This window comes from Tenrec ecaudatus, chromosome 13 (assembly GCF_050624435.1).
Source record: "Tenrec ecaudatus isolate mTenEca1 chromosome 13, mTenEca1.hap1, whole genome shotgun sequence".
In the NCBI taxonomy this organism is placed as follows: Eukaryota; Metazoa; Chordata; class Mammalia; order Afrosoricida; family Tenrecidae; genus Tenrec; species Tenrec ecaudatus.
In genome coordinates, this window is record NC_134542.1 from 66,973,856 (window position 1) to 67,085,808 (window position 111,953).

At 43.2% G+C, this 111,953-nt stretch overlaps 1 protein-coding gene across 2 annotated transcripts; it reads left to right on the top strand.

Annotated features, from left to right (window-relative positions):
* The first annotated feature begins 7,274 nt into the window (after positions 1 to 7,274).
* Positions 7,275 to 98,732, top strand: SLC25A12 (solute carrier family 25 member 12). Of its 2 annotated transcripts, XM_075529289.1 has the most exons (18): positions 7,275 to 7,585; positions 8,565 to 8,618; positions 32,757 to 32,899; positions 46,004 to 46,119; positions 53,925 to 54,064; positions 58,909 to 59,055; positions 61,587 to 61,725; positions 62,434 to 62,527; positions 64,010 to 64,094; positions 74,210 to 74,291; positions 75,674 to 75,832; positions 79,069 to 79,121; positions 79,334 to 79,414; positions 91,801 to 91,941; positions 93,386 to 93,524; positions 96,332 to 96,490; positions 96,615 to 96,705; positions 98,081 to 98,732. In XM_075529289.1, the coding sequence occupies exons 1-18, from the start codon at positions 7,574 to 7,576 to the stop codon at positions 98,271 to 98,273; spliced, it is 2,028 nt and encodes a 675-aa protein (XP_075385404.1). In that variant the 5' UTR covers positions 7,275 to 7,573; the 3' UTR covers positions 98,274 to 98,732. The 2 variants fall into 2 exon arrangements, with proteins under 2 accessions (XP_075385404.1, XP_075385405.1); XM_075529290.1 differs by lacking the exons at positions 7,275 to 7,585; positions 8,565 to 8,618; positions 32,757 to 32,899 and adding an exon at positions 50,411 to 50,514.
* The last annotated feature ends 13,221 nt before the right edge of the window (positions 98,733 to 111,953 follow it).

The window sequence follows — 111,953 nt, forward strand, 5'->3', positions numbered from 1 at the left end:
ATTGCTGATGGGGGTGAATCTTGACTGGAAGCAGAGAATACCAGGAAGATGTTTACTTGTGTTATCGTGGCTGTGCAAAGACCAATGCTTCAAAGCACAAATGGGTAAATTGTTCTCAGAAGGAGCATGTTGATGTTGAAGATGAAGCCCACAGTGGCAGCCCATCCACATCAATTTGCAAGGAAACGATTTTGTGCTGGCTCTATTTGAAGAAGGCCGATGATTAACAACACAAACAGTAGCCAAAGACGTCCCAATTGGTTCACCTTATGCAATTCTGGCTGAGAAAGAAGAGTTGAGCAAGGTTTCTTCTTGATGGGTGCCAAAACTGTTGGCCCAGATCAGCTGCAGACAATAGCAGAGCTTTCGATGAAAATGTTGAATGAGTGAATCCAAGATTCTGAAGCCTTTCCTAGAAGAATGTTAACAGGATATGACACACAGTTTTATCAGGATGATTCTGAAGACAAAGCACAATCAAACCCATGACTACCAAAAGGTGGAAATAGTCCTGTCACAGAAAAAGCAGACTAGACAAGCGCAAAGATCAATGACATTAGCTTTCTTTTCTCGGGGTGTTTTGCTATTGGCTTTCTGGAAAGCCAAATAATGATAACATCTTCTTATTAGAAGAGTATTTTGAGAAAGTTAGCCAAAGCTTCAGCAGAACCCCACCCCCGCCCCCACCCCAGCAAGCTTCCCGAGGCAGACCTTTTCTGCCAAGAGGATCCTCCTGGTCCTCTTCCTTTTAAGATCATTTTACTGGGGCTCATAAAGCTCTTACAACAAGCCACACGTCAGTCGGATCAAGCACATTTATACATATGTTACCATCATTTTCTAAACATTTACTTTCTTCTTTTTTTTTTTTGCTAGCTTTACCTTTAGTTGATTTCCTCCTCCCCCGTTCCTTCTCCTCATCAAACAAAGGCAATTTTTCAAGAACTCGACGGGAAATCATTAGCCATCCACTTAACAGTTATAATTTGGTTCGATTTAGATTTCTGAATCTTTTAAAAAAAAAACAAGGAAAAAAGAAATGATGATGAATTCTATGTTTGGAATAAAAATTTAAAGAAATCTTTAAGAGGCTCTCAGTTTTCTTCAGTTAATAATGGCTAAAAGACTGCATTGACATGGCTAAATGCCAGGACCCTCAGTTCTTTAGAGACGGACCAAATGACTGATGGACTATTGCAGCCAGTGTGTAACTCCATCTCAGGGATGCCCTTTTTCATGGACTCTCGAGTTCACCCAGCGTGAAGCTCTGCTCCGGGGACTAGGCCCTCCTGATAACAGATCCAAAGTACATGAAATGAAGTCTGGCCATTCTCACTTCTAAGAATATTCCCTATACTTCTCTACACTCTATAAGTACCAGACACTCTTCACAAACATTCTTCCTAATTGAAATACATTTTCATTTGGGTGGAGAAGAGCGGTATCAAAAGATCTTTTGATCCATTTTGAAGCTGTTTCAGTTAAAAAAATTAAAAGTGAAAAAGAAAATATGTGTGGATTTAGCCCCTGGTGACTCCCCTCTAACCATGGATGTGACTAGACTGGGATGTGAATGTCCTTGCTAACATGCAGAGTGCATTGGAAAGTGAATTGTTGCAGATACAGTTAGGTTGAAATTTAGCATCTTATCATTTGATCTCCCTAAATCTATAGTGACAGTAACTGGATTAATGGTTCCTTGGGGGCATGGCTGCAGAGGTTGAGGGGGTAGAGGATGGATGGCTAATAACAATGAGTACAAGAAAGAAGAAAATGTTCTAACACTGATTTTGATGATTATTCTACAACTCTTCTTGATGTGATTGAGCTATTGAATTCCATGATCTGAATATTATACCAATAATACCAATTAAAAATCAACAATGAAAGGTCTGCGATTACATCTTTTTCTAAACTGTTCTTTCTTGAAGTTTAGTTCTAAGTTTTCTAAATTATGTACTGAAGAGGACAGGGCTCTTATTTTTTTTTTAAGGTGACTTAATCCCTCTGGGAGAGAATAAGAGCCAGTTTTCTTTTCAATGGATTTTGGAAGAAATCCATGGAATGAGCAGCTTAGTACATTTAATGCTGTGAGTCCCTTATCACTCTATGAGACCTTTACATATAAATGCCTACAGACTCATGAGAAAGCCCTGGTGGCATCGTGGTTATGCGCTGGGCTGTGATCCTCATGGTCCAGGAGTTTGAAACCAACAGTCTCTTCACTGGAGAAAGACAGGGATTTCTGCTCCATTAAACAGTGACAGTCTTGGCAAGCCACAGGAGGTCGCTATGAGTTAGGCACGACTCAATACCAGTGAGTTTGGTTTCGGTTTGGTACAACTCACTGGCATTCAACTCGGCATTCCCTATAGGTCAGGCGACCCTGGGTAGAACTGCCCTTGTGAGTTTCTGAGACTGTAACTCTGTATAGGAGTAGTAGTTACACTTTGGGCTGCGATTCACAAGGTCAGCAGTTCAAAACCAACTTATCCATAGGAGAAAGATTTTCTACTCTGGTAAAGACTCACAGTCTCAGAAATTCACAGGGCCAGTTCTACTCTGTCCTAGAGGGTCACTGTGATCTAGAACTGGCTTGATGGCAGTGGGTTTGGGATTTAGTGGAAAATCATATGATCAGAGAGAGGATTGAACTGGATAAGGGTTGCTTTAATAAACCCCAAACTAAAAATCATTGCCATCGAGTCAATGCCAACTCATAGCAACTCTCGAGGGTAGAGTAGACATGCCTAAGTGAGTTTCCAAGCGTATTCTTTAGTACAAAGCCTCATTGTTCTCCTGTGGAGCGGCCAGTACTTTTGAACAGCTGACCTTAGGGTTAGCAGGCCAACATGACGTCGTGGGTTAGCTTTGGGCTGCTAATCGAAAGGTAAAGAGTTACAGTCTCAGAAACCCACAGGAATAAGTTCTACCCCATCCTCCAGGGTCACCACGAGTCAGAATTGATTCAGTGGCAATGAGATGACCTTGAATACTTCTTCTAAAACACTAATTTCATGATTTAAAATGACCCAGATTTTAATGAACATTTCTTGAGTGCCTCAGACTAGCCTGGAAGCGGGTCTGAAATCTGTTCACCATAGATGAATAGGAGCGATCCTGCTGGTGTTTGAAATGCCAGTGGAATAGCTTTCAGCACCACAGCATCAAGGTCAAGGCAACTTTTGTTTTTGGTCTTTTTAAACATCCAAACACTTTAATCCCAAAGATTCCAGATGATAGTCCCTGAGAGGTCATGTCACAGTGACCTAGGTCTTGGGCTACAGAAGTACAGCACTTGCCCTTCCTGGCTGAGTGCCCCTGGGCCACTACTTCCCTGATGGCAGTTTTCTCCACTGTAAGATGGAATGATCATAGACTGGATTTTAAGAAATACAGTAGTACAAGGAACACAGTGTTATGCAGCATCTGGTCCACACCAAATACCGGTTTCCCTGGTGGACTCACGGTCACCTATGTGTATCAACAGTCAAACTACACTCCATGGATTTTCAGAGGTTGGTTTTTTTTAGGAAGTGACCCACCAAGCCTTTTGTCCAAGGTACCTCTGGGTGGAATTGAACCTCCAAGCCTTTCAGTTAGAAGCCTAAGTGTGTTAACCGTTATCAGACCCAGAGACTCCCAACAAATGTTAGCTATTACTCTACAACTGGGGTCCTCAGAAAGGGAATGTTTGGTACAATAAATAGCCACTTGTTCCCTTGTCACCTGGAACCTGAGCTGCCTCCACCCATCCCAGGTCCTTCCAGTATATCAAGATAGTTGTCCTTAATCAGCAGTTCAATTGGTGACTTTGTCTGGGAAAGCGGAGGCTGGCTCCTGGCTCTCCTGCCAGCTCCTGGCCCGCTGTAGTCCTGCCACAAGCCCTGCGCAAAGCTGTCTGCTGCTGCCTTGTTGAGCACCATGTTGCGCCAGCCAGCCACGCCCATGGGGCAGCTGAGCGAAGGTGACAGGTTTGTAAAATCACCCATCTGTTTGAGAAACTTCAGTTTCTGGTCCTCATTCTCAAAACCAGCAGTGTCCCACTGGACCAACCTGGTTCCTGTCCACTTTCGAGGCTTCCGTCTTGTCTGACTCCTGGCCTGTTGCTTCATCAGGTCTGTGGGATGCCCTTCTTTTCCAGAACCACTTCTGAGTGCAGGTCTGCTTCCTCCTCACAAGGGATGCTTCTACATCCCTGCGCTTTATCCTTTCCCTCTTCTTCCTCTTTATTGCCGGGCGGCCCCTCAATGCCTTGCTTTGCCTGCTGCTTAGACTTGCTTTGCTTCTTCACAGTGTTTTGGAGCCCTGTATACAACCCAATACAACACTGCCCAGTCCTTCCTTCCAACACTTCACAATCCTTCCTATGTATATAGGGTCACCGAGCTCCAATGGACTTCTCACAATGGCACCTGACAACGACACAAAGAAGATCTAAATTATTGTGTTGATCTGGTGTCTAACTATAAGTGGCTTAGGTTGAACTAAATGAATAGTTTTGGATTTGTTGATTTCCAGGCCAGACCATAAACTAGAACTTAATTTGCTTCACTCTGGACAGTTACTCACTTTATGGTCTTCCCTAGTCCTGCCCCTTCTACCCATTGTCTCCATATAGAACCTGAGCAAGGAAGGCATTAAAAGTATAACTTCATTTGAAAGGCTTGCAGGGATTCCGTAAGCAATAAGAATCATTTTATAATTGTAGTTCTAGGCCCAAATCAATATCTACTTAAGTAGTTCCAGATGTTGGAATATTTTTTGTTGTTTTTTTTCTCCAAGTCCTGGTCATGCTATTTATTCCAAATATTTTAAATGAGCTTGATCTTGGTGGGGAGTTGTAAATCCCGCTCATTCTTCATCAGAGGGACTGTGTGTTTAGCGTTAACCTGGGAAGCGCTCCACTCTTGGTCTAATTGGTGCCATTCTAAGACTCTACGAAGGATGCACTCCGTCTTGATTTACTGCTTGCGAGATGACATCCATAGGGCTGTCTGGGGTATGGAAGCAGAAACAAAATGTATTTATGTCAGCAAAGTCATCAGAGAAGCCCAGAAGACACAGAAATTATATGGACAGAGGGCCAGGAGTTAGAGCAGAACAGGCTTGTTGGATGTTAGAGCCTAGTCACTAGCAAAATTCCTACTTTCACCTACAAGGTGCCTGTTTGGTTTCACACAAAATAGAATGTGAGTTGCCTAGAGTTGGGCAAGGTTTCTGTGGGTTTGGGTCAAATCTGGTCATAATATAACATTTCATTGATAACTTCATAAGCAAATTTAAAATCCTAGCTTAGTTGTGGTTCATAGTGAATCTTTTATGAAACTGACCCTCAAAGTAACTATTTGTTAGTGATATCTGCTATCTAGGGTCAACAATGAAATACAATATATTTGCAACTATGATTTTCAGGCTTTAACTTCCAAACATTGTTTTCTGAAATGCCTTTCTTTCCAGGCTATCTTAATGATCAAGTTCTCAATTTTAACTTGTTCTTCCAAAGTTTAAACATTTTTTCCTGTTTACAAATATCATTTGGAACTTAAAGAGAGTTTTAAAATTACTACTTTGTTTAAAAATCATGAGATGTTTTGAATAATTTTTATCATCTTTCCTCATATATTGTGTATATTGTTTGACTAGATAATCTTTTGATATCACATTAACTAGTTTTCTCCAACTCTGGTCATTTACAATAGAGGCAAAGGTAAATTTTAACTTGGGTTAAGTTCTGCTAATACTATTAATTAAGGATTACAAATGAATAACATTTCCCTTACACATATTTTAAACTTTTACCCCTATTTTTTTTGCTGTTTACTATATTTGGATCAGTGAAAAATCCAGCAAAATTTATACTTATTTAGGGTAGCTGAGATGGTCTCTCTTATTCATGTGACAGCCATATTTAGTTTTAACTATTTATATAATTTCCATTGCAACTAGATGCACAACAATGAAACCTTTGAACTCCTCTAAGATCAGCCATTTTTAATCAAGAACATTTTCACTGTGACCTATTACCTAAACCTATTAATTATTATGATGGGCTCTGCTTGTGTAATCTATTCCTCTCAGAGTGGGCAGTCCAGCCACTAGTTTCATTGAATTGAGTAAAACAAAACCAATAAACCCAATGTATTCCAATAGGGTAAAAAAAACCCCAAAAAACATTTAGAATAAATCCCTCTCTTTTTCTTACTCCACCCCTCCCCAAGCTGGAGGTCCTGTTCAGTAATGCAGAATTAACATCGTGAGAGTCCTACTTAGACAGCGAATGAAATAGAACAAAGAGTATCAGGTGCTAGTAGGACTAAATATGAATGTGTAAATTCCATTCTTATGTCCAATGTATGATTCAAACCGTTTGGAGTTGGTGGGAGCGCTGGTAGTGCAGTGACTGAGTGCTCAGCTGCTAAACAAACATTCAGGGGTCTTAATCGCTGGATACTCAAGGGAGGAAGGATGCGGCTGTCTGCTCCCCTAAAGATGAAAGCCTTTGAAACCCTATGAGCCCGTTCAATTATGTCCTATCAGTTCCCGGTAAGTCTGGAATTGACTCGTAGCAATAGATTTGATTTGGAGTTGGTGGTTCCCACGGCCCCGCGGTTTGGGGTTGTGGGGGTGCATGACCATGTGCAGGCTCCTTGAGAACAGGCACTGTGTGCTTGTATTCTTTCTAAGCAGAACGGTGCCTGGCTCAGTTAATGTTGAATGAAAAATGAGGCAGTTCAATATAGTGATAACGGCAAGGCAGTTTTAGAAACATTATTTTGGTTCGAGGTAGTTACTACTTCTGAGGCAGTAGGAAGAAATGGAAATAGGAATGGAGAATTACTTTCTGTTCACGCTGGGCAGGGATTCAACACCACCAGCCTTGAAGGCAAATGTTTCCCCCCTTTCTGTATATATTTGCACCCCACTTCATGGTGCAAAGGGCTTGGGGGACTGGAAATGTGGCGTTTGTCTACTAGGCTAGCACTATAATACTGCCGGCAGCAGAAAAGAAACTAAGTGTACCTTTGCGGGCCAGTTCAGGGCATCTTTCTCACTCAGAGAGTGTGGTTCCGAGTCTTTCTGGTCGTCAGTATCTGTCATTAAGTCACTTGTTATTATTATTAATGGGACCTGCTCTTTGATCCTTCAGTCTCTTGCTCAACCTTGGCCCCAAGTGGCCCTTTAAGCCTTGGGGAAGAGGACCCTGGCAGAAGTCGCTGCCCAAGGCCACACCCACTAAGAGGCCTTGGGTAACCCAGGGCTTTCTTGGCATCGTCTGGGCGGTCGGCAGCACTCGGCGCGCCGGAATCCCGGCTTCGCCCGCCGGTCTTCCCCGTGGGAAGCATGTCCCCTCCCGGGGCTGCTCCGCGCGCGGGGCGCCGGGGCGGCGGGCCCGGTCCCTCCCTGGGCCGGCTCGCCGCGCCCGCGGCCCCGAGCTCATTTGCATAGGGGTGCGCGCGGCGGCGGCGTGGAGCTGGAAGGCGGGCGCGGCCGGCAAGGCGGCGCGCGCGCGCGCACCCTGACAGATCGGCCCTGCTCGCTCACTCGCTCGTCCCCGGCTTCCGAGCACAGCATGGCGGTCAAGGTGACTCCAACCCTCTGCTGCTGGCTTTATTGCATAAGCGACACCGGGGGTCCTCCTTCCAGCCCCCCACCTCTTCTCGTTTCCTTCTTTGCCCTCTTCTTATATAGCGTGTCCTGGGCACCAGCTCGCCGTGGGGAGGCTGGACGGGGTTTGGACCGGAGGGAGAGGATGCCCGGCTGGGGGAGGGGCAGGAGGAGGGATTGTGAGTTCAAGGAGCTCGTGGGGACCCCAGATCGGGAAAGCAAGAATCGAGTCCTGCCCTTAGAGCGTGGGGTCGTGAGCCCAGAGTTAGGGGACATCGGGAAATGGGTAGGAGGAAGTGGCGTGCAAAGCCGGCATATCTAAGATAACTGTGTGCTGCGGTGGGGGAGGGGGAGAGCCATTGAGTCATTTGGGGCCTGAGTGCGGGCGGGGGTCCGGGTGGGCATTTGCACCGCAGGTTGCCGGGTGTGGAAAGCATTGGGAAAGGTTGTAGCAGGTACCGTATTTTAGATGGGGTGGGGAAAAGGGGCGCGTGGAAGTAATTAGATGCTCCGTTTGCTTTTCACCCGTAAGAAAGGCTGGTAGGCCAAGGGATTCATTTGGGGTGCCTGAACTTTCTTGCGATCCTACCCTTGCTGGCCTCTTGCTGGGAAGGTGGATGGTTGCTACAGTGTTGCTAGCAGATGGATAATAAAGTAAAAGGCCCATCCTCACTTTCTTCCCTTCCCTGTCCGGACGCAGCCCTGTCCGCAGACTCGCTCTCTTAGGCTTTTACGCCTGTCTTTTCGCCTTCCAGTCAGGGCTCTCCAGTTTGACAGTTGTTATCAGCCAGCGGTTAGTGCTTTGGGTTTGTTTTAAACTAAGTGCCCTTATAAAAGATAAGAGTATTGATCGCTAGTGATGTGAACTCTAATCTGAATAGATTGTGTAGTCTGGTAGTCTCTTGGTGAAGCATTAACTGGCCTTCCCCCCCCTCTTTTTTTGCTGCTTCTTACAGGTGCAGACAACCAAGCGAGGCGATCCTCATGAGTTAAGAAACATATTCCTGCAGGTAACTTGCCTTACGCAGTGTGCTTTTCATTGACATCCATCCCTACCCCCACCCCAAAATGAAGTCTTTAGCCCTTTTCTGACCTTAACTTTGAGGATTGGACTATTTTAAAATGGTATTCTTACAAACATGGCCAGGCAATGTAGCTTATGATTCCCTTATTTTGTTTTATTTAAGCTTGGCGAAAGATTTACCTTTTCAATTAAAGCTTGGTGGAAAGCTTTATCTCAAATTCCTTTTTCTTCACATATCCTATGGCTAAAAAGAAGGATGTTCCCATTTGGCTTAAGCCCTATACCAATATAACATTTCAAAGTGAATGGGCATTCTTATATAATTGATAGGTATGGTGACTAACAGCCTTCCTTGACAGTTGCAGTTACAGTTTTATTTGTGATTTTCTTAATTATAAATACTTTCCCACATAATTTATTACAGAGTGTATTATAGCTGTTCTTAATTTGTGTCTGTCTTTTTCTGCCTCCACTTAAATACATATAAACACAAACAGAATGTTACTCTCTAACATGTTTCTACTGAGCCTCCTTCACTTTTCAGGTTTAAGGATCAGTGACTTGGCTATAAACTTAAAAACAAGTGCAGGGCCCAAAGAGGTTGGCTTAGCTCTTGTTTTGCTTTCTTTTCTTAAATTTCAAAAGTTTCCTACTTAGCAAGTTGTACTTGAGAAGTAGATTTGAAGGGAGACAAGCTAAAGTGTTTCACTAAATCACGAGTTTTCCTCTGATGTTTTTCTTTGAAGAACTTTCTATTCTGTGTGTGTGTATGTGTGTGTGTGTAGACACCTTGACCTTGGGCAGGTCTCTGCTGGGCCCTGGTTTCCTCTGTAAAATGAGAGGTGATCTTCAAGGTTCCTTCTAATGCCAAAAGTCTAGGATTCTATATTAGGAACAGATTTGAACATATGCTGATGAGCCTAGAATAGATGCCATTTTAAAAATCGGTGACATGTGGTTATGCTCATGCTATTGTTGGAGAGGCTGCATCAGTGACCATACACGTTTCATGTGTATTCATGAAAAAGAATTAGTGAAGATGGTAATCTTAAATTTGATACGGGAAGAATCCTCTTTCCAGAACAAAAGTAATTGTGATGAAAATGCTCCATTGTGGCCTGGAAACCTTTATTCCCAGAAGAGTTCTTGAGAATAGCCAAAAACATGTCAGTAGTAACTGCACCATATGATTATACTCAATTGTTTTGTGAGGCGTTCCTGTGAGATAGTTAATTATATTTTCTAGATTAATAGGCACCCCACATGAAGCAGTGACAAGAGCCCCGACCTAGGTGTCAGGGACACTGGGTTCAGTTCCCAGCGCTCCCACTGTCTGTGGCAATTTCGGGCTCATTATTTAACCTCCTTGGGCTTTGTCTTCTCATGTACAACTTGAAGAAACTTAAAGAACTGGGAATTGAGCTCCTTCCAACTTTAAAAGTTCTATGGGAAAAAATTTTTTTGTCTGTGATTCTGTATGGATTTGTGTGGGTGTTTTTTTTGGGGGGATGGGAATACAAGGAGGAGGGAGGTTTCCAGGAGAAAGGCCAGAGCTGTTACCAGCAATTTGAAAACTTTTAAATCTTTTCATTTAGTGGCTTATATCTTCTCTATTTATATATTGGTTTGATGACCTTATTTCATTTTTATATAGAAACTTTATGGAATTCATAAATTAGTAATTATAAGAGTTGTTCTAAATCACCAGCCAGTTCCAGGCTTGCAAACCTACAAGGACAATTCAACCTTGACGTATGGACTCCCTATGAGTCAGAACTGACTCGATGGCAGTGATTTGTTTGTTTAATTAATAAGGGCATTGCTCCCGGCATTACTGATAGGTGAGAGAGAAAACATAGCTAACTACTTTTAGGAAAGCATAAAGATTGAAATGATAAAATAGAGCCTATTGAATCAACTTGAGAACAGTTGTCAACATGTTAGATTTTGATTTCTTGCTTGAATACTTCAAACTATAGCTACCTGACATTTTATTTTAGATGTATATGTTGTACTAATACTGTAGAGATAATAGGAGACAAAATATTATATTTCTGTAGCACTTAACATAGTACTCAGCACCTATTTACTGGGGATTGTACTGACCTGGAGTGGCTGATGCCTGGGGAAACAGAAACGAAGGGCAGTACCAGGGACACTGTACGGGAAGAATCTGTTGAATTTGGTATTAAATCTGGAAGGAAAGAAGCAGTAGTGAATCTGGCATTGTTAGAATAGAGATGAATTGGCAAACCTTCTATTTTGAGATCATAGTTGTTGTAGAGTGTATTTGGATCAGAAGTAGGTATCTTGTATTTGGATCAGAAGTAGGTATCATACCGATGAGAGAATGACTGAGTCACATCTTGAATGGTGACGATGAGAGAATGACTGAGTCACATCTTGAATGGTGATGGACGTGTGATTAACTCTTCTCAGAGATTCCTTCCAACTCTTAACTGCCTGTGAGGAATCAAAGTTAGTGAAGGGAAATGCATAATCGATAGTACCCAGTGCCATCAAGTTGTTTCCTATTCATAATAACCTTATACAGAGTTTCTAAGACTGTACTGTAAATCTATATAAGAGCATATAGTCTCATCTTCCTCTTGCAGAGTAGCTGGTGGGTTTGAACCACTAACCTTATGATTCGCAGCCCAGCATCTAACCCATAGCACCACTGGGACTCCTATAATTTATGGTGGAGCAAACAAATTGGCTCACCCAGATCATATTGCTCATGGTAATAGTAACAACATATAACATTTATTATTAGCCGTGCCAGAAATTGGTCTAATGTTTTAAATGAATTATGTCATGTCAATTTTCATAACGACCTTTATAAGACAGGTTTATTGTCCCTGTTATATAGATGTGGTTAAATAACTTGGTTAATGTTTCTCAGTCCATAAATGACAGAACCCACAGTCAAATCAAATGCCAGGACCTGTGCTCTTCAGCCTTGCTTGCGCTATCCTGTTTGTAGGATCTTGAAAAAGGAAATGATTTTTCAAAGGCAGAGGTATAGAAGGGACCACTGGCAACTGAAGTGGGGAGCGGGGAGGGAGGAGGAGGGGGGAAAAAAGGGAAACCGAGCTGATTCCAGGAACCCAAGTGGAAGGTGAATTTTGAGAATGACGAGTGCAACGAATGTATAAGGGTGCTTTGCTCAATTGATGTATGTACGGATTGTGATAAGGGTTGTATGAACCCCAATAAAAAGATTTATTAATTAAAAAAATAAATAAGAGAGAGAGAAAAAAAACATGATCCAGAACAAAAAAATTAAAATCTAACCACTCTAAGCCTTGATGGAAAATCTTCCCTCTTTGTTGTTGCTCTCTAGAACAGTTGGCCAAAGAGCTTGGATTGGAACCAGTGGGCAGGCCCTGTGGTTCTGTGAGCGGGTAAACTGAAGTGGTGGGTTCTGGCAGTTCTGTGTTTGTTGGATAAAGTGTGGAGTGACTGGAAGTAGGAAGGCGATCAGCTAAGAGGCTATTGAAATAATGCACATGGAAGATAACGGCCTGGAGTGGCTGATGGCTGGGAAAATAGAAAAGAAGACAATCCCAGGGACACTGTAACGGAAGAATCGTTGAATTTGGTGTTAAATGTGGAAGTGAAGGAAGCACTAGCGAATCTGGCATTTTTAGGATAGAGATGAATTGGCCAAGCTTCCATTTTGAGATTGCAGTCGTGTGGAGTAATTTGGTTACTCAATAAGCGTATCTCAGTAAGTTCAAGTCAAGTTTGGACAGATACACATTTGTACAGGTCAAGGAAATTAAACATAAAATAGGACAGAAGATCAAGGAGTGATTTTTCTGGGGATAACCACATATAAAGTGGAAAAGGGGAGAATTGGCATTTAAGAATAACATAGGTATAGTGGATGATCAGACTAGATTATTCTCTAATTAGTATGATTTGATTTTGACATGATTTTGAGGACATTTAGGTTTAGGATCATTGGAGTCATTTTAAAACTGTTAAGGGTAGGTAGAATTTTATAGTTTAAGACACCGGGGAAAACTCCTCTTAAAAATTTAGATCACTGTGGCATTGACTAAGTTAATAGAGTCAATATAGTTAATTTGTCTTATAAATAACAAAATATTCCTATTCGAAAGTGTTGAGAGAGGGGGGAGCATGGAAGGAGGGGGAAAATGAGGGACTGATACCAAGGGCTCAAGTAGAAAGCAAATGTTTTGAGAATGATGATGGCAACAAATATACAAATGTGCTTGACACGATGGATGTATGTGTGGATTGTGATAAGAATTGTATGAGCCCCCAATAAAATGATTTTTAAAAAAGCGCGTTGGTATATCTGTGTAGAGTGGAATTAGGTGTGCAGGCTTTTAAGAGAATTTCAGAAGAGTAAAACACTATTTTGCGCATAAGGAAATAGGTGTATGTCCTTCACTGCTTCTCAGATTTTGACGGGCTCTGCTTTCTATTGGCTAAAACAAACCAAACTAACCAGCGGTCTTCACTGGGATTCCACTTTGCCCCCAAGTTCGTGACAGTGGAGCTCCACAAATGAATTCTTAGGTGTTAGGTTGTGCTACAGTTTCACAGCCAGTTGTCAAGGTGAGATTTCGCTATTGTGTATTACCTTTGCACAACTGCCCTTCCTGATTTCTCTCTCTTTCTATATGTCCCGGACCCACACACTGTCATTGCTGCAGTTTTGCTACATCAGAAGTATAGTTTTCAAAAAAAGAAAAGAAAGAAATAGTAGCAAAAGGAGAGAGAGAAGAAGCAATAAAGAGGGAGGTGGTGTTGGGTCAACAGGCGTGTCAAATGCTGGTGGTAAGCTTGCCAGATTTCAGAATGAAGAGTTAGTCTGTCCTGTGCTTTGTGGCAAAGTAGGTGTGTCAAAAACTATTTTTAGTGAATGAGTTTTAAAAATCTCTTTTCTAGTTTATATTTTTTAGTTGATGATTCTTCTGTTGCTTATTAAAAGGTCAGTGTTTTGTGGTGTGAGGGGGCAAGGTGGCCTAATGGGTTGTGTGTTGGACTGCTTACCACAAGGCCAGCAGATCGAAACTACCTGTCGCTGCATAGGAAAAAGATGAGGCTTTGTGCTCTTCATCGGTTGCAGTGACAGTCTTGGGAGCGCATGGGAGTAGTTCAGCTCTGCCCTCTGGGTTGCTGCGAAGTGGAATCGACTGAGACCCAGCCCTGTTGAGAGACTGGGCAACTGGGTACGCCAGACTAGAAAGGTCTTGAAACTTAGGCTCGCATATTATTTTGATCAAATTCTTTTCCTTATACCACCAATGTAGCACTGAAGATGACATCCACAGAAATTTATGAAATGCATTTTTCATCTTTATTTTTGACTAGAGAATAAACAGAAAAAGATGTGCCAATATAAAGCAAACAATGGTTCTTCCTTGGGCTTTCACGATAATGCATTTGTTTTTTCTCTTTCTGTGGTTGTTGAGACTATACATTGGACATACTGAGTTTGACAGAAATGCCCTTGTATTCGGTAAATGAGCATTTGTTTACACGTAGTATAATTGTTTACTTATTTTGGTAATAACTTCTGGCTGAAGGGCTTTTAGGAGGAGTACCTCATGCTTTGATTATGGGCTAGGGTTGTATTCTCTAAGTGGGGATGTGCACTTTTACTGCAACGATTACAGTTCCAGAAAGATTAGCAAGTGTGAAAGGTGGTAACATCTGAAGCTGAACTGTGGAGAACTCTCATACAGTATTTGTGGAAACAAAAGCCTCTTTGGAAAGTTTTCCGGCAGTAGTTTAAAAAGAAAGTATCGGGAGGGAGGGGGAGGAAAAAAAGGAAAATGAGCTGATTCCAGGAACCTAGGCGAATTTTGAGAGTGATGAGGGCAACGAATGTATAAGTATGCTCTGCACAAATAATGTATGTATGGACTGTGATAAGAGTTGTATGAGCCCCAATAAAATGATTTAAATTAAAAAATAAAGCAAATAACCCAATTAAAAACATAAAAAGAAAGTATCACTTGAACAAACCATCTTACTTTTGGGATACCTTTCCTAGAGAAATAAAAGTACTGAATAATATATAAGTACATGATTGTTAATTGCAAGACTAGTCCCTCAGAAGTACACTTTATTGAATGCTATCAAAGGGGGTTGGAAGGGGGCACCTAGTAGAAAAATTATGGAATAACTATATCATGGTAGTTTCAGGTGATAGTAAAAATGACCAAGGCTGATTGAGAAGAATTCCCAACTCTTAAGTGAGAAAGGAAGACGTAAAGAAGCGTGTATAGCACAATTCTACTTTAGTAAAAACAAAGTCACTGCATGCATGTGGTTGTATCTCTATATGTGTTTATTTATGACATAATGAGCATTGGAAAACATATGGCAAGAAACATACTGGATTGTTAACTTGATTGGAGGACGAGAAAGAGAAAAGCAAAGTCTTAATGGACATTATTAAACTTGGAGCAAAGGAATAATTAACAGTGAGAATTTTGCAATTTAGAATCTGAAGATAGATGCATAAATTGGATCGAAGACATGACTCAATGGTACTGAACAACAACTTTGTGCCAAGCCAGGCCTTGTGCTAAGTGATAGCTCTTGCGAAATGAGGAAGAGGAGCTTGCTGAGGTTAGGCCCCGCTTTCTCGGAGTGAGCTTTTGTTGTTAGGTGCCCTTACGTGGGCTGACTCCTAGCAACTCCGTGTGCAACAGAAGGACGCTGCCCAGTCCCAGGCCAGCGCACCCCTCATGTCTGAGCCCCTTGTTGCAGCCACTACGTCAGCCATAGTGAGATGGCTCATTGAGGGTCTTGCTCGCTTTTGTTGACCTCTGCTCTCTCAGGAATGATGTCCTTCTCAGGGTCAGGGCACTCCCAAGTATGTGGAATGGTGTCTCCATCCTTGCGTCTCTAAGGAGCATCCTGGGAGGCGTTTGCTCTGGCAGCCCACGTATTCATTGGCCAGCTTTCACTTGCACATGAGAGATTGAATGGAGGTCAGGTGCACCTTGGTCTTCAAGGTGACTTTCAGCACTTTAAAGAGGTCTTGGGCAGCAGATTTGTTTGTTTGCTTTCTTGATTTCTGCTTCCTTGAGAGGCTGGCTTGGGTCCATAAAATGAAATCCTTAACAACTTCAGGCTTTCTTCCACTATCATGATGTTTATCGGTCTGATTGTGAAGACTTTTGTTTTATTTACATTGAGTTGTAATCCAGACTGAAGGTTGTATTCTTGGATCTTCATCAGTAAGAGCTTGAGGTCCCCTTTACTTTTAGCAAGTCGGGTCATGCGCTTATCATAGGTTGTTAAAGAGCCTTCCTCCAAACTTGATGCTGTGTCCTTCTCCAGCTAATTTAGCTTCTATTATTTACTAAGTGTGGCGAAAGGGTTCAACCTCGATCCACACCTTATCCCGATTTTAAACTCTTCAATAGCCCCTTGTTCGGGTCCAATGACTGCCACTCAAGGTCTCTGTACAGGTAAGATAGGGGTGAGAGAGGTAAATTAGAAAGAGTACAAACTATGACAAGCCTGAAAAGGAAATGGCCAGAGTGATGACAATGGCCGTTTGCGGTTTTAGAGTGTGGTCAAGGCAGGCCTCTGAGAACGCAGACTAGGAACGACTCACTCAAAGGTCAGTAAGGTGAGCACAAGGACGAAGGCCTAGCCGTGAGAAAGGGCTTGGCATACTCGCCAAAGGGACAGAAGCCTTGTGTGCTTGAAGCATCAGTGAGTGAGGAGAGAAATGGTCAGTCAGATGAGGCTAAAGCCGTCGGATCAAAGAGGGCTTGGCAGTGCACAGAGAAGCACTTGGATTTTCACCTCAGGACTGTTGGAAATCATGGAAGATCCATCATCTTGCAAGTGGAGTGATTTAGTATATATTTTAAATAGACTATTGAGATGACACAGGACCATGCAGTGTTTTGTTCTGGTGTGTGCAGGGTCGCGATGGGTCCGACAACACCCCCCTCCCCTACCCCCGGCCCAACAATGGCACCAGACAACCACCACGAGATGTAAATTCTCATGGATGTGTGCTTTGAGTAAACAGTGATTCTTCCCATTCAATTCCCTCCTAGCCATAGGGATGCTAAGAACATCTTGAACGGACCTTCAGTAAAGAGCTTAATTTTCATCCAGGAGACAGCACGATGTGGCTGGGGCCGATATGGGCTTTCCACTTTAAGCTGGCTCGGCAAAAAGCCTCATTTCTCTCCTTTGACCTTTCTGTGCGACTTTAGGTGCTTATATTGCTTTTGGAGCCTATTTCCCCATCCATGGGAGAAGGATAAGCATGTTTACCACGTATGATAGGGCGAGACTAAGTGAAGCAGTGTATAAAGTATGCTTGGCACCTGGAGAACTGAATAGAGCTTAGGCCTTGTCCACTTCCTTCTCTTCTAATACCAACAGGCGGAATCCCAAATCTTCCCCAGACAACTGCAGGACCGGATAGTGATGAGGATGTTAATAAGTGTTTATGAGCATGCACAGGCAGTCAGTTAATTACTTAAGAGTCTTGAGACGTACATCTGGGATCTTCACACTTCCTCATGCAGAGATCTACCATCAGCGATCATTTCCAACACGTGGGTTCTAACACGGGATATTTGTCGTTGTTGGTAGCCGTTGAGGTGATTCAACACAGGGTTGGTAGCCATTGAGGTGATTCAACACAGGGTGACCCTGTGCTCAGAGCAGAGCTGCTTCTCAGGACTTTCAAGGCTGTGATCTTTCAGATGCAATCATGAGGAATTCCTGTCTTCTGAGGAATCTCTGGGTGGGTTTGAACCACCAACCTTTCAATTAGTAGTTGAGTGCTTCTCCATTTGTACCACCCAGGGACTCCGAGAAGGGGTATTGCCATGTTGTAGCGCTGATAGAACCCGAGGGACCATGGAGGATATCTGTGGAATTTTCAGTTTGCTCAGTCTGGGTCAGAGGAGAAAGCATAGTCACCGTAGATGTCATGTTCAGGCAGGCTCGCCCATGTGGGGGGTGGGGCCCCAGATTAAAATCCTATCAGTTTGACACTTACAGGAGAAAGTTGATGCTCCTCCCACCCCTCTGCTCCCACCCCAGGTTCCAAGTTAAATCTCAACTATTGTTCATAACCTCTACCTCGCCTAGCTTGAGTCACATGCAAGGTTCCCCCCTCCTCTGCATTAATCAGCAGGTACCAGAGGGATGTAGTTCTTTCATTGCCATACCTGAGTCACCTGTGTACCTGTTGGGTCAAGTCAGCGCCGCTTGAGTCATAGGCAGGAAGGTTGGGGAGGCGTTTGTTTCTCAAAAGGAAATCTAGACGCAGTGCCTAAGAAGGGGTTAGGAAACCTAGACCGGATAAAGCAACAGATGGACATCCTAAGAGGGATTGAGAGACCCAGGGCCTGCAGGTGGTTCAGGGAAGCTGAAAGGCAGAAGTGGGAAGAGGTTCTGAGTCTCCACCGACTTCCGCCACGTGCTTCTAGCAGTGCGTTCATGCTGCCTGCAAAGATGCTTTAACTAAAAGGACAGACAACAAAATGCAAACGAAGCTCTCTGAAGAAGAAATGTCACTTCACTCTATTCTTTCTTCAGATAACCTTCCTCATCTTTCCTGTTCCTTACTCCTCTGATCTCATTGCTTAGTATTTGGGCAGCTCGGGTCAACAGAGATGGATGTTGCTGGCCCTACAATGAGCCAAGGATGGTGCTAGAGGTATGCAAATGAATAAGAAATTCCTGTCCTTAAAAAAATAAGGTAAAAATCACCCTGGTGACACAGTGGTTAAGGCACCTGTCAGCCAAAAGGGCTGCAGTTCAAATTTAGCAGGTATTCCGAGAAAGACGTGGCAGTCTGCTTCTGTAAAGATGTACAGCCTGCGGAGCCCGTGGGTGGCTCTCGGGACCACAGAGCTGCTGCTGTGAATCCACTTTGGCTTGGTCCTTCAGAGACTTAACTCGAACAAGCACGTAAGTTACACATTTATACACCAAGACATTATTTTTTGTTAAATATGAGAACATTCTAGATAAGTCCTTTATACACTCTACGCCAAACCCAATATTTCCTTGCTACTGATTATTTTTTGTTTTTGTGTCTATATGAGTAGACTGAGTTTTCCAATTTAAATTCCCTTTGCCTGTAAGGGTTCATAGAACATCTTGAGCTGCGCCTCAATTATGTAACCTCTTTTCCTTCCGGAGACAACATGGTGTGGCTGCAGCCTACCTAGGCTGTGCCGTCTAACCTAGGTTTGAGTCCTCATTTGATCCTAAGAGATTCTTGGCTGTGTTTCTCTCTAGGTGTTTCCCAAAGCATTTGCGTAGAAAATATGATGTTTGGCTGCTTGTAAAGCAAAGGGACTACCAGGAGCTAGTGCTTACTGGGGTCATTATTATGTAGTGGGTGATATTTTAAGTGTTTTATACAATTTACCATGTTTAATCATCCAAACAACTTTACAAGGTAGGTATTACTATCATGATAGGTCTTACTGTTTCAGTTTGACACGTACGGAAATGTGTCCAGAAATGTCAGTGACTTGCTCAAGGTCGTGAAGTATGTGAGGAATCTGACTTTTATATGTCAACGCAACAGGCTTTTTTACCTTAGGAGCCATGCTGTTATTTTTTGTAGACTTAGTTTTTTGGGGGCAAATTTCAAACATTTGTAGATAAAGCTAGAGACAATCGAATGAAATGCTGTCTATCCATCGCCCACCTTCATCAAGTATCTTGCTTCATCTGTATCACAGCTGCTCTGGGTTATTTTGAAGTAAATCTCAGACATCACATCACTACATCTCTTAATGTTTCCTGTAGCTTTAAATGATAAAAGTCTGAAAAGCCATCTAACCAAACCACAAATCACACCCAAAAAACATTTCCTTAATATCAGTTTCCATTTACTGTTGAAATTATGTTGTTTCATATATTTTTTTAAGTTGCTATATTAAAGTCAGAATCTAAGCAATGTTCATACAGTGTGTTTGGTTGCTTTTGCTTAGGTATTTTAATATTTTTCATGGCTTACCAGGGTAGAAATCCTGTTTCCATAATGGCAAAACTATTGGTACTTAATCCAAGTTTGCCAGTATTAAGGCATCCTTCTCTCTAAGAATTGCACCTTGATTGTCAAAGAGACCTAATTTGTCCAGGCTTAAAACTAGATTTGCTCCTCGTATGTTATCAAGGTCACTTAGAGCCTGAAATGGAAATATTTACTTAGAACAATGCGAATTAATCATTCAACTTAATCTGGGAAGTATTCTGGTTCTGGTTTCCTGAGGCCACTATTCCAAAGTTCTTGGTCATTTCTAGGGGAAAATTGTTTTAATACTTCAAGTTTATAATAATTGCTTCAGTTCATTTTAATAATCAATGAAGGTCCTTGATCCTTCCCTGTTCTAGAAACTTCACTGTTCATTAGTTGATAGTGGTATTTGTTATAATGAATATGGTAAAAATACATAGATGAGGCAAAGCAAAACAAAAAAGGACATAACATTTCACACACAGCCTGAGTTAGACTGATCTCCACAGATATTTTTTAGCAAAATCATATAGAAGATTGTTTATCAAGTATAGGAAGTATGCAGCTGAAAGTGCTAGTGGAATTAGACGTATAAGAACTACCTTTCCTTAATGCATATGCAGTTTAGTTTGTTTTAGCATTTTATTGCTTTTACAGATGTTGTAACAATCCATAATTCAATTAGATCTAGCGTAGTTGTACAGTTGCTGCCACCATCATTTTCAAAACATTTTCTTTTTGCTTGAACTCTTTGATCTCAGCTCCCTTTTATCCCCTCCCTCCCCCACCTCACCACCCCCTATGCAATTTTAGTTAACAAGCAGAATACTTGTATATAAATAATTAAAATCTCTGCTTTAAAAAATTAAGGTAGACTTGTTGCTGTATTTTTCCCTCATTACAATGGAATAAATAGTCGTTCATTTTAATTGATCCCACATGATGAAGTCCATATTGCCGGGTTATAACAGGACTGTGTGTCAGTTCTGCTGTGATCACTGCTCCTTATGCTGAGAACTTGTGCAGCAAAGGGCATGCATTCCTGACTAAATTTGGCTTCCGTTACAAGTAAGAGCAGAAAGAGGGAAGGGGATTAACTTCCTATGCTCGGCGCCTTGCCTTGGTACACAGGGTCCTAATCCATTGTTATTGTAACTCATTTTTCTATATGGGAAATGCTATGTGTTATGCCCAATGTACAGTCACTGCACTTTGTGACAGCGCCATTTGAGTTGCTGGAATTGTGAGGATGTGAAGATGCGAAAATGTCAGCTCATCTCCGTTGGAACCGAGTCGTGGAGGAACAGTTTGCTTTGACTCACATTACCACCACATGTTGGCTAAGCAGAGAGGCTCTGCCAGGACCAGTGAGGACTGATCTCAGGACGGCGGCCAGGGCGCGCGAGGGAAGCCAAGGAAACCTGGGTGAGGAGAGGGCGGAAGGGTCAGAACAATGACTCCTTCATGTGTGGGCAGACCCTGAACAATCGAGTCGGCCAGGGAGAAACGGGGGTCCTCTGCTTTTCTGTGTTTCTAGACATTTACAGGAACTGTCCCAAGATGCACACGCACTGCGTTTAGATCTCTTTTCCCCCTCACAACTGGACAGCAATTTCCCCATAGTCCCTTAGTAGGGAAGAGGTTCAGAGAAGCTGCAAGTTTTCCCCAAGAATGGCCAACTAGTTAATAGTACGGGAGATGACAGCCCACATTTTCCGATTCCGCTTTCAGTGTCTGTCACGCCTTGGCCTCTGAGCTACTTCAGGAACTGGGTTACTGAGCTCTGTATCCCTGTACCGTGCATGCCCCAGCACATAGCTAGTGTTTAATACATGGTTTTGCGTGAGCACAGTAACTGGGGACAGTTGATCTCAGCAAATGTTTGGATTAAAAAACAGTGCTGCTAGATATGTGACCTAAGTGTTGGTGTTCACACCTGAAAATCCATGGCCTTGGTGCACTGCATAAAGTTTAAAAAAAAACAAAAACGGCAAACAGGATAAAACCAAAAACCATAACCAGCCTTCTCTTCATAAGAGATTAACATTTTACATCTCTGGAAAATCTTTTAGAAATAAATTTAAAAGAAGAAAAAGAAAATCAAGAATCGATTTCTGAATGTGTAACCCACTTAAACAAAGGCAATTTGTATCATTTAGACCAGTGGTTCTCAACCTTCCTAATGCCCTGACCCTTTAATATAGTTCCTCATGTTCTGGTGACACCCCCTCCCATAAAATTATTTTCTTTTTTTTTCATAAAATGATTTTCATTGCTACTTCATCACTGTCATTTTGCTACTATTATGAATCAGGTGATCCCTGTGAAAGGGTCGTTCGACCCCCAAAGGGGTCACACCTCACAAGTTGAGAGCTGCTGATTTATACTATTTCCCCTGACTTACATTTCCTAACTCATTTAGACTTTTTCTAATTCATGCCATTGCATTTAAAACAATCGTTTATTTTAAAGGCAGGTGTGAAGTATTTTAACTATAAGTTATTAGGTATGGGAAGCACACCAACCTGTGTGAGCCAAGGACTGTAAATAATAAAACCCAAACCTGGAGGAGGAAGCTGTACCACAGCCTAAATTCTAAACACCTATTTGTGGAATGCTAAGGATGCAAGGCTCCTACATGGACTCTCTGGTGAATCTCCACTGATCATAGTCTAGGAGTGTGAATACCCTTACTATCAGACAAAGAGCATTATAAAGTGGATTTTAACAGCTGTCGTTGGGCTGGAATGTAACACCTGACAGTAGCTCTCCTTTTTGACCTATTTTGAATTGATTTCTTCTGATTTTAGATTAAAATTTTCTGGGTTTTTTGGGTCATTATTGCTGGGTCCTTTTCTTGGGGTCTATGTTTTGTATGTTTTTCTGTATAGGGAAGTCAGGATGAGTGGGTCTATGTTTTGTATGTTTTTCTGTACAGGGAAGTCAGGATGAGTGGGTCTATGTTTTGTATGTTTTTCTGTATAGGGAAGTCAGGATGAGTGGGTCTATGTTTTGTATGTTTTTCTGTATAGGGAAGTCAGGATGAGTGGGTCTATGTTTTGTATGTTTTTCTGTATAGGGAAGTCAGGATGAGTGGGTCTATGTTTTGTATGTTTTTCTGTATAGGGAAGTCAGGATGGGTGGGTCTATGTTTTGTATGTTTTTCTGTATAGGGAAGTCAGGATGGGTGGGTCTATGTTTTGTATGTTTTTCTGTACAGGGAAGTCAGGATGAGTGGGTCTATGTTTTGTATGTTTTTCTGTACAGGGAAGTCAGGATGGGTGGGTCTATGTTTTGTATGTTTTTCTGTATAGGGAAGTCAGGATGAGTGGGTCTATGTTTTGTATGTTTTTCTGTATAGGGAAGTCAGGATGAGTGGGTCTATGTTTTGTATGTTTTTCTGTATAGGGAAGTCAGGATGAGTGGGTCTATGTTTTGTATGTTTTTCTGTATAGGGAAGTCAGGATGAGTGGGTCTATGTTTTGTATGTTTTTCTGTATAGGGAAGTCAGGATGGGTGGGTCTATGTTTTGTATGTTTTTCTGTACAGGGAAGTCAGGATGGGTGGGTCTATGTTTTGTATGTTTTTCTGTACAGGGAAGTCAGGATGAGTGGGTCTATGTTTTGTATGTTTTTCTGTACAGGGAAGTCAGGATGGGTGGGTCTATGTTTTGCATGTTTTTCTGTATAGGGAAGTCAGGATGAGTGGGTCTATGTTTTGTATGTTTTTCTGTACAGGGAAGTCAGGATGGGTGGGTCTATGTTTTGTATGTTTTTCTGTACAGGGAAGTCAGGATGGGTGGGTCTATGTTTTGTATGTTTTTCTGTATAGGGAAGTCAGGATGGGTGGGTCTATGTTTTGTATGTTTTTCTGTACAGGGAAGTCAGGATGAGTGGGTCTATGTTTTGTATGTTTTTCTGTACAGGGAAGTCAGGATGGGTGGGTCTATGTTTTGTATGTTTTTCTGTACAGGGAAGTCAGGATGAGTGGGTCTATGTTTTGTATGTTTTTCTGTACAGGGAAGTCAGGATGAGTGGGTCTATGTTTTGTATGTTTTTCTGTATAGGGAAGTCAGGATGAGTGGGTCTATGTTTTGTATGTTTTTCTGTACAGGGAAGTCAGGATGAGTGGGTCTATGTTTTGTATGTTTTTCTGTACAGGGAAGTCAGGATGGGTGGGTCTATGTTTTGTATGTTTTTCTGTATAGGGAAGTCAGGATGGGTGGGTCTATGTTTTGTATGTTTTTCTGTATAGGGAAGTCAGGATGAGTGGGTCTATGTTTTGTATGTTTTTCTGTACAGGGAAGTCAGGATGAGTGGGTCTATGTTTTGTATGTTTTTCTGTATAGGGAAGTCAGGATGGGTGGGTCTATGTTTTGTATGTTTTTCTGTACAGGGAAGTCAGGATGGGTGGGTCTATGTTTTGTATGTTTTTCTGTACAGGGAAGTCAGGATGAGTGGGTCTATGTTTTGTATGTTTTTCTGTACAGGGAAGTCAGGATGGGTGGGTCTATGTTTTGCATGTTTTTCTGTACAGGGAAGTCAGGATGAGTGGGTCTATGTTTTGTATGTTTTTCTGTACAGGGAAGTCAGGATGGGTGGGTCTATGTTTTGTATGTTTTTCTGTACAGGGAAGTCAGGATGGGTGGGTCTATGTTTTGTATGTTTTTCTGTATAGGGAAGTCAGGATGGGTGGGTCTATGTTTTGTATGTTTTTCTGTACAGGGAAGTCAGGATGAGTGGGTCTATGTTTTGTATGTTTTTCTGTACAGGGAAGTCAGGATGGGTGGGTCTATGTTTTGTATGTTTTTCTGTACAGGGAAGTCAGGATGAGTGGGTCTATGTTTTGTATGTTTTTCTGTACAGGGAAGTCAGGATGAGTGGGTCTATGTTTTGTATGTTTTTCTGTATAGGGAAGTCAGGATGGGTGGGTCTATGTTTTGTATGTTTTTCTGTACAGGGAAGTCAGGATGGGTGGGTCTATGTTTTGTATGTTTTTCTGTACAGGGAAGTCAGGATGGGTGGGTCTATGTTTTGTATGTTTTTCTGTACAGGGAAGTCAGGATGGGTGGGTCTATGTTTTGTATGTTTTTCTGTATAGGGAAGTCAGGATGGGTGGGTCTATGTTTTGTATGTTTTTCTGTACAGGGAAGTCAGGATGAGTGGGTCTATGTTTTGTATGTTTTTCTGTACAGGGAAGTCAGGATGGGTGGGTCTATGTTTTGTATGTTTTTCTGTACAGGGAAGTCAGGATGAGTGGGTCTATGTTTTGTATGTTTTTCTGTACAGGGAAGTCAGGATGAGTGGGTCTATGTTTTGTATGTTTTTCTGTACAGGGAAGTCAGGATGAGTGGGTCTATGTTTTGTATGTTTTTCTGTATAGGGAAGTCAGGATGAGTGGGTCTATGTTTTGTATGTTTTTCTGTATAGGGAAGTCAGGATGAGTGGGTCTATGTTTTGTATGTTTTTCTGTACAGGGAAGTCAGGATGAGTGGGTCTATGTTTTGTATGTTTTTCTGTACAGGGAAGTCAGGATGAGTGGGTCTATGTTTTGTATGTTTTTCTGTACAGGGAAGTCAGGATGAGTGGGTCTATGTTTTGTATGTTTTTCTGTACAGGGAAGTCAGGATGAGTGGGTCTATGTTTTGTATGTTTTTCTGTACAGGGAAGTCAGGATGAGTGGGTCTATGTTTTGTATGTTTTTCTGTACAGGGAAGTCAGGATGAGTGGGTCTATGTTTTGTATGTTTTTCTGTACAGGGAAGTCAGGATGAGTGGGTCTATGTTTTGTATGTTTTTCTGTACAGGGAAGTCAGGATGAGTGGGTCTATGTTTTGTATGTTTTTCTGTACAGGGAAGTCAGGATGAGTGGGTCTATGTTTTGTATGTTTTTCTGTATAGGGAAGTCAGGATGAGTGGGTCTATGTTTTGTATGTTTTTCTGTACAGGGAAGTCAGGATGAGTGGGTCTATGTTTTGTATGTTTTTCTGTACAGGGAAGTCAGGATGAGTGGGTCTATGTTTTGTATGTTTTTCTGTACAGGGAAGTCAGGATGAGTGGGTCTATGTTTTGTATGTTTTTCTGTATAGGGAAGTCAGGATGAGTGGGTCTATGTTTTGTATGTTTTTCTGTACAGGGAAGTCAGGATGAGTGGGTCTATGTTTTGTATGTTTTTCTGTACAGGGAAGTCAGGATGAGTGGGTCTATGTTTTGTATGTTTTTCTGTATAGGGAAGTCAGGATGAGTGGGTCTATGTTTTGTATGTTTTTCTGTATAGGGAAGTCAGGATGAGTGGGTCTATGTTTTGTATGTTTTTCTGTATAGGGTAGTCAGGATGAGTGGGTCTATGTTTTGTATGTTTTTCTGTATAGGGAAGTCAGGATGAGTGGGTCTATGTTTTGTATGTTTTTCTGTACAGGGAAGTCAGGATGGGTGGGTCTATGTTTTGTATTTTTTGTTTGTTTTTCTGTATAGGGAAATCAGAGTGAGTGGATCTATGAAGACAGCAACTGGATTAATAATTACCTGGTGTCACCGAAGGGGATGTTGGGTGGGGGGAAATAGGGAGTCAATAGCACTGGGTACAAAAAGGAAGAAAATATTCCAGAATTGCTTGTGGTGATGATTTTGCTTTCCTTTTTAAAATGATTGACCTACTAAATTGTATTATATATTAATTATAGCTCAGTAAAACTATTGTGCTGGTATAATTAATGTTCTAGAATTTACCTCTAGGTTCTAATATCCATTGCAATGGCTACACAGAAACTCAGACAGAATTTATAATTAAACTCATGATTTATTAAGGAAGTAACAAATTGTAATGCCAGTGAGATTTGTGGAGGATTGAGTTATTTATAAGGACATGTTCCAAATTTCTCTCAAGCCTGATGATAAATGCCCAGAGAAGCATTCAGCTTATGCTTCCTGCATTAATTAACCCAGAAGCACCCTCCTCCAGTAAGCTGCAGACATTCAGCTCTACTTCCATGGGTCAGCAAGCCCAACTTCCCCATTTAAGTATCTAGACTAGGTCGTTTGATGCTGTGTTTAGCCATACCACGCCTGGCATCTCCATTAGGGATTTCTAAGGGAAAGTGGCTGGCTGACAGGTGCAGAGAATGTGGCGATGCTGGAACCTGCTGCTGTGTCGCCCCGCTCCAGTGGTCAAGCAGGACAGGGTGTCGTAGGACTGAGGCCTCCTGTCCCCCTGTGCCAGTGGTTTTCAACCTTCCTAATGCCGCAACCCTTTAGTATGGTTCCTCATGTTGTGGTGACCCCCCAACCCTAAAATTATTTTCTTTGCTACTTCATAACTGTTATTTTGCTACTGTTATGAATCATAATGTTAATATCTGATATGCAGGATGTATTTTCATTGTTACAAATTAAACATAATAAAAGCATAGTGATTAATCACAAAACACTATGTAATTATATATTGTGAAATATTTATATGTTTTCCGATGGTCTTAGGTGACTCCTGTGAAAGGGTCGTTTGACCCCAAAAGGGCTCTCCACCCACAGTCTCCTGCACCAAAGCACTTGCTTTCCTTGCTCATGGGGTTGGGAAGTCCACCACTCTACTCCATGCTTTGGCTCCTGGTCCTGCTGCCGTTCCTCTGATGTTAAGTTGTCATCTGGATCCAGGGGGTTCACTGTGCAGGCATCTCCGGTCCAGAAGATATGCAACAATCTTGGCTCTTGCTGATAATGAGATTCCCTTTTGCTTCTCTGAAGGCTGATTTTATACCCAGCAGGATGCCATGCCAGGAATCCTGCCATTACTCACAGGTGAATTTGCAATCACTCACTGGTGAAATCTATCAGTCTCTCACTTTCTTACCAGACCCATGCAGGGAAAGGTCATCTGGTGGGAGTTAGAGACTTTGGCTAGAAGAGCCACGTTCGATAATTCCTACTCCCTGCAACTATTAAAAAATTTTAAAAGATGAAATTAATGAAACTGTCTTTAAATATGTTAACGAAATGCTCTTAATCATTGCTAAGGGTATACATCCTCTGTGGACTAAGCCCAAATATGATTTTATGTCACATCATTGAATCTTAAATTAATGTTTTTTTCCTTACTCAATGGAAATGTAAGATAATGTGTAAGTTCTTGGCAAGGTCTGGCCTAACAGTTAAACTCTGAGGTAGCCTGCACACATTCTAAAGGTCACTCAAGGTGGCTGTTGAGTGTGGTTACGTTGGTTCTGTGTCCTAGCCTATCTTTCCTCCCTATGGCAGGTTTGAACTGCAGCCCTTTCAGTTAACAGCTGAAGCATCCAAACATTGTGTCACCAGCACTCCTTCACTTATGGTTAAATTTGGCAGATTGTAAAAGTTATTACTATTACATTTACACCAGCCAATTGAGGCCTTGATATGCTGATCTCATAGACAATACATTACGAGATACCGAAGATGATTTTATTCTCATATGGAGCTAAACATAGTTCAGTGTCATTTGCTATGTAAAATTTGCATGTGATATACTGCCATCTTCTATAGGCAATAGTTTTGATTAAATATATAAAGATTCTAATCTCTCTTAAGGTCTATTTTAGTTCTCAAACTTGAGAATGCCAAGGCCGTTTCAGTCACTTGTGAACTGTATGTCCAGTGTAAATATAAATATTTCTGGAAATGTCAAAGCTGTGTGCACTTTTATGTTCAAGTACTTCTCGTGGGTTTGCAAAAAAGTTGAATCAAGCAAAGAGACCACCTCTTTTTACTCCGCCACTGTCAGCTACTTCTTGCAGTGCCTTTCATGTGCCCTTGACTTTTTGCCCGAGAGGGATTTACAGCTGCTCAAGAGACATCTTTTAAATGGCAAATGATTAACTCTAAAGTTATTTGGCGCCTGGATATACTATTTAGTTAGTTTCATTGAAAGACACTTTAGTTCGTCCTGTAAAATGGTAGTGAGACTATGGAATGGTCTTCTGGAATGAGTAAATTACTTGGTATGCTACATCTTTAGTATGGGTGGAAAAGCAAAAACGTTTTTTTAAAACTGCCTTCTTTGGGGTCACTTTTAGTGTAAACATCCATCATTTTGGTTAGTAGAAAGAGTAGGTATCAATACAGCCACTTAACATTTTCTTATTTTGAGTTTTAGATCTGTTATACTATACTTTTAATCTCTACAAAACACTGCTTCTCAGTTAATGAGAATATGAAGTATTAAAAGTAGTTAGTTGTTTAAAATCTGCATATCTACCATATTTTAAAAGTTAAAAGAAACCACAACAACCAAACTTTTAGTTTAAATCTACTTTTTTTAGAAACTGTTGTTTATTCTATTAGTGTTGCACCTCATTTGTTTCAGCGTCTGGACTAACTGTGGGCAGACTCTAGTATTAGGTCTAAAATCCTTCTTCTGTCTTGTTCAATCAACAGGCTCACTGACATTGCCAAGTAATTGTGTCTAATTTAATGAGCCAATTAGTTCACTGCCTCCCTTAAAAGTCAAGTATTGAGTCCTTGTGGATGAGACTTGAGTTTTTTCCCTCTGAGCAATACACTCTATCTTTTAGTTAAAATCAAGTTAAAATAGACTAAGAGAGAAAGAGGGGAAACACTAGCTAACACCGCAGGGAAAGTGATTCTCTGGCATCGTTTATAACCACAGATACTGGCAAAGCCTGTTCCAACATGTGTCAACAAAAGCATTTGTTTTCTTGGTTGCCTGCTGTGTGCTAAGGCAGTTCTATTTCCTGATAGTTTTAAAGTCAAGAATGTTGTGAAATTCTGGTGATTCCCTAAGTCCAGTATACTTCCATTGTGTGTGTGTTCTGTGTAGATAATGGTGGTAGACAAGTAGACACCTCTCAAATTCTATCTATACTAACATGCCAATTCTGAAATGGTTTCCCATCTCTTCCATTTTAAAAATAAATTACACTCTGGTGTGTGTGTGTGTGTGTGTATGTATGTATAGATACACACACATCTATCTATAGATGAACATATATGGAGCCTTAGTGGCATTGTGGGGTAGGCATTGGGTTGCTAACAGCAAGAGCAATGGTTCAACCCCACCAGATGCACGTTGGGAGAATGACGAGGTTGTCAACTCCTGTAAAGATATACAGCCTTGGAAAGCGTTTACAGGGCTCTATGAGTCAGAATCGATTTGATGATAATGGTTCATGGTTTTATATATATATATATATATATATATATATATATATATATATATATATATATATATATATATATATATATATATATATATATATATATGAGCCCTGATGGTATAATAGGTTAAAAGTTGGGCCACTAACCACAAGGTCAGCTGTTCGAACACACCAGTCACTCAGAGGGAGCGCACGAAGGCTTTCTGCTGCTTGTGTAAAGATTTACAACCTGGAGAACCCAAAAGGGCAGTTCTACTCTGTTGCTATACGTCAGAATTGACTTGATGGCAGTGAGTTTTTGAGATATATATATGTGTATATATATGTATGTGTGTGTATATATATATATATATATATATATATATATATATATAGAGAGAGAGAGAGAGAGAGAGAGAGCTTTTCAAAAGGACTAAACCTGGGCGGTGGGCGAAGCAAAATGTATGGAAAAAACAGTATACATAATATGCTCTCACTAGAAGAAAGAGAAATTGATAAAAACCAAACCCTGTATTCATGAATGTTTGTGTAACTAACTGGTTATGTGTACAAGGACTTGGTTGCCTGGGACGGGGAACTGAGTGACCGAGGGTTTCTTTTCACTGCTGCTGCCGCAACCGCCTTGGTTGAATCTCCCTCTTATCTGCGCAGCAGTCATGCAGTCTCGCTCGCCGCTTCGCCAACCCCGCTCTCACATTGGCACCAGGGAGAGCAAGGAGAGCAGGCCAACGCGCTCCTCTGCTTTCAGCTGTTCGATGCCATCCCGCAGCCCAGGGAGTAAAATTCAGACGATCCATTTTAGCATTTAAAGTGCTTTCATCATCTGGCCTGAAATCGCCTTTCCAGCGCCACGCTGCACAACCTTGTGCTTCACTGTCACTATCACAGAGCGTTGTTTGCCCTTCTTCACCTCCGCTTCTCTCCCCCCAGCCTCTCCTCCCTCCCCACCGAGAGAAAACAGACGTTTTCTTATTTGCGTAGGGGGTCACATGATTATTTTTAGGCTTCCCTCCTCATTGGCAGCTGGAAGTGGCCTTTACTTTCGAAGCCCAGGGTGAAGGTTCCTTCCTTCTCCCTCCACAAGCCCTCCTGCGCCGCCTTTGAACCCGTCCTCATTCGTTCCATGGGCACCGCCCTGGGTGGCACTCATGTTCTACTCTGCGGAAGATGGGCAAGGACTTGGTTGTCCGTCTCCTTGAATTCTACTTAAAAAAATCTACTTTGAGATGTCTTTGTGTTGATCCTTTGAATTACAATATCTCCCTGACATTGTGTGGCCCCTTTGAGAGTCGGTCACGTGTGTCAGGTTATGAGTGGAGAAGCTGTTAGCAGGAACTGACAAGAGGACCACAGGCTCACTCACTGTTGCTAGTGACAACATTGTACAGTCTGGTTTTCCCTTCACACTGTGTTTGCGTAACCTTTGCTTAAGAGATTTCAGAGATTATTCAGTCTGTGTTTTATAGATGTGCCAAATCTCCAGAGACCTGGGAGGAGGAGAAGGAGCTCCAGAGGCACTGTGGGTTGGTATTGGGCTACTAACTACAAGGTTGGCGGTTCAAACTCACTACTCACTCTGAGGGAAAAATCTGAGGCTGTCTCCTCCTGGAAAGCTTTATAGGATTGGAGGAAGACTTTTGCATGCCGAAAGTGGGAAGAACTTGAAGCCCTTGCTGATGAAGGCCAAGGATTGCAGCCTTCTAGTACGGATTACAACTCAATGTAAAGTAGACCAAAATCCTCACAACTGGACTAGTCGGCAACATCACGATAAATGGAGGAGAGATTGAAGTTGTCAAGTATTTTATCTCGCTTGGATCCACAATTAATGCTTATGGAAGCAGCAGTCAAGAGATCAAATGATTGCCTTTATTCTTACTTTTTTGTCTTAGATTTTATGCTTCCTGGGCCCCATATCTTCCTCTAAGCTTTTTATACTCTTTCTTGTCAAACAGGTTCTCCTATAGCTTTCTGGAAAGCTTCCGTGCAGGAAGAAAAATGTATTGAGAGGATAGATAGCTTAAAGCACGTTAAACTTATTTCGACATTTGGCTGCAAGTTTGATTCAATTTGGGATTCTAAATTGGAAATAATTCCTCAGAATTTTTCAAGGCCTCTTCCATTGCCTTTAAGCTTTAGATGTTGCTGTTGAGGTGAATACCCGTAATTCATGATTTATGGAATCTTTTTTGTTTTCCTCTCTCCGAAACTTTCAGGATTTTCTTTTTATTTACATGGTCTGAAATTTTATGATGTATCTTCATATATATATATATATATATATTTTTTTCTTCTTGTATATATTTTTAAGGTTTTTTCTTTTCAGTTTGTCATGCTGGTACTTGAGGGGACCCCTGTAGTCTATTTCTGGGAAGTTTTGTGATAGATTTTTTTTGGGTAGTAGTTAACTAAACTGACTAGCTGCAATCCAAAGTGGAAGAAGGGTGACCAGGGCCATGTTTCGGGGGTTCCACCAGGCTCTATCAGTAGTCTTTTTACGGTTTTGAGTTTTGTTCCACATTTTCTCCCACCTTATACAGGACCATTTCCTGTGATCCCTTTTAGAGCAGTTGCCTGGCAGCTATCTCGTTCTGGTCCCAGGCCGTCAGGTGGAACTTTGTGTGGCCCATTCGTTCTTTGGACTCATTGTCTCCATGAACCTTTGGCTTTCCTTACTCTTTGTTGGTTCAGACAGGGAGAGATCAATAACTGCACCAGTTGACTGGTCCTGGGCTGCTCCTTTACTGAATGTTTCTATTCCATGAGCTCAGGGGCTGTCCATGTCGCAGCATGTAGCACCACTTTACCAAGGTTTGTAAATCAAGCACTAGGGAGTTGGTTGTTTCTTCATGACCCAGGTGACAATCCTGCATTTCTTTTGAGTTGACTACTGACTTTTAGCGGACCTTTCACAAAATATTTGTGGGCTACCAAATGATAGTGAATAAACTTAACTGTTTATTTATTTTTTAGTATGCCAGTACTGAGGTTGATGGAGAACATTACATGACCCCGGAAGACTTCGTTCAGCGTTATCTTGGACTGTATAATGATCCAAATAGCAATCCAAAGATTGTGCAACTCTTGGCAGGAGTAGCTGATCAAACCAAGGATGGGTAAGAACCTTTAAATGTTTTCTGAAAACTGTCTACTGAATATCTTAGTAACAATAAATTTAAAAATATTTTAAACTGTATTTCCTTAGAAGTTTATAAAGATTATTAATTACTGCCATTATCAAGGATCTTGGCATTTAAAAAAATAATTCCCTTGAAAAAGTCACATTTTATATTTAATAATATGAATAGAACAGGTTTTAGGTTTTAAGTATATTTCAGTCATTGAATAAATACAGAGCACCTACTATGTTTCAAGCACTGTTGTAGACACTAGACTTACATCAGTATATAAATTATAGACCATGAAGAATATAAAACTAAATAGAATGGTAGAAGCTCACCAGCGCTATGAAGAAAAATCTAGGAAGAGATCGGGGAATGTAATTTATCTATGTATATGTCTGCTTATTTATTTAACAAACATATTTTACAACCATCATTTACTAAGCACTGTTGGGCCTTAGAAATACAAACATGAATAAAATGGGTGTGGTAGTTAAATAATTTCATGTCAACTTGATCAATAGAGTGAAGGGATAGAATGTCAACCCAGTCAAACACAATGGGGTTCATGCCTTGAAGAAGCTCTTTGCTCAGAAAAGGGGTAAATATATCAAGAAAATACCCCACAATATGTCTGGGATGGGGTGCTATCATGGTGGCATATGTAAGGCCCAGAGGAGGGTATGGATAACCCTGTTTGGAGCAATCAGCTTCACAGAAGTGGTGAGGCATGGGTGAAATCTGGTGATTGGATCAGTGGGAGAATTCTAAGAAAAAAACCATCAGTGGCATGAAATATTATGTTAAGAGGTGCATATTTGTGTGTGTGTGTGTGTGTGTGTGTGTGTGTGTTGGCAAGTGTCAGCAGAGAGATTATGTTGCAGGTACTTGGCGAGGCATTAGTTTGCTGCCCTGGGAGATGCGGGAGGGGTGGCGCTGGGGACCTTGTGTGCTAGCCTTTTACTGGAACCTGGGTAGACTTGTGATGCTCCGTCTTGGTGGTATTTTTAGCTTGGCAGTGGGTGGATGTGTGAAGGCACAAAAATAACAAGGTGCACTTACTGGAGTGTCGGTTTACTCAATTTGTGGGGAGAAAGCATGCCATTATTTTTATATAAAAACTAAATATGAGTGTATTGTGGAGCAACTAAAAACATCTGCATGAATGAATTCTGAATGTCGAGTGGCTTATCTGATTTAAAGCCTCCAGGCCTCAGAGTTTTTTCTTTCTGTGTGCAAGAAAGGTTCTTGTGTGAAAACGTTGGAAAACTGGACAATGAGGAGTCATCAAAAACTGTTTCTACTAACTACAAATATGATCAGATTTTAGGTAGGAACAGGACAGGACTGAAATGCAGTGAAATCTAGGAGGCTTTCGCCATTGATAAAATGGAAATGTTGTTATCTTAAGCTTTTGAATCCAGTGTTAGTGCTTTATTCTTCTTATTTTCCCTACCGAACCTAACGCAGTTTATAACATCTACTATGTGCTCAATGAAAGCTTGTTAAATTGAAGATTTTGCGTAACATAAATAATTTATAACAGAGATCTTGCATATATTTTGTATCTAATCTAAAAAAATCAAATTAGTTGAGCGCTCACTCTGGACTGCTTAGTCATTGGATCTCTCAATAATGATTATACAGTAAGACATATGCAAATTACTTACATTTCATTAGAATTCCTTCTTCAGAATAATTAAAGTGAAAATATGAATTCAGTTCTTTTAGAACCTGTCAGAGTATTTGATGTTATTAATTTGGTCTGAGACCTACTTTCAGAATATTTCTATCTTTTTAGAGACTTCCTCTTGTGACCAACTCTTGAAGTTTCAACTGAATAGTAGAGAGAGAGTTTTCTTTGATGCTTCATGTGGTCTTCCCAGGCCAAGTGGGCTTTTTAAAGTAGGAGATTTTCACGTAGTCAAGGTTTAAGTTGCTATAATGGAATAGATAAAAAATATCTTTGGGCTAGTGAACACTCCAACAATGTTAATGATATTTACTTTAAAAAGTAAAACCCACCTCACATTTATTTATTTATTTATTTATAATAATTTTTTATTGACATATCTTATATCCATTCACATACAGTTCTGTTGTTCCATCCCACTGAGTAGAGTTATACAGTCACCAATGCTATCAGCCCCCTTCTTCCCCCACTTCTCTGCCCCTCTCCCCATACCCTCAGGGAGCCATTACTCCTGTTACTGTTTTTGCAGGGTTATCTATTTTGACTTTCATGTTCTGAACAATCTTAAATATACAATGAACATACACAAATCTAATATGATTAATGAGGTAAAAATGCATAACAGCCTTAATAGTAAGTGGAGGAAATATTAAAGAACTAGCAGATGATTATGTGGTTCATCAGTGCCATACTGCACCCTGGATTTATCATCCGTTCTGTGTGGCCCTTCTGAGAGGGAATGTCCAATTACCCTGCAAGTGAGTTTGGGGCCTCTACTGCATCCATGCCCTCTTCATTTTGGGTTGGTTATGTATTTTTTAATTACCTCTTCCCAATGACACCTCATGGTCACACAGGTGTGCTTCCCATTGACACCTCATGATCACACAGGTGTGCTTCTTCCATGTGGGCTTTGTTGCTTCCCTGATGGATGATCACTTGTTAAATTACAAGGCCTTTAAGACCCCAGATGCTGTATCTTTCGATAGCCATGCACCATCAGCTTTTTCACCACATTTGCTTATGCACCTATGTTGTCTTTAGCAATGTCAGGAAAGAAATGTCATGTCAGGAAAGTGAGTATCATACAGTGCCACATTATTTGACCAAATCATTCTTGTACTGAGGAAGGATTTAACTAGAAGCCCCAAGTCCATCCACGTCCTTATTAAATATATGTTACATATATATAAATTTTTATTTTTTCCCTTCAATCCCAGTTATTTTTACCCATCATTTACATTTCAGTAATTTCTCTCAGATACAATTCAATTGTTCAAATATGTCAAGAAAAGCTACCCACTCCTTGTTGTCCATTTTAGAAAACTTACTATTTTCTTGTGCCTGTCATTATTGGTTCCCCGTTTCCCTCCCCACTCCCTGCTCCCCTCCCATGCCCTCCAGGAACCATCAATTCAGTCACTGTCTCTGTAAGGTCACCCATCCTGGATTATTTGTATAGATAAACACCAAAAAACATGCAAATAGTTACGACTCTAACAAGAATAATGACATCGAGCAGATAAAGACGTCTCTGTTTAAAGAAAGAAAGGCACATGTTAAAAACCATCATTCCAGTCCCCATTTCTTTCAGGGCTACCACCTCTCCTGGGTCCTGATACCTAACCCTTCTTATATCCTTTTTGTATTCAGTTATCATGTCTGAAAAGCAAGCTCCTAAGTCCACATTGCTCTTCCAGCCATCAGGGATGGAGCAGTCTATTCCCCACCCCCACCCCACCCCTAGCTACCCCTGTACTGGGAGTATATCCACACAGAGCTCAGTTGGGGTACCAAGTGCTGTCCCCCAAGTCAGAAGTCTACGCTAGGAATTCTTCACGGACTTTGTGGTGCGTTGCACATTCATCTTGGCTTGGCCCCACCCAGGTGGGTAGTCAGACTGGCCGCTCTCCTGAGCTGCCCTCTGTGGCTGTCATCAAGGGAGAGGATGTCACCTCTGGAGCTGAGGCTGGCCCTGCAGTCATCTCTGGGAGCAAGCTGCTCCACGCAGTAATGTGGTTCGTAAACTGGCACACCCAAATGAGGTCTACTCTCCCTCTCCCTTTCTTGTGGAAATAGAAACAGACCTCCCCACTGCCGTCCTTAATCTTCACCCTCCCCACTGTGGGGCCTCAACGGCATGGTTTTTTGGGACGTGTGATACTTCATTGTTTGTAAATACTAGTGTTTTCTTTATTCATTCCTCTATTGATGGAAATTTAGGGTGTTTCCAATTTTTTGCAGTTGTGAACTGCGCAAGGATGAACATTGGAGAGCAGATGAGGGGTCGTGATCTGTTTCTTATTTCTTCTGGGCAGATCCCCAGTAGTGGAATTGCTGGGTCATATGGTAGCTCGATTTCCCCACCTCACTTTTGAAACAGGTAAATCCATGCTAATTCAAATTTGGAAAACTTCATAAGCCTTCATTTTTGTTTTCTTCCCTCTTTGGGATGAGTCTGTTGAGGATTACATAGGAAATCTGATCATAGGAATTGGTCATAAAAATTAATGTTACTTGAATATGTACATCATTTAAAAAAACACATAAAGGTGTTATTTTCCAGAATGATAAAGATTCTTAGTTTCCTGTCTGGAATGCTCTTCAGAGACGACTGCATTTTCTGAAGAGCAGTGCAAATGAATGGGTTTGTCCCTGCCTCGCTCTGAGGAGCTATCCCAGGCTAGAAGCAAGAGTCAGATTTACATAAAGTTTTATGACTAAAAAATTTTTTTAAGTATCAGTTTTGAAATTCCTCTTTAAAATAATTTTAATTTCACAAAATCAAAGGCTCTGCTAATGTTTTACTTAATCCAAATGGTCAACGTCCCTACTTGAAGGAGGATTTGAATAGCTCAGTGGACCCGGTGTTTCCCTCCTCCTCACCTCAGGATGGTATGGTAGTTTTTTCATGAGAAGTAATATAGGCGCAAACTTCAAATAGCACCACATAACATTGCTCTTCATTACTGAAGAGCAGGCCTGAGTGAGTGGAATGAGAATGTATACATTTAGGAGAGGTCAATCCCATGCCCCTTGGTGCCCCTCCTCCCATGTTGTTAAACATAGAAAGTACCTGTCTCCTCCTGACACCCATTTCCCTTAATGGGGAGTAAAATAAGCAGGACTGTTGTAGTACAGGTGCCTGCAGTGGCGGGCCAAGGGAAAGCAGGATTGTACGTATAAATAGCATGATAGGTTGTCTAAAAGGAAAAGCTGTTAGCCAAATGTTATTTGAAGAATTGCGGCTTAAACTCTGAAGTTCTGGTTACATAATGAAAGTAAAATGATTCTGTGCATTCAATGCAGATCTCGGGGACTATTGTATGATCCGAGTTTCAAATATTTAGACAGTTGCTCGTTTGAAACTGTAACATCTAAAACCATAGTTTCTATATTTAGCCCTAGACAGAATTTCTGCTGGAGGCTCAATTCCCTTTCTATGATATGGAAAGCGATACTTTCCTCTCTTTTGCTTTCTCACCAATATTTTCCTTTAATATTCCGTGTGCATACTGTTGTTAGTGCTGCCAAGCCATTTCCAACTCATGGTGACTGTGACAACAGCAAATACTGCCTGGTCCTGCTCTGTTCTCAGTGAAGACACCATGTCAGGACTCCTTGTTCAGGGTATTGTCTTGTGACCCTCCACTTTACCAAACATGAGGTATTGTTCAGGGACTCGTCTTGCCTAATAATATGTCTGAAGTACGTGCACTAGTTTCCCCATCTTTGTTTCTAAGGAGGATTTGGTTGTGCTTTGTCAAAGACAGACTTATTCCTTCTGGCAGCCCACAGTACTTTCAAAGTTCTTTTCCAACACCATAATGCATACGCATCAATTTCTCTTCATTTCCAACTTTCACATATGTATTAAGCAGTTAAAAGTACCAGGCTTGGATTAGGAAGACTTTCGTCCTTAAAGCAGCGGTTCTCAACCTGTGGGTTGTGACCCCTTCAGAGGTCGAACGACCCTTTCACAGGAGTCGCCCGATTCATAACAGTAGCAAAATGACAGTGATGAAGTAGCAATGAAAATAATTGTATGGTCGGGAGTCCCCACCACGTGAGGCGCTGCATTAAGGGTCGCGGCATGAGGAAGGTCAAGAACCATGGCCTTAAGGTGATATCTTTGCTCTTCATGCTTTAAAGAGACCTTGTGCAGCAGATTTACCCTGTGCAAATACATCATGTGATTCCTTGACTCCTGCTTCCCCTGAGAATTGACTGCGATCCAAGTAAAATGAAATTCTTCACAACTGCAATCTTGTCTCCATGTTTCATAATGTTGTCTATTAGTTCAATTGTGAATATATTGGTTTTCTGTAAATTGAGTTGCAGTCTATACTGAAAGCTGTATTTTTAATCTTGATCAGCAAGTGTTTTAAGTCCTCCTTGTTTTCAGCAAGCAATGTTGTCTTAGCTGCTTATTACAGGTTGTTAATAAGCCTTCCTCCGAGTCTGATAGCATGTTCTTCATATAGCCCAGGTTTTTTATTATCTGCTTGGCATACTGATTGAATAAGTATGGTGAAAGGCTATTTATTTTAACTCTAACCCACACCTTTGCTGATTTTAAACCAGTTAGTATTCCCTTGTTCTCTTTGAATGACTGCCCCTTGGTCCAAGTACAGGTTCAGCACGAGCACAATTAAGGGTTCTGAAATTTAAATTCTTTGCACTGTTATTAATAGCTTATTATCCACACAAATGCCTTTGCATAATCAATAAAATACAAGTAGGCATCTTTCTGATAGTCTCTGCTTCCAGGCACATCCCACTGACATCAGCAATACTATCCCTCATTCAGAGCATATGCATGTAAAATATGGAATATGTATAGTTAAATACATATATAAGTATACATATATAATTTTAAATTTCCCCCCTAATTTTATTTTGTTGAGCGCATACATAGTAAAACATAATTTCTCCATTTACAATTTAGTGTCAATTATATTCTTTAAGCTATACAACCACGTGCACCCTCTCTCATTAATAAACCTATTACCCAATAAAATTTCTGTCTAATCTTTCAAGTATGTTTTGTAAATTTGATCCCACATACACTGATGTTAAAATAGCATAATGCTGAGACAGGCAGGGTAACTTTAAGATATAGAAGAGCTTTTTCATGTGGAAATCCAATTTTTTTTCTTTTTAAGATAATTTTATTGAGGGCTTGTACAACTTATCACAAACCATACATGTGTCAAGAACATTTGTTTTTGTTTTTTTAATGGCAAAATTAACAGTATTCTGGAATTCTGTTAGTTCCCATCATTAAATTTAAGAGGGAAACTATAGAAAATTAACAACAAAGCTTCCTGTAATACATTATTTAAAATTGAGATTGTATTAAAAAATAAAAAGCTAAATAGTAAGGTAACATGGTAGAAAGTAAAATTCAGTCTTCCCATTTTTAGCAGACTACTAAGTCTGAATTAATCAGTGGCTTCTTCACTCCACTGTGACTTGTGATTTGCATTTGTTATATGAAATATTATAGTAATAGAGGAGTTTGATGTAGTTTAAAGGAAAAAGGTTTTGAAACCATTTGCTTCATGTTAACAGATGAGCAGACTCTTTGATTTTTGAAAAACATTGTTACATTATAATGTGACATAATGCTTGCCCATTAAAAACAGATTGGGGACTTAAGAGAGACTGTCAAGTGACCTATTCATTCCCCATGTCCCCAATATTCAGTTAGGAAATTTTTCAAACATAAGCAAAATTGAAAGAGGTTTGCAGTGAACATCCACATGAGAGTAGGTAACAAGTATTGTTACAAAAGCATGGTCACCTTCGTTTGAACAAGATTATAAAAATGTGGGTCAGTTGTTTCTCAACATGTCTTCAACCTAGCTCTACATTTCTGAAGGCGATATTTTCTTCTTCCTTAACCCATCATTGGACAATTCTGTGGCCTTTCGTTACCTCACTGCAAAACAACAGTTTGGTATTCTCAAGAACTCAAATCATGTTCCCTTTCAATGTTTCTGTGTGTGTGTGTGTGTGTGTGTGTGTGTGTGTGTCTGTGCATTTAGAGAGCAAAAGGAGTCTGAAGATCGGGGCTGTGAGGTTGATAGGGTAAAATTTCCCCTGAAATTCTCATAAGACAGTCCTTGATACCTTTGAAGAAAGAGCAGGTGCGTTGTTGCCAACTTGGGCAATTCTGTGGTACATGAAAAACAAAACCAAAAATCTTCCATTCCACTAGACCTGAGTTACTGAATTAGCACGTAACAATGTATCTCATGAAACATTTGAGAATTCCAACTTAACTGAATGTGGTCAGCTGGGTTCTCTAGAGAAGCAAACCCAGTGATGATTATATATTTATCAAAAAAGTGGCTCATATGATTTTAGAAGTGGGTAAATTCCATCGGGTTCAAGTCTGTGGGTCAGATGTTAAGTTGGAGGATTTTCTTAACTTATGTAGCTGCCAGGATTGATGGACCAGAAAACAGAAAGATGAAGCAAGAAGAGCAGGGCTGGAGATGCCGAGATGGAAGAATCCCCAGCAGATCAGATAGGCTTTATCTTTTAAATGTGAACATCTGGTTACTAGGTTGGAAATCTGTGCAGCAAAGGGAGTCAAATCCACAGATGTGCCTGACAGAGACAGTTGGGGCTTGGCTCTAGGTGGCTGATGTCCCTTGGGGCTAGAGCCCTTATATTGCTCAAGTTTGTAATTTGCTGATAGAAAACGGGATATTTATGTAGTGTTGGCAACTAACAACAATTTGAAAAAAGTCAGAATGCTTTCTGTGCCAAAGAAAGTAGTAAGTAGAAGAGTGACTCACTCATCAGATTTGCCTTTGAAAACGATCTGGCTGCTACTAGGAGGGCTGGTATTAGGAGTGGGTTAAGAGGTGGGCTCCTTAACAGCAAGGTCAGCAGTTAACAACACACCAACCCCTTTGAGGGGGCAAGGGGAGACTTTCTGCTCCTGTAAAGATAGACAGCCCCGGTAACCCATAGATATTGTGTCTATGTGAATTATATTATGCTAATTGACCATGGTGTCTCCAGAAACTATGGTCATGAGCCCCCAAAGTCGGGTGCTTATGTTTTTCAGAGGGCTGAAAATCTTTAATGTAACTTTCAAAGGTGTTCATCTTTCCTGAATTGTCAAAATATCAGTTAGTTTATATCGTTCAAAATGTGTAAGTTGCTATATCTTACATATTTAAGGAGAACAATGAACTGACATGTAAGTTCATACACATGTGTGCATATAAAATAGATATTTCCAATGCCTTTTTTTTTATGGTCTTTCTTTTTTTATTATTACCAATTTTTTTTTAAACAATTTATTGGGGCTCATACAATTCTTTTCACAGTTCATACATATACATACATCAATTGTATAAAGCACATCTGTACAGTCTTTTCCCTAATCATTTTTTTCTCTTTTCTTCTTTTACATTTTATTAGGGACTCATACAACTCTTACCACAATCCATACATATACATACATCAATTGTATAAAGCACATCCATACATTCCCTGCCCCAATCATTCTCAAGGCATTTGCTCTCCACTTAAGCCCCTTGCATCAGGTCCTCTTCCCCCCCCCCATTCCCCCCTCCCTCATATGCCCTTGGTAATTTATACATCGTTATTTTGTCATATCTTGCCCTATCCGGAGTCTCCCTTCCCCCCTTCTCTGCTGTCCCTCTCCCAAGGAAGAGGTCACATGTGGATCCTTGTAATCAGTTCCCCCTTTCCAATCCACTCACCCTCCACTCTCCCAGCATTGTCCCTCACACCCTTGGTCCTGAAGGTATAATCCACCCTGGATTCCCTGTACCTCCAACCCTCATATGCACCAGTGTACAGCCTCTGTCCTATCCAGCCCTGCAAGGTAGAATTCGGATCATGGTAGTTGGGGGGAGGAAGCATCCAGGATCTGGGGGAAAGCTGTGTTCATCGATACTACCTCACACCCTATTTCCAATGCCTTTACTTGGATACCAGTTACTTGTCAATAGAAACAATATAGAAGGCTTAGAACATGCTTGCTATGGGAGAGGACTCCATGTATCGTATTCCAGTTCCATAAAGTCACTGAAAGCAATTTTAGTGTAGTTCTGACCTCTGGTTAATTACATTATCTTGAGTGATACAGGAATCATTAAATTTTAGAAACCCAATACAGATAGCTCTTATTGGATCCTGTTCTGATGCCTCCATCATCGTAAGTTGGTCTGATACATTTTTTTAAATGTATTACTAAGCTATTAGTATCATTCTAATTATGATCTTTGAACATCAGTGAATCATAGCATCAGCACATTAGGTATTGCAACATTGTATGTGGTTCAACTAGCACTACTCTCTTCCATGTCTGGCTCCCGGTCCTGCTGCTCCTCTGTTGGTAAAGGTGTCTTCTGGGGGTCCAGAGGATGCTCCACTCCTAGCTGTGGCTGCTAGTGAGAACTGCCCTCCTCCCCTTGCGTCTCAGAGGGCTTATTCTATCTGCAGCAGGATGACATTCAAAGGAATCCTGTTCACAGTGACTCACAGGTGCATCTTATCAGGATCTTCCCCCACCTTCTTTCTAAACCCTTGCAGGAAAAGGGGAGTTAGAGACTTAGCTAGAAGAGCCACATTAAATAATTCACTGCTCCTGCACTACCAAAATAAAACAAGACAAGACAAACAAAGCCAAACCTAACAATAACAACACAGAAAATGAACCGTGGCCCAATTTATCTGTAACTTGGAGGAGAAGGCTCAGTGATGGCAAACGATGCTGTGACTTATTCCAGCCTCCATTGACCACATTTTGGCACTATGCCAAGGGAGAACTGATTCCTCCAACCTCTGCTGAGATCCGTACAGTTAGTCCGAGCCTGAACTGGTCAGTGGTGCTCACACTGGTCCCTTCAAGCAGCTCACAGTAAAGGAAGCTCTGCTGAGTGGTTTGGTGGCCACTGAAGTGTGGCTGTGGTTTTCTCTTGGCCAGGTCCTAGGCCAGCTGTGCAGGTGGCAGCCCAGCCTTTAACACCTGATTCTGATTGGTTTACTATTTATCCTAGGACCAGACTATATAATCAAATAGATCATTACAAAATTAACCAAACAAACCCCAGACCATTGTAGGTGCTGTTTGTTGCACCTGAAGTACATTGTTACTCAGGGTGACCTCCACTGTGCTGTAGTGCCCCCTCCCTCATAGTTACTTGGTTTTCATTTTTTCTTTAAACATGCTGACATGTCAAACATATCAAAATTGAGAGTAATATGTAGTGAACTCAGTATACTTATCACTCACATCTAATAATTACCAAAATATTAATCCTGTTTCATTTAGAACTCTGTAATTGTTGTTCTGAGTCAATCCCAGATGGACTATTTCATCTTTAAATATCTCCGTTTATGACTCCAAAAGATAAGAGCGCATTCCCCTGCCCTATCCACTCCAAAATCCTCCCAAAAAGGAGCATCGATTTCTTAATCATTTGTGTCATATCAGTATTTCCACTTTTAAAATTGTCTTACCAATCTTCAAAATTTGTTCTACAATTTTTAAAATCTGATCCAAATAAGGTCTCTCTCTCTATATATATATATTTAAGGTCTATATATTGCTGCATCACTGAAGTATTTTTTGTTGCTGTTAATAAATCATTTTATTGTGGGCTCTTACAGCGCTTATAACGATCCATACATCAATTGTATCAAGCACATTTGTACATATGTTGCCATCATCATTTTCAAAACATTTTCTTTCTACTTGAGCCCTTGGTATCAACTCCTCTTTTTTCCCCTCCCTCTCCCACCCTCCCATCCTTGTGAACCCTTGATAATTTATAAATTATTTTTATTTTCATATTGCACACCATCCACTGTCTCCCTTCACTCATGGTTCTGTTGCTTGTCCCCCTGGGGGGGGGTGTTATACATCGATCATTGTGACTGGTTCCCCCTTTCTTCCCCTTACCCGCCCACCTTCCTTCTACCCTCATGGTAGCGCTACTCTCATTATTGGTCCTGAGGGTTTATCTGTCCTGCATTCCATGTGTCCAGAGCTCTTATCTGTACCAGTGTACATACTTTGGTCTTGCTGGATTTGTAAGTTAGCACTGGGGTCATAAGTGGAGGCAGAGGTGGGGTGGGGAGAAGCATTAAAGAACTGGAGGAATATTGTGTCTTTCATTGGTGCTATACTGCACGCTGGCTGGCTCATCCCTTCCTTGTGACCTTGTGTGAGGGGATGTCCACTTGTCTACAACGAGCTTTGGGTCTCCATTTTGACCCCCCTTGTTCACATTGGAATGGTTGTTTGTTTTGGGTCTTTTCATGACTGACAACTGATTCCGTGGACACCTTGTGATCATAGAGGCTGGTGGGCTTTGTTGCTTTCCTACTAGATGGCCGCTTATTTAACTTCAAGCCGTTTGGACTCCAGACGCTGTATCTTGTAATAGCCGGGCACCATAAGCTTTTTTCACCACATTAGTTTATGCACCCATGTTGTCTTCAGCTATCTTGTCAGGAAGATGAGCATCACAGAATGCCAGGTTATTCGAACAAAGTGTTCTTGTATTGAGGGAGGACTTGAGTAGAGCCCAATGTTTATGTGCTACCTTAATACTTATAAATATACGCACATAGACCTGTAGCTCTCTCGTTGCATATTAATGTGTTTACATGTGTGTTTGTCTATGTTCACGCCTCTATAAGTGTCTTTGCCTCCTTGTTCTTTCCTCTATTTCCTTTCACTTTCCACTGAGGTCTTTTAAAATCAACGTTTCCTTTTTTTATCTTTAGTGAAATTTTTTCCTGTAGACATCTGCCTTGCAGCTTTCCCCAGACTGAATTTTGGCTGTCTGAGTTCTCATGATGGTGTTTCATGGGTGTTTCTTCTGCATCTTGCATTTTTTACAAATTGTTAACTAAGTCTAGAGTAGTGCTTCTCATTGTCAAATTCCCCTTGATGATGATTCTGCCTGGACATAGTTGTGCATGCCACAACTTTTGGGGTGCCATGAGCATTCAGAAGGCAGAGGCCAGGGATGCTGGTAAAGTTCAGGCACTGGAGACCCCAGAGCAAAGGGTGATCTAATGATCCTATATGGGGGTAATGCCAAGGTTGCAAGAATCTGGTTTGGAGGTTTGGTCAGATTGAAGCTTAATTATCTCAGTATGGTTCTGTCTTTCATGATGCTAGAAACGGTTGATTGATTATTATTATATGTGTGTGTACTCCCCAATTTTGTTACCTTCATAGGGTTTGAAAAAGGGTAATATCCTAATTCTGGTGTTCCTTCTTCATTTGTTGGAAGACCTCTGAGAGAGAACCTTCCCTTCACCGGTGCCTTAGTCACTCTCGGCTGCAGCTCATGCAGCAGCTCGGTTACCAGTCAGTAACCCCTTACATTTCATTCCAGGTTGATCTCCTATCAAGAGTTTCTGGCGTTTGAATCTGTTTTGTGCGCTCCAGACTCCATGTTCATAGTGGCTTTCCAGTTGTTTGACAAGAGTGGAAGTGGAGAGGTGACGTTTGGTAAGGAATAAAGAAGATCCTAAGCATTCAAGTCAAGTCAGTGAGGCTGGTCCAGTCTGTACCAACAGTACAGACCGCTACTGATGTAGGACCTTCGTCAATATGTAATTTATTAATTTCCTAAAACAGTTTACACAGGCGCAACAAATGATTTTATTGTCTTTAAAGCATTAGGCTGTTGCCAAAGGTCAAAGGATCTGCCTCAGCCTTTGAGTCACTTTCAGATTCCTAAAATAGCTGGTCCAAGAGATTCCAGTTCTGGGCCAGCCTGGGAAAACGCCTTCCTGAAGGATAGACTGTGAACAGCATGGCGCGATCTCATTCTCTGAGGGATTCCTGGGCAGGGAGTTTAGAGAGTCTCTGCTAAAAATTGATTCGATGTCACTTCAAACAGCAAGAATGGGGCTGGTGGAGAGAATTCAGGCAGGATTAGTTAGTTTAGATTTGGAGTTTCAGAATCAAAGCTGGGACACGCAAATCTGAACCTACACATTGTTGGTGTCTCACAGAAGTGCAAAGTGAGATTACAATTTGTAGCCAAGTGTTTGATTTTAGAAATGCTTACTTGCACAAATTCACTTACGTTTACTAAGCGCATCAGTTAATTTTCCTGAAACCGGATTTTCAACCAAAACAATGAGTCCCTTGTTTAGCTGAGTTGGCACCAAAATCATAGAGAAACCATTCAATGTCAGGCTTTCCTTGAGACACAGCTGTTAAATATTGATTCACTTGGAGGCTGAGTTATCAACCAACTGCCCTTTGAGATCCAAAGAAAGAAGCCTGTGACTGCCGTGGTCAGAATGTAGAGTGAGCTCAGGTACTCGGAAGGGCCAGTGGGCCTTTGCTGGGGTCTAGTGAGCGCATTTTCTAGCTTGGTATTGATTATTCCCTCTGGCTGCTTATTGATCTAATCGTCTCCTGTGTGAGATGAGACTCCAAATAAATAGGTACATACAGCTCTCCAGGATTCAGGGGAGGTTTTGGCATTCTCTCTGCCGAAACTCTGATTATTGTGTCTTCCAGAGATACAATAGTTGACTTTCTTCAGCAAAACCTAGATTCTGTAGTTGAAAGCACAAGACCTCGCCCTCTTATCAGTGTATGTTAAACCTATGATAGCAATAATGTTTCATTTTCTTTATTCAGTAGGTGTCACACATGCTCTGTCTTACTTCCAAGGGTGTTGCAGAAATGCCTGGGGAGTAACAATACGAATATCTGAGCTAGTGATGGCTTACCTGTACTTAACTCACGTATATATTGCCCAAGAATTAGACGTCCCCAAACCAAATTTTTCTTTTGCCCCTCCACCCTTGATATCATGATTCTTTGTATTCACTCCACTGTAGTGCTTTCCCCAACTTTAATTTTAAAAAATAAGGTGACCAACTCAATTCATCCAACATGCTAACTGAGACCATGCCACCCTCTAATAGGAGATTAATATGAGGGTTGGCAGGAGCACTGTAGTCGGTGCACACACCCTTTAGTATTTCATGGAGATGAAAGCTTACAGTTTTAGTTTTTTTAGATTCCACTTTTAGCATATGCTAGGTCTCTTGTTTTCCTCTATGACTTAAAAGTTAAGAATTGCAGCAGGTACGACAAGGATTAAAAACCAAATTTAAAAAAATTGTGTTTTAGTTTTGACTTGGTTGCGTTTTGGCGCCTAGTATGAACTGGGTTGCACAGGAGCCTTCCAGAGTCCTTCCATTCCTGCTCTTGCTCCACAGTCAGCACACAGGGAGATTCGCACAGAAGGAGCGAGAACCGGGTTCCCTTTCAGCCTTGTTTGTGTGATCTCTAGTCCCCTGAATGGTCCTCGTGACCAAACAGGTGAGAGTCCAGCTCACCTGTTTCCTCTGGTTGTTGCTCCTTTTCCCTCCCCATCCTTCCTCCCTGATTTTGAGAATCCCATTTTGAGACAGATTTCCTTAACTAAAATAAAATAAAGCATAATGAAGAGGTGAATGTTTAATTTCATAGTCACAAGAAACGGGGAAACACATTGAAACTGTTATCACAAATGTCATTTAACAAGATTTCTGAGGCCCACTTATTTCAGGCTGCATTCAAGACTTCAGAATGTCTGCATAAGGAAATAATTAGCTTGGAGTTTATTTTAATAGGATTTTGGATCTGTGATGAAGGTCAGTCTTCATGTTTGTACCCACTTAATAAAATGAATTGTGCTTATGTATGTGTAGACAGATAGTTAGGCAGAAGGGAATTTTAAGTTCATTCTGCCACTGAAGCTCTGTCTCCCCAATAGCCTTATGTTTTCTAGTTTGGAGGCATATTTAAAGTAGAACCTTCCTTTGTGCACATGAAGAGAAGAAAAGTGGGAGAGACTATTGGTTGGAAGGTACAATCCTGTGGGGAATGCTATTAGACCATGAACAGAAAGAATCTCTCTTGTGGATTATAATGACAACGTTCCCTGTGTATTTGTACATATTGCTCTCATCTGCTTTTATTTTTTAGGTATGCTTTTTATACACATTAAGTTATAGACTTATATTGTGTGTATCCTTGCAAGTACTTACATAAAAAGCGATAACCGAACACCATTTACCTGAGTGCCAAACAAGGTTTCTCCTGCTTGAAAGGCCCTCACTCAGGGAGAGAGGATTTCCTTAGAGATCTTGGCAATCCACGGCAGAATGTGCAAGTTTAGGAGAGAAGCCTGGAGTTTTAAAAGAGTAAAGAAAACCATTAGTTAATTGTTTCCTCTTTGATGTTCCTTTAATAAAACGCCCAATGCATGCTGTGGGTAGTTACTTAGGAGCTTGTATACGTGTTTCTGCCTAGTGGCATGAGCCTTGTAGAGGCCGTTGCATGACTGGTGTGTGCTGGATGCAGGGTGAATTACCTTGGTCTTCTTATTGTTCACTTGTGACCTGGATAGTCTGTCTGAGGTAGCCAAGATAACCAGTGAAGCTGGATAGTTGCCATCCATTTGCCCCAAATTAAAACAAAAAAAGCTGGTGCTTTAACAAAGATGCATTTCTAAAAATGCCCTCCCAGGTGTTGACTAATAAATGAGTATGAAACAAGTAATCTGCTTGAGGTACCCTGTTAAAACCCCATCAACGTTGTGGTCCAGAGTGACTGTCTTGAAATAAGAGCCCTCCAGAGTAAACTTTTCCAATGGTCCACCTTGCTGCACTGGCTGTAGAACCCTCCAGAACATGGATTCCTTTTGATTCAGATTGTGGCCAGTTGTCAGTACATCCAGCAAATAAACAATGATTTCATTTGTGTCTCTAAAATAAGCTCCTTTTCCTTAGAGGGAAAGAGTGGTTTAGGCATAACGAATATTACTAAGAGGCTGTGGAGGTAGAAGTACCTATATGAAAAATACTTTATCCTTTCTCAGTGGAAACAATGTTGTAGACATGGAATGATATGAAATTCAAAAGGTAGTAAATGCCTGCCTTAATCTGGTAAGGGGCTTCATCTAGAGGTTCAAGTTAAAGCAGCCAGCATGCTTGGGGCTCCTTTATGTGCCTTGCTTTCAGACACCATTGATAATGTCAATGTCAGAATCATGTTCAAAGCTACTAGAGAAACGTAGAGTTGGAGGGAGAAAAACAAGGAAAGGAAAAAGACATGATATTTTTCTTTTTTTATATACCATTTGGTGACCAATAATTGGTGCGTCTAATTTATTTAGTCATAGATGCTCTTTAAGTGTAAACTCATCTTTCCCGAGAAATGAACCTTTATGTGGATTTGACGGCAGGACTATGATGGTGGTCGGTTGTACAGCTTAATTACACCTATAGAAGCACTTTCTCCCAGAGGGCCAGAGGAGGTCACCATGGAAACTAACGGTGCCGCCCAAAGTAGAGCCCAGAAGTTGGGACCCAGTGCTATATTGATTGGCACTTCCTCTACAAGTTCCTCTTGTTGGTCTTTTTGTTATTGTTTGTTTCCCTGTTTTCCTTTTTGGTCTGCTAGTTGTTCCTCCTCTTTCCTCCCCTTCACTGAAAAAACAAAACCAAACCCAAACAGACGATATACTTCACATGTCTCACTGTTGTCTTTGTTCAGCGACACAAGAGACAGTCATTGTTCTTCCCTATGGAACAAGTCCTTCGAAAAGCCTCTCTGACTTCACTTTAGCAGAAACTCAGCTATTGAAGTATTTTTCTCCCCCGACAATAAACATGTGTGGTCTCAGGCCTATTAAGTGGCCCCTGCTGGGCTGGACTCTTCGGACTCAGGGTGTCTTTGGGCTGATGGTAGGGCTGTGTCACAGGGCTGATGGCTTGTATACCTACAGGAGGAGTTCTCTGGCCACAGCGTTGGTACAGCAGCTCCTTCCAGGCCCATTCATGGAGCAGGCATGGCGGCAGTCTTGGAGAAGAGTGCCGGCCCCGGTCGGAGGTAATTTTGTACTGCAGAAAGGTGAACGAGACCAGTAGGAAGTGCCCATGAGAACCAGGGGAGGGACGAGGGTGGATGAGTTGGGGAGCAACAATGTGGGCTGCTCGGGAAAGGAATACTTCCGGTAAGACATATGTGCATAATATATATGCTCCAGTGTGTGTTTCACCTAGTCCTATCATCATAAGTGACTGATACAGCTAAACTGACTAATGTTATCTATACATCTGTGAACTTTTTTACCCACTCACAGTTGTCACCATTACCTGCCCTCCTCCAGACAACTCACTGTGCCCCTCTCCTGTGAGCAAGAGCATAATGACAGGCCACTTTTGTATTTGGCCCCAACTCCCTTTTCAAAGGAATTATACGCCATCTCTTTCATAAGACCATTCCATGCTATGCAGGAAGTGAAAAAGTGGACTATTGTTTTCTATATACCAGAAAATGAATGGATTCCTGTTTCTCTTAGCAATGCCAACCTAGTATAAAACGCTAGATCATGATCTTGCTGCCTGTGAGATGTGATTGGCATATCCCTTTCATCCAGGCCCGAACTATGGCCAATGGAAGAACACTTTCTGAGTTCTCTTTAGAGCTGTAGACCCTTGTTTGCCCCTGGAAAGATGGGATTCTCTCTGGGGGGTGGGGTGGTGGTGGGAAAACCTGCAATGTGCAGTTTCAGTTAGATCTGTTGGGTATGTTTGAGATGACTTGTGTCCCCTTTCATGCCAGGCAGGACCTGATACACCTGGGTAACATAAGAAGAACGTCAGATGTTGGTGCCATTGCCTCACCTAAGTAGCAGCTTATCCAGAAAAGAAAGGCATAAAGGACATTTAAGAGGCATCTCCAAGTCCTGGGGCTTTTGTATACCTTTTTCCATTTAATAAAGTACATCCTGGTAAAGGCTAAATGGTGATTTTGAATTGGCCTTCAAAACAATCGTTGGATTGATGATTTTGGTAAGGTTCCTGAACCAGTGGCAGGAAGTTGGTAGTGGAAATCGTCACGGAAGGGGATTGGTGCCAGAGTGTGTTTGAAATGGTTAGTCTTTGTGACCGCCGTTGTGGCCCGTGTGACTAGGGTCCAATCGTTAAATGTGGCTGCTGGGGGCTGCTCATAACCACAGCATCTAGTGATGGCCACAGTCAAACCACATGCAGAGCTCCCAGGAACCCACTCTGCGAGAAGGAGCAAGGTCCACACAAACACCCATGGAAACAAAACCCGGCTGCATTGGGGAGTCTCTCTGAGGAACCCAGGCCAGCACTTTTCATTGGCTTTAGGGCGGTCCGGGATTTTATTTAGAGAGGACTAGGGAGTTTAGAAGATGGCATTTCTAGCTGAAGTTTTTATTTTAGAGAACTTTTTTTTTCCAAATGTAAATTAAGCATGGCAATTTGGGTTTATAAATATCCTTTTTGTGACAGTCGGGAAAAAATCCATAGATAAAATAAATTTACTTTGAAAACATTTGAATCTTTATCTTTCCTTGATATAGTTTCATACTTGAGATTCAGATATTTTCTGAGATGAAGGGATACCTAGTTCTATTCCACCATCATACAAGTAATAATAGGTACTTTTCTTATCAAATAACTGTGCCTTGGGAGTTGTGACCTTTAAAATAAAGGTTGCCCTGAAATAACTTAGTCCATTCAACAGTTTTAATCGTACTTAAAAGTTAATGCAGTAATTGGTTAGCCTGCTCTGCTTTCAGATGGTTTTAGGCCAACACTTTCAGTTAGACTTTAAAGATAATAAATTAATTTAGGACTAGAAATAGCTAATTAATTAAAAGGATCTTATAATATATATTTCCTGCTATGTCATAATTTTAGCCAAAAATATTTTTACAACCCTTATTATATATAAACTTCTACCAAAAATATATTGGGTACCTTCTTGAAAGTTCACATCAATTTAAGGATAATGTTTCGTGTCGGTCAGAAGTCCATATGTTGCTCTTGAGTCTTTGCTTTTAGGAACAAAATCTCATATGTTTACTTTGTTTTTAGGGGTGGTGAAAATAATGTTGCATGATTTCCAAATGCCCAGACAGTGCAGTATTTAGCCAAGGAATGAATGTTCCATTCCATTTGAAAGAACAGATGAGAATCCCATCTCCCCAGTGACATGCAATGCTTCCATCCAGCTTTGCTGATTGCAGTGATCTATTCAGAGCTGTGATGTTAAGTCCACACTAGTAGGATTTCCGGTTCAGGAGTCTTACCCTATCCCAGAAGTCATGCTTTTGTCAAGAAAAAGAGGCTATGAAACTAAAGGGAATCCATTTACATCCTGAGCGTTAGTGGCCCAGTCAAAGAATTTTCAGATATTAGGGGAAATAGCAGAGTTGGAGATTTCAAAACATTAAACTTGCATTTACTAATTCTCTAGTATAATTAATAGCTGTTGGTAGTTAAAATCCATTTCACTAATACAATTGGCTTGAATTCGAAAATAATTTTGTTCAGAAGACATCAGTAAAATAGGCTTCCTGCTTTCTTAACTTCGTTAATTATCCCCCCCCCCTTTTTCTTTTGGCATGAGCTTCTCAATTAGTCTATCCAGTCTGTGCTTGTTAAAGTACCAGTCATTTGTGAACTGACTTTTATTGCAAGTGTTGAAGAGTGTGAGTGCGTGAAGATGTCCAGCAGAGCAGGCCTCATGGTTTGGTTGTGTATTATCCAGGGTGACTCGTTCCAATCTAAAAGTTAGTGTACTCTGTGTAGTCAGTTCTCCTTTATTTAAAAGCGAATCACCATTTCACTTATCCTAGAATATCTTAATAATTGAGACTAATAATTATGGTTTTTATGGGAATTTTGAAGCTTTGTGTCAAGACCATATTTTTTGACAATATCAGAAGCTTTTAATAAGGTGCTTGCCGCTGAGCTAATGATATGCTTTTGGGGGTATTTCTTATACCTATCTTCAATAGACTTATTCAGGCTAGTGTGAATGTAATAATCAAGCCTCAATCAAACCATACTTAGTATGACAAATATTGTATTCTACTGTAATTTAGGTATTCAGGCTTCTGATAAAGGGCTTAATTCGACTCCTTAAGGAACCAGGAAAACTCTATTGATTTTATAGTGGAATGCAAAGTAGCAGCCATTTATAGTGCAAGATATAAATCACTTCCTAATTAAAATTAAATCAAGAGAAATTAAGAATCTCATGGCCTTATATGTCATGGTACACAATCTTAAGTGTAAAATTATATTTTGTATCTGTGCATGTGATTTCAGGCTCACACACAAAAAATTGCAGTTAATCTTAATAGAGGCAGATGCTATTGACTTGTAAAACTTCTCTTCATTTCTTTCTGTAGGAACATTGCAGTGGATCAAACGACTTATCCCGGATCTAATGGGTTTGCTTTTGTTTTCCCTTTTAAGAAAATGTCAAAGAAATTTTTGGACAGACTATCATCCACCATCACATCCCTTTTAACTGGGACTGTGAGTTTATCCGGCTGCATTTTGGCCATAACCGGAAGAAGCATTTGAGCTACACAGAGTTCACACAGTTTCTCCAGGTGAGGGTTTTTTGTTGTTGTTTGTTTTGTTGTATTTTGGGGAAAGTTCACACAGCAAATTAGGTGCCGTCAACATGTTTTCGACATATTGTTCGATGGCATTGGCTCTCTTTTCTACTTTGTGTCACTACGCTCATTACTTCCACTCTGGCTTTTCAGCCTCTGTCATCGTTGCTTGCCTTCATGACCGTGTGGTTGCTCATAGACTACTGTTCCTTTTTATGAGCCAAACAGCTGCTTACCTGAAAAGTGTCCTCTGGGAACTTTAGGTCAGTTCAAAGCATAATGCGTATTTTAGCGCAAATCGTCTCGGAAGTTCAGCTAGTTTTCCAGGAAGTTGGGTCTTTTTATTTTATCATTTTAAAAAATTTGAATTTTGCCTTAGAATTTTCTCATACTCCATCTGGGTCCATCTGTTGTGTTGGTAATGGTAGCTGGGCACCATCTAGTTCTTCTGTTCTTTGGCTACAAGAGGCTGTGGTTCTTGCAGGCATTTTCTCCTGCAGTTGAGTCTCTTCTTGGACTTTCTCTCTTTCTTTTTGCTCCAGACAAGTAGAGACCAATAGTCATGGAGCTTAGCTTTGCTAGCTGGTGTACCTATACACTTTTCCTTCCCGTGCTTTCCCGCTCCTTCTCTTTCTTCTTATTTGTAGGATATATCTTACAGAAAATAGCCGTCCCCTGGGGCATCACACTCCATTTCTCACTTGCCATTCAGCACAGACAACTTCGTGATGCTCCCACAGCTTCTTTCAGTGTGTCTACTTCCATACATGGAAATTGTAATCTTGGACTGACATTTCTATTTGATTTTTTCACTGTTCGGTATTTTTAATTGAACTCTCACTATGGAAGATTAGTAGCTCATATGTTCATCCTTCCCTGCCTACCATATACCTGGGCATTTTAGGTGTTTCTCACCCACCTTTGATTCTTCATGCATCAAGGTGTTTTGAGCCATAGTAATAATTGAACTGCTGTGTTTCTGTAAACACTATTCCTGACTAAGCCATGTAGTAGGTGAACTCTTGAGTTTCTGATTTTTCTTACTTAATTTTCCATTTATGAATGCTAGTTGTCTCAAACATTGCCTCATTTGTCAAAATTGTGTGTTCATGTGTTAAAAAGCATTAGTATTCTATGATTTTTTGCACTCTCCTGGAGGCCCCCTCCCCCTTTTTAAATTATGTAAAATTCACAATTTTGAAGTATACAATTTAGTGACATTTATTATGTTCACAGTGCTGTGTAATCACTACTCCTGTTTAGTTCCGAAGCATGTTCATCACCTCCAAGGAACAGTCTACACCCATTAAGCAGACTCATTCCACATTCCTTCTTCCTCCCGACTCTTAGCAACCAGGGATCAGCATTCCATCTCTGTGGATTTACCTACCATATATATTTCATAGATGGAATCTTTTAACGTGACCTTTTTGTGCCTGGTTTCTTTTACTTAGCATATTTTTGAGGCTCATCCAAATAATAGCACATATCAATACCTCATTCCTTTGTTTAATTCTATAGTGTTCCAGTGTATAGATATGTTACATTCTGTTTATTCATTTGTCACACCTAGGAGTGGAATTTGTTGGGCCCCGTAGAGCTCCATGTTTAATTGTGTGAGGAACTGCCAAACTTTTCCAGGGCAGCGGCACCATTTTTTCCAGGAGGTTTCTGACCTGCGCCATGATCTGAAGCTGTCCTTTGTCAGCTTGCTGCATAGCAAGCCATCCTGGCTTCCTTTGGGAAGTCCTTTTGCCTTCCTGTTGTGTTGAACTTTCCCTTTGTTAGATTTCATCGCTTCCTGTATCTTTATGTACTTTCTCTTTCAGATGGAATACTTCTAGTAGGAATTTCCCCAGGTAAGATGCACAAGAAGTCAATTAAAAAAGAAGTAAAATTTTTTTGAGAGTTGGCTCATCTGAAAACACATCTGTTCTACCATTACACTTAAACCGTTGGGCGAAGTATAGAATTCTCACTGCTGCCCAGTCAGTTCCAACTCATAGCAATCCTGTAGCTTGGGGTAGAACTGCCAGTGGCTTTCAGAGATGGTAACTCTTTATGGAAGCAGAAAGCCTCTTTCTCCTGTGGAGCCCCTCGGGGTTTTGAACTGCTGACAGTGAGGGTAGCAGCACAGTGCAAAACCACTTCTTCAGGGCTGATGTAGGAGCAGGTGGTGTTTTGTTCCTTTGTGCACAGGGTCACTATGAGTCAGAACTGACTTGATGGCACCTAACAACAACAGGCATAGAATTAAGTTTTTTCTAATATTCCCATTGAGAATTCATTCTTGCTTCTGTTTTAAATTCCCTGTGTCTACTCAAAAATGATCAACTCTTGGCCAATCTTATTTTATGTGTACTCCCCATTCTGTCCCATCCCAATCTCATATACTGTATAACTTCATCTGTGATACTTCACATTGTCTCTTTAAAATAGGAGTCCTTCAGCTATTGCCCTTATAATGAAATTAGGAAAAATCACTCTTCCAATATGGGTTTCTTCTTGTAATGAGCATTCTGGTTGGCCTGTAAGAGAAAGGTCCACATTTCCTTTAGTACTGAAAAAGTAAGACCTGCGATTGCCAGTGGATATCTGTGTGAGGTCAAGAAGTCCACATGGACAAGATAGAGGATAAGAAGCAGAGAAAGGGGTGAGAAAGGGAAGACATAGAAGATGTGTCTAAGGAAGGGGAGGGACTTGTGGCTGCTTCTGACTGAAACGGAATGTCCTCGTAGGGATACTTTCAACCAATCTCACGATACGCACATTCCTGTTTCACTTGAAGGGTAAGGTGGAAGGAGTTGATAGAGTGAGTTAGGGAGGATGGCTGAAACCAGAGAGGGAGAAAAAAGAAAACTTTGTGGACTCATAGTGAATTATTTTGTACTCTTCAACTGTCATACATATTTACCAATTGGATTTTTAAAATTGCCCCATTTATCTTTCTCTTTTCAAGGAATTCTAATTATACCTTGTGTTAAGATGTTTTCTTCAATATTAGCATATATTAGTTTCTGACTATTGATGGATTCAGCAGGTTTGGTATACATGTCTCTAACCTATTACTTACTAAGGGAAGTTACAAAATAAAACCCCCAAACCCAAAAGGTTAAACTTTTTAAATTGCTAAATACCAAACAAATACAAAAAACTATATTTAAAGTTGACAGTTTAATGGATTATTATAAGACAAACACCTGCTAGGGAAATTTTATGTCTTTAAACTACCCATAAGATAACATAAATCCATAGGCAAATGTAATGAAATAAATTAGCAAAAGGATGAAATTTTGTGAAGGACTATTTTAAATGTCAGAAAAAAACCTAAAGGATTATGGATTTCTAAGTTATGATAATTATGTAATTTTCTATGATTAATCTTATTTTTGAATAATGTTTATATATGTATTTACAAACAATGTGAAAATGGCATCCTACAGCACTGTTTCTGTGTTGTGTTAATAGGTTTATTTGGATTATGCTATGCATTCTCAGGCAGGAAGACTCTACTTTTGACTTAGGATAGTACCGGGTATTACTGACACAGTTTTCTGTTTATATTGATATCACTGTATTGTTTGTCCTTTGGCTGCCCAATAGTTCAGAAGTTCAGAAATACTCTGTGTTATTTTACAGTTTATAAGGTTGTTGTTTACCATCAAAGCAATTGCAACTCGTAAACACCCTATTTAACCAAATAGAATTTGACTTCCTAAGCTATTTTTCCCATGATTTAGTCTTACTAGGGAAGTTAACAAGTTGCAATTCAGAGTCAGAAATGCATAGGATACAGTTCTTTGGTCAGGACAGCCTCTTCTCAGCCTACCCACACGCATGCTTCACCCTCTCAGCTTCATGGCCCCTTGAACTCTGCCCAGTTCGGACAGGTGACTCATGCCTTTGGCTCTGATGCTACTGCTTCTCTGCCACTGCTCTGGGGTCCTGGATTGAGGAGGTTCAGTGTCGTGATCATGGGGGAACCAAAGCACACACGGTTCTAGCTCGTCTCTCCTGAAGTAGTGAGATCCCTTCTGTGCTGTAATCTTCACAGGAGTCGGTTGTCAGGGTTGTAGGTTTTCTTCTCCCATAGAGTGACTGGTGGTTTTGAACCCGCAACATTTTGGTTAGTAGTTAAGCCCTTGCCAGTTGTGTCATTGAAGATAATTTAATGTATGACTAGCTATGTCTAAAACCAAAAAGAGCAATAACAAAACCCTAGTTATGCAGTTTGTTGCTCAGTACACTCACATTAGAATTACTAAGTAGTATACGTACCAGTTGCTCGGCTTTCTCACTAAGTTCAAACATTGTTTGCTATATGATCACTAATTTATTTAGAGAGAGAGCGAGAGCGAGAGCCAGAGAGACTTTGATTGCATCATTTAAAATTGAAAAAAAACTGAAGACAGATCTCAACTGTTAATTCAAGAAGTACTCTTGAGTGGCAAGCATGCTTTCAAGCAGCAGAGAATAAATTACTATGTATTTTAAAGGCTGAAACAGGGCGCTGAAAACATCATGCTCTTTGTTTTCAGTGATGAAAACTTCTCAAGTATAATCTGCAGGTCCCTTTCTTGGCCCTTTTCTTTCTTGCCATTCACCCTGTTTCCTGAGGAGTGAGATGTTTTGTGTTTTCACGAAAAGCACGTGCTTCTTGAAGGAATCGAAGCTCTGTGATAAATTCAGAGCGGTGCGTTATTGATTTCTCAGTGAGTCCTTGGGCGGCGGCGGCAGGGCGCGGTGTGTCCTTTCTTCTGTTTCAGAAACTGCACTGGGGTGTATTTTCTGCTTTTGCTTTAACCAATTTAATGCCCCCGTCTAATTTTTGCCTCCAGGAGCTACAATTAGAACATGCAAGACAAGCCTTTGCGGTGAAAGATAAGAACAAAAGCGGCATGATTTCCGGGCTGGATTTCAGTGACATCATGGTGACCATTCGGTCTCACATGCTCACGCCTTTTGTGGAGGAGAACTTAGTTTCAGTAAGTAGAAAGCCAGCGATTTCAAATGCTTTCCATTGACAGAGCGTGGCTCCGACTCGTTTGCACCGTTCTAGGTTTTAAGCTCCTTGCACGAGCAGTTCTGGCTTGTGTGATTTATTGTGAATCCGCTTGTATAGAAAACGGAAATTTATGTTGCCGACCTGCTTGTCTGTGGGGAGCTGTAGTTCACGTAAACATCCTGAATGTATGAATACGGGGGATACAAAGGCACGTTGAAGATCGTATGATCAGTGGTGGTGTGTTGGCATGCCCGCCGCGCCCACGGCTCTCCTGCCCCTTCATCCACACATCTGTCTGCAGGATTCCAGACACAGGTGGGGTTTGATTTTTGTGGTTAGGGGTCCCCATCAAACTGCTTATCTCAGCAACGCAATCCCATGGACCAGTTGCAAACCACTGTCATCCACCGAAGGATGATAGGCTCCTGGGATCGGAGTGGTCTGCTCCAGGAAATGCTGCCTCAGGACAGGACTCGTGGGAGTTGTGCACCGAGTAGAGGCTGAGTGGTGACGCTCACTTCCCCACGCTTTCGAGTCCTCCGGCTGAAGCTGCTGCCGGGACCCATCTGGCTTCCAGCTCGTCTCACCTTACCGCTACACAGGTAAAGCAGGGCAGGTGGGCCTGACCGTGTGTGGTCATGCCCAGGCCCCAGCTTCATTCCGAGCCACCATCTTGCTTTTAGAAGATTTCCAAATTGTTTATTCCCATTTACAGAACCCGATTCAAGAGAAACGGAGTTGGTAGGCAAGGGTGGGCCGATACCGTTTCCACTGGGCAGCACCTCTCCCAGACACGCTGTCTTCATCTTGGCCTCTTGTGCCCCACCAGACTCCCAAAGCCTTGCTATCAGGATGGCCCTTTCCTTTCGTGCCTGCAGGGCCCTTCCACCGGAATCCTCGCTGGCCTCTGTCCCGCTTTAATAACCGTGGCCAAGGCAGAAGGAATGGAGGAAATACATAAATACATGGCCTCTTCCTCTCCCTGCCCCTCCACCTATGCAGTTCGTCTGCATGGACCAGGCAGCTTTTTGTTCTGGGAAACTGCAAATCTCTGCAAAACAATGGTCTGAGCCAAGAGCAGACGGTTGTCATCCACATCCTTTCAAAGAGGGCGAAACTCCCTCACTTACCCGTTTGGTTGCGCATGTGCAGTACCGATGTGTGAGTTTTTTGATGGCTGCTTGTTTTAAGTGGAGGCAAGCCAATGCGCACGTCTGCTGTTTCAGCTGAAGATCATTATCCCCGATTTAGACTGGGGTAGAAAGATCAACCGCTGTTCTTTCTCTTCGGTGAATTTGAACATGGGGCATGTCACTTTCTCCTAGACAGTTCACCTCTTTGACACCCATTCCCCACCCCCTACCTTACCTCATGTTCCACTGGGGGGGGGGGGACGAAAGAAGAAAGGAAAGAATAAAAGGGAGAGGAGGGAAGAAGGAAAGAAAATCCTAGAGGAATTTTGAGTGTCTTGGGTAGACCCATCATCCCCACCCATCATCCCCAGCCTCCGTGGGCCCAGTCATTTCCAGTCCTTGGAGAGCTGCATGAACTACCACGGTCCCTGCTTCAGGGCCACTGGCGTTCAAATTCAGGTCAAGACAAAAATCAGTATTTGAGCGAGGGCATACTGGGGCATGTGTATGTGGTGGGGTTTGTACATTTGCACGTCATTACCTATAATATTCTTTAATAGGCCTTTCTAATGAAGGTTGTTACATTGGTATTTCCACAAAATACCTTTTTCTTTTTCATAGAAATTGTTTTCAAGCGTTGTATGGATTCTTCTTACTCCTGCCTTGGAAATTAGGTTTTTATAAACAATGACAATACTCTTTTGAGTTTATGCCCAAGTGGCAGGCAGGGGGAGAAATGATCTACTCACCTAGTAGAAATAATGAGGGCCAGACTACCCCTTACTCCTGAGAGAGCTTCTTTTGCTCTGTTCCCTAACTTCAGGTGCATACGCCCTCCTGAGGGTGTCTCTAGGCATCCTGGGTTTCTTGGTAGCCATATCCGTCATGATACGGATGCAGTGAGCTTTAAAAAAAATAGCAAGATTTAATAGTAAAGTACTATTAAAATTTTAATTTACTGCTTACAGTTTGTTTTTGTTCTATGGAGAAAAACAAGTTTCTCAAGTGCTTTTTATGTTGTATATATTGATGCTTGCCTCATACAGGACTAGCAGGAATTCCATCGTTAAGGGTCATAAAAACATGCTTAAGTAACCATTGGTTTTGATCTGTGATAATTATATTTGTTGTTTCTGACCTTATAGGTAGGTGAACCTTGAAGTCCAACTTCCAGATGTTGCTTTCTTCCTTAAAACCTAAATTCCCTAGGCTTCCCTTAGGGTATGAGCTGCACGGAGGGTTTCAGCAGGATGCTCTCCTCGTGTTTATCGACGGGCTGTTCATCACTGTCATAATGAAGATGCCTTTGAGTCATGTTGAGAAAAGTGCTATGGTTCGGGTCTGGGTTTTTAACTTTCTTTGTGGTATCATTTCCTAGGCTGCTGGAGGAAGTATCTCACACCAGGTTAGCTTCTCCTACTTCAATGCGTTTAACTCCTTGCTGAATAACATGGAGCTAGTTCGTAAGATATATAGCACTCTAGCTGGCACAAGGAAAGATGTGGAAGTCACAAAGGGTAAGCTTTTATTTTATTTTATTTTTTTTAGGGTAAGCTTTTAAAACATAATCTTCATTGATTTGATGCTCAGCATTTCCGCTTGTCTTCGTCTGGTGCATGATCTCAGTTTGCCACTTTAAATAAAGCGAGATCTGGAGACTATAACACCTTGTTATATGCTTCACCTGTGCCATAAGGGCCTCCAGAGATCCAGATAGATTTGATGGGATGCTGCGGTCATGAATAAAAAATTGGCTTTGACAATTTGGAAAGAACCTTGCCCAAAGTGTGAAACAGGTCGGCAGCGCTGTGGAAGCAGCTTGTTTGTCCTGGGAAGGAGTTGCCACCGCAGGATGAGCAAGCCTCCTCCTCTCAGCGAATGGTAGAAGGAAGTCTTCAGGGACTGGGGAATAGCCCATTCTTTTTACCTTGTAACTCTGGAGATCAAAGTGGACTAACTAGATTCAAGCAGCACTCTGAAGACAGAGTTTATCTTCAAAGTTAATTGTTCTCCTTTTACTGTTTCATCATCTTAATGTTTTATCTTTTGGCAGCTTTTTAGAAACGAGTAGTTATCTCGATGGAGTTCAGCTTTTAAATTCCATTCTGGATTTTAAAAATAATACTAAGACACTTAGCCTTCAGATGGTATTTGGGTTGGTTGGAGCTTTGTTGTATTTCAAGACTTTTAAAAGATTTTTACAACTCGGTCTCTTTCTATTCCAGAGGAATTTGCCCAGAATGCAATACGCTATGGACAAGTCACGCCACTGGAAATTGACATCCTCTACCAACTCGCAGACTTATATAATGCTACAGGGTAACTGTTCCAGTAATTCCTCAGGATATATATATATATATATATATAATAGGACAGTCCTTTAAAATTATGAAATAGTGGAATAGTTTCAGTTCATTTCAACATCAGTTTATTCCATTTATTAGAATTCAGGGAATTCGGATAGGAGGGAGAAGGAGAAGGAAGAAGAGAGAGAGAGAAGGAGGAAAGGGCAGAGAAAAGAAGAAAGTCCAGGGCGGGGGAAGGAGGGAAGGATAGAAGGTTAGAGGTGAGACAAGAAGTCAGAGGGAGGAAGGACGGGAGGAAGAAATGAGGGGGAGGAGGAAATGAGAGGAGAGGGACTGGCAGGAGAAGAAGCAGCAATAGCGGGAGGGAAAGGTTGGTTGAATTTGAGTTCTCTAGAAGTATTATGCATTTCAAGAGATTTGTAGAAATTTGCCTAAATTTATAGGGCTGAGCTACATGTTTGGGACTCTTGTAATGATTTTGGTGTGTGATAAGCAGTGCTTTAACTAAACAGTACGTACCATTTTGTGTTAGAGAATATCATTTTCTTGAGACACGCCTCTCACATTATCATCACAGTTACCACCTTAGACAGACAGGAGAAGACGTTTTATGCTTCTAGTTTATAGATGAAAGAAACCAAAGCACATACTAGATGTATAATTTATAGTGTCTCATATGCAAATCCCAAAGACAAACCTCTACCTGTGTGATCTCTTAAAGAATCAGACTCTTTTCAGTTGCAACTAGTAGTTTTTCAGCGTCAGGATATCAAAAGTTGACTGCGTGTGGGTGATTCATGGTTTTCATGGTCCGTAACAGATGGTCAGACTGGAGATGATACTGAATCCACTGGCCAGTCTTCGATGATTGACATGTGGCCATGTCTCATCTAAGACTCACATTTTCAAAGGTTTTAAGCCACCTTTATGATAATAAATGCTTTGGAAAGTATTCCTCAAAATCTGATCTGAAATGACTGTCTGGCTTGTTCATGGGATGTATTTATTTTAAAGTACATTTTTGGGAAAGAGTAGTTCACAGCTCAAAGGGGTTAAAAGCCTATCCTGTATAGAAGGTCTGTGACCTCCTCCACCCTTCTTAGGGCAACCGGCATCCAGCGCTTTGTGTGTGTGCGCTTCCCGGGGGGGTGCTTCAGGCCTGGGCCATTGCAGGCATTGCTTCAGGGAGTCCTCTAGCGGGCCTGGACAATCACCATCTGTACTGGGGGCAAGAATCATTCCCTCCCTGCTAACATCCACCACTGGATCCTTAGTAAATGTGTGCACGCCACGTGCTTTTTCTGGTCCTTTGCAGCAAGCAAGGTCTGAATGCTCTTTTTCCTCCCCCAGTTTTTCTCATGGATATGATCTTCAGGAATAGGGAAATAATACTTTTAAACCATAGCTCTGTCTTTGTTTCTTGAAGCAAGCTGATCTTGGTTCGAGGAGTTTGTTGATGTCTAACAATTCATCTCTTCTCTGTTGTTGCCTGAAGACGTTTGACTTTGGCGGATATTGAAAGAATAGCGCCGCTGGCGGAGGGCGCCCTCCCTTACAACCTGGCAGAACTTCAGAGACAGGTAGGAGGATCATCAATATAATCACTTTAAAAATGCATGACTGCCTAAAACCTCTGCCTGTTCTGGAAGGTAAAAATGACTTTCTAGACAAAGATTTGACGTAGCTCAAATATTTCTGTGGGGTACCTTGATTCATGTTTGTCATGTTTGCTTTTTGCTTTTTATGAGAACGATAGTAAGGGTCCCAAATCAAACTCCCTGCCGCGGACACAATGCTGACTCCCAGCGACCCCCTGTGGGCTTCTGAGACTATAACTATTTATGGTAGTAGAAAGCCCAGTCTTGCCCGCAGAGTTGCTGGTGGTTACAGACTGCCAACCAGGAGGCTCACAGCCCAACACGTAACCACTACACCACCAGGGCTGCCCAGTAAGAGTACAAACATACATCTTTTCTTTCTTCTTTTTAAAATCATCTTATTGGGGATTATTACAGATATCATCACGTCCATAAATCAATTATATCAAGCAAGCGCATACATATGTTGCCATCATCATTTTCAAAATATTAGCTTTCTACTCAAGTGCTTACTATCAACTCCTCTTTAACACACATGTTTTCTATGTATTTTTTTTCCCTGTAAGTTACCTCGCACACCTGAGAAAATAAAATTCTGTAGAAGTCAAATGTGTTTTCTAGACTCTCATTGAGAGAGATTGATGAGGGTTCTTTAAAAAGGATTTAAACTAATAGCTCTTGTTTCTTCCATTGCGAAGTTGGGCCGTTTAATTGTCCATGGGTTGTGATGTACGTCTCTGAGTGAGAACCTTTCCTCAAAGAGTCAAAAACTCTTTCACACTTTATTTTCAAATTTCGATTCTTAATCCTGTCTTCCTTCTGTAGCATGGACACATTTCCATTTGCAGCATCTAGAGCTTTGTCAGGAATACAGGCCAGGACCCAAGTAGAGTGACATGAAGATAGGTTTTAAGTTCTTACTGTACCCAAAAAAGTAGGATAACTTTCTGCAATTTTCTGCCCTGACAAACTTTCTCCGGTTAACGTGTTTTAGTATTTTAAAGCAGCTATGTAGACAACAATTTTGTGAATCAGGTCTCAAATATTTCCGTCTATGGAGTTCTAGTCATATGAAACATAGCTCTTCTATTGTTGCTTCCAGAAGATGTCTGTATTTAATTCTCTTAACATCTTTTCTAGATTGCTGCTTTGTCTCCCGTAGCCCTGTCTTCTGTCTGCGGGGTTCTATAATTCATTGCAAGGGCCATACAGAACTCAGAGAATGCTCACAATTACGGGGCTCATGAGGAAGATAACAGGTTACAGTGCAGGTGAGAAATGCTCAGGACAGTTTTCAGTCAGGATACTTTCTTGACTGTTATGCCTGCAGGTAGGCCCCTCTGACCCTCTGCCTCTTGGTCTGACCCCAGGCCTGCTCAAGCAATGTTACAAAACTCTTTGGGGCCTAAAGGTCATGCCTCTCCACTATGAGCCTCAGGCCAAGGCACCCAGCTCTTCCAATTAAGTGTCCAGAGGCACCCCACTCCACAAGCCAGCCTCCTTCCCCAAGCCCTTTGTTTTAACTTGCTCTGTGGGCTGGGAAGTCCACCTGGCTCCAGGTTCTGCGGTTGCTGCTCCTTTGGTGTCATAGCTGCCCCCGGATCATGGAGGTTCAATATGCAGAATCTCAGGGTCCAAAGGATATGTCCCACCGTGGCTCTTCTCTGTCTTTCTGGTAGCAGGATTCCCACTTTCCTGCTTCTAAGAGGGTTCATTGTACACCCAGCTGTTAAGCTGGTTAGCAATCACCACGAAATCTTGTCAGTCAGTGTCCTTCCCCCTTCTCTTAGCCAGACCCATGGCGAAAGGGTCATTTGATGGGAGTTACTGAGCCTACAGCTAGAAAATGCACATTAAATAATTCACTGCACTGCAATTCCCAAACAAGGCAAACATAATTATTTCCCATTAATTTTTATTTTCCTGTAGGAATCTGCTTGAAACTTAAATATAAAGTAGGAAGAGAAGCATGTCTTCGTCATTGCAATATGAGTTGTTTTCAGCCGCCGAAGGTCACGATGGACAGACTTGTGCGTTGGTAGGGGACTTCCAAGTGCAGAAATATGAGAGACGTTAGGAGAGAGACAGTGGTTAAGAGGCTTGGGCTCTGATGACATAGTGTTTTTTTTTTCAGTCTCAGTTTTCCTCATTTAGTAAATGTGAACAGAAGTACCCGTCTCCTAGGGTTCTTATGAGACTTAACACTGGAGATAACGCACTTGCTTTAGACCTGCTATCTACTAAGCCTGCGGTAAATATTAACCGTTACTCTTGTGGCCTTTACTGTTACTGAATATTAGAAGCCTATCTGAGAAAAACCCAAGATGGCTTCAAACATGTATGTGGCCCAAGGGAGGGAAGAGATATATTTTTGTATTTTCTTCTATATTCCCCTGACATGGTTTACTTTTTTATTTTTGCACTGGCTAAAACTCTCCCAACTCACTGACGTCAATTCTGACTGCTAGCGACCCTACAGGACAGGGTAGAACTGCCCCTGTGGGTTTCAGAGACTGTAACTCTTTATGGGAGTAGAAAGCATCATCTTTTTCCCACTGAGTGACTAGTGGTTTCAAACTGCTGACCTTTTGGTTAGAAGCCCAACATGTAACCACTACTCCACCAGAGTCCCTATAAAACTACCAGTTGAGTTGATACCAAGGGCTCAAAAAGAAAGTAAATGTTTAGAAAATAGTGATGGCAACATATGTACAAATATGCTAGATACAATTGATGTATGGATTGTTATAAGAGCTATAAGATCCCCTAATATAATGATCCTGAAAACAAAAACCAAAATGCTTCCAGTTAAATAATAATATTGGTGTCAACCTGCTTGCTGTATGACACTGTCAAGCCCAGGGCTGAGAGCACAGGAAAAGACAAGACCTGCACACAGGCATTGGCTGGAACATTTAAATCACATGGAGAAGAGACAGAGCAAAGTCAGCTTCAATAAGGTAGAGGTCCCCTGTGGTCAGCGAGTCCCTCCCTGCAGCCAACACAGGACTGTTGTCCGCAGGCACCCTTCTTTAGAGCTGCAGCCAAGGGACTTCATTTCCTCCCTCTGGGAGCAGATACAGAGTTGGGCTGGCCAGGCGCCCTGGATCCGACTCCTCCTGGGATTGCTGGCGTGTGCTCAGGGCCAGCGGGGAGAGGTGAGCCTGTAGGCCACCGCTGCTGTGGGTTGTGTTGGGTCCAGTCTCCTCTAGGGAGTCAGCTCACACTTGTCCTCCCCTCCAAGAAGCCAGGCGGAAGTATCTGGTCCTTAGCACTAGGGTCGTTTGTGAGGCACAGGAAAAGGTAGCAGATTTCATTCGACTGCCCCCTTCCAAAGACGGACATCCAGAGAGAGAGCAAATCACTGAGAACAATCTTGTCTATTCTCCTTTCTCGTGGACCTTCTTTGAACAACGGATTCAGGACTGCCCAGAGAAGGCATTCCTGTCTACTTGTTGCTGGCAGGTAACGCCACACAAAGTTTTTGGGAACTTTCGACTTCTGCCTGTCGCCGCTGACGGAGGCGTGCTGGCACAGCTAACCTGCGGGGCTGCCAACTGCATGGTCAGCATCTCAAATCCAGCAGCTGCTCTGAGGGAGCGAGATGGAGCTTTCTGTCCCTCAAGGAAAGCCTTGGAGGCCAAAGGACAGTTCGCCCCCACTGGGTCTCTGTGAGGCAGGAATGGCTTGATAGTGGTGGGTTTGGTCACCTGTGATTCTTGCCATACATGGAAATCTGTTCTCAAAAGAAAGAGATGGAGTTGATATGTTAGCAATCACTTCCACACTTATAATATTGAATGGAAAAGTTCAAGCTGCACTGAAGACTTGATGAAAGACCAATCGAGATGCTTCAACTTGAAGGCCTCACTATTCTATACGAAGGAATTTGGAAGAGATTCATGTTTGGGCTCATTCCAACGAAAAGTGACCCGACAGAATGTAACAATTATTGAACAATATTATTAATATCACATGTAAATGAAATGTTGCTGAAGATAATGTAGACATGGTTGCAGCAGTGCACTGGTAGGGAGTTGTCAGGAATTCAGAAGAGGTCACAGAGGAGGAAAAGCATTGCTGACATCAGATGAATCTTGGCTGAAAGCAGAGAAGATCAGAAAGGTTTTTACTTGTGATTTATTGGCTATGCAAAGGTATTTATTTGACTGTGTGGGTTTAGCAAACTGTGAATAACATAGGGAAGAATGGAAATTCCAGAATACTTAATTGTGCTCATGAAGAATCTGTATATAGACCAAAAGGTGGTCAGGCAGACAGAACAAGGGAATACTGCATAGTTTAAAATCAGCAAGGATTTAATTTTACTGGGATCCATAATGAGCACTCATGAAAGCAACAGTCAAGAAACACACAGTGTATGGCACAGCACTTGGGCTGCGTAAGACCACTGTAAAGGCTCAAGAGCAAAGATGCACACGGAGGACCGAGATGCACCTGACCCAGGTCATGGTATTTCCACTCACTCATTTTGCATTTGAAAATTGGACCGTGAGTAAAGAAGACCAAAGAAGAACTGATGCGTTTGGATGATGGTGTTGGCGAAGAATATTCAAAGTACCACAGTGGGCCAGAAGAACAAACGAGCCTGTCTTAGATGCAGTACAACCAGAATGCTCTTTGAAAGTGAGGATGGTGAGACTTCATCCCATGTCCTTAGGACAATATGGTCCGGAAACACCTGTTCCTGGCCATGGACAGGAAATTGACATTTGATAAAGTAGAAAGTCAGGAAGACCCTCAAGGAGACGGATTGAAACAGCGGCTGCATAACAATGGTGATGCTGGAACAAGACCGGAGGTGTTTTGTCCTGTTGCGCGTGGGTTGACTCGATGGCACCTGGCAGCAGCAGCATTGCTCTGTACCTTTGAACTCGTTTTCATTTCTACAGTTCGCAGCACAGTTCTTTTGTTTAGTATTCTGGAAGAAAGATATCTGTTGATCCACAGGTTGATAGGTGCAAAAGTCAGACCCACTGGCATCAGGTCAATTCTGACTCATACGCTAGAGTAGACTGACCCCTTTGGGTTTCCCAGACTTTAATCTTGATGGAAGCAGGCAGCCTTAGCCTTCTGCCATTGGGCAGCTGGTGGGCGGGTTCCTTCTAACTCCTGGCTTTTCAGTTAGCAGCTCAATAGATCAGCCGTGACACCAGCAGGGCTCCTCCAGGAGGAAGGGCAAGAGATCAAGGCCAGCTTCAGGTTTTAATATTGTTTCAGGCCAAGAAGATTGTGATGTGTAGTCAGAAGGAGCTTATTTTGTTTTCTCTGGCTTTATTTTGCCTTTGCACTCATCACTTTTCACTGATTTGGAATCTAGCTTCCTCCCACCCAAAGATTTGAGCTCTTTCCTGTACCCACGAATCGTGTCATATCAGGAGGAGACAGTTCTTTTTAATGACCTACATGCCACACGAGGCAGCTTCTTTGGGCTAGTTTTTTGACCTGTTGACCAATGTCTAATTCTCATAGGACAAGGTACATTAATCAACAACAACAAAAAGAAAGCGGTTTCTTTTACCTAAATGATGTCTCACCTCATTTCCTACAGTATGCATCCACTTAGGGTGGAGGTTTAAAACCATTTAAGAAGCCCAACTCTTGTCGTTTGTAAAACAATGAACCTTGTTAAGTATCCCCCTTCACGATCATAATCATCATCTTTAGAGAAAAAGTGCCTTTTTCTTTGACCCATTTGCTCACATAGGTCCCCTTCCGAGTGCTGAGTGTTTTCTTGCTGCCTAAATGTTACACTTTCAGTACACAGTTAATAGGGATGACAGCTGCAGTAGCATTCTATTTATGAATATTCATGAAACGAAAGCTATAGCATTAATCACATTAATTTACATACTTGAATACAAGCGAACCATATGTTATAATGATAATGACTAAGGCTCATTCCTTCCCCTCACTCCTCCCCAACAGATCCCTTGGTAACCATATATTGTACGTTTTCCTATAAATGCTGTTCAATAGGGTGGAGGTGGCTTTCTTTAAAAAGGCATTTGTGTATTTATAGTTAGAGATGTTTTCAGGTAAGAATTAAAGCACAGTATAATCCTTCAGTTTTCATAGGATTTTGTTGGAGCTTATAAGTATTCATTAAAGGAAGAGAGGATAAAGGGAAATGTATGTGGTTGAGCCCAGGAGAAACCTTTTATATGCAGAAGGGAATTAGTGGTTACTGGATGCTTATTGAGGATCATAACCCATTTTATCCTATCAGTTTTAATTCCGCATATTCTTTCGAGAGGGCACATGACTGAAAATAATTCATCATCTATGCGAATGAGGTTTATTTTCACCCAATTTGCGGTTGAGAAACTCCATTTCTGGACAAGTGTTCTGCATGTGTGTTTTAACGACGGGCCATGTGTTTAGACCCTGGCAGTATGCTGGATAGGTTAGGAGTTAGACTGTGATCTGCATGATCGCATGACAGTTCGAAACCATCAGCAGCTCTGCAGGAGAAAGATTGGGTTTTCTACTCCTGCAAACTCAGAAACTTACAGGGGGTCAGTCACTATGAGGCAGCATTAACCCGATGGCAGTGAGTTTGGTTTTCTTTTTGGTGTGTGTAGGACGTAGCATGACAGCTACAATGACCAAAAAGGATTTTAAAATTTAAGTCAAAATGCCATCATTTGAGTTGTTTTCCAAATGATTATTTTAGACAGCATCTTTGCCTAAAGGAGCAGATTGCGTATGTGGTCTCAGCTATGTTGTCTTTGAAACAAAATAGAATGAACTGGTTAGCCATCCCAGCTGCACTATAAAGTGTTCTGTCAGCATTTAAAACGTAGAGATGCATAGTCAACTGTGATCCTTTAAAGGAATGCTTACAGGTTTTTGTATTAATAAATGAAAAAAAACAACACTTTTGTCAAATATTATTTCATTGGTATCTTTATTCCTATGTGATTTTTATTTTCTCATATTTAAAACATTTTTGTTTAATTTTATAATGTGTATTATTTAGATTTGCATCTACATCTCTATATATGATGTAGAATAGAATTTAAATAATTATGAATGCCATCATGTCCTGGGGTTAGGTGTTTGCAAAGCTGAGTGCCAGGAGTTGGCGATCATAAATACGATGTTGGAGGCACTGACTCAGAACAGTAGGGGAGACGGGGTTCAGAGGATGAGGGTTATCAGTAGCTTATTCCCATCCAGGCTAAGACCTTGGCAAGACACCTGACCTGTAGGGAGTATAGAACGGTGCCATTGTAGGCACAGCACAGTGGGCCACAAAATAGCACAGTGTGGTCCCACTGGCAGTAGAAATTGCTGAGTGTCAGGTTCCCCTGAAGGTCTCCCAAGGGAGTTTATTTACAGAAGATTGAAAAATATCTGACCCCTGAGGGCTGTATTATGACACAGCCACTGAGTAGTTGGTAAATTACCTGCACTATTTGGGAGATAGTAAACCTCTAAGCAGTCTAAAATTAGTATTATTATTATAGTAATAAACAGGAAAAAAGGAATGAGTGTCTTTTGAGATGGCACATTTTCTGCTATTTTGTGAATCAGTCGACATTAGACGTACAGTAAGGGCTACCTTAAACTATCTCCTCGTTCCCGTACCAGACTTCAAATGAAGATACTGATCTCACACCCTCAGTGGCTGTCTTTTGTTACCACACACCAGACATTTGGAAGGGGTTAATGGGAGAGCAGACAAATGTTCTTCCTACAGAATCATCATGAGGATGGCCTACTGTGTGCAAGTTTTCCTTTTTTAACGATTTCTTTCAGGTGCTCAATTCCATTTGGGATGTGTTCGATGTGTGTTTGCACCTAAGTGAACCATCGTAAGATTGGTGTATTGGACAAGCTGAGATTTGTACACTGTGCAGTGATATTGCTTGGAGTAATACTGTTTCACTCACTGTCCGAGTGACTTTTCATCAAATGTTACTTAACTTCCCCGTTTACTGTGAGACTTAAGGGAAACACAACGCTATGTTAAACACATTGAGCTTTCTAAAGATCCCTGCCAGCTGGGATCATGATTAAATGTTAAATATTTAAGTATCAGATACTTGGGCTTACAAAGAAACACTTCATATTGTGACACAGAATGTACAAACAAGAAGTCAGGTAGAACTTTGTATAGGCTGCTTCCCACATTGTTTGTAAATATCCAGCACTGCACATTGTTTCACGGAAGTGTAGAGGCGATGTAGCAGATGAACACACCTCAGAAGGACTCAGTTTTATCTTTCTTTTAGATTTGGGGCCTGGTTTCCTCTCCAGTAGAGCATTTATCCCAGTGAAAGCGTGAGGACTTTTTATTAGCAGGTAGTCTTTTTAAAAGTTCATTTCAGGTCAGTGTTTCTCTAGTTTTCTTTAAGTAAAGCAACTATTTGACTCCTTTGTTTCAGACCATGTTCGTAGTATAACAGATATTTTCACGATGAAAATAGTCAAGACCAAGGAGGGATATGTTCCCATAGACAGGTTACTCTTTCAGTCCTTGAGCCTCTGGGATGCCTGGGGAAAGCACTGGGAGCCCCTGGAGTGCTTCAGTCTGAGTGTAGATTTTATGTTCGAACTGTGGGTATGGCTTGGACAGCTGTCGACAACCCTAACCAAATAGAGGGATTTCTTGAAATCTTTAAAAAATTCCTAAGTCTAGGCTATAGGGAATTTTTTTTTTAAGCTCTGGAGGTGATTCCTTTGTTTAGGTAGAACTGAAGAATGCATAACTGTTAGGTGATACCAAATGATTGTCAACTTGGTGACCTGTGTAACCACATGAAAGTCTTAAATGGCTATGTGACAGAGCAGAACTGTCCCTGGAGAGTTTTCTAGGCTGCAATCGCTACAGGAACAGAATGCCAAGTTTTTCTCTTGCAGAGCCAAGGGATGGGTTTGAACTGCCCACCTTTTAGTTAGCGCTGACTGCTTAGCTGTTCATCGCCAGGGCTCCCTGAGGAATGAGTGCATGCAAACACCTGGGAACTCAAATGGTCCCTCCCAGGGATCAGAAACGTTCTAGTTTCCCAGCAGTGACCTCAGCGGCCGAGCTGCAAGCACAGATGGGAGGTCGAAAGCTCTGAGCCCTTCACGTTTGTTTTGAGTTTTTCGCTTGACCCCAAGAGAGATGCTCTTGAGCTTGCTTTACAATTAATTCTGACAATCCTACTTACGTGATTTCTCGGGCCCTAGTAGGTGAGCGGAGTCTCTGGGTGGCACAGTGCGTGGGACCCACTCAGAGATACTGTCTAGTGACCCACGAACACCCTGGTGTTCTACTCAGACACACAGTGGGTCGCCGTGGGTGAGAACTGACTGGATGGCCGCGGTTTGTGTTGTTGTTGTTTTGTTTTTTAAATAGATGAGAGGTAGAACAAGTCAAACAAGGAAGGCTGTTGGTACAAGGAGCAGCAGCTTGCGGATGAGGGAGGAGAGCAAAACAGCCGTCTTGGCTCTTGATACAGCAACTGATGGGTATCATGTCATTAGAGATGCAAGATGATAGTCTATATTCGCTAGTTGAGGAATCAAGATAAAGTCTGTACATTTTAGAACTGTTTTTGAATTTAATTTGGCTACAGTAAAGAGGGAGAAAGGTCTTCTACCTGGGATACCATGAAGGCGCTTCAGAAAGTCGCTGGGAAAATTCCATGATCTCTTAGTTCTGTTTCCCTGGGACTTTCTGAAGCTCTCTTATAGCTAAAAGATTCTCTTCTTTAAAATAATAGTAAAAGGAAAAAAAATAATGGTGCGCTCCCCAATAGTGGTGCTCCTCAATTACACAGGCTTATGAAAATAGAGAACAGGTGATGGCTGGCTGGCCGGCCGTGTTTTAAAAATGCTGATAATAGAGATATCTATTTTGAAATCCACCACTTCCTTTTTTGGCTATATGAATATCCCCTCCACCCCTTTTTATTTCTCTCTTTCAGAAAAGATGTTACTTCATTAACTACATCATTCTTAGGTTTTGTTTTCCAATTTCTTAAAAAAGCCAAATTACAGCTTTTAAAATTTGCTTTCTGGTTTTCCTTTAAAAAAAAAAAAACTTCCCCCCCCATTATTACCTGTTCTCCTCTTCCCCACAGCAATCTCACGGGGTCGGCAGGCCTGTCTGGCTCCAGATTGCCGAGTCTGCCTACAGATTCACTCTGGGCTCAGTTGCTGGAGGTGAGTGACATGTCTGCGCGCTGCTTCAAGCCTGTGTGAGTGTAATTGTATCTCCGAGAGCGGGGCAGATCCGCAGAGGCGCAGTTCATTGTTCCTGCGGGTCATGACTGCGGGCCTTCTTTTATTTTTACCTGTGATCAGAGGGCTTGTCACAGCACGCGGTGGCCCCTCTGGCTCCAGTCTGTCTTCAGGACAAACCTCCGGAATGACGTGAAAGTCTTGGGTGCAGTGCCTCACTCACCTAATTATACCAGCGAGTGCCAGGCGAAGAAGTGGAGGCCCAGGCTGGGGTGGTGGCACGGGGGTGTGGGAAGTAGGGAGGACAATGATATTTGGGGTACAAATCCCAGAGCCTCATGAAATAAAACAGCTTCTCAACGTGATTCTGTTTCGCTTTTCTCATTGTCCATCCCCACCCCCACCCTCCTCTCTTCACCGGTTTAAGAATACTTAGACTTGTTTATGTGCTGAGATGAACCCGCAGCCCCACCTAAATTCCAGAAACCTTACTTTTTTCCCTTCTCTCTTTCTCTTAAAACATACGACGTAGAACATGGGTAGGATCTGAACTAGCTTTAGTAAGAAGAACCTATCGGAGTGATTAAAAATACTTCCGACTTTTCAAAACAAGCCTGAACTGATGAGGCTGTTGTGTTTCGTTTTTGCCTCAGTTTTGATTTTAAGATGAAAAATACATATATTAAATACTCCAGTTCATGTAATAAGTATTTTAGCTCTTAGGAAATTCTAAGCATGACCTTTTAAATTTATCTAAAATCTGTATCTAGGAATAGGTTAATGTTGACTTTGTTCTTCAATATGATTTTACCCCCAAACAATCTATCTAATGCTGTAGTAAACTAGAATTTAAAATTACAGCCACACATGAGGGGGTGCCGCAAAGTTCATGAGAGAATTCTATTATCTTTTAGCCCCCTTTGCCATGAACTTTGCGAAGTCCTCTGGTATATGTCTATACATAGTCATTTTGAGAGGTACCTGGCCCAGAATTTGGTGATTTAATGGAAAATGGGAACATGCTTTGTATATAACAGTCTGATGTTATAGGAAACCCAATGTCAATTATTGGGTGTTGGTGCTGACTTGGTAACCTATGCCCATGATCTATGAGCCTGGGGATGTGAAAATGCATGCTTGGCTGTTAGTTACCCCCGGAAACAGCTCTGTTTACCAGTCCTAATGGTGTCTGACCTGTCATGCCTCCGCTCTATGGGTGAGAAGGAAAAATAAGACGATAAAGTGTCTTTTGTGACAAAAGATACTGGGTCTTTACTCTGGGGCCCTCTGGGATGAGATTCGTTTGACTGTGGCCTCTCCCTTTAGTTGTACTCTGGCTTACGTCTCCACTCTTCTTTTCGAAGCTGTGGGAGCCACGGCAGTGTACCCCATCGATCTGGTGAAGACCCGTATGCAGAACCAGCGTGGCACTGGCTCCGTGGTTGGGGAGCTGATGTACAAAAACAGCTTTGACTGTTTTAAGAAGGTCTTGCGTTACGAGGGCTTCTTTGGACTCTACCGAGGTAAGTACACAAATCACAGCTGCCGACGTGGGGAGATTTCCGCTCCCCACCAGCAGACGTGAACCGGCTCATTCTGAAAACCAGTGTGCAGCCTGCTCAGACTAGGGCTTCCTCCCCACCGCCACCCCCCACCTTCACTGCACCTTTCCCACCCGTTGTCCAGTCTTGCTGCTGACTAGCGCTCCGAGTTTTCAAACTAGGCCTTCGTTTCTTCTTCCTGCCATTTCTTGTTCTTGGACCCCAAAGATAGGGTTCTCTTGGTCCCAGCAGAGCTCTGTGACCCCTTGTCTAGACTAGGCATGTGTTTGCAGTGGAATGCAATGGTGACAGCTGAGAATCAGAAAGCCATGTTCCCTAATGCCTGAGGGACCCAGCTCTTCTCGGTGAGCTAGAAAGCCAGAGGAGCTAACCTGGTAAGCCACTTATTTCCACGGAAAGGAATAACAGCGGCAGCGAAATCATCTTTGTGTCTTTTCCAAGGAGACCGTGCAGAAGTCTTTCCCAGTGAGTCATCTAAGGTTTCAGGAAAGTAAAGAAAACCCTTTGGCTCCGAGTCTCGTCCTGGCTCCTGTCCTCCCTGGAGCTCAGGGGCACGGAGGCCGTGCGGAGCCATCCATCGCCGTGGGGGGAGCTGGGCGCTACCTGGAGCCAGCACTGAACCGCCGGCCTCCGAGGCTGTGTTCTCCCCGCCCCCTCGGCTCTGTAGGGACTTGTTCTCTTTGGAGAGGGAATGGCTTTCATGTGCATGTTTTCACATTAGAATTTAGGGTTTCCTTGGGGAGGGAGATTAATTTTTTAATCCCTTTGGGCGCCACTTGGAATTCTTTGAAAATACCCACTGCACGCTCAAGTGCAGGGCATTTCTGTAATTTACTGCACTTGTTTGTTTGCACACACGGGCCCATTAATCCCCAGCCCCTTCTCAGCGCGGTTGAACTGTTTGGCTGAGAACCTCTTGGTCGGAAAGAAGGACGGGGTTTGCCGGGACTGGCGCTGAACCGAGCTTTATGCTCCCGGGTCGGAGGAGAAATACCTCTGACTAGTGTTCTGTGCTGCTCGTCGTGTGAAGTGTAACCCCGACACCCTCTTAGTTGAGTAAAAGGGTCATCAGGATGGTTTTTTGACATTCCATATGGACAAAGAGAGGGAAATTGTTCCCAAACCTCGACTAGCCTGCTCCTGAGAACCCGTGTGATTCGTTTGGGCCAAATGTCTGGAGTGCTTGTCCCTGGCCCTTCCACCTGGACACGTGCTCCGCGGGGCAGGTGTGCATTGGCCCTTCCACCTGGACACGTGCTCCACGGGACTGGTGTGCATTGGCCCTTCCACCTGGACACGTGCTCTGAGGGCAGGTGTGCATTGGCCCTTCCACCTGGACGCATGCTCCGTGGGGCAGGTGTGCATTGGCCCTTCCACCTGGACACGTGCTCTGTGGGCAGGGTGTGCATTGGCCCTTCCACCTGGACACGTGCTCCGCGGGACTGGTGTGCATTGGCCCTTCCACCTGGACACGTGCTCCGCGGGGCAGGGTGTGCATTGGCCCGCAAACAGATCCTTGCCTACCTCGATTATGTTTAATGGGGGAGCCTGAGGGCTGGATGACACAATGCCTACTCCCTGTAGGCTTTCTTTGCTGATTCCGTTGTCTTCTAACATAATGTGTGGTTCTAAATTGCAAAGAAGAACCTCCCATACGGTCCCGCTTGGCCTTCGGAGCTGGATGGCTGCGCATGGCAGCCAGCATTTGGGAGGGGTGCCTGCTAATTCAAGGAGTCCACTGTAGGAGCTGTGGAAGCATTGCGGGCTGCCTTCAGGCATGGGCTGATAAGAGCAGTCCTTTAAATGAACGTATTTTTGCATCAGAGAGAAGATTGGAGGAGCCCTGTATGTGCACACTAATTACTGCATGTGTCACATCGTGCTGAGAACTGATGTGTTATTCTGTCAGGTGATTGACAAAATTTATCGACAGATTAGCCTACATTTCTTCGCAGGTAACAATAAGATGATGAAGTGACACAAGTCAGTGCTTTATTGAAATTCTATGATCCTTCCTGAGGCAAGTTGTGAAAGAAATACACAGGCTGGCGTGGGTGCGTGGGAGTTTGATTAAAAGTAATGGAGCCCGGTAATCGCGAAGGTTAGAAAGTTAAGACTGCCATCTGCTGATTTGTTCTTTTAAACCAGCCTGCTCCCCTTTAAAGGTGTGTGCAGTGTGTGTGTTTGCCATTGATAATTCAGTTTGACTGGCAGTAGCCTGCATGGACGATTACTCGCTGGCTCTCAACCCATGGAAATCACTCAGCAGCGTCCTCAAAGTCGGCTTAAGATCGGCATCGAGCACACGAACACACACATAGCTCCCCCTTGGCTGGGTGATTTAAGGGATACAAAACATTCCTCTCTAGCATCCTTAAAAAATGTATGCTGACAATTTGGATAAGCTGTGTGTTTTTGAAAGCTGAGCCCTGTGAATATCTACAGATGTCGAGTTGTTTATATATTTTTTTCTTATCCAGTTTGTAGTCAGCCTGGGAAATTGGACTTTCTGAGTAAAATGATTTCCCCTGGTTTGAGGAGACCCATCTAAAATCTCCTTTCAGTTTGACATCTATTTAGTAAGGAAGGAAACAACAGGCCTGCGCTTTTGCTTACAGAGAGGTTGCTCCTTAGCCGATACATAAAACAGATTTTTTTTCTTTGCCATTTTGGCTTCCTTTTAACAAGCTGAGTCCTGAATTCTGGGGTTTCTCTAAGGAGAAAATGATGGGAGTTGATATTTGGACCTAATCAAGCCCCCCCGTAAGATGTCACATAGCTCGTGTCGTCTGCGGCAGAGTCTGGGTCTCTTTAATAGCAGGCTCTGCGGAGGTTTTCCAAACAGCTTTTCCAAAGGGCCTGCGTTTGTGCGGTGCTGGCTGTGGTGAGGGAGGGGTTTTTTCCAGGGGTTCCCCCCCCCCAAGTGTAGAAGACCCAAGGCTCCATATCTTCCTCGAGAACTTTGTTTGGAAGCATCCTTAAGGAAAGGGTTTCTAGCCCCCCAAGGAAACATGATATTATCTTGGCTCATAACTAATTGTTACATACATGTACTGAGTTGTTAGGATAATCCAATATTCCCTATTTTACTGAAAACCTAAAATGTCTGATGGGTAATGCAGGAGCTGTCTCCCAGCTGGGCTTGCGTGTCCCGTCTAGTGCCTCTGCATTGTTCATGGGTCTCTTTCTCTCCGTAGGTCTGATACCGCAGCTGATTGGGGTTGCTCCAGAAAAGGCCATTAAATTGACCGTAAGTTTCTTTCTCAAATCATGCCGTTGGTGTAGATGATCATTCATTCAAGGAAACTGCTGGTGCTGCTGCGCCTGGCCTTCTTGTTTCTAAGGAGACGTTGCCATTTGTAATTTGTGATGGGACGGGTGTGTTGTACTGGCTTACAGCAAACACGCAGTAGAGGAGATGCTTGGGCACCTCGGGTTAACCAAGGTTGTTCTTCTAATTAGGTGAACGATTTTGTCCGGGACAAGTTTACTACCAGAGATGGATCCATTCCACTTTTCGCAGAAATCCTGGCCGGAGGTTGTGTAAGTATGAACTCTAGGCCCTTCTCTTCAATGGAACGGCAAGCAGGCTCCTTTACCCTTGCCACGCGTTACAGTGGATATGCACGTGATGTTTTCCCTGAAGTCAAGGAATTCTGTGCGAGGAATCAGATGCTCGTATGGAATGATTTTTACAGCTTTAGTGTATAATGGGACTGATTTACAGTGCAAAAAAAGAGGTAGTATCTTTATTCATCTGTTTCTTTGGCATTCCTGAAGCATAAGGAGTGAGGTTTTCTCCCCCCTTCTTAAAATCCTCATTTTGATTCATCTTAAGTAGCCCGGAGGTTAGAGTGCCGCACATGGAGCTGCTTTCCATGTATATTGACTGGAGCTTTAAAACATCTGTGAGATGACAGATTAGCTAGGCCATTATATTTCAGGAAGGAGACATGGTGGTTGAATGAGTTAAGTTGGGCTGCTAGCCACAAGGTCGGCTGTTCAAACTCACCTGCTGCTCCACAGCAGAAAAAGGAGGCTCTCAGAAATCCAACGAAGCAGTTCTACTCTGCCCTCTAGGGTCACTGTGCGTGAATCTACTCGATGGCAGTGGCTTATATTTCAAGCGTAGGAACAGGTGACACATTGTGGTATAATTATACTTTTGCTTTCTCAGAGACAGAAGGGTGTGTCCAGCATCCTTAACTATATTAGATTCCTGACAAAACTAATAAATGCAGAGATTCGTTCGTATACTATAAACACAAGGCCTCAATCTTGAAAGTGTGGGCATGATATTAAAGTCAATTTTCATATCTAGGTTTGCAGCCCCAGTAGTTTTTTTGGTGGTATTCATTTCACATCTGGTAAGATACGATTTTTTAAAAAAACTATTCTCGTCCATTTGTTCCTGCAAACTTGAATAACTTCCAGTTGAATTGGCTGGCGGGTTTAACTTAACCCCGTCTTTGGGTTGTGGAACCTGAGGTGATGGGGTTGATGACCTTTTTGGCTCTTAATTCAGGGAAGATGCCCTGGGGGGTCAGAGAGAGGCTGCTTTAGGTTGTGGGTGATGAGATTTGTCAGCACGGCACATACCTTAGTCGTCACCTGTCTGCCACTGGAGTTCTTGTGGGAGAGGTGCCGTGTGTGTGTGTGTGTGTGTGTGTATGTGTCTTTTGTTTCGTGATAGACAAATGATGGGCATAGAATTAGACCTTTGCTTAGGTGGCTCACCAAAAATATAATTTTTTCTCCCAGATGCTGCAGTTGTTTTTCTTCTGATGAGAAAACTTTGCATATTGTCAATGTTTTTCTCCGTGGTTTTTAATTTCCATTTGGTTGGGCACTTTCCTACCTCAGTTTTACCACAGTGCACGTGTGCATTTTTCAGGCATCTGTTAAGTCATGCCCTTTTTGTTTCAAGTAACTAATTATTTCTGTTTCCATTGTGATATCCTGATGGCTTGGCCCATGATACTGACCCGTTCTCATGTCTGACATGTGACCTCAGTGGTTAAAATACCATCAGGAATTCAGTTCTGGTTCCCCCTAGGTATGGGTGGAACACACCTGCTGATAGGTTTGAACTGTGGAGATTTCTATTGAAGTCAGGTGCCTCGAGGGTGTGTCGACACACTAAATCCCTTCCTTAGTCATGACTCACTTCTGGGAGCTTTGATGGGTTGTCTGGCTGGGAACTGACAGCATGAAAAATAGCCAGGTTGGGCTCTAGGCTGAATAATTTTCTTCCTTCCCCTCTAAATCAGGTAGTTCAAGAGAGGAAAGAAAATGTACATTTATTGCTTTTCTGCTGGTGACTTGAATCACACTACGGTGTAAATGATTGTGACAGCTTACTCTTACTTTTGTTAAAGCTCCCAAAAGTCGATGTAGTTCAACACAAAGGAGTAATCTATTTATAGACAGTCGAGCCCTGAGGGATAAAGGAACATATTTTATTTTTAAAAATTTTTTTATGGACGATACTTGGTAAGGAGTCGCCAGGTCAGCCTTAGGAAGAGTGGCTGCCTTATCCCACGCATGAGAGTCCTCCTTCTCCTCCTTGGCTGTGGTGAAGCACTATGTCCCTGTGGGGTCTGACAGGATGCTGTCAGGGCCACCAGCTGAGAAGAGTGCGGCCGCCCTTCCCATAGCGCCCACTTTCAAAGAGGAATCTGACGCATTCACCGAAGGCAGGTTAATTTGCAAGAAATGGCGGCAGCTGCGGTGTGGTGCGGTTGGCTTCACGTGTTTGTACCTAGGAGCCAGAGGAGCTGGGATCAGGGGCTTACGCTTTCTTTACGAGGGAGGAAAATCCCTGGGCCCCCTCCCTGTGGAAATGACCGCATTGCCCTATCGGAAGAATGATGTCCATTGTTGAGATCATGAAGTGGCCAAGAAATAAAAATCTCTGGCCTTTAGTCATTACTGGTTTTTGTTGTTTGTTTTGCTTTGTTATTTACATGCTTTGTTTCTTAAAGTATATGGTACTGGATGCATGCAAGAGACAGCACATTGGAGTAGCTTTAAAAGCGTAATAATGAGTATCCATGAACCCGCTAGGCAGCTAAATTACAACTCCTACCATTGACTGGCGTTTGCTTTTGATGACGTCCCAGTCTGCTTAGAGGTACAAATGGTTGAGCGTTCAACTACTAGCTGAAAGGTTGGAGGTTCGAATCCACCCAGAGGTGTAGCAGTAGACGTGTCCAGCAATCTGCCTCCCAAAGGTCACAGCCTTGAGAACCTGATGGCGCACAGTGCCACTCGGGCACATGGGGGTCACCTGGCATCAGAATCTGCTAGGATCTACCAGAAGCAATCTGCTAGGTGCCTTATGAGCATGTGGGGTATTCCTGCCGGCAGGAAGCTGGCTGTCAACACTGAGACGTATTTGGAGTTTGTTCCTTCCTGCAAGAAACCAGACTTACACTATGTTCACAGCTCACAGGAAAAGAAACATGTGGCTCTGAATAATTCTCAAATAAAACTTCAATCTAGTCATATTTCATGGCGGTGATTTGAAAGCAGAATTCCTTATCTTGATTTACTTCATTTCAACATAGCACCAAAGAAGATATGTGCTTAGCTTATGATTATCATTCATCGTCATTCATGACAAGTCCTTGAGTGTCTCGTAGGGGACACTCCTTTATAGGCATTATCTCATTAGTATTGCCAATTGTACTTGAAGATGCTTCAGATGGGACCCGACAAGGTTGAGAGTTAAATCACTTCCGTCTCCAGATCTGTCTTCTGTCGTACTTGGTGTATGTTTCCATCCATTCGTCCTACCGCCTGTTCATGCTTTCTTTCATTGAATCCTGGCTCTGCTTCAGAGTTTTCAGACAGAGCTCCAGTGCCACGCTGGCCACGCATTTGGGGTGTAGAGTTCAGTGGTTTTCAGCACATTTCAGAGTATTCCGTGATCACCATCATCCATTTGAGGACGTTTTCATCAAAATTTCAACCAAAAAAACCAGTACCCGTTAGCTATTACTTCCCACTCCTCTCTCCAGCTTCATGCACCCGCTAATGTGCTTTCTGTCTCTGTGGATGCCCTTATTCTGAGCATTTCACAGAACTGTTACTGTGTAATATGTGGCCTTTTATAAGCAGTTTCTTCGACTCAGCTGACTGCTTTCAGGGTTCATCTGTGTTGTGGCATGTGCCAGTACATCATTTTTTACAGACACATGGATATTCAGGCAGTTCCCGGCTTACGAACGTCTGACTTAGATACAACCTGTAGTTATGAACCAATCCCTGTAAAACCAATTTTATTAAAAATTCAAGATCTAGGCACTGGTTTGTAATAAGAAACGGGCACTACTTTGCAGTGCACATCAAAATATTCTTCTTTGTTAAAGATGTGTTCTTGAGAATGTTTTTTAATGCATAGAAAGATTCACTATTAACTAAGACCAACATCTGAGTGACGTTAGATGTGAAGCGTACCTCACTGTTCTAACCTGTGTACAGATTTAGGAATAGGACTGCCTCTACCACATTAAAAGAATCTACTAGCGATGTACATCTGGGATGCGTTGTTCCCCTTTGGGCTGTTGAAATAGTACAGCCAGGAACATTCATTGTCTAGGTTTTGTGTGAACATGTTTTTATTTCTCTTGGGTAGATATACTTAAAATTGGAATCCCTGGGTCACAGAGTAACTCTGTGTTTTAACTTTGGAGGGACTGTCAGCCTGTCTCCCAAAGTCCGTGTGCCCTCGGCCACTCTCACCAGCAGTGTATGCCAATTCTCTTTCTCTGCATTGTTGTCAACATTGTCTGTCTGGCATTTTTTTGTTGTCGCCAGCCTGTGGGCATTTATCTCGTTGTGGGAGGTAAAGAATGGAAGGCTAACTCTCCTCATCACATAGCTAATAGATGCTGGAGCTTTCGTGTGAGTAGAAATATTTTTCTTTTATAACCAACTCTTTTTTATTCCTAATGTTTCCTTGGGGAATTGAATCAGGGCCCTTTTCCTTGAGTCAGAACAAATCTAGATGAGTCCATTCAACTTTGTAGGAGGTTTTCTTTTCTTAATTCTAGGCATTTATTTGTATAATTAAGGCATAACAATGAAATAGATTTTACTAATTTGTGTATCCCCATGTAACCACTCTACCTAAACAGTGACTATTTCAGCCCTGAGAGCTCACTTGTCTCTCTTCCCACTCAGTTCTCTCGCCCCTTCCCCAGGCACCCACTTCTGATTGCTGCCACCAGCTTGGCTCTTGTATTTCATACAAATGGAATCATACAGAAAGCATTCTAATTTAGCGGCTGGCTTCTTTACTTTTAACATCATATTTTTGGAATTCATCCTTCTTGTTGAGTCAGTTTGTCCTTGGTGTTCAACTATGATGCCATTCTATAAGTAAACCGCCATTTGTGCATCCATTCTCCTATCGATGGACCCTTGGGTTGCTTCCAGTTCTTGGCAAGTATTATGAACAAGGCTGCTGTAAACATTCGTGTACAAATATTTTTGTTAACATGTTTTCCTTTTTCTTTGGTGAACAGCTAAGAGTAAAACATAGTGGATGTTACATTTAACTTATAAGAAACTGCCGACCAGCTCTCTGAATGGGATAAGCCCTTTCCCACTCTCACGCTCAGCCGCAGTAGTGCCTGCTAGTGTCTTCACAGCCTCTCCGACACTCGAGGATCTTTTTTTTTTTTTTAATTTCATTTATTTATTTTTGAGGGTCTTTTTTATTTTAATCATCCTTCCTGGTAGGAAGTGGTCACTCATTGTAGTTTTATTTTTCATCTTCCCTGTACCAGATGAGCATCTTTTCATACGTTTATCAGCTACTTATGTATCTTTCTGTGTTAGGTATTTGTTCAAATCTTCTGCCTGTAGTTGTTTGTTTTTTTTACAGGTTAGTCATCAAAGCAAAACACAAACTATTGACTCACAGGAGTTCTTTATAGTTAGATTCTGGATGAAGCCTTTTGTCAGACACACAGTGTTTCCCTATCTGGCTTGTCTATTCATTTTCTTAACGGTGGATTTTTTAAAGAAAAACATATTGCGTAATGTTTCTTTGGGCATGTCCAGAATCTTAGATGGGAATGAATTCAGATGTTTGAAATCTAAATGGACTGACCACTAGCTACTTTCTAGACGTCTCTCTGGTTAGTAACTGCTTTCATGCTGTTAAATTATAGCCAGAGATCCGCTTCCCGTTTACCTGACCGACTGCATCCCCTGCATCACAGAGGCTGAGGCACCCTCAGCAAAGGACTGCTGCCATCATTCCATGTCAGGGCCCGATGCGTGTGAGCACGCCTTCCTTCCTGGGTACGTGGCTTCCAGCTGCTGCCTGCTTTCACGTCAGTTAGTGTGCACAGAGCTCTGGAGTGTATGCAGGGCAGCTGTTGGTCCCTAATTTTATATTAATATATCAAGGAATTATATATTTATGTCACTTGTATTAATAAATCAAGTGAACAAAATGTGTATCAATTGTTGAATGGAAAACTGATTTGCTCTGGAAACCTTCACCTAATTCATTATTTTAAAAAATTTGAGAAAAACTAAAGGAATGGGTGGGTATGACCTATCGAGGTTGTCCTGACTTAATGTTCTGTCATTTATCTCTGGGTTCTACCATCCATTACAATGGCTACCCACACCTCACAGACAAAGTTCATGACCAAAGGGTTTACTGAGGATGTGAACACGTTGTAATGGCAGTGAGAAATGCTCGGGGCAGTTGTTTACCAGGACATGTTGCACATTTCTGGCCTGCTAACAAATGCCCAAAGGGGCATACCACTCTGCTATAAGTGTCAGCTCAAAGGCATGAAGCTCAAGCTCCTTGGGTCAGCAAAGCAGCTCCCTGAGTTAAGTGCCCAGAAGCACCCCACTCCATTAAGCCTCAAGCTGAGGACACTCAGCTCCATGTCCCCTGTAAAGTGCCCAGAGGCATGCTACTCTGCAAGCCAGCCTCCTGCAAGCTCTGCTGTCCTACTGCTCCACTGTCCTGCTGCTCCACTGTCCTGCTGCATGTGTTGGGAAGTCCGTCACTGTGCTCCATGCTCTGGCTCCTGGTTCTGAGGCTGCTCCTCTGATGTCGCAGTTGTCATCTGGATCCAAGAGGGTCTCTGAGCAGGGATCTCAGGTCCAAAGCACCTGCTCCCCTCTTGCCTCTTGCTAGTAATGAAATCGTACTCATGCTTCTCAGACGACTTATTTTATACCCAGCAGGATAGCATTCCAGGGAAACCAACTCGCAGTTACTCGCAGGGCAATCCTATTTGTCTCTTCCCTGACCTTCTCACCCAAACCAGGCAGGAAAGATCGTTTGATGGGGGCTAGAGACTGGTTAGAAGAGCCACCACGATTAACTCACTGCCCAGCACACGTTTAAAAAGGTCACCACAATCTATGTCAATCGCCATACAGACCTACAATCTCTCCCCTCTCCCAGGGTTCCTCTCCTTCCACGTACACATGCGCACACACACCTACGCACACGCTTTCTTGGCACGTTAAACCTTCACATCTCCAGGAAGTTATTTGGAAATGCTCCCTTCAGGTCCCATGTCTGAGCGCTGTGTGGTCCCAACTTAGGTACAACAAAACACCGCCCCGTGCGGCGCCCTGCTCACAGCCCTGATGTGGGAGCTCGTCGCTGCGTTCGCTGCATCGGTCCATCTTGCTGAGGGTCCCCTTGTCACTGAGTCTGCTAGACCGGGCACGGTGACCGTCTCCTAATGGACTCTCGCCGTCCTCGCTTCTGAGCAGCGACCCAGCTGCTCTTCTCCCAGAGCAACTTTGCTCGCTCTTCTGGCAGTTTATTGTCTATTCAGTATTCTTCGCCAACATCACTAGTCAAAGGTATCGATTCCTCTCCAGTCTTCCTGATTCAGTGTCTGGCTTTCCCATGGACAGGAGGGGACAGAAAAGACCAGGCCTTGGGTAAGGCCTGCCTCGGTCCTCCAAATAGGACCGTGGCTCTTTAATCTTTAAAGAACTCTTTCGCAATAAGAATTGTCCGAGCCCCCAGTAAAATGATTTAAACAAAACAAACAACTCTTTCGCGGCAGACTTGCCTCGTTTCCATTACTCCCCAAAGACCAAACTCACTGTCATGGGGTCCGTTCCAACTGCTCGCGACCCTAGAGGACAGGGCAGCACTGCCCCTGTGGGTTTCCGAGACGAACTCTTTTCAGAAGTAGAAAGCCCCGTCTTTCTCTCTCAGAGCATCAAGTGGTTCCCAACTGCTGCCCGGTGGGGTCACAACCCAGGACGGAACCACGAAGCCACCAGGGCTCCCAGTTGCCACCCCACCCCACCCCCACCCCCGTCAACTAATTCTGTGGCTGATTATTTAAAATCCTTATATTTTCTCCCTTTGCTCCGGGAGCTGCTGTGGTCCTTAAACAAATTGAAGTTGGAGTTTATCTCCTCTCAGGGGAGATGTGATCACGAGTTGCTCAGAGTGGACATTTCGAGGGCGGGGGGATAGTTCTAAGCTGGAGAAGCAGCAGATCCAAAGGACAGGTACGCAGGGGCTTTACACAGATGGGGCTCCGTCTCCTGCCTCTTCGTGGGCTCGGCCCCTGGGGTGGGATTGTGAGGGCAGGAGGTGGGAGAGGCTTCCTCCTGTGCACCGCCCCTCAGCCTCAGGCACGTTGGAGGTGTGGGGGCATCTCAGTAGAGCATCCTGCGGCCGCGATCTTCCTGTCAGCGTTAGTTGGTTTATTTTCTCACATTAAAAAAAATTTTTTTAAACGAGTGACACAAGGTGAAATGGAAGCTTTTACCTGCTCCCAGCCCTGTCATATGGGGTAACCCTTATTCAGAAGGACTTTCTTCCCTTTGCATGTCTTTCGTAATTCAGTTCTGGAACAGAGAAATGACGATGCTGGAATAGAAAAGCACGTGTGTTAATATCAGTGCTTGTCTGTCTTTAATAAAAGAAGCAGCGAATTTAACGAGGGGAAATATAGGAACTACAGGGTGAAAAGCTAATTTCCACCGTGACTGGTATATTGTCTAATACAACACCAGGTGTCCAACAGTGTCCATGGAAGACTATCATCTGTGTCTCCTTGTAGCTCAATGTAAAATTGTATCTGTATCTTCATGTTTGCGTATCACTAGCCGTGGGGCATGGTGGCTGGTGTAGTGGGTTAAGTCCTGTCTTACTAACCACAAGGTTAGCAGTTTGAAACCACCAGCCGCCGAAAGGGAGGCAGACAGGTCTTTCTACTTCTGTAAAGAGTCTTGGGAGCTCACAGCCTGTTCTTCAAGTCTGCGAGGGTTTCGAATCAACCCCATGGCACTGAGTTCAGTTGGTTTGGTGTTCTCGATGTGCATATATATGTGGGTAGATTTTAAAGATTATTTGTTTAAACTTGGGATACATAGATTACTAGTATGAGCTGATGTTTTTGTTTTTTAATATATTTGGCACATATAAATTACCAAATTTATCATCAGGAAGAATGTGTCAGAGAGGTTAGCCTGGCTTATAAAGGAGCCATTGTTTCTAAGACAGTTCTCTGTCTTTTATGTATATATATGTGAATATATATATACAGTGAATATATTTGTAGGATTCAGAATTTAAAAGGTTGATAGGATATGCCCTGGAACTTTTATTCCAGCTACTCAATTTCTCCACGAGGGAACCAGTGGTTTAACCTTTAAACGATTCTCATTTTGATAAACTATTCTGAGTACCAATGTGTACTTAATATTTTATTCTCTGTTGATGTCATTTGACATGACTTCATTGCCTAGTTTTAGAATCTGGGTAAGAATGTATTATGGTTTCCTACTGGGCGCTTGAAGTTTTTGTTGCGATTAAAAACTGCAAACATATATTCGAAAAAGCATCGGTACTGTTTTTCCTCCCCCATGGAAAAGGCCCGGCATTTTAATTTTGCAGTTCGGCATTTGGATGGTCACGCTCCATCGCTGTGTGCTGAAGAAGCCTGAGTGCACGGTGTGTCGAGCGCCGGGAGTTGCCCGGCAGGCCTCCGCTGGCGCTCATTGATGGAGAAACATGTGACCGTCAGCTCCCATAAAGAGTCACCACCTCAGAAACCCGGGAGCACCCTGACTCTGTCCTGTAGGGTGCCTGCAGCTCAAACTCAACCTTACAGCAGGGGACTTCAGGATTTCATGTTTACTGTCAGTAGCCCCACTCCTGCTCCTGTCCCACCCGCCTCCATGCAAGGTTGCGGCCCACTTTCCATTTGTAAAGCTGTGCCCTGGAAGAGAGGCCTGGGGGATCTGCTTGTCAAAGGTCAGTCCGACACTGTGACTCGGCGCATTTGAATTATGGGGTGGTGGGCAATATTGGAAGGACACAAACGAACAAAGCAGGCTGGTCAGAATGCTCCTCAGAGGCGAGGACGGCTCGGCTTCATCTCTGCTACGCTGAAGGGACGTGCTGTCAGGAGAGACCAGGCCCGGGAAAAGGACATCGTGCTTGGTCAAGGGAGGGGCAGCGAACCAGAGGAAGACCCTGGACAAGTTGATGGACACAGTGGCTGTCACATTCGGACCGGGAGGTGCTTCCTTCTGTCACACACAGGGTCGCTATGAGTGGGGCAGTTGCTTCTTCGGGTCCATGGCAGTCGGAGGGGGAAAGGGAGCTGTGGGTGAGGGTGTACTCTCTGATCTACAGGATGCCACAATTTTCTCATGATTGACAACAGGAAAGTGCCTAGAATTCGTTAATGTCCATGTTTAGTGACGAGCACCCAGTGACTGGCATCATCTGGTGGCGTCAAGTCTTCAGAATTATAAGAAAAATCCCTGGCCCTTCCTTCCTTCCTTCCTTCCTTCCTTCCTTCCTTCCTTCCTTCCTTCCTTCCTTCCTTTCTTCCTTCCTTTTTCAGTCTGCTGTAGGGTACACAGACAGCACACTCCCCAAAGACGGTCTTTGCAAGCATGATTTAAACAAGAGCTTTCAGGGAAACGTCCGAAACTTTCTCCATTGCTTTTGGTCTTTAATACAAGCTACGGGAGCCCTAACTTGGATGGTCATTTCAACATCATTTGTCACTCAGCACCCCCTTTGAAAGTGTTTGTTTGCTTAGATTGAAACATTGAAATGCTTCCTCCTGCCTGCAGAGCGACACCTTAGCAGAGAGAAGCGCAGGCAAATCACCATGTAAAATCGGGTCAATATGTGTGTTGCTTGTTTGGGCGCCTGTGTGCTAGTGGTCTGGATTGTGTCGCGTTGGGAGTTGCTGTAAGCTGAGAGAATGCAGAAGTTTACACCTCCCTGCTCCCTGCTCGGCCCAAGACAAGGAGTGTCCGCCCTGGGAATCTGGGACTGGCAGGTATTTCATGAAGAGGCTGGGGCGGGGTGGTGGCGGCGTAAAGTCCCAGGAGAGTTAGGGGTGTGGCCTGAAAGGTGTCCCATCTTCCTTTGGCAGGGCATGTGGGAGAGCCGTGGCTTTTGGAAGATTGGACCTGAAAGCTGCACAGGGTTTTATGGTTTTGTTTCTGGTGGCCTTTGCTTGGCTTGTGGAATTGCCGGTCCTCCAAGAGGCCTACATGTCACATGTGTGCTGTGCAGTTAGTATATAATTGCATCACTGGGAACGAGTATTAATGCTACATCTGTAGTTTCTATTTTACATGGGAGGTCAAACCTCAGAGCTTAAAAAAAAAAAAGGCAAATGCACATTGGCTATCTAGGTTTCCCTGCAAGTGTTGTAAGCATTTGTGTTCTAGACAAATGTGATCATTATTTTAAAAATCATTTTATTGGGGGCTCGTACAACTGTTATCACAACCCATCCATGCATCCATTGTGTCAAGCACATTTGTGCATTTGTTGCCATCATCACTTTCGAAACATTGTCTTTCTACTTGAGCCCTTCGTATCAGCTCCTCATTTTTTCCCTCCGTTCCCCCATGAACCCTTGGTAATTTATAAATTATTAATTTCATACCTGACAGCACCAGCTGCTGTCTCCATTCACCCACGTTTCTGTTGTTCCTCGTGAACATTACTTTTTAAAAATATTATCCCTAAGAATGCCTTCTGGGAATGTGGTGATGGTCACATAAGTACAAACAGCTATAGTTTGAGATGGAGATGTGCAAGTGGACATTTGCACAATGAATAATGTGCATGTACATGTGTAATGTTTTTATGGTCATACACATTTTCCCTTGCTTACGGTAGCCAAAGAAAGTTAGCGGTGGTCTTATGAAACATTCGGCCCCCTCTCTCCTAGTGAACAGATTTCCGAGGCAGCCCTTCATTACCCCATTCAGCTCTCTGTCCCTGCTCTCGGGCCGGAGTGGAAGGCAGGGTGACGGGCGTTGTACTCTTGATGGCTAGGGATGCTGTTTCCCAGCTCTGCCTTCAGGAGTTTCTCGGGTCTGTCCTGGAGGGAGAGTGGAACTTGGGTGTCCCTTTGGCTGGGGGTGGCTGTGGGCCTCTCAGAGCTCTGCTGAGTGTAAAGCAGTGGAGAGACCGGAGCCGGAGACTGCTCCTCTGGGTGCAAGCCTCCCACCCTTTGAGGGGAAGCAAGTGGCCCTGCTAAGGAGAAACACTGCAGGTGGACACGCGAGGTTTCCGGGCATACTTTTAGATGAGTCTTCTGCCGTCGTCTGGCGCCTTTTCACGGGGGAATTAGTTCTGTCACATCTGGCTTCGCTTTTGTGTTCCAAGCAAGTGTATGAGTTTAGCTGCCTTGATGTGGAGGGTAGGTGTGGCCCTCCTGGAAAGACTGGTCCGAGAAACACGCCTGACATCTTGAATAGAAACAAACCCGGCACAGACCGGGCTGAGATGGTCCCAGCGGCGCACTGGCCCGCCTTGCTGGTGCGGAGGGGGAGGGGAGGGGGTAAGACAGGGAGGCGTTCCTGGATTTTCCTTCCGCCCCTTGCCAGCTGGCCCCACGTGGAAAGGTGTTCCTACCTCTCTCCCGCAGGCTGGCGGCTCCCAGGTCATCTTTACGAACCCACTGGAGATCGTGAAGATCCGCCTGCAGGTGGCCGGGGAGATCACCACAGGCCCCAGAGTCAGCGCCCTCAATGTCCTCCGAGACCTGGGCCTCTTCGGTCTGTACAAGGTGGGTAGCGCCCCCAGGGGACCAGGCTCCCACTTTGAAAAGGGGCTTGTCCAGCAGGGTCGTTCCGGAAAAGTACAACAAAACGGAAAAATCAGAGGCGAGCACTCCCCCGAGTTGTCTTGTGGCTTCTACTGCTCGTTGGGCTGGTTTCAGACTTCCCAAGAAGTCTTCATGTTTACTGTGAACCTGAATCGCCTCCCAGTTATCTCCCTTTGACCACGGTCAAACCATAGTCGAGTTTGGTAGGACTGATAAGTCTTTAAGAAGTTAAGTGGTGGGATTTGTCAATAATGAATTCCATTTAGAAAAAAGAGAAAGAAACAAATCAACAGAACTGTATTGTATTTTAGCCAAACGCCAGTCACCAGATTCGCTCCGGCAGGTACACGTGCCCCATCATTACAGATCAGAGGTAATGGGGCAGAAGCTATTATTGCTCTCATTCCCTTGCCTGGAGGAAGAGGGGACCGCCTAAATGTAGCCCCGACTGTTGCCGAAGCATCTGACTTATTTATAGCTCCATCGCTGCTGTAATGTGTAAATTTGTTTCTGTAGCTGCAAATTAGAAATGAGTAATTCCCTAGATTAGAATCCCTGAGCTCCGGGATGTTCCGGCGAACTGCACAGCGGTGATGCCTCCCTCCAGAGGCCGTGGCACATGGACTTCCCTCGGAGACTGACCTGCTTCACAGTCTTGCTCGCTGCACCCTCCTCTGCGGAGCCCTGGCTTTTTATTTTATTTTTTTATTCTTTGAGTTTACCTTTTAAACAACAGAGCTGTTAGGGGAGCAGGTGCTAGAGGTGGCCGGTTGTCTGGCTTGACAGTGCCCTGGGCCGTGGACTAGCTCTGGGCACTGACAAAGCTGGGGAAGGTGTCGGGGAGACCTCCGTCACCAAGACAGCCCCCCCAGGCCAGGGAGTCAGCTCCTCTGTGGCCGCCGCCTCCCTCCTCGGTTGAGGACACAGGGATTGAGGAAGGATTTGTGCTTTCCACTTCCCGATATCGTCCTTCCTGGCACACTTCACTGACCTGGTTCTTCAGTTCCTCAGTTGCCTTTACTTGGGAATCAAGCCCTTAATCTTGGGACTTCAGGACTCTTACGGGCTCCATCAAAGCCAGACCGAACAAGCAGAGCCTGTAGGTTTGAGAACTGGAAACCATATTTGCCTTGAAAGTCGAGTCCGTGATGGAATCTCGAGAAAAGTCTTCATTGTAAGAGTTGTTGGCATGCCCCAGTCTCTAGCTCGAGGCCGCCAGGCTCCCCTTCCCACTTTGGGCCACACACGTCCCCTGCCACCCACCAGCTCTGAGCTCCTCTCCTTCCACCTCAGTCCCAGTGCAGTTGGAGGGACAGCTGGCTTGTCACCCAGAGCCCCCGGCTCCCCCTGGGGCATTCACTCTGTTTACACAACTGTTTTGCCCTATTTCCTCACTGCGTGACAGGGTGCCAAAGCGTGTTTCCTCCGAGACATTCCCTTCTCTGCCATCTATTTTCCCGTGTACGCTCACTGCAAACTGCTGCTGGCGGATGAAAACGGACGCGTGGGAGGCTTAAATCTCCTGGCAGCTGGAGCCATGGCAGGTAATTACAACTCCTTTTTGTTCTTTCTTTTTTAACCAAAAGAGCTCTCCCCCATTCTCCGTAAGCAGCCCCGACTCTCCATGGACCTCCCCCCTTCATTTCTGGAGGGGTTATTGTTTGTATCTGACTCCGTTTAAATATGAGCACTTTTTTCCTCCTTTGTGGGATGTGCAGTAATTCTGATGAGAGTTAATTACATTTGCATAATGTGGATAAACAGCTTAATGCAGCTTAGCAACTTGGAGCCAAATTAGATCTGCCCATCTAAATTGGGCTTTCATCATCAACGCGTTTCTTAGCCTCCCGTGCCCCTGAAACACTGGGGGAAGACAAACTAAGCATTAAGGTGGAAAAGTTCTCTGTCACATCAGTGGGTTTGGTGTCCCCACTGGGATGTGTGGCCCACGGGCCCTCCCCCTGTGTCTCCGTCAGGCCCAGGAGCTCCCCTAGCTGTCCTGTCATGCCCAGCATTGGGCCCGAGCGGGCAGCACAGCCCATAGGCACAGCAGCCCACCCAGAGCGTGATTGGCACCTCTTGTGACCCCGGAGGCTTGTGTAATCCTAGTGGTAGTTTGTGTCAACTGGGCTGGAAGCTCCCTCTGTCAATGCCTGCTTTCCCATCACCGTCAAGTCGGTGACAAGTGATGGAACCCCGTAGCATTGCAGAGGGGACCTGTCACACAGGACTACAGTGGGGCTGCCTTCCATGCTGGCTGGCTGCCACGGGGACCGGGTGGATTTGACCCAACAGCCTCTGGTAGTCATCGAGTACACACACTGTTGGTGCCCCCAGAGCATAGTAATAATAACTCCACTGCTATGGTGTCAATTGTGACTTTATTGACCCTGATTAGAGTGCCCGAGGCTGAACAGTCTTGTCCCTCTTCCCAGGTGAGGTGAGGCCAGTGGGTTTGAACCTCCAACCTTGTGGTTAGCAGTTCAAGGCTTACCTGTCAGCGCCACCACAGCTCCTTCTAAGAGCTCAGTAAATGTCAGAGGAGTAAATGAAAAAGTTATCTAGTCAAAGGTACCAGAAGAGGTACGAAAAAGCTTCCGCCTGAAAGAAGAGTCTCATAACTTCACGGGGTGCAGGGTGTCTTGAAGGGAGGGCCAGGCATCCAGGACTCAGGTGACAGAGGAAGGACAAAGGACAGGCTTGCCCACCCGTCAGGGAAGAAATGTGGAGAGACCAGATGCTCACTGCCCCTGCCCAGCCAGCGCCTGTTCACCCAGTGACTCCGGCTTGCTGGGTTCCTTCCCTGGTGGTCCTGGCCAGGCCAGCGGTACAGCCTGGGTGCGTCCTGCACTGTAGTGTGTGGTGGTGTGGGGACAGTGTGTCATCTTTCTCCTGGACCGTGAACCGAGGTGACCTGTGATGACTAAGCACCTCTCCTAGGGAGCTTTGGGCTCTTACCTGTGCCTCTGGCTTCAGTTTGATGCCACCATTGCTACCAGATGCAGCCAGTCCTCACCCTAGGCGACCCCGCGCAGTCATGTGTCAGAGTTTTCCCGAGCTCTGCAGGGTTTTCAGTGGCCGATGCTTTTTAGAGGCACATCCCCAGGCTTGTCTTTTGTGGTGCCTCTGGGCAGACTCGAACTTCTAACCTTAAGTTAACAGGCTGCATGTTAAACATAGACTGCCCAGGAGCAAATGCTGTCTTTTCAGTCCTTGGTTCTGAGCGTCTGTCCAGCCCCACTCCTGTCCTCACCAAAGCCTTGGGTTCAAAGGGGGCCGGTATTTTCCCCACAGGCTTCCCCTGTGTTTTCCAGCTGACAGCCAACAGCCAAAGAACAGTCTAATCGCAGACAGGCACTTTGCCAGGGCCTGACTGAACCAAATAAACATTTCCATGAAACTGTCAGCACCAACTTCTTGCCCACAGACATTTGATGTCAGGTTTCAGAATGAGAGCGGAGTTTTCCTAATTTTCTCCAGCAAAGCTTTGCTGGCAGGCACTGACGGAGAACACGCAGAACCCTGCCCCCAGAGGCGGGCGGCTTACCCAGGCTCCTCTGGGGGAGGTATTTGCATGGTCTCCGAGTTTTCTAGCAAAGCGCCTCCCTTCAGTTCCCCGACTCCATCTATCTGGAGAGGATACAGTGGGAGAAACGAAGTATCTTCCCTTGCTTCCCTGGCTTGTTTGAGAAGTAAACAGTGTGGTCGTGAAATCCATTTTCTGTGTCCTGCTGCGGACCAATCAATCTCCACATGGCCACAGGGTGGTCAAGCCTGTCCGCAGTCAGCTCGCCCACTGTCCTCCTCTCATCACCCGGCCTGCAGCTGGAATGACTGTCAGGCGAGAGTCACGCTCCACTCTCCCGTTAGGCCCCAAACAGGTGAAGGGCCCGTGGGACCTCCGAGCATAGCCAGACTGACAAAAACAGTGCGATGAATTGACGTCATCCTTTTGTTTCCTGTTATGCACGGAAACACTTGTGTTTTATTTAAGGGGGAAAAGAGGTAAAAGAATAGATAGCAAAGCCTGAGAGGGAAGGTGAGTTGACCTGTTACTATTGCTGCCTTCTCTCTGCTTCTCTCTGTGCTGTAAGATGCCTCAGTCTAGAGCCATTGTCCTCATCTAGAAGGAAGCGCAGAGATCTGCTCTGGCTTCCATGTCACCCTCTTCATGAGTACTGGTGTGTGTGTGTGTGTGTGTGTTTGTCTCAGGGCCCTTAGGGAATTTAGAGGTCCCATCAGGTGGCTATTGTTGCTGGTGGTGTGTGTGTGTGGAGGGGTGGGGGGTGTCGGCAGCCTCTTGCCCCTTGATAAGGGACCTTGGAGATTGAATGCCACTATCTCCCGGAAGGTGTGCCTGCGGCTTCCCTGGTGACCCCTGCTGATGTCATCAAGACAAGACTGCAAGTGGCCGCCCGCGCGGGCCAGACGACCTACAGCGGTGTCGTGGACTGCTTCAGGAAGATCCTCAGGGAAGAAGGACCCTCGGCATTCTGGAAAGGGACGGCAGGTAGGGGCTGGGGTCGTGTGACCTGGCATTCGCATCCGGCTCCCACTGTGGGGATGTGTGTGGGGGGCTGTCTATGTCACGGCCAGCGTGGTCTTACCTCGACCCCCCCCCACCTGTCTTGCAGCTCGAGTGTTTCGGTCCTCTCCTCAGTTTGGCGTCACCTTGCTCACCTACGAGCTTCTCCAGCGGTGGTTCTACATTGACTTTGGAGGCCTGTAAGTGCCGCTGCTCAGGCCGGTCCCCAAGCGCCGGCAGCCTTGTCCTGTTCTGTGCACCCCATTTGGGAACAGCTCTTGGGGGCCCGCATCCTTGGGGCAGCAGCGCTCTCGAGAGGCTGTTATGCTCAGAGAGTGGGGCCTTGCCAGGGTGACATCAGACAGCCTTCGGGGAGGGACAGGGTGGCAGCAAACTAAAATGCTGGGAGAGCAAGCAAGTGGGCTTTCAATGACAGCAAACCCTGAGCCCCTGGCTTTCGGACCTTAGGCTGTGCGTTTTAAAGGAGGACCTCCTTTCTGGCCTCTCCCCTGAAGGAAGGTAAACATTCCTGAGTGACGCTTTTGAGAACTTTCTCTCAGAGACTTAAACCCTTTTTACACCAATGATGATTTCATCTTTCAAATCACTAAATAAAGAGGCTGCTACATCTGATTTGCGGGGGAGGGTTGGACACCCCCAAACCAATAGGTTCAGAGAGGCTGTGTCCACGAACATAGTTCCTAGGAGGTCTAGCCCAGGCACGGTCCTGTGCGCGGCCTGGTGCTCCGCACGCTTGCTGCCTGGGTAGCAGAGGGATGTGTGTTGGCTTTGCTGGGAGGGAAAGACAGGCCCCGAGGCAGCCTTGCTACAGCCAAGTTAGGGTGTTGCCCGAGGAACCGCTGAGCGGAGGGACCTGCACAAAGAAGGGAGTGCCACCGTAAGTCCCTGTGTAGGAATGCTCAGCTTCACCCTTTCTTGTGCTCCCGCCGCCCCCCGGGGTGGAAGAATGGACTCACTTTCTCTTTGAGCGACTTCAGTGAAAGTCTGTGCATCGACTCTGTTGGAAGTTAAAAGTGATCTCAAGGTAAAACATCACAAGAAAAGGCGTCGGCTTAATTTAGTCTGTGCTCGGTGCAGAAGTTTTGGAAAACACAAAAAATTTACAGAAAATGAATCAGTATGGGCAAAATAATAATAATTTATAAATTATCAAGGGTTCATGAGGGAAGGGAGAGCGGGGAGGGAGGGGAAAATGAGGAGCTGATACCAAGGGCTCAAGTAGAAAGAAAATGTTTTGAGGATGATGATGGCAACAAATGTGCTTGACACGATGGATGGATGGATGGATTGTGATGAGTTGTCGAGCCCCAGTGAAATGATTAAAAAATAAAAAAGGGAAAAGAAAACGAATCAGGAATCCCCTCTCCAGAGCGCACTTGGGTTAGTGCCCGAGTGGGCTTTCTCCTGGTGTCTGATCTAAGCGCTGGCGCCGAGGCCCTTTCTCCATGTCAAGTATGTGCGGGTGCTGCAGCCCAAGGGGGCGACTGCAGGGGCGGTGGCGGCTGCCCTCGCAGACTGCGGGCTCACTAACCACGTGCTTCTTCCCGTCCACAGCAAACCGTCTGGCTCGGAACCGACCCCTAAATCGCGCATCGCAGACCTCCCTCCCGCCAACCCCGATCACATCGGCGGATACAGACTCGCCACAGCCACTTTTGCGGGCATCGAAAACAAGTTTGGCCTTTATCTCCCAAAGTTTAAATCTCCCAGCGCTGCAGTAGCCCAGCCCAGGCCGGCAGCTCAGTGACGATGGCATCCCGAGGGGAGAGTGGCCCGGGGAGCAGCCCTGTGCGGGACCCAGTCAGCTGCATGGTGCTGGCTGAGCACGCGTCCGAGCGCCCTTTCTGTATGACATATACCTGTATTTGTGTATAAAGTAACCATTGGCCGGGGAGGGGGGCGGGGGGAGACGGGACACCGGCCGAGCTTCAGTCCTACGTGATGAAATGTTTTCTAAGCCTTGGCATGCAGTGTAGTGTTCTAGCCTCTGCTTCGCACCGCTTGGCACTTGCAGCGACTGTACATATTGTACATCTTTGTACAGACACCTCGGCACCTCATCCCCACAGATCACCTGGATAGCTATGTAACGCCGTTCCCAGTGGCTGGAAATGGACAGGACGTTTTGAAAGTGTTTTATTGAGAATCACGTTTAAAAAAAAACAAAAAGAATCACATGAAAATAAATGTATTAAAGCGAAACCCATTCTCCTGTTAGTGAGTGGTGGTTAAGCAGCAACATGAGACGCCTTTAATTCAGTGTGTTTTCCATCCTGGGATCCAGAGGCATTTGCTCTGGACAGAAGGCGTAAGGAGGGCAGGTGCTGACATGATTACCTTGAGTACGAGGTACTTTGGAAAGGTGTGTGCCAGTGGGGCCGGAGGGCCGGCGGGTGCCTTGTGCGAGTGGCGCTTGCATTTGTATTTCACCCGTGTGGGCAGGGTCCTCCCATCGTCGGCCCAAAGGCGTTGCCCGGCAGCCCCTCTCCGCCAGCGCGGGCGGGACCAGGGGTCTCAGCCTCCGCCAAGTTTTGCCTTCCTGTGACACAGCCAGGACGACACCCAGCGCAGGAGAGGGAGGAGTGCTTCGGTAGCTCCCCTCCACGTGGGTTCGATCCCGTTACAAATAAAACAAACACCAAAATGTACGCACCGAGTCGACTTTTCCTTCATAAGTAAACTGATCGTGCTTTTTGTTGTGATCTTGCCCCCCCTCCTCCCCCGCCCCTGTCGCATGACTTGGTTGGGTCTAGATTCTTATGAGGCCAAATGCAAATTACTTATTCCAAAAGTCACTGGCCAAGGGTATGGTTACTAATGTGAAGCTAAGCGTGCACCTGGACAGCCAGGTCCACCCAGCTGGGCTATGGGTAGGATTTGATTTGGAGCGTCAGAGTTTGTTTACTTGAGCAAAGCACTTCGGGGGAAGACTTGCTACTGCCTTGTGAGCCAGGGTATGAAAACGCATTTCCTAGAGGCCAGCCTGGGGAGACACCAAGTCACTCGTAGCCAACCCCGTGCTCATCCGTTGGTGGTGAACAGCCCCGCAGCCACAGCGACAGGCTCTCTCCAGCCTGTCCCGGAACAAAAGAACTAGGTTAAAAATCAAACTCAAAACCAACTAGATACGTTGGTTTTTCTGTGAATAGGATACATAACAACGCAATTGTTCTGCTACAATCACTTGATAAAAATATACAAGTAGTTCGCGGATGTACCCATCCTGCCACACGATTCTCGCCATGCGCCCTCTTCCCTGCCTTCACTCGATCAGCGCAGAAAGCCAGTTTCCCGTACATCTCTATAAACACATGCACATATTGAAATGTTAAAAGCAGGATTGTGCTGTGTATGTGACTTGCTTTGATTTATCTTAGCGATCTTTGCATATCTTTCATAACTATTTTTAAATAGCTTAAATAATTTATTTTTAAATAGTGTGCCATTACATGGATAATATGTTCATAAATATTTCCTTACTGACATTTACTTACATCAATTATTTACTGACATCAATTAAATTTTCTCATTATATACAATGCTTAGGGAGGGAAAACTTCTTTACACATGTATCTTGAGTCTATAGGCGCTAGTATTTCTGTATGAGGATAATAATTTAGAATTGGAATCGGCAGTTCACAGGATTTTACAATTGGATAGGTAATTGTTCTTTAAAAAGGCTTTACTCTGGACATTTACTTTCCTACTGACAGCATATAATGCCTATTTCTTTGCAGCCTCACCCCGGAAATGAGTGTTATCAGTCTCTGACCTTTGAGGCAGATCATGAGAGGGGATCATTGCTTTAATTTTCCTAATTACTAATCAGGTTGAATGTTTTTTCATGTTTACTAGCTCCTTGTATGTCTCTTTTATCTAGTACTATATGCTATATTATAAACATGAGGGGGTCCCCCCGAAAAACCTCTGCTAGGCGGAACTTTCGTAGTACGCATTTTTTTCCCTCTAGGCAAGCATCAAGCAACTTGCTCTGAGTTAGTGCACCCAGTGACATTACCTGGGGAAGTTCTCTCTCGTCACAGTGAATTTTTTGGTAAAAGCAGTTTTGCTTGAACCTCGTTTTTTGTAATGGCCAATTTAAGAGAACAGCATGCAGCTGTGAAATTTGTTTCCTGTTCAGGAAAAGTGCCACAGAAACTTGTGATGTTGAACATACTTACAAGGGCAGCTCCATGGGAAAAATTCAAGTGTACGAGTGGTTTTGTTTCAAAAAGGTGAAACGTTGATTGATGACACACATCATTCTGGACAACTGTCAACTTCCTGAATGGATGAAAATGTTGGCTTGTAGTTTGTTCCACCAGGTCAGACTGCATATCAGTGTGTGACAAAAAAGGCCTGATTTGTGACAGGTTTTGCCACCATGACAATTCACCTGCTCACACAGGCATCTCAGTGTGCCAGTTTTTGGCAAAAAGCAGCATACCTCTCTTGCCCCACACACCTGGCTCACCTGCCTTCGCTCCATGCAACTTCTTTTTATTTCCACAAATGCACAGGGGCATGAAATGACAGCAATTTGACAACTTAGAAAAGATGAAGAAAAAAACAAGGGAGGTGCTGTCAGCCATCCAAACAGATGAGTTTGAAAATTGTTTCCAAGAATGGAATCGCAGATTTGACAAATGTATTAAGTGTAATGGAGAGTACTTCGAAGGTGATAAGGTTGTTTTGTAAAACAATTTAAATACATAGCTTTGAAAAAAATTCCATTTTGAGGGGTACCTCCTCATATACATATTTTTAACGATCATAAACAGTCATGTTACCACCCAGGTCAAGAAATAGGACCTCATCAGCACCCCAAGTGTCATTCCTGTGTTCCTCCCCTCACTGTCCTCTCTTCCTCGGGTGCCAGCGTACTCTTCATTTCTAGGCTTTCTGGTACAGGTGAACCGTACAAGAATAGGAGATACACATCTAATGGCTATACGCAGGCCCTGTTTGTGAAATTTATACACATGAAATTATATTGTATCTATTCTTTTTAGAATTCTTTTCTTTTGCTAAGCATTCTATTTATAAGATTCATCTATATGATATATAGTTGTTTATTTCATTGTACAAATATACTACAATTTATTTTTCCATTTTATTCTGATGGGCACTGGGTTGTTTTCCATTTGAGGCATTGCAACTCCCGCTGCTATGGATAGTTTGGATCTGCATTCTAGAGTATGCAGTTAAAAAACAACTTTTAAGGATAGACACCCAAGGGTATGTAGAATTACAGAGTTGCCCGCCACATTATATTCAACCCGACTAAAGCATGTCAAACTGTTTCCAAAATTTCCTATACAGATTTATATTTTCCCCAGGGTGTCTTGTCAGGCACTTTAATTTATGCCAAACTAGTATTTTTAGTTTGTATATGTATAATGGTGTCGCTGTGATTTTAATTAGCATTTTGCTCGTAATAACATCTTTCTTTATTGGCCATTTGGGTTTCTCTGTGGTGAATGAAATTTGTTAAAAGTCTGTCCATTTTTCCTTTCACTGACTTGCAGGGGTTCTTTTCTAAGTTATTTGTTTTGAAAACCTTTCCAACTGTATTACTTGCCTTTTTACAGTATTTTTTAGCTGTTACAGCTTTAAGTTTAGTAATTTCAAATGTATCAATCGGATTTCCTTTTAAGTTTAGCATTTTTTGTTTTGTTCTTTAAACAAAAAGGTTTTCTTCTAAGTCATGAAGGTAGCCCATATTTTCTTCTTAAATGCTCGGTAGTTTTGCCTGTCATATGGAGATTTCATCCCAGTTGGAACTGTCCTTAGCACATGACATGAAGCTTCTTTTTAGAGGTTTTTTTCCCCTTCTGCTTTATATGGCTAGTCTGTTGTCCTAGCACTGTGCATTTTACATGGCCAGCCTCTCATTGTTTTCAGTGCCTTTCTGTTATATCGAGTGTCGATATCATCAATGCTTTATTTTTTTACTGTTTTCACCTTGTTCAAAAGCTTGTGGCTCTTCTGGGCTCTTTGTTCTTCTATAGAAACAGCTCGCCAAATTCTATTCTGAAAACAAAGCAGGTTAAGGTTTTATTTGAATAAAAAAAGATTTTATTTGAGTTGTAATGAATCTATAAGCCATTTTGGGACAATTTGCATTCTTATCATAGTGGACATTTCAATCCGTGAACATGATATATGTATCTCTTTATTTTAATGTCTCAATAAAATTTTATAATCATAAAAGAGATCTTGTACATCATTTGTTATATTTCTAGGTACCTTACTTATTTGGATGCTATTATACATTGTATTTAAAAATATTTTTGGCATGCAGGATTATGAAAGAAGTTTTCCTCCAATTTTTATTTTTTAAACTGTCCAACTTACAAAAATGTGTAAAGAGGTCAAATGAACCCCTGAAGACCTTTTACTTACAGTGAAAATATTTGTATTTCCCACACCTTTTTTGTATAAATAATTTTACCTGGCACTAGCAGGTATTATAAAAATCCATACATCAGTTATATCAAGCGAACTTGTACATGTTACCATCATCATTTTCAAAATGTTTTCTACTTGAGCCCTTTGATATCAGCTCTTTATTCCCTCCATCGCCTTTGTGAACCTTCAATTACATAGTTACTATTTTTTCCTATCTTATATGTTATATCCCTTCACCCACAGTTCTCTTCTTTGTTCCTCTGGAGGGAGTTATACATCCATCATTGCTATCAGTTCCTCCATTCTCCCCCCTCCCTCCCCATACCTTCATGGATTCATTACTTCCATTACTGTTTCTGAGAGTGTTATCTGTCCTGGATTCCATGTGTCAAAATCTCTTATCTGTACCAATGTACATACTCTGGTCTAGCAGGATTTGTGGGTCACATTGGGGCTAGGATAGTGGGGGGAGGAAGCATTAAAGAACTAGAGGAATGTTGTGTGTTTCGTAGATGTGACATTGCACCCTGGACGAATCGTCCCTCTCATGTGTCCCTTCGGTGAGGGAAAGCTCAATTATCAACAGATGGTCTTTGGGTCTCCACTCTGACCCCTCTCCTTCACATCGATATAATTGCTTTTGATCTTCTGATACCTGATCCCATCAACACCTCTTGATCACACAGGCTGGTTCCCACACTTACTTTATATGTACATTTTATTACTGAATGAATTGAAAGTTAGTTGCAGATATCATGGTGCTTTATCGATGAATGTTTCTGCTCACATTCTGGAGAAACAGGAATCTTCCAGTGAACAGTAAGGAGCCTTCAACCAAATAATGCCATCACCACACATTTTAAAAAGTAACATCCTATCATTTACCGTTCGACCTAAATTCAAACTTCTCAACTGCTAATCTAGTCAAGATGGATGCATTATGCTTGGTTTTGTGAATGTTTGATGTTTCTTTAACTCTGGAATTGTTCCTCTATGATAATGGTTAATGACTGTCTTTTTAGAACACTACCTTTTGGGGAAGAATTATCTTGTACAAAGTCCCAAATTGTTTATCTGGTTATTTCTTTGTGGCATCTCTGTTAAAATCCTGTAAAGTGGAAGTTAGATTTATTTTTTTGTTTCTTTTGCTTTTTTAAAAAAAACATCTTATTAGGGTCTCATACAACTCTTATCACAATCTATACATATATCAATTGTGCAAACTGTGACCTTTCTGTAAGGGGATATCCAATTGTTTAACCGATGGGGTTTGGTTCTCCACTCTGCACTCCCCCCTTTCACACTGGTATGATTTTTGTTCTGGGTCTTTGATGCCTAATACCTGATCCCATCAATACCTCATGATCACACAGGCTGGTGTGCTTCTTTCATGTGGGCTTTGTTGCTTCTCAGTTAGATGGCTGCTTGTTTATCTTCAAGCCTTTAAGACCCCAGACACTGTATCTTTTGATAGCCGGGCACCATCAGCTTTCTTCACATTTGCTTATACACCCATTTTGTCTTCAGCGATCATGTCAGGAAGCTGAGCATCACAGAATGCTAGGTTATTGGAACAGTGTTCTTGTATTGAGGGAGTACTTGGGTTGAGGCCCAGTGTCCATCTGTTACCTTAATACTTAACATATGTACATAGTGAGAGGTCAACACTGAAACACAGAATGGAGACAGAATTGAGACAAAGAATGTGACGTTAAGAGCGGCTTTATTAGGGTAGGGAGAGAGCTCCCAGGAGGGAAGGGAGAGCAGAGAAAGGGGTAGGAGCATCTTGAGCTCCAGGGCGGTTTCTGAGACCCAATGAGTTAGGTCAGGGAAATCTCACCCACCGGGTAGGCCAGTGGGATATTTGTAGGATTTGGGTTAGGGAAATATGTAAATAAGGTGAAGAGAGCTGCTGGTGCTTGGGCCAATAAGGAGCAGGAAGGCTTCCTGGTGTGCAGCTGCAGAGTCTGAGTTCTTCCCAGACCAGCTTCTTGGAATGTGGGGGAAGAGGCTGCAAGTCCAGCTCTGGCCTTGAGAGGGGGTGGGGGCTGTATGGACCCTGCCCAGAGAGATAAGCTCCTTGGAATGCTGGAGGCAGGGAGGGACTGCACAGTCCAGCAGATAACCTGTCTTTCTGAGAGGCTGGGGGAAGGGGCTCCATGGCCCGGAACCAGCCCAAACACATAGATCTATTTCCCTATCGTTGCATATATTTACATATGCACATGCCTGTATTTAGACCTCTATACATGCTCATTTGCCTCCTATTTCTTTCTTCTATTTCCTTTTACTTTCCTCTTGTCCCACTATTATGTTTGGCCTTCATTTGGGTTTCAGCAATTCCTCACTGCTACATTGCCCTTGATTAAGGCCCAATAGGCATCCTACGCCCTTCTCTCCATTGATTTCAGTTCACTTGTTGTCCCTTTGTGCCTGGGTTGGTTGTCACCCCCACCCTCTGCCCTTCCTTTCTCCCACTTCTCTTCCTCCTCCAGTGTACCCCCAGAATCACTGGTCCCATTGTTTTCTTCTCCTAATTGTTTATCCCGCCTATCTTACCTAGATAAGACATGCACAGACATTAATAAGTGCAAAACAAGGCAAAGACAAACAAAACAACCAAGGAAGACAAAACCAACAACAAAAAATAAAAACAAAAAAACAACAAAAGAGAAAGCCAATGACAAAAAAGGAAAAGCCTATAAATAGTTCCAGGTCTATTGTTTTGACCTTTGGGAGTGTTTTCCACTTGAATCTGATGGGGTGCCACACTCTGGCCCCGAAGTCTGTTTTTGTTATTTCCTGGGGAATTAAATGCTTCGCTCACCTTGCTGCTTTGTTGCATGACCTTAATGTTTCACTTCAGTGTGGTGGGGTCAGATTGGGCGCAATTCCCACACTGTCTCCATTGTTGTCCCCTGTAGCGCTATGTTTCAGTGAGGGATGTTGTGTCTTGTGGTGGGGCCCGCTCTATGGTCCTCTCTGTGCATTGTCTGCTCTGAGCAGGGATATCGTCCTTGGGGCTCAGTGGGCCAGGATGTGCTCCACTCTCTCTCCTTCCCTCTTCGTTTGCTCCCGTGTGCTCTGATCAGATGAGCCTCTGCCCCTGAGCTGTAGCTTCAGTGCTGTCCTCTGAAGTGCATTCTTCTGGGGGAGGGGCATACTGAAGGATTGTTCTGGATATAATCTTGAAAAGAAAGATGGAAGGAATATACAAAGTCATGGTACTAAAAAGAATGGGATGATATTCAACAATTTCAAGAGATGGTATATGATCAAGAACTCATGGTATGAAGGAAGAAGACCATGCTGCCCTGAAGGCATTAGTGAAAACCGAGGAATTGACCGAAACGCTGTATACAAAATGATGCAGCATAGGAAGTACCCACTAGTCTATCCAAAGGAATCTGGAAGGCGGTTCCCTGGTCAACCAGCCAGAAGAAACCCATACTTGTCCCTGTCTCAAAGAAAGGTATTGCAACAGATGCAGAAATATCAAGCATTCTCAATATCACATGCAGGTGAAATTTTGCTTCCATGGCATGTTATGGGCACGGGTTCAGGAGAGACCCGTTTCTGGAAAAGGACATCCTATATGTCAGTGAAAAAGACACCTGAATTGACACCGGAGCCGCATGCCTCATCTCCATCAGCTGGCTTCTTCTCCCATAAAACTGTGTGTGGAAAGCTTGTGCCTCGCTGAGTTATTCTTGGTCAGCAGAAGGCAAGATACTCCTTTGTAGGCTTAAGACAAGAAGCTGGAACAACTCCATTAAAAAAAAAGTGGAAAGCAGTAAAAAGTTCTAAAATCACTACAAGTCACACAGTAATCCTACCACCACCCTTTCCTGCAAAGTTGCTTGTGGTCTTCTAAGCATTGGGCACCGAGTGAGTGTAATAAGCTCATCTGAATGAAAGGCTGACTTGTTAGCCGACTAAGATGGTGAGGACAGTACAGTAGCTGGGTTCAGAACATAGTTCTAAAATGAGCCTAGCTGGGCTAGTTTCTACACTGTGAATCATTGCATGTCCACAAACCCTGAGTTGAGCTAGATCAGGCTTGCCCAATGAGAAGTCTTGCTGTGTTCCCCCTGAGCACCCAACTCCAGGTTCTGTTACAGCACATCACACTGAGTTTGCAGATGGCTACATATCAGCCCCTCAGAAGCTGCTTCAAACCACTCTCCTCTTTTGTAAAACGGTTTAGTAATCATAGTAGTTGCCCTACCTCAGGGATGCCGAGTGAATATGGATAACCACTTAGAAGGTACGGTGGTCAGTTCTCTGAGAAGACATTTTCATTAAGGAGAGCGCAGGCTCGCACATCACTCGTTTTGTTTCTTCGAACTGTATTCCATACTGACTTTGTCTCCATTAGTATGAAAAGCAGAATAGAAAAGCTACAGTAAGGACCGTGAGAGATTTCGAACTGGCTACACTGCAAACCGTGGTGTGGTAAAAAGCAGGAATGTGAGCCAAGATCCCAGAAGTCTACAGCCCATTATTAACCTGCCACAGCTGGAACAACGCCGAGAGACGTTCAGGTGCTACTTGGATGTGGTGCTTTATGGTTTAGTATCTTCATACATGTCCTGGCTTAATTCACAAAACTGTCTTGTGAATAGGGATATATTCTGACAGGTAAAGCCATTTGCCCAAAGGCACAGTGAAATGAACTTCAGCACACGTTAAATTCCACATTCAAGGCTCTTGGAGCTAGAAATATCTCAGGACTATCATGTTTTGAAAGGATTTCTTTACCAACTAAACATTACGATTTAGTAGTCAACTGTTTGCTCAGTATCTCTCTCTCTCTCTCTCGACATAGATGTAAGATACATAGATATCTATGGCAGAAAGCCTTGGCATGCCCTCTGTGTGGATGTGGGAGGCTTGCTAGTGCTTTGGAAGCAATGCTGATTCCAGCATTCCTTTTACAGCCCAGGGAGTGACGGTCTAGTGGGGGGCAGGGCTCATCTGAAAGGAGGCAGGGGAACCCAGGGCAGTCTTCTTTGCATCACCCTAGACTCCTCTCCTTACCTGACTTTCATCTCAAAACACCAAAGACCTTTCTCTCAACGGATCTAGTAGCTCCCAACTCCCAGGAGGACTGAGGGCAGTTCTTTTGCCGTTGGGAAAGCGGCCTCCAAATCCATCTAGAGAACCTTGATGTACAAATTCCCGATTCTATCGGGCATCATCAGAAATGGTGCCTATTAGTGAGGGCTTAATCATTTTTACCAAGTGTCTTACTCAGTTGGGATTATACTAGGTTCTGATTTGTTTCTAGAATGGATATTTTCGAGACAATAAAAATCTGGGGTCTCAATCCAGATCTGGGCTAGAAGCAATTTCTGCAGATTAATCTCATGCCTTCCTCTAATCCAGTGGTTCTCAACCTTACTACTGCCATGACCCTCTAATACAGTTCCTCATGTTGTGGTGACCCCCAACCATAAAATTATTTTTGTTGCTACTTCATAACTGTCATTTTGCTACTGTTATGAATTAGGGACCCCCGTGAAAGGTCGCTTGACCCCCCCAATGGGGCCACGACCCACAGGTTGAGAACCACTGCTCTAATCCTTATGGCTACACACAGGTCTCCCAGCCACCCAAACCCGTTCTACTGAACATCTCCCCACAAAGCAGCCAGGTTGTCTCCAGAGCAGCTCTCGGACAAAGAAGGGGTGCTGCATACTCGAACAGCTGAACAGCTGCGCCCCACACTTTGTGCAAGGGTCGGGCTCTGGTTCAGCTACCACACCGCAGTGTAGTCTTGAACCAAGTGTGTTTTGTTGTTGATTTTTGAAAAAGGCCCCAGAGAGTATAGTCCATGCTTTCTAACTAACTAACAGATAAGCACAACAGCTGTACAGAGGTTGGCAATTCAGAGTGGGGTAATTTTTTCCTACTAAACATAATTTGTCATTTTTCTACTGAATATAACGAGTAAACTTTTATGGAAAATGTATCATTTAGGTCAATGAACATTTCATGATACTTCTAAACATGTGAGGATTTATAACTGTCATGTCATTTCTTGGAATTACTCGGAGCCCTGGTGGTGCAGTGGTCAAACACTGGCTTACCCAATGCTCCAGTGGCTCCATAGGAGGAAAATGAGAGTTTGCTTCTGTGAAGATGCACGGTCTTGGAAGTGCCAGGGGAAAACCTGATTCTGTTCTGGACGGCTGTCAATGGGTGGATCAACTCCACGACAAAGGGGTAGCCTTGTCTGGTTCTCAGAATTAAAAATATAATGTCTCGTATACCAAGTTACTAAGTAACTGAATTCTTAGAAGAGCTCATTACACTGTTCATTCTTCTATTTATTTTTAAGTACAAACAAAAATACGGAGAAACACAATCATATCTGGGTAGTATCTTATCATTTACATGGTCTTCATATACACATTATTTCACATAAGCTTCACAGAAAGAAGCAGGCATCTCCCTCACTTTACAGAGGAGAAAACAGCTTCTTGTCTTATTATCATGACTGATAATGGGAGGAGGGAAGGACCCGGAATAGAACTTGGGTGTTCTTACCCCCGTCCCCCACCTTCCATATACCAGACTGCCCTTATGTGCATGGGATTTTGTTTCAAAGCATTTCCATTGCTCAGTACAAGAAAAGTCCCCCCCCGCTCTTTTTTTCTCCTTCCTTTATACCTAGTGAAAAAATTCACAAAAGATAAAATTACTTGCCATCAAAGACTTACTGGCGGTATAACTGATTTCTGGAGTCACGGTATCAGGGCTCTGCATGTTCAATGCGATGTAGGTGTGTTCTGCCCCATACAATCACTGCCCCACAGCTTCCTGACCAAATCAAGTACATTATGAGAGAGGCAGGCTAACACATTACCAGAGACCTGAATGAGTGACCTCACAAAGTGAGACGGGCCTTTCCAAAAGCTTACCGAGCGCAAGCTGTTCCATCCCCTGACTGGGAACTGGTAATGGAATATTAAGAAGCCCAAACTGAGATTCCTGCTATGAAACTAACAACACAAAATACTGTAATTTTACAAAAGTTTGTCAAAGATTGCTGATTGGCTATGTTGAAACTATCAGTGGCTAGAAGTTACATACTGAAAACTTAACTACCTGAAACGCATTCGAACTTTAAGTTGGGGAATTGTGGCAGAAAGAAGGGGAATCTACACACCTGAAGTACAGTGAAAGGCCCGAGAGCACCGGCCTATTGTGGAAATCATCCTGAGGGGGATGGTTATCCAGTCTTCCAGTTGGCATTTTGGTTGGGATTGTAGGACCTTTTTTCTAAAACAGACTCCATAAGGTGTTTCTTATACGTGAAAAGGATTTGAAAAATATAATTCACCCAGTACAAGAAAATTTTTACCTTTCTGGAGCTATAGGACTGAAGAAATTGGCTAAAAGGATGCTCTTTATTGTCGCCCACTTCTTCAAAAGAAATATCGAGTGTGGATGTTCTTTTACTCTTGTCTTTGTAAAACTGATGTCCCCCCCAACTCTGTGCCCCCCGCCCCAATCTGTGAACCAGCTCGGTAAGTAGGTAATTTCTCAGTCCTTTTTAGTGAGTCAAAATAAGGCTTTATTTGGGCCTATTTTCCCCAAACCTGTTACAACCCATCTCTAATTGCCTAGCAATTAGCAAGAAGGTAGCAGGAAAGCATGAACTTTTCACTTCCCTGATGAAGGGAAAAAAAATCTCCATGAGAACTTCATCACTAAATCATCAAAAGCAGCCAGATTCAAGCCCAATTGGATGTAATACCACGTTTGAAAGCCCACCCCTGCCCCCACCCAAACAACCACAACACCCACCCCTGCCCCCCACCCAAACAACCACAACACCCACCCCTGCCCCCCACCCAAACAACCACAACAAACACTCAAAGCTGCAGCTTGGCGTTCCATTCTGTGTGACACACACCTAATCATTATAGTTTTCTACATCTAGAAAGAATAATGCTAATGGGCTGGAACAGTGGATTCAACCCTGTAAAAACGCATTGCCTAATAGAAACAGGGAACATCTTATGCCACATTTTCGTTCAAGTCTGTCTTCCCCGTGGTTCAAGGGGTAGAGAATCACGTGTATTAGCACTGGTACAAAGCGAAATGAACTGTAAACAACTGAAAGACCACGATCGTCCTCAACACTACTTTCTGTTTTCCTTCAAGATGCTGTATTTCAGTCTAAGCGCAATGGCATTTTAAATAGTTTCTAAACTCTGTAGGGAACTGAATTTGGAAACAGGAAGAAAGCTTCCACGAGCGAGTACTTGGCTGAAATGTTGTTGGTCGGCGCCACTGAGTGGCTCTGACTTATGACCCGATGCACAATAGAACGAAGCTCGGCCCAGCCCGTGCGAGCTTCACAATTGTTGTGTTTGAGCCCTTTCACTGTGGCAGCCGCTGGCGATGCCCTTCGCTGAGGGTTTTCTTCTTTGTCAGTGACCCTGTTCTTTGCCACCCATGATGTCCTCCTCTAGGGGCTGGTTCTTCCTGAGACTATGTCCACCGTCCATGAATGGAGACTCACCATCCTGGCTTCTACGGAGCACTCTGGCTGTGCTTCTTCTAAGACAGATATGCTTGTCCTTCCGGCCGTCCACGGACCTTTCACTGTGCTTTCCCAACATCCTAATTCAAAATGCATCAATTCTTCTTTGGATATTCCTCGTCCAGTTTTCACATGCATCTGAAGAAATGGGAACTATCATGGAGGGGCAGGTGTACTGTAGTCCTCAAAGTGGTGTCTGCTCATTTACCACCTTAAAGAAGTGTTGTGCAGATTTTCTCAACATAAAGTGTTGTTTGATTTCTTGACTGGTGCTTCCACGAGTGTGTGGATCCAAGAAGAAATGCTTGACAAGCTCTCCATGGAGCATCTTATTGTTTAAATGAGAGATAACACAATCTTCTGAATGGGGCATGAGTCCATAATTATGTCAGAATGATAATCTCAAAGCCGTATTACAAGATACCTACTATCTAAAAAACTGAGTTTCATTCCTCAACA

What these genes read in the sequence shown, in the direction of transcription:
- SLC25A12 (XM_075529289.1), top strand. An exon ending in AGTTCACACAGTTTCTCCAG is followed by an intron (nt 54,065 to 58,908) that starts GTGAGGGTTTTT and finishes TTTTGCCTCCAG; the next exon opens with GAGCTACAATTAGAACATGC. An exon ending in TACATTGACTTTGGAGGCCT is followed by an intron (nt 96,706 to 98,080) that starts GTAAGTGCCGCT and finishes TCCCGTCCACAG; the next exon opens with CAAACCGTCTGGCTCGGAAC.